We start from the raw sequence: 144,179 nt of genomic DNA on the forward strand, positions 1-144,179 counted from the left end.
TCTAAGAATTCTGGCTCAGGGTCACCCATGACACTGTAGTCAAGAGTTGGCCAAGGATGCAGTCATCTGCAGGCTTGACAGGGGCTGGGGAATCCACTTCCGAGAAGGTTCACTTAGATGGCTGCTGTCTGCGGCCTCAATTCCTCGTCACATAGGGCTGTCTCTAAAGGCTGTTCACAACGTGGCAGCCAACATCTCTCAGAGTGTAATCTAAGAGAGAGAAGGGGAAGGCATAGTGCCTTCTGAGGCCTAGGCTCCAGAGTCACACATCGTTGCTTCTGATTTATTTCATTTATTTGAAGTGAGCCACTAAGTCCAGTCCAAACTAGAGGGAAAAGGAATTAGGCTCAACCTCTTGGAGGGAGGAGTATCGAAGAGTGTGTGCCTGTATTTAAAATCACTACATTTTCCATGCTTTATTTTTCCCCGTGGCATTCATTACTACCTGACACAACATCTTTTATTTATTTGTTAACTGTGTTTTTGTTTGTTTCTTTGTTTGTGTGTGTGTTTGTTTGTTTTTTTGAGACGGAATCTCCCTCGTTGCTCAGGCTGGAATGCAGTGGCACAATCTGAGCTCACTGCAACCTCTGCCTCCTGGGTTGAAGCAATTCTCCTGCCTCAGCCTCCCAAGTAGCTGAGACTACAGGCATGTGCCACCATGCCCAGCTAATTTTTTTGTATATTTAGTAGAGACGGGGTTTCACCATGTTAACCAGGCTAGTCACAAACTCCTGACTTCAGGCAATCCACCCGCCTCGGCCTCCCAAAGTGCTGGGATTACAGGCATGAGCCACTGTGCCCGGCCTGTTTACTGTGTTTCTTAGACCACCGGAACATTAGCTCCAAGAGGATTTTGTCTGTTTCATTTATTGTTGTGTATTTTCAATTCCTAAAATAGTGCCTGGTACACTGGAAGCACTCAGTAAATATTTGATGCATGGGTTGATAAAGGAATTAGTAAGCAAATTGATGAATACTTAAAAACAAAATTGAAGATGTAAGTAGAGGCCAGACTGCGCAAGGCCTCCTGAAGCACGTCAAGGAGTTTGAACTTTGCCCTGTGAGCGTGGGAAGCTGTCAGAAAGTTTTAGGCAGGAGTCTGGCATGTCGTGGATGTTGCTGAGGGATTCTTGCATCAGTTGGGCATTTGAACTCCTTTCCTCTGAGGTCCTTTCTGACTCAGAGTGTGGCCCCTATGGCAGTGGCATAAGCCTACATCAGCTTCACTGCTGGAGGCGTTCCCCATAGCAACTCCCAGAGTCTCACCCTTTGTCGAAGTAGCCTCACTGGAAATTACTAGCTGCAAGTAATTGACAAATTTTAGCTTTTGGGAAATCATTACTCACTGAATTATAAAGGTCTAAGATTTTACAGTGTAATCATATTATTATAGAATAACTTAATCCCCACACATTTAAACAAAAGATACACGCTAAACTTGACTACTTCTGAGGATGGTGCAGAGTCTCTTTTTAAAAAATTGGTAACATTTGCTTGGACAAGGGACCAAGCTAGAAAACCTTCTCCCAGTGTCACAGGAAAGCAAAATGATGGCAGTAACAATAGTTAAGCAAATTGTTAATTTATTGGTTAAGACAGCATTTCCACTCTGAAGATGCAGAAAAGCAAAACAGCCCCCAGGATAAAGCTATAAATAAAATTTTTCCTGGAGTTTTCTGTACTTTTTTTGCATAGCAAAACCAGAAATAAGTAATGTTAAAAGTGAAGCTCCACTATAATCATAATTCCCAGAAAAAAAAAAAAACGCTATTAAACAGCCAGGTGCATATTCTTTCCATTTTTTCTCAGCTATGCTAACTGGATTATTCTTCTTTTACAAAAATGAGGTCATGCTATGCATATTATTTTGTAGTTGTCTTTTTGTGTTTTATTTTTCAAGTTTCTACTTAAACCAACGTATGCTTTAAAAAAAAAAAAAAGTCCTACTTAAACCTGCTTTCAACCATGTTTTAAACAATTGTACCACAAAGAAGAAATATTTTCTTTCCTTGGTGGCTTCGGATTGTCACCAAATGTCACTGGCATTCAAGTCCTCTGACCCTATGGTTAACTTTGCCTGGAGGAAAGAAGAATACCTAGAAATTAAAACATAAGTCAAAAAGATATAGCACAGTTCCCCCCCCCCCAAAAAAAATCAGTGATCTAGGAACATTTTGCATCATGCATTATGCAAACATTATGCAAAAGGTAATTTGTTACCTAACTTTAAGCAATGTGCAATTGTCTTAACTGCTATGGATGGCTGTTGCTGAAACTCAGAGGATGAAAGAAAGCATGGCTAAGCTTAGAAATGTCTCTGAAGGCATAGGAAAGGGAGAACATCTCTAAGATTCCAGTAATTTGTTTCTTCCTGGGAATGCAGCCCTTGATGGCATCAGAAGATGCCATCACTTGTGATCCTGTCCATTGGTCAATCAAATATTACCAGGTCAGCAATGTCCATGGTCAACACCTTCAAAATTGTGAGTTCGTACAGTCATTCAACAAACATCTGTAGCTCACCCCCTCCATGCTGGCCCCTAGGCCATGCTCTGAGTATTATACACAGTTCCTGCCTTTAAGGTGTTTAAAGTGCACATTGTGCAAAGTTAGAGGCAGACTTCTCTGAAAGTAGAGGACACAATCCAAGCTAGAAATTCTCTGAGCCAAGTCATAAAGAAAATACACAATTCGGCCAGGTGCAGTGGCTCATGCCTGTAATCCCAGCGCTTTAGGAGGCCGAGGCAGGCAGATCACCTGAGGTCAGGAGTTTGAGACCAGCCTGGTCAACACAGCGAAATCTCATCTCTACCAAAAATATGAAATATTAGCCAGGCATGGTGGCTTGTACCTGTAGTCCCAGCTACTTGGGAGGCTGAGACACGAGAATCACTTGAACCCAGAAGGCAGAGGTTGCAGTGCTCCAACATCACGCCACTGCACTCCAGCCTGGGTGACGGAGTCTCACTCTGTCAAAAAAAAAAAAGAAAAGAAAGAAAAAAATATATATACAATTCACCCAGCCCAAAAAGAAAGAACATACACAAATCTCCCTTTGAAGATCTGTGAATAGTTAGATGACGCTGAAAGACTTATATGAAAGGGAGAAGTAGAGAGAGAGACAAAGCTAGAGAGAAAAGCATGAAGGGTTCTGTAATGCTTGTGAGTTTACACTATCCTACTGGCCATGGCAAGACACTGAAGGATTATGATGGAATGAACTGGGGAGATCCCATTTGTTCCTTATAAGCAGCACTGGGATGAGAATAAGGAGAATCATTTTGGCAAGATTGGAGGTAGAGAAACAAGTTAGGAGCTGGGTGCACTGATGGGAAGATAGTGATCTGATATGGCCAGTTGGAGTGGGGAGAAAAGTGATGGGTACAAAATGTATTAATAGGATAGCTCTAGGGTAAATAGAATTTAAAGATAGACACTATGTGAAGATAGAAGTGTGGGGAAATGGAGAATTCCCAATTTTCTTGCTTGAACAGCAGACAGATGGAGTTTCATTCATTGTGCATCCAGAAGTAGTGCAAATTAGAGAAACATAATTAATTTGGCTTGGACCATTCTGGTACAAAGGTCTAACCAGATATTAGGATAGGCAGCTGAGTAGAAGCAATTGAGCCATAATATTGATTAGAAACTCATGATCTTATTGACCTTTATATAAGTAATAAGCAAAAATTAGTTCACCCAGAGAAAAGGTGTCACATCTAAAAAGAAGAGTCTACATAGAGAAAGACATTTAAGCAGTAAATGTGGTAAGGTGACACTGCAATAGAAGTTTCTACAGAGTATAGTGGGAACAGAAAAGACTGTGTGGCCTGCTCTACTTGGGAAGCTCTAGAAGTTTTATTAAAGCCAGTTTTTGTTAAGCTGAGTATAGTAAGTTCAGTAGGCTCTCATAGACAAGGAAAGAAAGATCATGATGAGCAGAGGGCATAGCTAAAGAATGGCATGGAAATGTGAAGCAGCACAAAATGTTTGGGAAACCCGCATGTAGTTTTAAACTGCTAGAGGGTAGGATACACAGAGAGGTAAGAAAAAATGTGTCAACACATGAAATTAATGAAGTGGCCAGAGACTAAATCATAAAGGCTCCTGTGTTCTAGTGCTTAGGAGTTAGGGTTTTATCACCTGTGAATCTCAGTTCCTTTGATGGAAAATGGGTATAACTGTGTTTATCTGCAGCCTGATGATTACAGATAGTATGTGTCAAGTCTCTAGCATGATGCCTGGGACACAGGCCCGTGAAGTCAATGTCAGCTATTACATTGCTATTAAATAGAACTCTCATTTGGGCCCCAATGTGGAAGATGGATTGAAGGTGTAGAAATGGGGGTACAATACTGACTGTAGGTAGAGGACTTGAGAAACCAGTTCATCACTCTAGGCCACAACCATGGGGCCCGATCTAAGGAGTAGCCATGGGAGCAGAAAGGAAGAGAGTGAGCTGAGAGACATTAAGGGGCTGGAGTCAACCACCTGGGAGTGAGGGGGAGTGGGGAAGGAATCAGAGAAGTCAAGAAGGATTCTCCATGATCTGGCCTACCTACTTGGGTGGTACCATTTATTAAACTGGGACTATTCAAGGAAGAACACATCAATGAGGTAGTAAGCATAGTTTGAGATTTTTTTTTTTTTTTTACTTGTTTTTTTGAGACGGAGTTTTGCTCTTGTTGTCCAGGTTGGAGTGCAGTGGTGTGATCTCGGCTCACTGCAATCTCCACCTCCTGGGTTCAAGTGACTCTCTTGCCTCAGCCTCCTGAGTAGCTGGGATTACAGGCGTGCACCACCCCACCCAGATAATTTTTTGTATTTTTAGTAGAGATGGGGTTTTCATCACGTTGGCCAAGATGGTCTCGAACTCCTAGTTTGGGATTTTTATTTGGGACCAGGAATATGGAATACACATATACAGCAGTTGGATATGCATGTCTGGAGTCCTTTCTAGGAGAGAAGGGGGTAGTCTTGGAGAATTCACCAGATGAGAAGAGCAATGGGACCAAGACAGACCCAAGGAATGCCAACATTTAAGGAATGGTAAGGAAAGAGAAGTTGGATTTAAAAATACTTTGATTTTCATTATTCATGGCAGTTAAGTTCTCTGAAGCCACTGTGAACCCTGAATTAGAAAACGCTGAACCATTTCTTATAGGGGAAATACACGGTTAGGTTCCTGCAAGCCTCTGGTCATGACATTTTCACCAACTTTTCAGTGGTAACCTTGTTTTATGTGTGTTTCTGTTTAAAAATTAACGTATTTCATCAACATTGTCAATTTATTAATGTTGAACTCATGCCCAAAGTTTATCTAACACTTATTTTCTTCATAAGGCATAGTACAGCTTTCTTGTGCTTGGAAACACTAAACAGCACTTCCATACTAGGCCTGGGGCTATTTTAAACAGTAAAGTCATCAACAAAAAGCACAAATGTGTGAAAAATGCGCACTAAATAGGCCACGATAAGGAAACTTCTTCATAGTATGGGAACTGAAACAGGAAAGCAAAGCATCACCTTGGTCAGCCTCAGCTGAGAGCATACCCATTGGGAAGCTCAAATTTTGTGCTCCTCTGCACACATTTGTGAGTGGCCTCAAAAACCCTATCAGGATCACTTTTGGAGTTACAAATAAATTTTAGCATAGGCAAATTTGCAAAGACAGATTCCATAAGTCATAAATGTTGACTACATGTATATTCAGGGAAAGGAAGGGTCATTCTTGAGAGAAATCAGTGCTGAAAGAGACGATCAGTCTAAGAAGAAAACAAATAATAGTGTCACCTTCCACCTAGAGCTTAAGTAAAATGTAAACTAGAAGACTCCATTGGATGTTGTGAATAGAAGGTTAATTGCTGACATTTGTTAGAGGACTGCCGTGGGAGGGTTTGAAGCAAGAGCTTAAGTAAAATGTAGACTAGAAGAACCCATTGGATGTTGTGAATAGGAGGTTAATTGCTGGCATTTGTTAGAGGACTGCCGTGGGAGGGTTTGAAGCAAGAGTTCAGTTGCTGAATTGGAGAATAACTGGGGGGTAAAGAAATGGAGGGAGAAGAGGCACTTGTTTTCGGATGCTTTGTGGTGCTATTCAGAGGGGAATACATTCAACATTGAAATGAAAGCTCTATGAGGATAGGGGTTTTCTTCTACATTCATTGCAGCTTTCTTAGTACCTAGAACAATTCCTGGAACACAGCAGGTGCCCAACACGTACTATTACCAATGGGTCTGATCTGACAGAGCTAGGAGGGGCTTTTAAAATCATATTCCCCGCCCTTAACAACGAAAACTGAAACGAATGAGGTTGAGCAATTTGTCTATAGCCACACAGCTGGCTAGTGGCAAAACAATGCTAGAAACCCAAGGCTCCTCACTTTTACTTCAGGGTACTTTTTTCATTTACGATGGGACCAAAGATGAGATAAATGGAAATGGAGCAAAAATATGTTGCCGCACCATTACAACAGCGATTGCCACATATGGACAGGCTGGATAGGCTTCCGAAGTGAAGAAAGCAAAATGAAAAGCCATGTGTGTACTGTGACACCATTTTTGTAAAATAAGAATAATCTGACCTGGTGCTGTGGCTCATGCCTATAGTCCCAGCACTTTGGGAGGCCGAGACAGGTGGATCACCTGAGGTCAGGAGGTCAAGACCAGCTTGGCCAACCTAGTGAAACCCCGTCACTACTAAAAATACAAAAATTAGCCAGGCATGGTGGCAGGTGCCTGTAATCCCAGCTACTCAGGAGGCTGAGGCAGGAGAATCCCTTGAACCCAGGAGGTAGAGGCTGCAGTGACCCAAGATTGTACCACTGCGCTCCACCCATAGTGACGGGGTTTCACTAGGTTGGCCAGGCTGGTTGCGACAGAGCCGGACTGTCAAAAAGGAAGAAGAAGAGGAAGAAGAGGAGAAGAAGAAGAAGAAGAAGAAGAAGAAGAAGAAGAAGAAGAAGAAGAAGAAGAAGAAGAAGAGGAAGAGGAAGAGGAAGAGGAAGAGGAAGAGGAAGAGGAAGGAGAAGGAGAAGGAGAAGGAGAAGGAGAAGGAGAAGGAGAAGGAGAAGGAGAAGGAGAAGAAGAAGAAGAAGAAGAAGAAGAAGAAGAAGAAGAAGGAGGAGGAGGAGGAGGAGGAGGAGGAGAGAGAAGGAGGAGGAGGAGGAGGAGGAAGAGGAAGAGGAATCTAGCTGGCATACCTATTGAAAAAAATTGAGGATCACTAGACTATTAAAGTGGTTTTCTCTGCAGATAGAAATACAAGGCACCTTCACTTTTTACAATACATATTTCCTCAGTGTTTAAATTTTATTTAATGTATGTATTACTTTTGTTGAGAAAAATAAATTTTAAAATGAGAAAATTCCTTTACTGTTAGAACTGGATTGTACAATGTTGGCTACATAGGAAATTAGCGGATCCTTGGCCAACATGCAGAACAAGTTTTGTGAGGTCGCCTGCCACACCCCGGAACAGCCATTGAAGCTTCCTTCAAACATCAGAGCAATCTAGAAGGAGAACAGGAGAAGGTGCAATTGCTACTGTAAAGTAGGAGAAAGAGAAGGTGATGGGAAGAAAGAACGAGACATTCCCACTGTGAGAGGCTGAGGTGTGCTAAAAACAAACCGCAGAGAATCGAGGGATTGATAACAAAGGCTCCTACGGAGAAAGAAAATGACTCAGAGATTTGTAGTATCAAGAATAGAGGGTTTCCTGCCCACTCCTACTCCCACCTCCTTGCCCAGCTCACAGTCACCCAAGCACGCACGCACAGCTCTGCCACGCTCCTGTGTGCAGTTTGCAAGGTATTAAAGCCTCAGAGCCGACTCCATCAGGGCTGTTTGAGGATTCACGGAAACAGTTAAGCCAGCAGCAGGCTCATAATAAGTTACTATCACGATAGTCGAGTGAAAAGGCAACCTCAGTTTGTATACACCTTGGGGAAAGTCACAGAATTATTTTATGCTACATATACATTTTCTTTTAATTAAACCTTGTTCTATAGCGTTATTGGAAGTGCAAATCATTGAGTGTACAATTGTCCCGCTTGAAGACAATCCAGAGAGCTTCTCACACGGTGGTTATGTTTTTTGAGAACACAGTTTAGGGGGATAAAAGATGGTTTAGGGGCTTGTTAGCCAAAGTCAGAGCTCTAAATTCATAGTATCTTTTTTAAAGTCAGTGAGCAAAAAGTTTAGAACTCCAAGATAGGCATCGAGCATAACGTTTTCAATTTAGATACCATTTGGTAGCAATTAGACATTCCCAGCATTGATTTCTCAGTGCTCCTCCAACGAGGCTCCTTCCCTGGGATCATTTCAAGCATCCAAGTAGAAGAGAAGGCCTCCACCCCTCTCACTCCCAAACTCACACTCTCTTCATGCCTCCTGGCAAATTCGGGGGTGAAAAGGAGCATCGTGTATCATCCAGCTCCAAGCTCGTAAGGGCCCACTGCTGCTTCCCTTGCAAAGTGATTCATGGTAGAGATACCTAGTCCTACTATATATTGATTTGTAAAAATGTGAAACTGTTCTATTCAAGATCATTGACAGGGGCCACTTTCTGTCTCATTGAAAGCACTAAAGGATTTTCTCTCTTCCCTAAAAGAAATATCACAAGGCCCCAAATAGTATTGAGGCTATAAAGACTTAATAATTAAAGCAGAGTGTTACTGCTAAATGAATTCACAAATAGACCAATGGAAAAGATGCAGAGTCAGAATGATAAGCAAATGCCTCTGGGGATTTGGTATATGATAAAGGCAGCATCTCAAATCAGTCAAGATGATTTTTAAATAAAACAGTGGGGGGGCGATTGGGTAGTCAGGGGCAAAAGGACAAAGTTAGATCCATAACTAACATAATACTCATCAGAATAAACTCCAAATAATTCAAAGATTTAAACATGAGGGGGAAAGGAATTGTCAAAATATGATAAAACGCAGACAAATCCCTTTGTAACATCAGTGTAGGGAAGGCCTTTCTAACTATGGCTGAAAATCCAGAGATTGTGAGAGAGTAATGGTGCTTAACTACATAAACAAACAAAAGCCCTCTGAAGGCAAAAGAGTAGTAATAATAATAACACGGCAAGGCAAAGTCAAAAGATAAGTGGCAAACCCGCAAAAATATTTGTAACTCATCTCAGGCATAGACTCCTCTGCACATATTTTTTACAGAAAGGAAATATACCCTTAAGCAAATGAAAATATTCTCAACCTCAGTCATAAAAAAAAAAAAACCAACTATTAAGTCAGAACTGCTCTAGGAAACCATTTCTTGCCTATCAGATTGGCAAAAATCCAGTGTGACAACACACTCTATTGTCAGGGCAGTGAAGGAGACTCTCTTATCTAATGCTAGTGGCAGAGTCCTGTGAAGGACAATTTGGCAATAACCATCTAAAGCACACTTACTCTTCGACCCAGCTTATCCTACCCAGAAGCTGGATAAACTTCTGGGAGTTGATTCTACAGATACCACTGCATAAACAAATTCATTGCAATGTTTTTGGTAATTACAAGACTGCAAAAAACCAAAATGCCCATTCATGGAGGCTGGTTAGATACACTGTCGGACAGGTACATAAGGAATACTATGCAGATGTAAAGAGTAAAAAGTGCATGTTCTCTATGTATTGTTAAAATACTTAGAGTGAAAAAGGTGAGCTTTTGTGTAAAAGAAAAAGAATAAGCATGTATTTATATTTACATTTAAAAAGGATGAGATGACTAAGCAAGAAACTAATAAAAATGCTTACTAATTTAGAGGGAGAATCAGGGTGAATGGGGACAAGAGTAGAAATAAAATATGTTTTTATATGTAATTGCTTTATATTGTTTTGATTTTGAACTATATATGTATATATTATTTATTGAATGAATTTAAATTTTAAAGAACTGTAATGTTGGCATTAAAATAAGATATAAAGACTGAAAAACACCCCATGCTGTTGCCTTCTCCTTTCATTGTAACATGTAAATCACATCCTCAAGTAAGGATTTGTCCAAGCCTTGCAGAACTATGCTTTCCTAGGGACGTTTATTGAGCTGCTCTTTTTCCCATTGAAGGAAGGTTTATTACATGACAGATGGACAGGAGCCTCTACTTGCAGAATGGCTCAGGAATAGGAGCTCTACCTGCTCAGACACGGGAATGAGATCACAGGCAGACTTCATATTTGAAGGGAAGGCAGGACATGAGAGCACTGGCATGTGGTTGGAGATAAACAGTCATTATAATCCCTTACCCAAGACAGAGAATCTAGAATATACTGTGCAGGAGAGCTGAAGAAAGCAGGACTCTATAGTCAAGGGACTGAAGCTTGCAGATTCAGTCTGCCTGCGTATGGGCTACGTTTTCTATGAGAAGCAATATACCACGGTGCTCAAGACCAGCAATACACCTGGTCTCCAAGGTCAGTTAGGCATGGCTTGTAGCCCCAACTACACCATTTATGAAGGATGCGGACTTGGCGAAGTTACTCAGTTTCTGTAAACCTCAGTTTCCTCAACTGTAAAATACAGATAATAATAGGCAAAATTACATAAGATCATCCACATTCAGGCATTTGGTACAATGTCTGACACATAGTAAGTGCCTAGTAAATAGAAACCATTCATGTGATTTGTCCTGTACTAAAGGGGAACCTGTTCTTTATCTCATCAAGGCTGCACATCATTGCAAGGTTTTGTTATTGTTTGTTTGTTTGTTTGAGATGGGGCCTCACCATGTTGCCCAGGCTGGTCTCAAACTCCTGGGCTCAAGCAATCCTCTTGCCTTGGCGTCCTGTTACATTTTGAAGGAGGGATCTCAGATACTTGCACTATCTACCTCTTATTTTATTTTCCATTTCAACTCATATTTTAAGTTAAAGAGTAAAACCCACATTATCACAGCTCCTGATGGAGCCATGTAAGTGAGGGTGTGCATGTGAGTGAGGCTAGTCTCCCAAGGGAACCTACTCTTCCTATGCAAACCTGGAGGGGGACCCTGCACAGCAGGAAACAGGCCACTTACAGCAATTTAATCCTGTGTGGGAGAAAATGTAAACTAAGGTTGGACATCTTTGATTGAACTCAGCACGTCCTTTACAACCAGTTAAATCATCAGACTTCAGAAAATCTTTTCAATGTGGGTGCCAAATAGCCAGTTTGCCTTTAGCTGTTTTGTAATCACCTTGGTTCCTCAATTTTCTCATCTCATTGTTCGTGATAACAGTAATATCTATACCTGAGGGAAGATTCTGTAAATACTTTACTTGGTGACTAAGAAATGAGCCACTACCAGAGAAATCATTTCACTGCCACATCAGTGCCGGGGTGTTTAGCTGTTATTTTCTCAGATATCGTAAGCTCTAAGAGGCTGATGCTTATCTGAGAATCCAATTTAAGGAAATTGCGCATACTTAACTCTAGTGGTATTTCTATGACCATTTCACAATTTTACAAGGAGGAATCAAATTTAGTAAGAACTTTATTGGAATCAATACATTTGATTGGCCTAGTTTCACAAGCACCTTGGCAATGTTACATTCTCAAAAATCAGCCACATGTGAAATCAGTGTGCATGCAAGGATATTTATTAAGTACTTAGTGAAACTCGCTAAATTATGAGAGAAGATGGGGGAGGCTGCTAAGACTTGGAAAGGCCAGATGGAAAAAGCATAGACTGAAATAGAGTAGCTTCATAGTTACACACTGAGGCCCAGAAGTAGATGAATCTCATTTTAAATTTCTCCTCTGCCCCCTACTAATTTTGTGAACCTCAGAAAATTTCTGAACTTCTCACCTCAGGGTCCTGCTCTGAAGAATAAGGAAAATCGTAGTAATGAGAAGTAATGAGGTCATTTGTGCATCTTAGAGGTAAAGAGATCATTTATGAAGGGCATTTAGTACAACACTTAATATATTATGAGCACCCAAAACTACAGATATTATTTATAAAGCTGCCACATGTAGCCTGATAAATATGTTAAATAGAAATAATAATTGTTTTATTTCCTGTGGTTATTGTGGTACTGAGTTAATATATATAAACAGACTAGAAGTGAGATATTCATAAGAGCTAAGTAAGTGTAAGGAGTATGATGAAAAAGAATCCTCCTCCTCCTATTACTATAATTATTATCCAGTACTTCTTTAGAGAAGAAGAAAAATTAGCCTGGAATTGAAGTTTTAATTTAATCAATAGCTTGAGCCACCTCAATTGCTGATATTTTACCACTTTTTACTTGCAAAAACCTAGCAATTTCTGGCTTGATTTCGGCTCACTGCAACCTCCACCTCCCGGTTTCAAACGAATCTTGTGCCTCAGCCTCCTGAGTAGCTGGGATTACAGGCGTGAGCCATCACTTCCAGCTAACTTTTGTATTTTTAGTAGAGATTGGGTTTCACCATGTTGGCCAGGCTGTTCTCGAACTCCTGACCTCAAGTGTCCGCCCACCTTGGCCTCCCAAAGTACTGGGATTACAGGTGTGAGCCACTACACCCAGCCAAAAATGGCAATTTATTATGGTTCAATTTAATAATTGCATTTAATGTTCATTTAATTTAAACCTGCTGTCTCAAAGAAGCAAGTGCAACTTTTCTCAGTACAACTTAATTTCATATGTGACGTCTTAAGGTCGTACTTTTAAGGACTAGCCCCTTAGACTAGGTATTTTCATCTAGGTCACCACTTTTTTTTTTTCTTTTTCAAGTCAGGATTTCACTCTGTTGCCCAGACTAGAGTGCAGTGGAGTGCCATCACAGCTCACTGTAGCCTTGACCTCTTGGGTTCAAGTGATCCTCCTACCTCAGCCTCCCTAGTAGATAGAGTAGTTGGAACTACAAGTACATGCCACCATGGACAGCTAATTTTTTTCATTATTTGTAGAGATGGGGTCTCCAGATATTGCCCAGGCTGGTCTTGAACTCCTGGGCTTCAAGCAGTTCTTCCACCTTGGCCTCCCAAAGTCCCAGAATCACAGGTGTGAGCCACCGCATTTGGTCTTAGGTCACCACTTTTGACATTACGTAGCTGCCACCAGGTGCATGGTGGTGCCCCAGCCTCAGGTTCCGTGGGACGGCCAGCTGAGCTCTCCCAGGCATGCCCAAAATACAGCTTCTTTAACTATCTAGTGCAACTATTTTTACCAAACTCTAATTGCTTAGTAAAAGCAAAGTAATATGCAATTTAGACTAAGGTATTTTTTGTAAATAAAAATAAATACGAGGGTCCACTGTGACACCATTCTTATACTGACATAGTTGAATGGCTGTCTTTGCATGTTTAGAATAAATTTGACATTCTTTATTCTTCTCTAATGAAAACCTTTCCATTTTTCACTTATACCTCAAATGTCAAAAAAATTGTATGAGGCTCCTCATAGATCTAGAGTCAGAATCTCTCGCTGTCAGTTGAACTTTGGCATGTGACTCTCAGCTGGCTACTATTTCAGAGGAAGCTGGAGGTGTCCCCTTATTCACCTCTCCAAAGCAGTAGAGGTGAACGTAATGTGGCTTTGAAGGCAAAAGACCTGAGTTTGGATTTCAGCTTAGCCTCAACTTTCTTACTGGCAGAAGAAAGACAGTACTCACAAGATCATTCAAAAGCTTGAATTAAATAATGTAGACTCTTCATGGATCGAGAGTCAGAATCTCTTGTTTTCAGTCGAACTTTGGCATCTAACTCACTCTCAGTTGGTCACTGATTTGAGAGGAAGCTGGAGGTGCCCCTCATCTGCTTATCACCGATGACTATTACCTCCCTTCTAGTAATAGCTAATGTGTAGTGAGTGTTTGCTGTGTACAGGTGCCTATGTAAGAATCCTATGTGGACCTGCTTGTTTAATTCTTATGTGAGGAACTCAACACAGGCTTAGAAAAGCCCAGTAACCTGCCTAAGACAACATAGTACCTGTCAAAGCAGAGATCTGAACCCAGTCAAAGCCCACAGCCCGTGTGTTTAATCACTGCACTTCCGATAGAGATGCTTTTCTGAAAAAAATCACAAGATGATGAACACTTTGTATTTTCACTTATCAAATACATAGAACTTGTACAACCAAGGGGCTTGGAGAACTGGTTCTTGCAGAGACACCCCAGATGGTATTACAACTTTCTGAAGAGCTAAAGCAGTGCCCACAAAGTGCAGACTACAAGCTCGGGTGTACCAGAAACACAGTTTTATTTATTTTTCACTATAATACTTAACTTCTCTTCAAAGTCTCATTTAGGTGGGTGGTAGAATGGGGCCAACTTCAGGCACTTGTAATCAAGAATCTTTCTAACTTTTGCATTATCTCTATGGCTGCCACTACTTTTCTGCCCACCGGAGTGGGCACAGTATATTCTAGATTCTCTGTCTTGGGTAAGGGATTATAATGACTGTTTATCTCCAACCACATGCCAGTGCTCTCATGTCCTGCCTTCCCTTCAAATATGAAGTCTGCCTGTGATCTCATTCCCGTGTCTGAGCAGGTAGAGCTCCTATTCCTGAGCCATTCTGCAAGTAGAGGCTCCTGTCCATCTGTCATGTAATAAACCTTCCTTCAGCGGGAAAAAGAGCAGCTCAATAAACGTCCCTAGGAAAGCATAGTTCTGCAAGGCTTGGACAAATCCTTACCTGAGGATGTGATTTACATGTTACAATGAAAGGAGAAGGCAACAGCATGGGGTGTTTTTCAGTCTTTATATCTTATTCTATGCCAACATTATAGTTCTTTAAAATTTAAATTTAAATTTTTTTTGTAGAGACGGTGTTTCACCATGTTGCCCGGGCTGGTTGTGAACTCCTGGGCTCAAGAGATCCATCCACATCGACCTCTCAAAGTGCTGGGATTACAGGCATGAGCCACAGCCCCTAGCCCCACCTGTTCATTCTCTCATCCACTGAGATGTGCGCCTTTCTGAATGATCTTTGACTGTCCATGCACATAGGCATGGCTCCATTTTCATCACTCTTGAGCCTCTCTCCAAAGTACAGAACAAATTGGAGTGGTCTCCCATAACCCTCTGCGGCCATGGGAAATTCTGGATGTGTCGTACAACCTTTCTGCCAAGATAGGTCACAGGCCATACGGCCATTTCTACTTTTTGCCAGACATAGGGCAAGGAGGAGGCAGATTTCCAAAAGTTTGCCATCTTTCTGGACTGCACCAGGGAAGTAAGACAGAGATCCCAACCCAGTGGTGTGAGGAGCAAATGCTTAACAATCAGCTCTCCAAAGAGAAAAGTTCTGATTTGTAGCAGTTGTCAATTTCTGCAGTGTAAATATTCCCACCGTGGCCAATTTCAGGCAAGCAACATGAGGAGCTGGAAAGAAATGCCCCAGTGAGTCCTGAGGGTGAAGCTGTCTCCAACACACCATTGCCCCAAACGAACCAAAATGTCTACAGTCCTCACTCAGCCAACCCAGGGCTCCATTTAGGAGAGTCTCAGGGAATAGGCCTTCCTTAGGAACACACCAATATTTACCCCTTCTCTTTCCCATTTTCATTCCCAGCTGGAAGCTGGAAACATTGGCTTTGCCTGCCCACATTGTCATTCAATTTTTATCTTTCAAAAACAAAACCAAAAGCCAGGCTCTACTTCTCCCTTTATGCAGTGACAACCGTCTGGTTGTAATGACTTATATACTATAATAGACAATCATGGCTTCTTGCCTAGTGCTGAACTGAGAGAGAAAAAATAGTTTAACAGAAAATATCAGATTTGGGAAAAAGAGGTGGGAAGAATCTATATTCACTACATCAAAATAGTATCTCACTACGTTACAGAGAATTCACTCCCTCTCCCATCTCAAAGCCCCTGCCAGCACTGTTGGCCAAGGATTAGACCACTTGTTTCCAGTCCTTGCCCAATTCCTTAGGAGGTGAAGACTCCCCATGTGCTTCAGTGAATGCCTCAAGAGTGGGTGGAGGGCTCAGACCAAAAGATACGAACGTACTGTAGTGCCTGTTCGGGTTGACCCTCCTGGCCCTTAGGCCACTGCCCTAACTACCTGTGTTTCACTTGCTAGTTACGTTTTTTAAAACACCAAGTTGAAATAATTTCTATCCCTTCCAGATCTCTCACCTCCCACAAAATAGAGCTATGTGTAGGAAATAAGATAGGAAAGAGCAATCATAGTTAGCAATTATTGAGCTCTAACTACATGCCAGTGTTATGTACTTCAATGCATAAGATGATTTATTCTCACAAAAATCATTTCAGAAAATGTATAATTATTATTCCTATTTACTCAGCAACTGGAGCTCAGAGTTTGGAAACTTGCCCAGGATCACAGAGCTAACTAGTGGCAGAACATGCTCTTGTCTGACCCAATAGTATAAGTTTCATTTAAAATTAACATTTGTGGGCCAGGTGTGGTGGTTCACACCTGTAATCCCATCACTTTGGGAGGCTGAGGTGGGCGAATCACCTGAGACAGTTCAGCCTGGCCAACATGACGAAACCCCATCTCTACTAAAAAAATACAAAAACTAGCCTGGCTTGGTCTCAGCTACTTGGGTGACTGTGAGGCAAAAGAGTCACTTGAACTCGGGAGGCAGAGGTTTCAGTGAGCCAAGATAGCACCACTGCACTCCAGCCTGGGTGACAGAGCAAGACTCCGTCCAAAAAAAAAAAAAAAAATTAACATTTGTGGCTGATTCTTTTTTCTAGCTCCTTGGTGGTCTTGTTAAGATTATTAACGAAAATCTATTGTACAGAGACTTGTGGAGATTGAATCATTTACTCAGAAAAATATGGTGAGTGAATATATTCTAAACACATCTGAGTTGGTGTCATGCCATGTCTAGATTTGAGATGCCCTACAAAGGCCAAGGAAAAGGTGAATTCTGGAGCCCTAAAGTAACCAGTGCCTTAGACACAAAAGGGAACGTGCGCCATGCTTGTTATGGAAAACCGGAAGGGCAAAGACAAGGCAAATATTCTTTAAAGCAGGTTGGTTTGGCAGAAGGAAAAATTCGTTACGTTTTTATCTTTTAGTGCACACAAAGGAACAGCGGTAAATGACACAATGGTAGTGTGTTGGTGTTGTCATTAACACACATGGGAACATGTACTCATGCACACACGGAAGCCACACAACTCATATATTTTACTGTGGCTTAGATGGACTTTTTTTTTTTTTATTAGCAACTAGGAAATAGAGTTTACCGAAGGGAACCTAGCATGGGAAAAAGTAAGACTTGCTGGCTATGCTGTTGTTCAGAGAGAAGAGGAAATGGAAATTACTTGTCACAGAAAATCTAAAATTTCCTGAAGTATCAATAGAAGCTAATCCTTCTCCTTATATGGAATTAAATAAAAAAGAAAAAACTGGTTGTCTAGTAAATTATTTTGTAATTTGTGACTGTGACTTTTTAAGATTAAACAGATTTCTACTTAGATACTAAGATTAATGTGTTGTACATAGCAGAAAATGTCTGGAATTTTTGCAGGCAGTTTTAATTAGTGAATGAAAATAACCACTAAATCTGAATAATAAGGAGGGTCATCAGTTATTTTTCTAGAAGACTCTCTAATAAAAAATATTCACCATTTCCAAGTTTTATTTTTATTAAGTAGTGACTGAAGAACTATATATATTGATCTATGTCTCTACTATTCTGTATTTTTATATGTCTTCAATTATTAAAATAAATTGAATACAATTTTTTGGGTCCCCACATTTTGATTCTGACAAAAGAAACTGACATGTTTAGTGTATTGATCCATAATGTTTTTAAAGTCTTGGCAACAACGATTCATGGTAATTTATCTATTTTATTTATTATTTACTTACTTACTTATTTATTTTTGAGGTGGAGTCTTGCCCTGTCGCCCAGGCTGGAGTACAGTGGTGCTATCTCGGCTCACTGCAACCTCCGCCTCCCAGGTTCAAACAATTCTCCTGCCTCAGCCTCTTGAGTAGCTGGGATTACAGGTCCCCACCAGCACACCCAGCTAATTTTGTATGTTTAGTAGAGATGGGGTTTCATCATGTTGGCCAGGCTGGTCTCGAACTCCTGATCTCGTGATCCACCCACCTAGGCCTCCCAAAGTGCTGGGATTACAGGTGTGAGCCACCGCATCTGGCCAGTAATTGATTTAAATGATCATGCTAGGGTATTTGTTAGTGCCAGGTATATGTTTTCAAATTAGTAAAGCACTTTGGATGTTTCATCTTTGCAAAATTACAAGTTAAACTTTATAATATTACTCGTTCCTTGTGGAACCAAAATTTAGTATTGCCATACAACCTATTTTCAATTTTCTTTCGGTTTCCCCAGAACCTTAACTGTTTTGACCTGAATAATTTTTTGACAGGAACCTGAATACTAAGGTACTCACTGTGGGCAAAATTTTCCTGAGATGCCCAAACTGACTATTGTTGAAGTTATGAGTGTAAAGCGCCTACATCTTCCCATAATGTGTGGCATTTGGGTTAGTTTATATTTTCTTCTTAAAATTACAAAACTGAGTTTTATTTAATTCATCTTATTCAAAAAAAACTGGCAGCAAACGTAGGAAATCTTTGATATTGGGCACGCATTCATTCAGCGACCAACCTTGACTATCTTTCCTTTCATCAGTAATCATCGTGGGTACTTTATCTCTGCATTTCCTGACTCAAACCTGATAACATCTCCAATTCATGGTTACGCTAATATCGTCTGCAAATATCAGGTAATTAGTTCCACCTTCTAGAGTCGCTGAGTCACAATACTGTAGTCAGACTTTTTTCGCTTTACCACATAACGGAAATAGACAAATCATTTCAGCACCCCTACCTGAAACTGCCTCTGCGTAAGCTGAATGTAGGTCACAACTGATAGGTCTGTGATGAGAGGCCACGATTCAGGGTACCCTGTCACCTGCTTGTTAGATTTAACCTTAGCCTCTCTAAAACAAGGCTTTTTTTCTTGTTGTTTTAATGAAAATTTGCCAACATAATAAAACTAAACATTTTGAAGTAACATTTAAATAGCATATATGAAAACTTTACAGACCTTATGCCATTTAATCTGAAAACTAAATTGGTGAGTTATCCCCATCTGCCAGATGAGGAATACAAGCTCAAAATTCAATTGGCTTGCTCAAGGTGGAGTTAGGATTAGAACATAGGCTACTACAACCCCAAAGCCAGTTGTTCCCAAACTACCTATGAGAATCGTCTGGAAGATGACACATATAGATTCCTAGGCCATCTCTGCATAGTCTCCCTCTGTAAGTCTATTGTTATTTGTGGCTCGTTTTTATTTTCTAGATGGACTTCAGCCAAGGAAAGAAACTAAACCAAACCATTTTTATAAGCCAAGGAATGTGTAAGTGGTATAATAAATATTAAAGCCGTTTATCTTGAGCTGTTTTTCTGAAGTAGATTGTTTTGTCAGGCAAGTGATATGGAAAGAATAGAAGAGACTAAGGTAGTAACTAGTGGTGGGCTTGTAAACCACCTCGCAGTAAATGGGAGAAGCCCTAATTCACGGCATCGGTTGATTTCAGTGGTGTAAATGCTCCCACCATGGCCAATTTCAAACTAGTGATAACTTTTAACAACTTGCTCACAACATTCTTGAAAATTTAATGATTGGCCATGAGTCAGCTCCAGCATAATACTGGCATGTAGACTGTAAAGGGGAGAAACTGAACAATTTCCCAGCATTATCTAAATTGTCCATTACGTGGTTTGAATTGGTGTAAACTCCCCAAACATTACCCTACCTGTTGGCCTCATGCTCTGATATCCAAAGGTGGCTTAGTGTCCCCCAAGTCCTCATTTCTCAATTTCCAGATATGCTTTATATGGATATAGGGCAGAATGAAACCACGGATGGAGACTAGCGGGTAGAGCACTTCGTAGAAGAGAAATGGATGCCATCTTTAAGATGACTGTTCCTTTGCTCTTACCTGCCACGTGGCAGGAGTCGCAGGATGGGGAGCTGCCTCCTGTATGAGAGCTGTAGGGTGGGAATGAAACATGACATAGGATTTAAAGAAGCTTGGCTCTAAGCCTGAGAGCAAAGGGCTGGGTCTTTCTGTGCCTCCACTTGCCATGGTAGAAAGACACATATGGTTAGATTGCAGAGTCAACATTAGCAAGAAAGTTCATCAGCACGGAGCTGAAGAGATCAGTAGCCTGCTTTTAGTCCGTGAGTTAAGCTCATGGGGCAAGTTGGCTTCTCAGAGACCCCATGTGACCAGACCCATTGGTGCACAACCCTAGCTAGTCCAATGACACAGACTGTTGTTTGGCCTGGAGTAGTCTCTGTCAGCAGAATCACCTTGGGAAACTGAGTGATGGTGGTTTGACAGACTGGGCTCTGAGCACCCTAACATGACTACCACCATCAGATGTAAAAGTAACAAAAACATATTCCAAAACCATTCTGGGATCATCTACCACTTTACATTATTTGTTCCTTTGGTAAACTTCTAGAAGTCAGGATATTTTCTGGATGTCTGATATGTGCATGCACAATTATAACAAAAATATATAATCCATCCTTGAGCTCCCTAAGTAGCCAACCTCACCGCTGCTCTACATAAGAACAAGCTTGTTTTGAATATTAATTTGCTTTCATTCTGGTTGAATCCATTTGTACAAAAATTCAATGCTCACATACTCTCTTTCCCGACTAAAAAGGTAGACATTTATCTTCCAAGAAGGCAAAGTGGAAAATTAACTCACAAATGAATCAACCAGAGAGAGAATTGAATCACAGAGGGACTTGCAATTTTAGCATACACACTTCAAAGGAGTTAGTGTGGGTGGATTTCGAGTAAGGAGACCTAGATTTAATTCACCAGCCTTGAGATCTTGGGCCAGTTATTTCAGCTAAGTCTGTTTTCCCATCTGTAAAATGAGGATATTTATACTAAATCTCTTGGCAACATTTCCTCCTATGTACCAAGCATATTTATCATGTTATTTATCCTTAATCGTCAAAACCATCCTTCAAGGGTTAACTTGAAGTTCAGAATTCCATGGGGATCTAGAGATGAGACCAGAAGTTAACGTGCGAAACCTCCCATGTATGTGTTTTGGTGCATTTTTACAAGGGCTCTCAAACATGGATACACTGAGAATCTCAACACCTGGGGTGAAGACCGGGAGGCGCAGGGAAAAGAGCAGGTAGGTAGGTGTATGCACTTTAGAAAAACTTCCCATTGCAGTTCTGCGGTTGGCTCCCCAGTGTGGCTTGTAAGATATTAATTTAGACAAAAAGATCAAGCTACCAGTTTATATTTATTTGGGTATATACTGTATACTCAAAGCAGCAGTTATATTCAAGGTGAATAAAAATTGAATTACCTGGATATTCTGCAGAGAAATAAAAGCACATATCTACACAAAGATTTGCACACCAATACTGATAGCAGTTTTATTCATTACAATCCCAAACGGAAAACAACCCCAAAGTCCACCAGCAAGTGAATAAATTAAGAGGCAACATGCACACCAAAACATGGATGACTCTCAAAAATATTATGCTGAATAAAAGTCAGGCATAAAGGATGGCTCCATTTATATAAAATTCCTGTAAACTAATTTATACCAATGGAAAGCAGATTATTGGTTGCCTTGGGGACCAGGGGTGGAAGGACAGACTGACTGCAAAAGAACATGAAGAAACTTTTGGGGTGATGGAAATATAATGTATCATGATTGTGTTAGTTTCACAGATGTGTACATCTATTCAAACTCATTAAGCTCTAATTTTTAACAATTGCAGTTATTATAAAGTATGCCTTAATAAAACTAATAAAAATTTGAATTAGCAATCCCAGCTCCTGAATACTAGCAAATCTCAAGAGGCAGTTATCATGTAACAAAGACTACTCACCAACTCAAATGCATGTCTTCTGAGTTGCCCTTAGTGTAAGCAATAAAACTCTACTGGGCCCTCAACACTGTTCTCTCCCCTGGGCCACTGAATAGGGTTTTTAACAGAAGCAATCAATAACTGCAGAGCTAAATTGTTGCATGGAGACTGGGGTCATGACCTTGTCCCCATGAGAACTATATCCTAATCCATCTAACACCTGATAGATCAAGTTCATGTGGTTTGATCACTCTAATGGGTGTACCCAGATTTTACGTCTATAGCTTAGATAAAATAGACTGAGTTACGCAAAATCCCCTGCAAGCTAGCTCTAATTTCGAACTTATTTACCATATATCAGTGGTCAGCCATTGAAAACTCTGTCCTAACCAACTAGACTAATCAACCTTTGAGGAAGAGGACAATGATATATCTATTGTCTAGAGAGATAAGTTCCAAACCTATTTTACAATTAACATGCCTCAGTGCACATATGTATAGAAGCCAATTTGTGATCTAAAGTCCAGTTATACTCTAATTTCAAACTTTTATTTTCGTATTTAATGCCTTAGTAGCCTTTAATGAACAAACTAGTTTAAAGGTCAGTGGAAGATAGGCAAATATTTGTATGCCTACAGTTCTTTAAAACCTCATGATAATGTAGGATCTTTAACAAACTTATTGTGAACCAATGATTTGCAAATGCACTTTTGACCAAATTATCACTTTAGAAGAGATTGTTCACTTGTTTTCTAATCAATAAGCATGAATATTCTGTATATTTTAGCTTCAGTACTTTCTATGTATTATGTAAAAATTTTACGTAACGTAGTTGTAAAATCCGTATTTTTAGAAACTTAAATTTATCATGATTTGCAAGATAAACAGTAAGACAACAGAACATGTCCTGTGAGTGAAGAAATACAGTAAAAAAGTTTTGTGTTAAATTTCTGTAAATGAGTCTGCCTTGGAAATTCTTTGTCCTACATTTGTGTGAAAATATCATAGACTTGGCTCCATTCCATTCTGACAGCTGCAAAACAAGTATATCTTTTCATTAACCTGTTATGAGTAGAATTCTTCTAAAAGATAATTATTTGTTCCATGTAATAACTTTCTGGAGAAGCCAAACACACTTGATCAATTTTTATTTCAAAATGTCTTCCGAGTTTTAATTCTCCATTATACAGGTAATTTTTCAAAATCTAGACATTATTCAAATGTAAGCCAAAGTCCTTACACAAATAGAATACACTCAAAGATCAAAAATATACATATCTTTCAGCCAACTTTGTTACATAAGAAAAATATATACAGCTGGTGTTTTCAAAGTACAATTATCTTAACACTGCAAACACGAATAGAAGGAACTAAAATAAAAGGAAACACTACAGCAAAGGTTAAAGGAACAACAAATTCATTTTACAACATCATCAATTATAAAGATACATATATCAAATCTTAGGGAAATACATACTTCACACTGGGATCTTAACTTTTACTTCACTTTGTTTATCTTTTTAGAATATTCTCTGGATAGGTGAAAATCTATCCATGACACCTATTACAAAAGTTACAACATGTAAAGAATTCAATAATCTATGTCTTTGTACTCTGGGATAGATGTAAAAAGAATTCGTTAAAAGTTAAATTTGTATAAGCCTATGTTAAAAATTTCCAAGTAAACCGTTCTATTGGAAATTAAATATTTCAAACTAGAAAATGTTAGGAAAAATTTCAAACACTCAAAATTTTAACACAGTAAGCAATAAAGAAAAATTATGCCAATGTTTCCTTAGATAAAGGCAACTCAACTAGGTTTATGTTTTACCCCAGAAATCCTCCTTCCTTTTCTTAGCTCGTGCCAGAGTCTGAAAAGCCCGGAGACTAGAAGCTGCAGAGCGAGCAGAAATCTCAGACAATCTGTCCTCATCTGCAATGAAAAAATCCCAAGATTATATTCAGTGTCAAAAATATCTATTAAATAAATATTATGTTTTATATAACAGAAAATTAAAAGCATCAAACTGTGTATCAATGTCAAGTCAGTCAGGAAAAAAAAAGCAATCTACTGAAATGTAAGATATTAATATTCTCCTGATACCTGACAGTAGTTTTACAGGTTTATCATGAATAGAAATCAAACCTTTTAATGTTAAAATTTAACGTTAAATTTTTTTCCTTCCTGAAATCCTGTCATTAACAAAGCACATGGCCTATGATTTCAGTATTACTTGAAAATAATTCATCATAATACCGTTTTATCCTACTTTAAAAAGCACAGCTATTCAGATCAAAAAGCTTTTCTAAACTTTTTAAAAACAAAATGCCATACCTTAACATGGTATTTACATCACATTTCTAAAATAATCTCACTAAATGTAGAAATAATGTTTGACTTTAATATGCTACCCTTCATTAGTACTGAAATTCCTCATTCTGAGTAAGCAAGTGTTTTATAAGGTTATATATAGACACTATTCTTCCATTAGAAAGAAAACAGGACTGGATTCAAAGTTGCCAGACATTTGCATTTCAAAACATACAACTTGATTTCTAGCACAATGAATTATAACAAAAAGTCCTAAACCTGCTAAACGCAAAGTCTTTAATATATGACACAGAGTATGAAATTTAAATTTACTTCCAATTCAAAATTTATAAGTTCAATAATTCCATACTACTTAGGATGAATTAAAATAGTGATTCAATTATTCATATTGAATTCAAGTTCCTCCTGCCACTATTATAAGCAAATAAATGTCAGAATAAAAACTACAAAAGGCCAAGCGTGGTGGCTCATGTCTGTAATCCCAGCACTTTGGGAGGCCAAGGCAGGCGATCACGAGGTCAGGAGTTTGAGACCATCCTGGCCAACATGGTGAAACCCCATCTCTAGTAAAAATACAAAAATTAGCCGCGTGTGGTGACAGGTGCCTGTAATCCCAGCTACTTGAGAGGGCTGAGGCAGGAGAATTGCTTGAACCTGGGAGGCAGAGTGAGCCGAGATCGCGCCACGCACTCCAGCCTGGCGACAGAGCGAGACTCTGTCTCAAAAAAAAAACAAAACAAAACTACAAAGAAGAAAAATGTCAATTTTCTCTAATCATGTATTTGTTTGACCATTGAAAATTGACAAAAATATATAAGCTTTTTTTTTTTTTTTTGAGATGGAGTCTCGCTCTGTCGCCCAGGCTGGAGTGCAGCGGCGCGATCTCGGCTCATCGCAAGCTCCGCCTCCTAGGTTCACACCATTCTCCTGCCTCAGCCTCCCAAGTAGCTGGGACTACAGGCGCCCGCCACCACGCCCGGCTAATTTTTTTGTATTTTTTAGTAGAGACAGGGTTTCACCATGTTAGCCAGGATGGTCTTGATCTCCTGACCTCGTGATCTACCCGCCTCGGCCTCCCAAGGCATTTTTTTAAAAGATGGATGTAACGCTACGCCAAATTCCTGAGCCCCCAGCTAGACAAGGTGGAAAAAGAGAAAGAACACTGACCTCAGCTGTGACGCTGGGCACAATCTCTTATTATGTTTGCCCTAGAACAATATTTTACCAGTTTACTCTCAGCTTATTCATTTGTAAATGGGGGTAATTTCACCCCCTCTCCCGCACAGGGTTTCAAGGATATAAGGAAAAATCTGTGGAAGTACTTCATAAGCTGTATCATAGACTAGAACTCAAACTTTTATGTTATGTGACTATTGAAATACCTTCATCATTAAAGGCTTCATGCTGAGGTAACTGCGAATTGTTCATCCTTGCTTTTCCCACTTAAAAAAAAAAGGCAGAAGAAATTATCCTTCAAAAGCCACTGAACAGCTTATCTCAATTATATTCTACACTGTTAGCAAAAGTAGGCTGTCAGAAATTTTATTAATTTTCAAACCTACATGTGAGTAAAGGTTGAAGAAATTACCATAAAAGGGCCATTCATAATTCATAATGCACTTAGCAAGCATGTAAACAAACTATGGATAACTTCCTAATATTCTTTCCAATGATAATATTGATCTATTCTAACTTTAAAGAAATGTAGTAGGCTTCTGATTAGAGATGGTAAATTAAATACACACATTTACAAGAACAACAAACTCATAGGACAAAGAGAATGGGAGCAAATAAGACACCAAGAAACTTTTTGGAACACGGAAAGCAAATGGAAGGGCAGTGAGTGTATGTATAACTATACCCAAGTAAGTGGAATTTTAAGCCAGCAGAAGAGTGAAACCAAGAACAACCAACTTGTTCCCCGATGGCTCTGGGTTTGGGAGTATTGAGTACCACTGAAAGTTGGAGTGAAGGGAAGACTGAACTAGGAAACTGACTAAAAATCCTTTTACAAAAATAGTTAATATGCTAGGTCCTCCTTTAAACTTGCACAGCTGGGTAGTTCCCTCTTTCTCAAAAGAGACATGGAAGATTCGTCTCTAAGAGTTTACCAGAGCTACTTTGACTGAAGAATACCAGGTTCAACTGTGGGCAGGGGTACTATAGTCAAAACAGGCATTATATGTATCATTTACCTCTTCAAAGAGATAAAACATTCATGAAATAAGAATGGGATGCTGTATAAAAGGAATATGCAATGTTTAAAAAATTCTTAGAAATTAAAAAAAGTAAAAATCTTTTTTAAAAACTAACAGATGGCACGTGGAGAGTCAAAGAGCAGACCCAGTTAACCCATCCCCTGGCTGGCTGTACCCCTCCACAGCTTAACACAAAGGACATAAACTTTGGGGAGTTTTATAACCCTGCCCAGGTGTGAGAAGCCAGGATACCTCCCCTGGGCAACATAGGGCAAGCTCAAATACCACTGCTACTACTGCAGCTGGTGCTCTTTCGCAAGCAGCACCTCCTGTTTAGAGGCCAACTGACACAGTCCATTATACCATCTCTAGGTAGAATAATGCTGTGCCCATAATGGAGAAAACCAGGGCCTGACCTCAGCTATCACCACTGCCTGTAACACCCTAGCTAACCAGTGGTCCTGAATCCGTCTACATGACAAGTTCACTACTATTATAACCAACATGCAAAAAAGCCAGCACCCTAAGCCTATCTACAACCAAGGAATCTCAGGAGTTCCAGATCTTTCCACTGGTGGGAAGTTTCTTTCAGCAGAGACACAACTACACTGCTAGGCTCAGTAGGGAGTCTACCCCATCACCCCAACAGTCAGACAGCCTTAGTGCTCATGAAGGGTCTTGGAGAAGGGGTCTTCTTTCCCCTTGTCCACCACTGCAGACACAGCTGGGGCTTCTCCCACAGGACTCGGTATTGGGTGTGCCTATAGACAGCCTTCCTGGAACACTTTAGGGTGACTGCTCGCCTACAGGAGAAGCACTCCCCAGATGCAGGTTTGCATGAGAGGCAGAGTCACAATTCCTATCCACTTGGAACATCAACATTCCTACTGACAAAAAGAGGTGCCTGTCTGATCTGAATAGCTGGGACACTGGGACATGAATGAGGCTACGAGGTGGATAGCTTTCCTGCTGGCCTGGCAGGGAAGCTGAGGTGGCTCTCACCCTTCAGCCTGATAAGACCTCCTTGCATCTGAGTGCTCCACCAGCCACCTTCGTCAAGGCTAGGACCTGTGCCCACCAGTGGGTATTGCATTCACCCACCTGCCTTAGCTACAATAAGTTCCTACCCAGGGACACCTCCCCTAATGGCCTGAAGCCTGAACTATCAACTCAGTAAAGAAAATACTGGAGAAAAATTAAATAAATAAAGAAGTACAAACCACAGGGGAATGAGATAAGCTTCAAGAGATCTCCGCCATTCCAGCCCCACAGAAGACAGTGAACTCGCCGACACACTGAGTACACAGCTACTACAACCAGCATCTGAGGAAGCCATCATACAAAGACTCTCTATAACCAAAGAACTTATAAAGACTCTTCACCCGTAAAAGCACCAAGAACCAAATTAAACTATAACAAATTATAATCATTAAAGTCACATTCTTAAGAGGGGAAAAATTTTTTTTAAAAACACACATAGTCAAATAAAAAATAAATTTGAGGACAATTAGAATAGTGCACCCAAAAAAGGAACCAGAAAGTAATTCTAGTAATATGACAAAACAGGGTTCTGTAGTACCCTCAAAAGATCACACTGGCTCTCCAGTAATTGATTCAAACCAAGATGAAATCTTTGAAATACCAGATAACAAATTCAGAAGGCTGATTATTAAGCTACCCAAGGAGCTACCAGAGAAGGGTGAAAACCAACATAAATAAATTTTTTAAAAGTCAGGATATGAATGAAAAATTTTCCAGAGAGATATCATAAAGAAAACCCAATCAGAACATTTGAAAATAAAAAACACACTTAGAGATATACAAAATGCAGTGGAAAGTTTCAAAAATAGACTAGAACAAGTAGAAGATAGCTACATGCCAGGTCCAAGGGGGAAAAAAAGCAGAAAAAATAATTTCAGAGCTCAAAGACAGGGCTTTCAAATTAACCCAATCAAACAAAAATAAAGAAAAAAGAATCAAATGAAATGAACAAAGTCTCCAGGAAATATGGGATTATGTAAACAACCAAACTTAAGAATAAATGGTGATACTGAGGGAGAAGAAAAGGCTAAAAGTTTGGAAAATTCATTTGAGAGAATAATTGAGGACAATTTCCCTGGCCTTGCTAGAGATTTAAATATCCAAATACAAGAAGCTCAATGAACTCTTAGGAACTTCACTGCAAAAAGATCACCACCAAGGCACATATTTATCAGGTTATCTGAAGTCAACATGAAGGAAAGAATTCTAACAGTTGTGAGGCAAAAAGCATCAGGCAACTTACAAAAGAAAAACTATCAGACTAACAACAGACTTCTCAGCAGAAACCTTACAAGGCAGAAGGCATTGGGGTCCTATCTTTAGCCTCCTTAAACAGAATACCTATCAGTCAAGAATTTTGTTAGTTTAGCAAAACTAAGTTTCATAAATGAAGGAGAAATAAAGTATTTTTCAGACAAACAAATGCTGAGGAAATTGTCACTACCAGACCAGCACTACAAGAAATGCTAAGCAGGAGTTCTAAATTTTGAAACAAAAGCTTGACATGCAACAAAACAGAACCTCCTGAAAGCTTAAAACTCACAGGGCCTATAAAACAATACAACGGAAAAGACAAAGTATCTAAGTAACAACTAACATAGTGAATAGAACAGTACCTCACATCTCAGTATTAACATGAACGTAAATGGCCTAAATGCTCCACTTAAAAGATATGGAATGGCAGAATGGATTAAAAAGCACAAACCAAATATCTAACGCACAAAGATTCATATAAACTCAAGGTAAAGGGGTAGGAAAAGATATTCCATGCAAATGGAAACCAAAAGCAAGCAGGAGTCTTATATCAGGCAAAACAGACTTTAAAGCAACAACTATCTAAAAAAAGACAAAGGTCATCATATAACGATAAAAAGGTCAATCCTATAAGAAGATATTACAGTCAGTCCTAAATTTATATGCACCTAACACTGAAGTTCCCACATTCATAAAACAATTACTACTAGACCTAAGAAATGAAGTAGACAGCAACATAATAATAGAGAGGGACTTCAATACTCCACTGACAGCACTAGACAGATCATTAAGACAGAAAGTCAACAAAGAAACAATGGACTTAAATAGTGTAGAACAAATGGACTTAACAGATATTTACAAAACATTCTACCCAACAATTGTAGAATATACATTCTTCTCATCATTTCACATGGAACATTTTCCAAAATAGACCACATGACAGGCCACAAAACAAGCCTCAATAAATTTAAGAAAATCATACCAACTATCTTCTCAGACCATAGTGGAATGAAACTAGAAATCAACTCCAAAAGGAACCCTCAAAACTATACAAATACATGGAAATTAAATAATCTGCTCTTGAATGATTTGGGGGTTAACAATGAAATCAAGATGGAAATTCAAAAATTCTTTGAAATGAATAACAGTGACACAAGTTATCAAAACCTCTGGGATACAGCAAAAGCAATGCTAAGTGGAAAGTTTATAGCATTAAATGCCTACCTTAAAAAGTCTGAAAGAGCACAAACTGACAACCTAGTATCACACCTCAAGGAACTAGAGAAACAGGAACAAACACCATGAAATACTAATCCACCATTAAAAGGAATGGAATAATGTCTTTTGCAGCAATTAAGATGGAGGTGGAGGTCATTATTCTAAATGAAGTAACTCAGGAATGAAAAACTAAATACTGCATGTTCTCACTTATAAGTGGGAGCTAAGCTATAAGGACACAAAGACATAGAAAGTGATATAACAGACTGTGGGGACTTGGGGTGGGGGGAGGGATAAAAGTCTACATATTGGGTACAGTGTACACTGCTTGGGTAACAGTTGCATTAAAATCCAGAATTCACCACTACAGAATACATCCATGTAACCAAAACTACCTGTACCCCAAAAGCAATTGAAATAAAAATTTTTTAAAGCAGAAAAGATAGAAGATAAAAATTAGTAACCTTTCAAATTTAAAGACAGAGATGGAAAATAGGAGAGGTAAGATAAAAAATAAAATCATGTCCAATATCTGAATAGGAGCCCTAGAAAGAGGAAACAGAGAAAAGAGAGAATTTTTTTTTTTTTTTTTTTTTTTTTTTTGCTTCCCAGACTTAAGCAATTCTCATGCCTCAGCCTCCCAAGGAGCTGGAATTACAGGCATGCACCATGACACCCAGCTAATTTTTTTGTAGTAGAGACAGGGTTTCATCATGTGGCCCAGGCTGGTCTTAAATTCCTGGCCTCAAGTGATCTGCCTGCCTTGGCTTCCCAAAGCGCTGGGATTACAAACGTTAGCCACTGTGTCTGGCCAGGAGAGGAAATTTTTGACTGAATAATTCAAGAAAATGTTCCAGAAGTAAGAATTTTCCAGATTGAAAGGTCTATGGAGTACCAGAAAAATGATTTAAAAAAAAATACTCTCTCAGAGGCACATCACAAAATTTCAGAACATTAGATATGAAGAGAAGATCTCAAAAGCTGCCAGAAAGAAAACACCACATATAGAAAATCTGGAATAAAAGCAGCATCTGACTTCTTAACATTAACGATGACAGCTAGAAAAGAGCTGAGCAATGCCTACTAAAACTGAAGGAAAGTCATTTCTGACCGTGAATTCTACACCCAGGCAACATTTGGCAATGTCTGGAGACATTTTTGGTTGTCACATCCAGAGAAGAGGTGCTACTGGCATCTATCTAGTGGATTCCCTCTGTGTATGAATAAGAACTTGAGAGATATCTCACACATATACAACAGCAAAAAGTGAACTTAGGTGCAGCACAATTGGTCCCAAAGAGGGATTTTTCCTATTTAAAGAAATCTTATTAATACATTAACCAAAAATACTAAATAACTGATTTATTAATATAAATGCATTCTTAGCCTTTGTACCTATCAGTATAACATTTTATTTTAAAAGACAAAAAATTGAAACCAAAATAATTACCATTGTGCTGAAACTCTGGATCTCTAAGAGAGCCCTGAATTCGACGAGAGGGATGCCAGTAGGATGGAACATGCGGTGGAGAAGGCGACTGTCCAGGGGGATTTGTTGGGTATTCTGGAATTTTTGAAACTGGAAGAGTTGCCTCAGTAAATCTGGGGATATTGTCTTCGGAATCTTCCCGCAAAGGCAGAGGATCAACTGTTTTTATACCAGCAGCTGGAGAAGTCAGTAGGGATACAGCACGACTTTCTTTCTAAACGACAAAAAAGAAAAAAAAAAAAAAAGATGCCTATGTGTAGATATGTAAATAAATAAGCCAAACATTTAAATGCAAAAAAATATAACCAAAAAGCAGAAGGAAAAATAAGAGAGAATTTATGCAACCTCTATATGGGGAAAATATGATACAGACGAACAGACTTGGCTATATAAACAAAATACGTAGACGTTTTATAAATTAAAAGAAAAACGCAGAACTTGGAAAAATATACAACTTTTATGATTGACAATGAATTATCATTGCTACATAAGTATTTCTTTAAAAGCAGCAAGAAAAATATAAACCCAATTAAAAGTAGAAAAAGGGTATGAATAAGCAATTCATATACTGTACACACAAATCACAAACAACAAAACGTATTCTACCTTACTAAATATCAACTATGAAATGAAAGCATTCAGATATTAATTTTTCACGTACCAAATTTCAAAAATTAATTTTTAAAAGAACAATGATACCAGAGCTGACAAGGATGTAGAGAAATTGGCAATCTCATAGACTGCTATTGGGAGTACAATCTTTCTGGGGGGACTGGCAAAACATAGCAGAAGCCTTACAATTTTGTGTTCTTTGACTACACAATAATACTTGGGGAGTAGTCACAAACACAAAATAATATAAAGAAAAATGTAGCTATGGATGGATTTCTTTACAGTATTTCTTCAAACAGATTAAGAAATAACAATAGAAATCTGAATAAAAATTAGATTTTAACAATAAGCATCCGGTTTTTAAAAACTATGGTGTAACTATAGATTGCACATCTCCATAAAAATAAGATTATGAATATTTCATGATGTGAAAATATGTTCACAACAGCACTAAAAATAGATTATAAAACCTTTCTACAGTATGATAAATAAATAACCAAATATTCTAACACATATATACCTAAATACCTCAAAAATTTAACAGTGGATGTCCCTGAACAGTACATTGAGATACTTACCTACTTTTTTAGTTTGGTCAGTATTTGCTGTTTTCCACAATGACTATGTATCACTGTCCTAAAAGTCACTAACAATTTTACTTTTAAAAAAAAGGCAGCTAGCTGGACACAATGGCTCACACCTGTAATCCTAGCAATTTGGGAGGCCAAGGTGGGAGGATCATTTCAGGCCAGGAGTTCAAGATCAGCCTGGCCAACAGGGTGAAACCCATCTCTACTAAGAATACAAAAATTAGCCAGGTGTGGTGGTGCACACCTGTAATCCCAGATACTTGGGTGGCTGAGGCACAAGAATTGCTTGAGCTGGTGAGGCAGAGATTGCAGTGAGCCATGATCGCATCACTGTATTAAACAGAGAGAGACTGTCTCAAAAAATAAAAATAAAAATAGTCCAGATGCAGTGGCTCATGCCTGTAATCCTAGCACTTTGGGAGGCCGAGATGGGAGGATCACTTTAGGCCAGGAGTTTAAGACAAGCCTGGTTAACATAGCAAGACCCCATCTCTATTTATTTAAAAAAAAAAAAAAAAAAAAAATTAAATTAAATTAAAAGCAAAAGAAGGCAAACCAGTAAAATCAAATACAGTTCCAAACTTTCCTGATTATTTCTTGTAATTGTTGCCTTCACTTATTATCTTTGATTCTATCAATGTAACATTCAAAACATTGCTTTCTAAACTTAGATATCGTTGTCTGTGATTGTAGAGCTTATTGCTTCAAAGTGGCCTAGGGGCTGCTGGTCTCAACTAATAAACATTTCAAATCAATATCTAGGATAAAACCACAAATCTTCCACTTGCTTTCTTTTTCAAACAAGTATCACTTAGGACAATACAAATAATTCCAAAGAAAAATTATTCTTTTTTTTTTCCTTTTTCTATATATATGAACAAAATTTGTGATCTTTGTCAAATTGGTTTTACGATTGCTGAAAATACCTGAAAGAAACCTGTAAAATAAAAGACATGGGGTTCCCAGGTTTAACATAACTGATTCTGTGATCTGTTTTTGAGCCTAAAGCCTCAAAAGGCCAATAGGTCTCACGGCTGTACTCAGCCCTGTGTACGGCAGTTCTCCACTGAGGAGCCACAGTGATTGGATTTACCCTGTGAAACATATCCTATTTGCTTTGTTGCTTCTGATATTCCAGAGGTTTCCCAGTGACATTAGAGTAACATCCAAGAGAATAAACCCCACTTGATAGTGATGAATTATCTTTTTGATGTGCTGCTGGATTCAGTTTGATTGGATTTTGTTGAGGATTTTTGTGTCTACGTTCATCAGGAATATTGGTCTAGTTTTCTTTTTTTGTTGTTGTTGTGGCCTTGCCAGATTTTGTTATCAAGATGATACTGGTTTCATAGAATGTGTTAAGGAGAAATCCTTTCTCCTTGATTTTGGGGAATAGTTTTAGCACATAAACAGAATTAAAAACAAAAACCATATGATCATCTCAATACATGTGGAAAAAGCATTTGACAAAGTCCAATATCCCTTCATGATAAAAATCCTCAACAAACTAGGCAATGAAGGAACATACCTCTCAAAATAATAAGAGCCATCTATGACAAACCCACAGCCAGTATCATACTAAATAGGCAAAAGCTGGAAGCATCCCCCCTAAGAAGAAGACAAGGATGCCCACTCTCACCACCTCTACTCAACATAGTACTGAAAGTCCTACCCAGAGCAATTGGGCAATAAAAAGAAACAAAAGGCATCTAAATAGAAAAAGAGGAAGTCAAATTATCTCTGTTCACTCACGATATGATTCTAAACCTAAAAAACCCTAACAATCCCTCCAAAAGACCTGATAAATGACTTCAGTAAAGTTGCAGGATACAAAAATTAACGTGCAAAAATCAGTAGCATTTCTACACACCAATAATTCAAGCTGAGAACAAAATCAAGGATACAGTCCTGCTACAATGGCCCCCCAAAAATAAAGTACCTAGGAACACAGCTAACCAAGGAGGTTATCTCCTTAGTTCATCTCCACATGAACTACAAAACATTGCAGAATGAAATTATAGATGACATAAACAAATGGATAAGCGTTCCATGCTCATGGATTGGAAGAATCAATATTGTTAAAATTGCCACACTATCCCAAAGTAACTTACAGATTCAATGCAATTCCTATCAAATTACCAATGTCATTTTTCACAGAATTAGAGAAAGCAGTTCTAAAATTCATATGGAAGCAAAAAAAAGGGCCCAAAGCAATCCTAAGAGAAAAAAAAAAAAAAAAAAAAACCAAAGCTGGAGGCATTACATTACTTGACTTCAAACTATACTATAAGGTTACAGTAACCAAAACATCACAGTACTGGTAAACAAACAGACACATAGACTAATGGAACAGAAAAGAGAACTCAGAAATAAAGCTATACACCTACAGCTATCTGATCTTTAACAAAGATGACCAAAAAAATGAACAATGGAAAAAGGACACCCTATTCAATAAATGGTGCTGGGAAAACTGGCTGGCTGTATGTAGAAGAATGAAATTGGACCCCTACCTCTCACCATATATAAAAATTAACTCAAGATGGATTAAAGACTTAAATGTAAGACCTCAAAGTACAAAAATCCTAGAAGAAACCCTAGAAAAATCTCTTCTGGACATTGGCTAAGGCAAGGAATTTATGACTAAGTACTCAAAAACAAATGTAACAAAAACAAATTGGCAATTGGGACTTAATTAAACCACAGAGCATTTGCACAGCAAAAGAAACTATCAACAGAGTAAACAGACATCTTACAGAATGGGAGAAAATAAGTGCAAACTACATTATCTGACAAAGGACTAATATCCAGAATCTATACGGAATTTAACAAGAAAAAAACAACTCCATTAAAAAGTGGGCAAAGGACATGAACAGACACTTCTTAAGACAAAGCAGCCAACAAACATGAAAAAATGCTCAACATCACTAATCACCAGAGAGTTGTAAATCAAAACCATAATGAGATATCACCTCACACCAGTCAGAATGGTTATTATCAAAAAGTCAAAAAACAACAGATGTTGGCAAGGCTGCAGAGAAAAGGAAATGCAACCCCTGTGGAAAGCAATATGAAAATTTCTCAAACAACTAAAACTAGGACTACCATTCAACCCAGCAATCTCACTACTGGGTATCTACCCAAAGGAAATCATTCTGTGAAAAAGATCTGCACTTATAGGTTTATTCCAGCACTATTCACATTAGCAAACTCATGGAATCAGCCTAGGTGCCCATCAACAGTGGATTGGGTAAAGAAAATGTGGTACATATACACACCATAGAATACTGTGCAGCCATAAAAAAGAATGAAATCATGTCCACTGCAACAACCTGGATGCAGCTGGAGGCCATTATTCTAAGTGAATTAACACAGAAACATAAAGTCAAATACTAAACATTCTAATTTGTAAGTGGGAGCTAAACAATAGGTACACACAACATAAAGATGGAAACAGACACTAGGAACTACAAAAGGGGGAAGAGAGGGAAGGGTGCAAGGGCTGAATATCTACCTATTGGGTACAAGGTTCACTATTTGGGTGATGGGTTCAATACAGCCCAAACCCCAGCATTATACAATATACCAATGTAACAAACCTGCACATGAACCCTCTGAATCTAAACTAAAATTCAGGCTGGGCACAGTGGCTCAAGCCTGTAATCCTACCACTTTGGGAGGCCAAGAAGGGAGGACTGCTTGAGCCCGGGAGTTTGAGAACAGTGTGACAACACAGTGAGACCCCAAGTCTACAAAAACTTTTTTTCAAAAATTAGCCAGGCATAGTGGCACATATCTGTGGTCCCAGCTACTCAGGAGGCTGAGGTGCGAGGATTGCCTAAGCCCAGGAAGTTGAGGCTACAATGAGCAATGATCGCACCACTGCACTCTGGCCTGGGCAACACAGCAAGACCTTGTCTCCAAAAGCAAAAAATGGGCCAGATGTGGTGGCTGTAACCTGTAATCCCAGCATTCTGGGAGGCCAAGGCAGGTGGATCACTTGAGGCCAGGAGTTCAAGCCCAGCCTGGCCAACATGGCAAAACCACATCTCTACTAAAAACACAAAAATTAGTCAGATGTGGCGGCAGGTGCCTGCAGTCCCAGCTACTTGGGAGGCTGAGGCATGAGAACTGCTTGAGCCTGGAAGGCAGAGGTTGCAATGAGCCAAGATCATGCCACTATACTCCAGCTTGGTCAACAGAGCGAGACCCTGTTTCCAAAAAAAAAAAAGAAAAAAAGTGAATATAAAATTAGACTTAAAAAAATAGTAAGAAGAAGAACTACTAAGATCCTTACACTAGGCCTCCCTTTCTAATCTCATTTCTTGCCCTCTCCAGGCTCCAGCCACATTCTTAATCTCTCTAGGTTCTTGCCCTAGGGAAGAACACTTGCACTTCCTGTTCTTTCTTTCTTTCTTTTTTTTGAGACAGAGTCTCACTCTGTCGCCCAGGCTGGACTGCAGTGGCGCGATCTCGGCTCACTACAACCTCGGCCTCCCGGGTTCAGGTAATTCTCATGCCTCAGCTTCCCAAGTAGCTGGGACTACAGGCACACACCACCATGTCCAGCTAATATTTGTAATTTTAGTAGAGACAGGGTTTCACTGTGTTGGCCAGGCTGATGTCGAACTCCTGACCTCAAGTGATCCGCCTGCCTTGGCCTCCCAAAGTGCTGGGATTACAGGCGTGAGCCACTGCACCCGGCCCCTGTTCTTTCTAACTGGAAAACATTCTCTGCCCCAGGTATCTGCATGGGCACCTTCCTCATCAGTCAGGTCTCAGTTAAAATGTCATCTCCTTAGAGGTGCCTGTCCTGATGGCCCAAACTAAAGCAGTCTTACCCATCCCTTAGAGATCTGTAGTTTTATTTAATTCACAGTGCTTACTACTATGTGAAATTATTGTCTTTAAAAATTGTCTATTCCTCCCAATGAAAATGTAAGCTTCATGAAGGCAGGGATTTTGACTTATTAATGAATCCTCAGATCCCAGAACAGTGCCTGGCACTTGTGAAGAGCCTATTAAATATTGAATTGAATGAATGAAAATAAAACTCCCCTCCAAAGAGGTTCCTTGTCCACAGTTCTCTTGCTCAGTGCATGGTACCTCCATCAATCTTGTTGGGCAAGCCAGAAACTTAGCAGGCATCCCTGTCTCTCATCCCCCATTATCCAACCCAGCATCAAGCCTTAATATTGTTCCCCTTACACAATTGTGCAGTTTCATCCACTTCTATTTCTCCCCTCCTTCATCCAAGCTACCAACACCTCCTACATGGACTACTACAATGGCCTTTTAAGGGCATTCAGTCTACTCTTGCCTCCTATGGCAGCCAGACAGATTTTGAAAACATATATCCATCACAATTCCCATACTTAAAATATTTCAATGGCTTCCCATTGCTCTTGAGATAATGACAGAAATCCCTATGGTGCTATGTTTTCCAGCTTCATGTTGCACCAGACTCCCTGCCACACACTGTATTGGTCTTTGTTTCCTCAAACTCTGCCTTCTTTCTCTCCACAAGATCTTGGCATATGCTATGCTCCCCATCCTCTTTTCCTGGTTAATGCTTCCTCTTCTCTTTTATCTTACCTCAGTTATGACTTTTTCAAAGGAGCATCATTGACTTCCAAGAAGGTTTCTCATCTCCATGATTAGGCCGATTCCTTCCAGAATAGCGCTAAATACTTTTATTCTGAAACTCTTATTAGTTTTAATTTCACTTTTTTTGTGTGTGATTAACATGTATCTCCCTTACCAGACTGTAGGCTTCCTAAGATTATGTACCACATCTGTTTCTATCCATTATCATTGCCACAGCATATGGGTAAATCTGCTAAATGAATGAAGTGAGCAAATCCACACTTGGGTTTTTAATATAATTTTAAGATTTGAAAATGCTTCCTGATGATCAAACCAATATGAGAATTCTACCCTAAAGTTTTGGTACATACTGATAATTTATTGGAAATTGAATGACCTACAGGTTTAATTTTATACATAATATGTAATTTATTATCAATGCTTCTATAAGAGAATATAAGGGGAAAAACTGATGGTGTATATCAAAGTTTAGTGACTCCTCTGCCTACCAGTAACTAAGGGGTAGACACTGGGAAATAACCAAATCTAGCTAGCTCCAGGTATAGTCCCTGGTAGTGCTGGTCACGGAAAATTCACATGGAAGGATATCCAATCAAGTTGTCAATAATAAACTTGTGTACGTATGTACATATGTATGTATTTATTGGTTTGGAGACAGTCTCACTCTGTCTCAGGCTGGAGTGCAGTGGTGTGATCTCAGCTCACTCCAACCTCCACCTCCTGGGTTGAAGTGATTCTTGTGCCTCAGTCTCCCAAGTGGCTGGGATTACAGGCGTCTGCCACCACACCCAGCTAATTTTTGTATTTTTAGTAAGGACAAGGTTTCCCCATGTTGGCCAGGCTGGTCTTGAACTCCTGGCTTCATGTGATCCGCCCACCTCGGCCTCCCAAAGTGCTGGGATTACAAGCATGAGCTACCATGCCAGGCCAGAAACTTGCTTATTTTAGAGGAGTTGGTAATTAAAATGTTAAAAGTGTATAGTACGCACAGTGCGAGAGAGATTGGCATTAACATTCTGAGGAATGATATTATTCTACTTAGATTACTCAATAAATTAATTCCACAGTAAGTGAAAATAATACATATAAATCCAATTGCAAATATGGATTAGTCACTCATTTTGGCTGAATCAGCTGTGTGTATACAGTTGCCTAAAAGCTCACACCTTCCAGATGGCAGCCTGGATTTCTCAGGAGGAGTATAACAGTCCACTAAGATCTGATTCTCATGAGTCCTCTGACTGTATTCCTGATGTCACATTTCCTTTAATAAACCAATGTATACATAAGCAACAGAAAATAGTTTAGATATTCTGTCACTCCAATAACATTCATTCCATCTGTTACATGTTATGAGCTGGGCTTTGTTCTAAGCACTGGGGATTAAGAGGTAGAGGGTACTCTGATCCCATCTCCCACCTGTTCCCAAACCCTGAAAACTCCTACTTTGTACTCAAATTCACAAACAGCCATCAGCAACATTCCCTATAGATTTTCAACCTTTTCTCTGAATGTTCTCTATTCTACTCCAACCACTTACACCTATGATTATATGTTAAGCCTTGTCATTACTGGTAAATGCAACCTCTCCACAAATCTAAATTTCTGACCACCATTTCCTAACTTTAAGACTAATCCCCAAGGGTGCCCCAATTCCAACAAGTCTTTTATTTTACCTAGACCATCCATCCACCGATCCTATCACCTCTGCACTGTTCTCAAGTCCCAGTGTCCTTCTCTCACCAACTCATTATAATCCCTTCTTCATATATACCTTAACTCCATTCCCCTTTTTCTCACTTTGTCTTAATCTCATGACAAGTTGAAAACCCTAGGTAAATGCAACACTCTGACTCTATCAAGTTCAAAACCCTAGGTAAATCCAACTCTCTATTTGATAAAAGTATGCTGCACCTCTGCAGCCAAACATTGCTGGAGAAAGGCACACAACCCTTCCTGACTGGTCTTCCGCCAACTTTGTGACCACCAACCTAAAATGGCCCCTTAACACTGGCCTAAAATATCCCATATTCCCCTGGCCTACTCACTCTCCCACTCTCTGAGAAGACTACTCCATGCCTTCACTTTCCTCAAATCTCCAACATCTTCCCCAGCCTTATTCTCAGCAAGGACTTTTCTTCACACGTCACCAAGAAGCAATAAGAAGAGGTTTTACAAAAGCTGCCATCGCATCTTCCTACATTCATCAGCAGTGCCCATGAGTTCAGCTTTCCCTCTTGTAAAAATAAACAGTCAGTGTCTAAAGCCAACCCTTCCATATCTCCGCCAGATCCTAAGCCCTGTCTCCTACTCAAGAGCATCTTTCCAACAACTTTCCCCTCACTCCTGCATCATCAACTTTTCTCTCTCCAAAATTATTCTTGTCCACATACAAACATGCTGTTATGTCTTCCATCTTGATCTCACTTCTCCCAACTACTCCTGCATTACTCTGCTTCCCCTCTTGGAAAAGAAACACTTCAAAGAATTATCTGTGGCAGCTTTCTCCAATTCTTCTCCTCTTGAATTCACTTGCACTTAGGCTTTTGTTCCTCCCTTCCACCAAAACTGCCCTTTATCAAGGTCACCAATGACCTCCGTGTTGCTAAATCCAATAAGCAACTGTCCTATCTTACTGACCTATCTGTAGCATTGACTCTCCCTCCCCTTGACACCTCCAGGATACCAGTCTCCTGTTTGTCACCACCTCACTGGCTGCTCTCCTTCAGTCTCCTTTGCTGACTAGTCCTCAACTTCCCAATATCAAAAAACTGGGGCTTAGACCTGTCTGCAACTATTCTTCTCTGTCTACACCCACCCCCTTGATGATTTCCTCCAGTCTCAATACTTTAAATACCTGACTCACCTAAGCTGTAAAGAGCCTCAAATCTGTACCGATAGCCCAACTTCTCCTCTACACTCCAAACCTATATAGTCAGTTCCCTATTCAACATGTCTACTTGTACGTCTAAATAAGCTTCTCAAATTTAGTGTGTCCAGAATGGAATTCTTGATCTTCCCCAACTCAGTTAAATGGTAACTCCATTCTTATTGCTAAGGCCAAAAATCTTGAGTCACCCTTGATTTTTCTCTTTCTCCCACCCCAGATCTTACCCATCAGCAAATCTTGTTGGCTGTACCTTCCATGTATATCCAGAATTGAACTTTATCATATGACCTTGACTGCCACCACCAAGGTCCAACCAACCATCACCTCTTGCCTGGATAGAGTAAGTGACTCCCAACTGTTTTTATGCACCAGCTCTTGCTCTACTACTATCTATTCTCAACACAGCTGCCAGAAAGACCTTGGGAAAAAACTAAGTAAAATTATGTCACTCCTCTGCCTTTCCAATAGCTTCCCACTGCATACAGAAAAAAATTCAGTATCTTTGCTATGATTTACAAAGCCCTACACAATTTAGCACCCCATTATGTCTCTGAACCCATTATCAACACTGCTATCCCTCTCATTCTCTCTCTTCCAGCTACAGTGATCTCCTAGCTGTTCCTCAGACAGGCAGATACCCCCTTCACCTGAGGGATCTGCACTTGCTGTTCTTGTCACCTAGACCTTCCCAGATCTGCATACAGGTCAATCCCTTGCCTTTATCAGATCCTGCTTACATGCCACTCTCGCACTGAGGACTTCCCTGGCCACTTCCTGTTCACTTCAGCGGCTTTATTTTTCTCCTTAGTACTAATCAATATCTAAAATACTGTGTATTTTACCTGGTTATTTTGTTTGTCTCTCTCCTCCACTAGAACGTAAGTTCAATGACGACCATGATTTTTGTCTGTTTGTTCTCTGCTATATCCCCAGCACTAAAACAATGCCTGTAACATAGCTGGAATACAACTGCCACACAGGAGATGCTCAATAAAAGTATTGTTTTCTTTCTCTTCCTGTTGAGTCACTACTGACAAAGTTGAAAATGTATCAACAGAAACGCAATGCTTCTAACAGAAAAAAGTCAAGACTTTTGCCTTACTAAAAGCAGGTTAAAGGTATCATCCCCTCGTATGATAGCCACGATTCTCTAAATTCTTAACCTATCATTCATTTATTACATGTCTACAATAATTAGTCACAGATGAGATGAATTTTTTTCCCCAAAATATATTTACCTTAGTAAAATCATTCTTTGAAGTTTCTAAACAATCCTGAGAGGTCATTCTTTTCCTCTGTTCTGGGGCTGGAGGCTTCATCTTAGATGGAGACACTAAAACAGCACCACCTGGAAAAATAAAGAAGATGATAGTTTCAATTACACTAAATTATCATGTAGAAAAAGCAGGTTAAATAAGAACTGCACGGTGTTTGCTGATTACCAACAGCTGGAGTAGTGAGATCATGATGAGTCCTCTGGATTCCACCAAGTTCTCTCAGCTTGGGAGTAGGAAGCCGGCCTCCTTTTTCTGAGGATACAGAAGAAGAATCCGACCTATAAATTGAAACAATCTATGAATCTATACAGCATTTCCTCCAGAAAATATGATTAAAAAAATACTTTGTCATCATTGTGCAATAAAATATAAAACTTGTAAGAGAATGCCATTTTGTTTCTGAAAAAATCACCACCAAATCCACATGCAGTTAAAAGACACTAAAATTTTCAATAATGAATAGAACTAAGCACAAGATCAAAAATAAAACTGAACACTGAAAAAATACTATAAGCTATATGGACTATATCAATAGAATAAAAACAACCCACAAAGAAAAAAGTGACTGAATACTGGATAAGGGGGAAAATCACTGCAAGTCAGCACCAGCACAGCAGAGAATCCTTCCTTACATCAAGGCTCAAGTTCCATAACATCCATGAATGAATAAGGGATTTAGATTACAGACAAAAGGCACTATTATCATAGGTGGAGAAGAGCAACTCCCCACAGCAATTTACACATAAAACAACAGGAATTAGCTATTTTCAGAAATCCCTTTTTTAAAAATATCATAAAACATTATCTTTTTTGGTAGAATCATCTGATATTAAAGAGCACCAGCTTTTTTCTTTAAAGTCATTCTTCCAGACACATTTGCAAATCTGGCACACCATAAATTATAGGACATAAATGAAAATAATCCTAACTACTTCCTCCCAAAGTAGCCCAGAATTCAAGTATTCAATTACCAATCAGTAGTGACTTAAATACCTGAATCAAATTATTCACCACATAGCAGTGCCTTTGTGACGTTGAAATAAAATCTGCACTTTATTAGTCATAAAATCAAGTGTAAACCACTATATTTAGTGACAAAACGAAGTACATATCGACTATGTAAATAATGCTTCTCCATACTGAGTAATTTAAAACTCTCACCCTTCTTTCATCTTGTCTGCCTTAGATTTCTCATGTACATCCAACTTCTCTTGCTCTCCCATAAAAGCCTGCTTGCCCGTTTTCCTGTCCCCTTTCTCCTCATTGTCATCCTCCTCCTCTTCCTCCTCCTCCTCCTCCTCCTCTTTCTCCCTGGGCTGTTTCTGTATGTCTTCACTAGTGTTCTCTGTATCCCAAGCCAGCCGCCTTCTAACAGGTAGAGTGGGAGGTGACACGCCCAATTTCTCCGTGGTATTTTTCTGGGGCTGTTCTTCCACGATCTTTCTTTTTTCTTCTGGTTCTGTAGAAGGACATTTCTGCAAAGTCTTATGGCTTGTAGTATCTCTGTGTTAACAAAATCAGTTTTATTTTAAATGTGAATAGTCTGCACTTTCCTAATCTACACCAATTTTAATGAGTCCATCGTTTCCTTCTTCTGTTCACAACTACACGTTTTCCATAGATATTGCCTTGCTCAGGTATTGAAGAAGGAAATCTAATTTGTTTTATAGTAAAATAAATCAAAGTTATAATCTGGAGTTTCTATTAAAATATTCCAAAATGCATTTATCTTCTTTTACTCCTACCTTCACATATGCTTGTGTACATCTAATCTGCTGACACAAGTCATACCTAGCCCTAAACTGGCATTTACACACATAAACTAGGATCCCATGGTCTAAGTTCTTCAATTACTTTCGCTTACAAATAGTTACATCATGTTCATTTAAACCCAAAACAGCAAAGCGCTCTTCCATAAAATCAGCAGTCAAGTTCTGAATCAGCCACAAAAATCCATCAATGAATGATAATAGGTATGCATTAATAGCTTACAGTCTCTACGTTTTTATTGTTGTTGACTTTCTTTTCACCTTCTAAAGGTCTTTTTACATCTACCATATAATCATCCCTACTCTGCTATTAATTGTCAAAAAAAATATTATAAAAATCTAGCCTTCCAGATTTACATTATGTGGTATTTATACACAAATAAAGCAATCTATATTGCTTTATTTTTCACAGAGAATAAAAATGAAATAAATGGCTGCCACATTTCCATTTGACTGGAGACAAATTTTGAGTAGTCAGGTCATTTTCCTATGACATTCTATGATCTATATAAGTGTCAACAAACTTTTTTTGCCATCCACAAAGAATATCTTACCCAGCAAGATCTAATGCTCTGATGTTGCTACTAATGGTTCCTTCTGAGCTTGTAGTTGAGGAGACATCCCAACAGCAGTTGCTATCAGACAGAATCTGATTCAGGTGGTCCCGAGAAAAATGTGTCCCCTGAACTCGCTTCCTATAAAACTCAGCCTTTTCTCGGAGTTCTTTAACCTATACAGGAGAGTTCAGACATCATATACTATTGTAAATGCTTCTTTACAAATAGCACCAAGTAGCATATCAAAGACATTGAACAAATACAGCCAAGGACCAAGGACAAAGGAAGGCAAAATTAGCCACATACAGTCATCAGACTTTGTGCATTTAAGCAAAAATGAAAACAATCAAGCTAAAGCACGATGCAGCTGTTTTATTTCAGACCAGCAGGCAGGGAGAAATTTACAGCAGCTAAGAAAAATATTGACATCTACTTTTTATTCCAACTGAAATTACACAAGTAATCTATGCATTATAGTTTTTAAAAACTCAAAAGCAACCAACCTCGGCATACCACATGGCATTTAGAGAACCCTAGAGAAGGAATACAGAAACACACTTAATGATAGGTTAATGCCATAACTGAGTATTAATGGAACCAATGAAACACATTATTCTCCCTTCTAGATATCTACCAAACTTGTCAATCAATATTTCTTAGTATATTAAGTAATTAGTTCAGTAACCAAGATAGCTTATTATTATCTTGAAAACGAGCCACATTCTTGCATGGCTAGGATGCTGCTGATGACAGATAAATTAGGCAATCTAATTATTATTCCTATTTCCCCACCTCTGGAAGGGTGCTTACACGCCAGAAATCCCTAACCCAGCTTTATTTCATGGCTTTGCATACAGCTACTACTGCTACAGAAGCCCTCACTGGGAGAGTTATGAGGTTATGAGGCTTCCCTCTCCAAACTCCTCAATGTTCCCTTGGAATCAGCAAAATCTCTACTTAAAAAAAAAAAAGTACTAAATATATAATTTAAAATAATAGCCCATAAAATCATAATAGAAATATGTTCAACAAAGTGACAGTATAAAAAAAAGTTCTGATGAATAATAAAGTGATATGAATTCTTTAATATGCAAGTAACATTTTCTGATGAAAAGGAGCCTTTATACCCATTTGAAACCTTTCACTTTATACATCATACTGCCACCTGCTGGCTTCTGCAAGTACAATTCCACAATGTAAAAAAAATTAAGTTGAAGTTTTACCCTTAAAATTCTGTTCAATAGCTTTATTTATTCTCGAAAAACACTAATTTTTTTTTATCATCAAGACAGAAAATCTTTATTCTAGAACTGCTTTTCTTTCAGGGCAAAAAAAAGCAAACAATGAAACAGCAACGTAAAAGTAATTGTAGAAACATATTCTCAGCTCCTTAACAAGGTACGATTTTGAATGCAGAGATGAAAGTGTTACAACTCTAGGGAATTGGCAAAAGCAAAAGACAGCACCTACATGGCATAAGAAACCATATAATGCCAACAGAGTCCTACTCTAGTGAACCATACCTGAAAAAAAAAATCCTAAAGGATAATTTGAAATATTTTCTTCACTGCCAACAACAACAACAAAAAAAACCTTTGTTCATCTATCATTTCTATCAACTCCTATAACGTTAAAGAAAATTTCTAGCAGTGGTTTTTGCATTTAACAGGTAGAAGTGAGGTACATGAATTAACTCTACTGAACTTCTAACCAGGGTATTCTGAATGCACAGGAACCTTGTTATAAAGTGCCTCCATATACTCCAGATTTTATTGCCAATAAGTGCCCCCATGTTTCAAATGTTTCATAGCCACTCCATCACCTACATGCTTTAGCATCACTTCCTCCTCTGTGTTCTCAGAATTCTTTGTGCACATTCCCATTAATACATATTCAATTTTACTGGAATTAATTGCACATGTCCTCCTCGTCCATCAACCTATGAACTTCTTGAGGTGAGGTAAAATGTAGCACTTAAGCACTGAGTCCACAACCTGTCCTGAGTGCAGACTAAGTGGTATGCCTGAGCTAACCATGGCAGCCAAAGATAAGCAAGAAACTCCCTGCCCTCAGTGAGCTCACAGTCTGAGACAGGAGGTCAACCTGTACATAAATTATCATAATATTGATGGGGGTCTATGCCATAATAAACAAATGAAATGTAAATTGAAGGAGTGCTTCAAAAGGGGGACCAATTGGTCCTGCACTGTGTTGGGTAGAGTGGCGGGACTGTGTAGGTGGAGGGGGCAGCAGAGGAAGCTGCTCCTATCCATGCATGATGAATGAAAGAATGGATGAATACTCTCCATGTACACAGTCATCCAGTTTTATTTGACATCAACTTTATTTAGAAAGGAGGGGGAGAGGATACTTCATAAAAATTCTGTAGAACTTTGATTTATTCAGTTCTATTTGTTACTGACATTTAAAACTAAATGCTTTAAATTTACTATATCAATAATCTTTATTAATAATCTTAGTGCTATTATATTTTACAAATATATGATTTTAAATATCTATAACCCTAAACTAAGATGAAAAATTAGAAGGCTGACATTTTCCAAGGTAGTATGTTCTACTAAAAAGAAGAGGAAAAAAATGAATGGCATGAACTCAATGTTAAATAGAACAATCCCTACAGCCAACAACCAGAGCCACTAAAAAGGATAGAAATAAACCATTCCCATCTCAAAACAACATACACGCACCTTTCTGGGTCAAGTAATGTCATCATATTATATGATATGATATAATTATAAGTAAAAATGTTTTCTTTTCTGAATTTCTTTGTGCAAATTAAGAGTTCAATTAAATTATTTAAAACATATGCAGAAAATTCAAACTCAAGAAACTGGGGATAAAAACTCTTTTTACTCAAAAATCATCCCCCCAAAATGAGGGGTCACTTTATACCTAGTCTTTACAATGTCTATCAACTTATAGGACAGCTCTCAAATGCAGGACTTTATCTTGAAACACAGTCCTATTTGTGGAAGACACATTAGAATAAAACCACCTCAACCAATCGATGATGAAAAGATTACCTAACAATTAAGAAAAAAAGAAATTTAACATAGATTAAGTAGTTATTCTGAGGATAGAACCTAAAAAATTGTAATTGCTGACTATTAAGAAACAATCCCTTAAGTGAGCATTTTAAAAAGCAATAGTCAAGTGGTTATTGTAATGGAGATGACCAATACACAACCACTGGGCAAATAAAACCAACCACCCTAATGCTCTATGAGAGGTAACTGGGACTTAGCATAGAATTTCCAGTGACTATAGACTATTAACATATTCAAAAAGTACATCTCAAACATAGAAAGAAATGAAGATGATATATGGACTCAAAAACTAATGTGACTCAAAAAGTGAGTTAATATTCCAACAACGAAGTCACTTATGACTTTGTTAGTCGTAAGTGTTGGAATGTTAGGAGTGGGAAAATGAAGGAGTACTGTAGCTTATATTTAGGAACCTCATAATCAGCTGCCTATAGTAAATGACTTCCAAGAGATCTAAGTAAAACATGGCCCATATTAAATGCCTATAACCTGGCCAACTAAAACTGTTATCATCAATGATCACTGACTTCTTAGCTAAAAATTCTTATTCTTTTCTAACTTCAATTTACTTTCTGAATTATTTTTCTCAAAGAAATTAAGGCAAACTATACCACTAATTTAAATATTTACAACCACCAATATAGTCTTTAATAAGCAAAAAAAGCAACATTACCAAGATATCATAATAGGAAACCTTGAAAAGTCTATTGACAACAACAATGTTCTTGTCCATCAAGGCAGGATAAGGAATCTCATCTTACTATTACTTCAGTTTTAACAAATCTTCTCAATTAGATGTTTAGTTCTGACGCCTAAACTCATCTTAAAGAAATTGCTTCTTGGTCTTTTGGCCAAGATCGAGTGTAGAAATCTCAGAGAAAACACAGTCTTCCAAAACAAAGAGTTTCTCATAACCTCAACCTAGTGTCATGCCTAAACACAACAGGCCAGCAGCTGACACCGATTTACTGGCCACACACTGTTCTGCCTCTGTCCTGCTTTTCCTCACTCCCACTATCAGATTCCTCAGTCAGGGAGATCTTTGCCAAGACTTGGGATGGTCACAAACTGCTCAAGAGTTTAGCTGACTCACTGCCTTTCTTCCATCATGGGTGCTTTCGACGCTCCTAGTTTTAACTTGATTTCACTAAGGGGACTATATGAACATTGCCCCAGATAATATCTGGGACAGCTTTGAGCTTTGTCTTTTACTTGCCTGTGCTGTCTTCAAGATATGCTCAAATAGAGAAGTAGAAAGCAAAAGAGTGGCCACGGTGGAAGGAATCAAGTGACCTCCTGAAACAATATGCAGACAGCATGACAGTCACTAGGACATGTGTCTGGGAGTTGCAGTTCAAAGAACCAGCAGCTCAGAGCACTGAGCACCGAGCACCGAGCACCGAGCACCGAGCACCGAGCACCGAGCACCAGCCCTTTCCCCCCGAGGCTGATTACACATAATTGTGGGCCATGGTTTTAAGTAATGAGCTAAATAAAAGACCCATTCCCCATCCAAATTATCCTTCTGTTTACAATGACAGGGGGAAGTGGGATGTTTACTAATGTCTAATCTAAACAGAAACATTTTAATGTAGCTTGTTCTCTCAGAAAAGTTAAAAAAAAGTCAAGATACGATTTGAAAGATGCTAATACAATAATAAAAATGTTCCATTCTCTATCCTTTGAGTATAAGAAGCTAGTACTAAAGTAGCACTTCTCAACTCTAGAATTACCCTTCCCCTCAAACCTATCTTCAGATCCCCAGTTTCTCCCACATTAGAGTACCCCAACCTGTAGCTCACACCTCTAACCACATAAGCTGTATCTTTCTTTTGCCTACAAACTGTAAGAGTACACACTGACAATGGGCATCACTATCAGACAAATTATTTAATCTTCAGTTGAGAGAGTGGAGGTCTGAAAGTTATGAAATACTCGAATCTATAATGATACAATTCTATAAATTCAATCTATTAACACAATCAAATGTTTGATGGTAAAAAGTGTTAACTTAAAAGACCTCAATGAATAGTAATTGCTGAAGAGCCAGTGGCATTAAAAAAAAACACACTGATAATTTACATCCTAATACATAAGTTCCTGATACTATTAGTGCTATTATTATATCATACTTCTTTAAATTGTGGTCTCTATTACCAAATGGAACTCATTGTGAAATTAAAGTGTTAATAGAGGCTGAAAGAACATGTGGGCTTATTAAGCTCACGTACACTCACCTGATTTGGCATGTTTCCCTTCACACGTGTCCAAGCCCCAGCTTTATATAAATACTGAGCTGGGCTCAGAAATTTTGCTCTATATTCGGAATTCACCTTCCTAATAGGAATGAAATGAAAGTAAATATTTCACTATGTTGATCACTGAAATACTATATTTTCCTATTAAAATACATACCCAAGTCTTTGATGTTTCCAAGGAGTAAGCTTCTTTTTAGGCTGGTGTAAGTCTTTTAATTCCATCTCTGCTTCCAATTTTAAAGGATCGTCTATTTCATTACTCTGAAATGGAAATAATTTAAGCTTTTTATGCTTAAAATGTTACACATTAAAGTGAAAACATGGATGTTATAAAGTTAGACTTGAATATTTAATGACATTTCTATTTTTAGAAGCTTTAGATACTGAAGAAAACAAAAATAAGAAATCAACAAACAAGTTTTGAAATTTTTATTATATTTGGTTAGTTATTTTTGAAGTTTAGCTGAGGATATAGCTTCATTTTCTAACAATAAAGATTTTAGATCTTTGGCTAAGGAAGAAAATTTTTAAGTTAACAAATACATATCTAAATAATGTTACCATACACTGAACTTGATATTCTAAATTTACAATTGCATTACAGTAATTAAACATAGGATCCTGATGAATTAGTTACCAAATCGCTTTACTGGATAACAATTGTTTTTTTCTCCGATAATATCATAGGTCTAATATATGTGTGTATATAAATCATTTTACTTTTAGTCATATTTACTTATAACTTTATACTATTTTTAGGACCCATAAAATATCAGGTATCAACATTCCAGGAGATTAAAAAATAGTATTTATACCCCAATTACCTGTAATTTATAATCATGTTAGCCTGATTCTGCAGCTTAAATGGCTGTAATATCACACAGAAGCTGCTGTTTGTATATTCTGAGGTAGATCATATGAATTATACTGGCCATAATCTGGCATGCTAACACTTTGGTTTAAACTACTTGTGATGGCCAGGTGTGGCAGCTCACGCCTGTAATCCCAGCACTTTGGGAGGCCAAGGTGGGCGGATCACCTGAGGCTAGCAGTTCGAGACCAGCCTGGCCAACATAGTGAAACCCCGATTCTACTAAAAATACAAAAATTAGCCAGGCATGGTGGCATGCACCTGTAGTCCCAGGTACTCAGGAGGCTGAGGCAGGAGAATTGCTTGAACCTCAGAGGCAGAGGTTGCAGTGGGCCAAGATCATGCCACCGCATTCCAGCCTGGGTGACAGAGCAAGACTCCGTCTTGAAAAAATAAATAAAAATAAAATACATGTGAGTATGTATGTGTTTAATTCCCATAACTTAAAACAAGTATTTCGGCCGGGCGCGGTGGCTCACGCCTGTAATCCCAGCACTTTGGGAGGCCGAGGCGGGCGGATCACAAGGTCAGGAGATCGAGACCACGGTGAAACCCCGTCTCTACTAAAAAAAAAAAATACAAAAAATTAGCCGGGCGCGGTGGCGGGCGCCTGTAGTCCCAGCTACTCAGGAGGCTGAGGCAGGAGAATGGCGTAAACCCGGGAGGCGGAGCTTGCAGTGAGCCGAGATCGCGCCACTGCACTCCAGCCTGGGCGACAGAGCGAGACTCCGTCTCAAAAAACAAAACAAAACAAAACAAGTATTTCTAGCACTACTGTTACCCCAGGAAGTTACTATAAATCCAGTCATTTGATATTAAACTTACTAGACTTTGATATTAACCGTATTAGACTTACCTCCTATACTGTTAAGTACTCAACATGCTGTATCATTTTTATTTATGTCTGTCTCCCCACTAGCCCAAGAGCTGCTTGGGGCTATTTGCCAGCCTTGTATTCTCAGTACCAACCCATGTCTGCTCCTAGTAGCTGGGTCAATGAACATTTGATGAACAAATGAATTAATGAACTAGTGAAAACTAAAAACTCCCAGGTGGTAGTAAGCAAAAGAAAATGTGGAGAATCTAAAATAATGGAGATTTTGTTTGGTAAGGTTAAAAGTTGATGAATACCTTCTTTTCAGGAGATACTGTTTCAAGATTTCTGTTTTCTCTCAAATCATTTCTTAATTTTGGTTCTTTCACTGGAGATAAACCCTTGAAATTTCTTTTGTATTCAGTTTCATGGATGACTGAGTTACCTTTGAATGGTGGAGTAAACTGGCTTTTATTGTGGAAAACCTTAAAACAAAAATTATCTTAGTTTAGTTTTGTTCATTAAATATGCAGAACTTCGGTCTTCAATTACTTAACAAAACATACATAAAGTTGAATTACAGGACAAAAAAATAGCAAAGTTATATATGATTTTAATTTCATTTCACATATATTATTAACATCCAAAGGTCAACTTTATATACTCATTACCATGTTTTGAATAATAGTTTTATAATCAAAATATAGCTTATAACCAAAATAAATATTGGCATATTTTCATATGACACAGACAGTAGCTTTAAGGCAACTCTGTTGTCAGTTCTACAGGTTTTTTTCTTCCTCCCTGACATGATTTTTTTTTATTCCTGCCTTAATAGAAAGTTCTTGACATTTTCGAACACCCAATATGTTGAATTTGTTTAGCTTTTCTTCCCTTGGCTTATTTTCAGCACATTTTATTAAGGCAAAGAAGATGTTCTGAGCAATTACTACACTTGTATTGTTAAATGTTTCCTTTTATCCTATTTCACAGTATGGTTTCTATTTCACAGCATATTACCACTGATTACAAGGAAAGCAAATGGAAAAGACAGGGAACTCAAACAAGTTATATTACTGCTTTGTAATGCTGAATAGGGTATCTTCATACAGATCAGATTTAAACTGTTTATCTATTTTAGTACAGTATAACCTCAAGGACTCTCCTGCCAAAAACTGTTCTGACTCCTTTACATATTAATATAAGACATCCTTTCAGAAAGCAGGTGTCTGACAAAATAGAAATGAACAACCTTTTTAGAGGTTTCCTATCAACAAGCATTGAAAGCTGTCTCAAAGCTCTTCAATCCATAGACTCTAAATTCAACATGCTTTGAACAATGAGCAATTCCTTCTAAAAAAAAAAAAAGCTTGTGAAACACATTAAAGAAAGCAATAAAACTACCAATGAATATATCGCTAGTGATTTCTCTCATAAAAGTAACATTTCTACACAACGCTTTCACTGACATGTAAAAGCCCTATTTGTTGACGATATGATTTCATTTGAATCAGCTCTATCTTCAAGGTCAAACACTCTATAAAAAACTGAATAATTACAATTTTTATGTTGTAAATAATGTTTTAGATACACTTAATCTCCAAAAAACCCTGTAGGTAAGCAAAAGAAGTACTGATCCTATTCACTAGGTTAATAACGGGTACTTATCATTTTGTTACTTCATAGCTTCTTAAAATGTTATATAAATTTCAAAGGTATTTTAAAAATTGAATAAGCCCAAAGCTGCCACAATTTATAGGATCACTGGTGTTTTTTTCATCTTAATGTAAGATGACTAGATGTTATTGTCTTGCTGAATCTAATTATCCCGTCAGTTCTTAGGGCTATACACAATACATAAGTGAATGCTGACGTACAGGAGAAAATGAATGTAAGGGTGTGTGAAAGTGTGTATATTTATAAAGAAAAACACAAAGACCAGAAGAAAAAACAGACTAAGCCATTATAGGTCTCTGGGGATATTACAAGTGGAGGTATTTCCTGTCTCTGCCTAGAAGTACTGTTAAGAACATAAATGAGAGTTTAAAGCCTAAGAACTGCCTAAGGGATGAAGGTAGTAAAACAACAGACTATTTATTAGTAATGGTATCTCAACACTAAAACTGTGCAGGACTATAATGAAATCTAAAACCACATCATTACAGCTTCTGAATTTTACAAATATAGTTATACCGACAATGCCTATTACTATTTGTCTGATATAAGGACAAAATTACGTATCTTGTGTTATTGTCAACATATTTTGTATTTATTAAAATAAATATTCAAAGCAGTTATGCTTTTCTTAGAATACACAAAACATGCAATATATTAGTCAACAAAACACATTTTAGAATAAAATCAATTTAATAATTTTTTATTAAGTAAAAAAATCTTATAGCATGCAAAAACTTACCAGTTCCCCAAGTTTTCATTACCCTGTCTCATATTTAGTATATGTGCTGCATCTGGCAACAATGATCATCAGTAGCCTAGGACAGTATAATATTACTACCATAAATCATAAGTAACAGGACGATTTTAGCAAAATTCTCACTTTGGTTTTCTAGAACCTACCTCCAGGCTACTTAAGTACCTAATTTCTTGCAACTCTTAATTCTATGTAAATCTACATTACTAGATAAGATAATGGTACTCAGAAATGTATTACATCCATTAAACTACCTGATTGGCTGCAAAAGCTGGAGCAGTTTCTTTAGAAGTCTTCCAAACAAACTGCCTTTGATATTCAGAATTTCTCAAGGCATTACATGAAGGAACAACAGTCAATCCAGCTTTCTTACGCAGAAGTCTATCCAACTGTTCAAAACAAAAATCCACTCAAAGACATTAAAAATTTCTATTCAAACTTTTTTAAAATTGTGGTTAAAAAAATGCATAACATAAAAATCTATCCTCTTAACAAAATGTTCAGTCTACAGTACAAAATTGTAAACTACATGCGCATTGTGGTACAGCAAACTTTAACTTATAAATAGTATCTTTTTTCAAGTGTCAAACCATTTAAAATTCCTTTCTATCAAAGGACTATTAGGCATCCCAGGAAAAATATAATACTCTCAGTCCTTTCCTACTAATCATTCATAATTAAATCTATTACCAAAAAGTCCCAGCACTTTGCCTCATCTGCACACTGCTTCTGTGAACACCCCTTCTCCTGCCTGCCAGACACACATCACCTTCCTTGTTCCCTTTTACCCCCAGCTTTTTCAACAAGCTATGGATTCTTCTCCAACACTCTGAAATGCCTCTTCAGAGTCCCAGTCAGTGGTGGACATGAACCAGAGAAGAGCAGTGGAACAGAATGGAGAAAGAAATGTGGAAGGCATTGAGATCCCCATGCAAGTTCCGGTAGCCTCTGCTTATGTGCTCACAAGGACCTGCTGCAGGCCAGCTGTGACATAAGAGAGCAAAAATGCAAGATCTCTGAGAGACAGCCAGAGCTCTCCTTCCTTTTGCATTTCATCAATTGAGTTTCTGTCTGTCTTCTTGTACAGATAAGAAACTGAAAAGGGGCTAGATAGAAGTCAGCTCAGCACCCTGCCAGAAGTAAGGGCCTACTTCCCTTCTCTGTCTCAACTTGATCTCTCCCTTGGGACTCAGGTGCTAATACATGATGAATAAAATCCAGACATAGGAGGTCCATCCAATAAAGGGATATCATAGCATAACTACTACAAAATAGCGAGTAGTAAGAATAGAACTAATTCACAACAACTAAAGTCAACAGCCTGTTATCAACTATTCTTATAGACATTAGACAAGAAAACAACAATGGAAAATTCTGAACCACAAAATGTAACATTACAGAAATGACGATGAAACCAACAAAGAATTCTATGTTTTTGAAAAGAAATGCAGTGAATATGCCTACCCCAGTATCTACATTTTCTGAAAGAACCTTGGTAGAATGTTCCAGTTCCACATTTTCATTAACTGGTATATGGTTTGTTACACCCTCATTATTTTCCACAACATCTGAAGCCCTTTCAGCTCTGGAGTCTGCAGAGTGAGATCTGGTTCTTTTGGGAACCCTGGAAGCTTCTAGTGAGTCAACTCTTTCTTGAGTAACATCCTTTTGCTCTGCTTCTTGTGATTTTGGTGTTTCCGGGGCTTCTGGTTCTGGCAATGCGACCACATTGTTCTCTGAGATAGCTCCATTCCACTCCAGAGATTTTGAAATCTGTGGGTCATGGTAAGGGACTCTTCTTTTTGAAATAAAACTTGGCTCCTTCGTGATCCCTACAAAACACGGTATACAAAGAAGTAGCTACCAAAGCAAAAAGTTACAAAGACAACTTTTAAGAACACTTGTGAAGGAGAAATGAAATTTAAAATTTAGTTCAGATATATGTACCTATATATACACACAATATCCTTCAGAATATAGGATTTTAAAAGCACAACTTTTCAACATAAAATATTTAATTTTGCTTTTAAAAGCATTAAAAATTTAACCATAACAAAAAATTAAAAATCAGTGGGTCACAATGTTCCAGTTATCCTAACAAAAGTCACTAGAATTGCAACATGATAGACCTGGCAAGCCAGGCAGTACATGCTGCCTCGTTTCTAATTACTTTCCTGTGCTACTTAACAGAACAATGGGCCCTGGTACTGTCAAAATTTGGAACTTTTCACAAAGCTTCTCTTAAGTGGAGCAGACCAAGATGAGAAGGGATGAGATGTCATTGTGCTGGATCTTGGTTCTACATCTGCCTTGATTTCCTGAGAATTAAAAAAGAATACGCTGGGCGCAGTGGCTCATGCCTGTAATTCCAGCACTTTGAGAGGCCGAGGCAGGCAGATCACGAGGTCAAGAGATCGAGACCATCCTGGCTAACACAGTGAAACCCCGTCTCTTCTAAAAAATACAAAAAAAAAAAAAAAAAAAAAAGCCAGGCATGGTGGCGGGCGCGTAGTCCCAGCTACTCGGGTGGCTGAGGCAGGAGAGTGGCGTGAACCGAGGAGGAAGAGCTTGCAGTGAGCCGAGACTGTGCCACTGCACTCCAGCCTGGGCGACAGAGCAAGACACTGTCTCAAAAAAAAAAAAAGAATAAGCCTTTTTAACAACAGCTAAGATACAATTTCTCTATATTTCTGTATGGAAAGCAAAGGTCCAAAAACTTAACCTTCTATGGAGGTAAGAGCAGCTCTGCAGAATGACAGCCACTGAGAGACTGCCCTAGTTTAGGGCCATCTTTAAGACGGCTGCAGGGTGGAGAAGGAAGATTAAGACCAGAACGGAAAAGGAAGGTGGAAAGAAAATTGGGCATGAGGTAGAACCCAGGACTCCTTAGCCTCTGTTGTAGATGTGCTGGCCATGTCACCCCGGGTCCCCACCCTTTTAAAAGGCTTCCCTAGACCACAGGTCTTCACACACTGGCTGGGTATCTGTCTGGAGACACACAAAGATGTGGAGGGTAAACAGAAGTGGGCGGCTTAAGGGAATCATTTTCCAGATCCTCAACTCCATATGTGTGTGCTCTCTTGCCTGACGCTGATCTGTCTGCCTGAGAGCTGCATCTGCCATCTGCAGTTCCATCTCCCACCGCCCCTTTCATAATCTCCCTTTTCCCACTTTACAGAAGACAGACACACCTCTTAACCAGCCTGAAACTACTCCAGCGCATCCCCTCAAGGTAGAACAAAACCTCAGGGGTAGGAAGCCAAACAAAGGGACAATTCAAGAAAGCATATCCCTGAGGGAGAATATTTGACAGCAAAGCAAAGCAGACAGAGATTAGAAATAACAAAGGAACAGTATCTTATTTCATATAGCTCCATGGATTTTCCATCTCCTTCTTAGTATTAAAATTCAGGTATGAGAGGGATATCATGTGAAATGTACATATGCATATTAACACATTTACCTTAATTAAAGATAAACAGACTTTTTTCTCACAGAAAATAATTCTAATTTGGCCGGTTAGTTTGCCAATGAATACTGACTTTGCCAGTTGCATGATAAACATTTTCCATAAATTGAATGGGCTAAACTGGCAGTTCCAGAGTTTTTACAAAATATATGTAAAACATATAAGCACTATGCAATATACCAGAAATTCTATTATTCAAAACTATTCATAAAAACTTATGATAAAAAATAGCAATTTAGAAAAACATTGTGATGAGGCACAACATTGTGATGAGGCACAATGTTTTTCTAAATTTTTCTAGAACTATAAAAGCTAAAAAGCTTGAAGATCACCAATTAGACTCCTCTCTGCTTTAACACAGAGGCAGGTTTTTGGTAGAAGAGCAAAATGAAAGAAAATTCTCAAGTGGTCTGCTGTTGCCTCTCAGCACCAGCAAATCCCCAGGATAAAAATACACTACTCTAAAAGAAGGGACAGCCATCCTGGGTAACACTGCTGTTGTTTTTTGCTAACCTCCCACCTCCCGTTCTGAGCATTCTGGAGTTCTTGCTCAGTCCCTCCCCATGACCTAAAATTCCCCACTAACGTTCCTCCCCTAGTCCACTCCTTCCTTCATTATATACTATGCTCTAAGGTGGCTTTGCTCTCATGGTCTCATTTCATCACCTTCCCCTCAAATGCAGCTGATCTAAGCTGAAATGTTATTGGACAACTACCCAGTTTAATGAATTTTCCAGTGTCATAATAGCCTTGTAGGCGCTCAGCAGGGTGGGGTATCTATGCTTAAACAGAGATTTATTTGGATTCTTAATCTAATGGAGGCTCAAATATGTGGAATTTCTAGTCATTTGTAAAAAGAGGATTATGAGCAGAGGGATTTTCCTAGCACCCTGCCAGAGAAGCAGGGACACCCAGTCTCTGAAGTTTGGCACTGGTTCAGATCATGATGCTTCAGAGGAACCCTAAAAGAGACACCCACTCTTGCCCACTCTTCCCTTTGTACTCCAAACCTAATTCTGAAAATACCTCCTCATCTTACTAACTTCCCAGGCTTGGTACCCTACCCATAAGTCTTTTCCTGGCTTCAAACATCTAACATTTATGTGACTTATCTGCCATGCTCGCACACATCACATGTGGGGCACCAAGCACTGATCTGTGTACATGAACCAGGCCCTTAATAGGCAACATCTCATTTAAACCCTCCCAGCAATCCTATGTAACAGGCTTCCTAAAATCTCACTTGGTGAAACTAGCTCAATTTGCCCAACAGCTATTGTGGATTCAAATTTCGGCTTATTCATTCATTCAAAAATTAGTTTCAAGAAGCAATAGATTGTTCCAAGGCCTGTATTAGGTACTGCGTAGGAACAAGGTGGTGGATAAGACAGAGCCCTACTCTCAGAGATGTAATATACTAGTAAGGAAGAATTAAACAAGCAGGTATAATGAAGTCAGTCTGTCTCCTTTCTGTTCTGTCACCCTCTGGGAAACCCTGGCCCAGGAACCTGACTTCCCCGGGACACAGGGAGGAGGCATGTGTGATAACAAGAACATGACCTCTGAAATCGCGTGCTTTGCACAAAACAGACTTGATTTCAAATCATGGTTCTGCCACTTACTAGCTGTAAAGCTGGGGCAGCGACCTAATCTCCCTAAGCTTCCATTTCTCAAGACCTTGGGAGCACTCTTCCCCAGCACTTTCCCCTCAGCTTTCAGGTCTCAGCTCAAATATCACCTCCTCAAAATGAGCCTTTCCCAATCATCTAATCTAAAGCGTTTTCCCTCCAGTCTACCCCTCCTGCATGTTATCTATCACACTTCCCTACAATTTTACATAAAAACCTGAAATTCCCTTATTTATTGAGTGACTTGCTTACTGTTTCTCTCCACAGTTAAGGTACTTTGGTTCAGGGCTATATCCCTAGTGTTCCCAGACCAAACTGAGGGTCGGGCTGATATTTCTCTCTGCCAATAACGAGATGCAGATGAACTAGGGAGAAAGAAAGTTTTTATTTCTATAACCAGTTACGGGGAGAAGGCCTGGAAATTATCACCAGACCAACCCCAAATTACAAAGTTTTTCAGAGCTGATATACCTTCTAAGCTATACGTCCACGTGTAAGTGTGCATTCATCTAAGGATGTAAGTGATTAACTTCTTTCAAACTATAAGTAAGGTCTGAGTCCTGAAGACCTTCTTCTGGAGCATCAGTAAACTTACTTTATCTAAATGCGTCTAGGTGCTGGGCTGATTACCCTTATCTTGTCTCCTGCTGAATCACGGAGGTTTGAGGAGTTCCTTCAGACCGCCAATAAATTTGTTTGTGGAGGCCTGGGGAGTTTCTGCAGACCCCCATTAAAACTTGTTTAATCCTAAATGGATCCTGTTAAGAATTCCTTATTTTGTCATGCTTTACGGCCCAGGAAAGGCCTAGGCAAAACTCTTGATGGGCTTTTGTTACTCCCCAGCCTCTGTGTAAGGGCACTGGCTTTTCTTAGCTTTTAATATTTAACTTTACCACTCAGTCAGTACTGAAACAGTTGTGATGGAGGCCTCCATTAGTGAAACCTGGCTGGCCACACTAGCTGCTGGGAATAGTCCTGGCTCATAGTAAACCTTCAATAAATATTTGATTAATAAATGAATAAATCAACCAGGCCAACTGAACTTTTAATATATCATTTGGCAAACTTAGCCCAAGGTTTACTTAGCCCAAGTTATAATGGCTTAGCCCAAGTTATAAACTTAGCCCAGGTTAGAATGGCTATTAGCTTGCTCAACTTACCTAATTGATCTGATCTAAGTCCAGCCCATGGGTACTTTCGCACCACGGAGGAATTACAAGACTCTGACAAATAAGACTTTTTCCACAGGAAGTTCCTCTGGTATTCACTCAGCCCCTGTAAAGAAAGTACACTTTGAGTACAGGGCAATTAATGAATGATGTTTTAAAGCAGACATCAGTGAAAAATAATTTCTGAACCTCCAAAGAGACTTAAGACTGAAAATTAAACACAGACGAGCTCCTTAATAAGAGCTAATATTCACCCAGCCCTGTGCTAAGCAGTTCACACGAGTTACATCCTTTAAGCCTCAACACCACTTGGGGCAGATGCTACCAGGAATACCAGGCTCAGAGGTTACCCTTTCACTGATTATCTGATTCCAAAGCATGAGTTCTTGTCGGATAACTAGTGACAATCTAAATTCTGATCACTCCACTAGATTTATCCCAGGTTTTCACCGAGTACACAATATTATGTATTATGCCTAGGACCTTTTGCTATTTGGTAAAGTCAACAAAAGGCAAACTCCCCTTCCATTCTGAATACACGCCTTTAAGATAAATGAGTCAGGAGGTGTGGGACGCTGTGGCCACCTGTTAAGTTGCAGGGTGCTAGTCCCTGACAGCTACCAGCTACCTGGAACTTTTAACATACCCTAAGAATGCACAACGATGAAAAATGTGTATTTCTTTATACCCTATCTTTACTAAGAACCCATTTCTCAAGCCTTTAAAAGCCACATACACTAAAGTTTTAAAGGTAATGGGGGTTAAATGCTAAGCTAAATGGCCCACAGGTGTCCCAAACGTAAGTCGCCTTTAGTTCTCTTCGCAAAGTGGCCTCCTCCCATCTACACTCCTCTCGAGTCCCCTTAAGTAAATCTGTCTCGCATCATCTGACTCTTCGGCACACGGCAACTTGCAAATGTGAGTGAGCGGAGAGAGAACTAGGTAAGAAGTGGCGGACAGATTCTGGGGCCCCTCAGGCAGGCCCTGGGGCTGGCAGCTTCTGCCGGGCCGAGGGCTGCAGAGCTGAAAAGCAGCGTGACCTCGACGCTCCGCACCTCCCCAGCCGTGGCTCCCCCCAGCCACCTTCCGGCCCGGGGACCCCAGCCTCACCTTGAAGCGCACCGGCATGTCGCCCGGCGCCGGAGCCCCCGCCACTCCGACAGTTAACGGGACAAAAAGCTCCGAGGGGGCGGGGCGGTAACAGTCTGTTCCCTAGCAAACCCTCGGCACGGCGTCCCCGACTACGCGCCGGCGCACTCCGCGCTTCCCTCCTAGAGCCCTGTCGCTCTGTTTTTCCCCGCCCATTTTGGAGCCTAGGGACCAATAGAAACTCGTAGAGTGCCTTACCTCCATTAGGATTTGACCAATGAGTGACCGAAAGGGAGCCGCCTACCGCTTGTGCCAAATCCCGGGGGCTGATAGAGATGGCGGGCGGAAGGCCGGCCAATAAGGCTCCCGGAACCGGGCTGGGCGGGACCCCGGGGATGCCTTCCTGGGTTGGGTGGACCGGTCCCTGGTTCGCAGGCTCCAGCGCAGCAATGCGTCTACTTGCTGGTGGAATTCGCCGGCCGCCAGCCTCGCTGGCCCAGTGTGTTCTTCATTCTAAAATCTATGACAGAACCGAACGCTTCTTTTTCTGAAAGGAAAGTGTTCAGATCTATTCTGCTGAATACCGGTTCGTACAACTGACAGCCGCATTACAGTTTATTGTCACATCAAAGGGGAAAGGCCAAAAAATAAATATAGCTTAGGCAGGATTTTTGAAGCTTTATTGAAACTCGAAAACTGCAGTCTCTTCCTCCAGTGATGTTCTTCCTCCCTCAATCTCTACCCTCCCCTAAATGATGTACATACAGCGCTTAGATGAGAAAACGTTTATTAAAGATGCTTGTGAGTCTCAACTTCCAAACCTTCAGCCTTGTCTCTCCTCTCAACCTTTTTTTAAAAATGAAACTTCATCTTATTTTAATCGACTATTGCCATCATCGTCGATAAATATTTCTTGACAGAACACTGCTGATTCTGAGAATTGGGAAAGAAACAAATTGTCCAGATAGTTCTCTGATACACTTGGGAAGGATATATATTTATTCAATAATGGTGTAATGTGACGTGCTAAATTTCGAAGTGAAAGGTGTGTATGATAAAGGCTACAGGAACTGGGAGCAGGGAGTCATTTCTGAGGGCAGAAAAATGCCTCAGGAGGAAATATTCAGACTGAAAGGACTGAAATAAGTAAAAAGTTGGACGATGAAAGGGCAGATGTCTAAATGGAATGCTGCCAAGCTTGTTCCAGGAACAACAAATGAGTGCCTTTTACATTTGTCATGTGTTGACTGAATAAAAGTATACCTCTCTTAAACTTTCAAATATCAACACCAATGCTTGATGCTTCCCTTTAAGCATTTTCTGCAAAAGCTGTCTTCCTGAATCCTGATTGATGTATCCGTTCTTCTTCATCATCACTGAGATACTTAAAAAGGCATTTGAAGAAGCCACCTGATATCTGGAACAAAGAGCATATTAGATTAGTCCCAATGCAGCCATGCATCCAGGGGGCCCTTGATTAATGTTAATTGGTGATGACAGCATCTCTGTCGTGTAAATTAAGAATGGCACAAACAAGACACAGTGGATCATAAAACAAAAGTCATCTGCAGGAAGGCAGCCCATCTTATAGAGTAAGAAAGGCACAACTCTGGTTGTGCACACAGCTTTGTTACCACAAAATGCTAAGGTGAAATCAGCAAGAGCAAGTGTGTAGAATGTAGCCTGTCTGCAAAACAAGGGCAGTTATCACTGCAGAAGAGCTCTGCTGAACAGGGAGTAAATGACAGAAAACCAAACAGCAGATGGTAAAAATAACTCAGTCACATCCCAGGCTTGCTGGAGAAGTATCATAAAGACTTAAGGAAGAAGATTTTACTTTACTGTTGTTAAACAAAAGCCTCCCCAAGTTTAAGAGGCAAAGATATAGAAATGGAAGAAAAAAAAAGTGACAACCTTAGTAAATGAGTTTTGTAGCCTGTTTTACCAGCTCTTATCTTGTCTGCTACTACAGGAAACAGTACCCAGTACCCTACAAAGTTCCATCCATTTTTTGGGGAGTCCCTAGGAGGTGTTACACATGTGCTGGCAGCAACCACATAGCATATGCTGGGCAGCACTGCTGCTTGTTCCAATAACCATGCATCTGTAGGTGTCACTCTTGCTGCTGGCTATCACAGTCACTTTAGCTTGGTACTGAGTCTGGGCATAGCAACTGGGCACAGCCACTCCTCAAATTGCCTGGCATTGGTGGTAATCTCTGGCAAAGCACCTCTCCTTTTTACGTTACCCTCTTTGAAGTGAGTAACACTATATCTTAGAGAACCTTCTTTTCATTTGTATTTTAGCCTTTCTCATCGCCAAAGGGCTCAAAATGAAGTCCATGGAGTCTAAGCCAAAGGGTAATTCCTCAAGTGACAGATCTCATGCTGTGCTTCTCCTTTCCACTAGCTAAGGCCCTCTTACTGGGACAATGGTATGACACCTGGCTCACTCTTCCCTTCGTTGATTTCTCTGTTTCTCATATGAATAGATTTCTGTCTATTGCTTGTGAGAGACTGAATTTGCACAACCTCTATGAAGGGCATTTTGGCAATTTGATCCAGGAGTCCCTGTTCTTTAAATTTATCTTACAGATAGACTCACATATATGTGAAAAAAGTATTCATTTAAGGTTGTTTAATGTACTGTTTCTAGTTACAAAAGTTACAATTTAGCGAGAACTAGTCAAACAGATTACGGTTCATCCAAATCCAAAGAGTAGGGCAGACTGTTCTGCTCCTTTGGGCCTTCTGATTCTGCATGGATATGTTAGGTCCAGCTAGGAAAATAGACCGTACACTAGGCATTTCAACAAAGAGAACTTAATATAAGCTATTGGTTCATTAGTTATTGGAGAACTTAAAGCCAAAAGGCGAAAGAAGAGGAACTCCAGGAAGCAGCTCATACTGTAAGACTGAGAGAACAAAAGGAAAATGTTGAGGTTACTAGAATGAGGAGGTTTGTAGGAGAGTCCTCCTTGAGTTGGTCAGACCACTGAGACAGGGCCACTGTCCCACGGATGGAGTGCCTCTGAGGGGACAAAATGAGACTGCCTCTGGGAACATCTGGAAAAGAGAAAAGCTGGAGACTGCCACTGTGGGATAGAAGATCACTGTTCAGGTGCTGCGGGGAGGAACAGCAAGCAAAACAGAGCATCCCAGTCTTTCCCTAACCTCCTTTCTTGGCAAACAGAACAGGGAGCTGGCCATGTGATTTGCAGTGTCTGAAGGGTGAGACTGGAACTGACATGCAACAGCTTATTAAGTTGCACATTTCCATACAACCCCTAACAAGCAAGAGGCACCTCTTTATGAACTAACATAGAAGACTCTCAAAGAAAAAAAGCAAGGCTTAGAAGACTGTGTATGGTATACCATCAGTTGAGATAAAAGAAAGACAAGTGAATAAAAGAAAGAAAAAAACTGTCGTATGATGTATAATGATGTCATTCACAGGCACTTTCTCCCTCACTCATGAGTCCAACTCCATTAGCGGCAGCTATAAAGAAAAGAGCATTTTATTCAGTTTACTGGTAAGATATAGAAACTTTAAGGTATTGATAGTTACCACTGAGGCTATTCTCCTTAAATAAAATAACTCCATTGGCCCTTTCTAGATTTATCTTGACATGTACATCACAAAAAGGCTGTTGCTCCTTTTAGAGACAAAAACATATCAAAATCCTTTGAGGCAAATTTTATTTGCACTTGAAATATAAATATCCTCATCTACTACTCATTCTATTAAAAAAGGAAGTTGACTGCTTCACAAATTAATAATCTCCTATCATTTTCTCAGTAGCAGTTAAAACAGTGGAGAATTTGTATTTGCCTCTAACTATATTTATTTTTCTTTAACAAAAGAAAAGTGTATATGAGCAAACACATCAGACGAGGGTTGAAGAAGGGACGTACAAAGATGAATAAGACATAGCCCCTGTCTTCAAATGTAATTATAATCTTCTAATGGGGGACCGATACATACACAAAGAACACAGGAAGTAAAAAGAAAGGAGAAAGTGAGAAAGGGGCTAAATGTGAGCACCTTGGTATTCTAAAGATGCTTTTAAACCTGGAGCCAGAAAGTTTGATCTAAGATAGGTGATTAAAGAGCAGGCAGGATAAAGAAGCTGAATTTAAATTCCATCCTGGGAAACACCTGATCTAAAGGCCTTTCACTTATTTTGTTCTGCCCTGGGTAGCTGAATCCAAGCCAGATGTTCCTTGAGAAGATTCAACTAACATTTGCTCAAGATCACTTCCTAAAAAGGTAAATTACTTGCTTTCTGTTGTCTTTTCTTTTTTCTTGTGGCTTCAGAAATCAGAGTAAAGCTGTTTTAGAAACTACTGTTTTACCAATGTAGTGATACACAGCCTTGTGTTTACATAGATGTAATTTTCTCTGAAATACCTTACAAGGTAACTGAAATGCCAGTCTTTGGGCTTGGTAATGCTCTTTAGCTCTGCTAACATTCTCTCAGGTGACACTTAATTGGGCTTTCATTGGTAAATCTTGAACTCAGCCTTTGCCAAAAAGCAATCAGGCTGACAACGGCTTTCTTTTGCATTTTTCCGTAGGTATTAACTGATTTTTCCTCCTATGAATGAATTTCTGATTGCACAACTAAAAAAAATGACAAAATTAAATCCATGGATTCTGTCTGAGAAGCAAAATTGCTGATACTTCACATTAATGTCAGTAAGAATCGAATAAATAGGGTCTATGATTAAGACTTAGCAATGAGCCAAGTGCAATTTGCCCTCCAGACTTTTAGCCGTGAGATGCCTTTGTTGACAAGGGAGTGTCTGGCTTTTGAATCAGTGGGGCACCTTTTGGAGGGACTCCAGGTTCTCTTGACAACAGGACATTTTTTTCTCTCTCTTTTTGGTGAGTCGAAAGGACTCCTCACCATACAAGGCCGCAGCTGAGTAAAGTAATTCTCAGTAAGGCATAAACCACTGGCAAGTCTCACATACCATAATAATAATGTTGTGCTGCAGTTGAACAAGGCCTAGGGAATACATTTGGGGCACCAAACTTCTTTCATTTTAATATCTTCACTGTATGATTCTGTTCTGGGAAATCCCTTTCCTTTTCTTCACTGATTATTCATTGTCCTAAATCACCATCTCTTTGAAAAGTCCTCACAGGGATGCAGATATTTTCTAGAACTGCTAACTGCTGATTTGAAAGCATGAATTCTCTCATCTCATCAAATCGGATTCTGTGTCTTAAGGTCAGATCAGCCTTTCTAAGAATCTTGTAAATCTCTACCTTTATGCAAAAATAAATTTTGAAATATTTCTTTTATCACAGATAATGTATATGCACCTATAATCCCAGCACTTTGGGAGGCCAAGGTGGGCAGATCACGAGGTCAGGAGTTCAAGACCAGCCTGGCTAATATGGTGAAACCCCGTCTGTACTAAAAATACAAAAATTAGACGGGCATGGTGGCACATGCCTATGAGTTTCAGGGAGGCTGAGGCAAAAGAATTGCTTGAACCCGGGATGCAGAGGTTGCAATGAGCCGAGATTGTGCCACTGTACTCCAGCCTGGGCAACAGAGCGAGACTCCATCTCAAATAAATAAATAAATAAAATAACTGCAGATTAAGCCCAGATTGCTTATTATTCTTTCTGAAATCACTGGTCTTTCTACTGATAATGGTATCTGAAGTATCAATAAGAGACCACAAATTTTTCAGAACATAAAGTCAGTTTCCTCTCCTTTGTGGCTTTTAATTGTTGATTCCCTTAAAAGATTTTTATGGCCTGGCACGGTGGCTCACGCCTGTAATCCCAGCACTTTGGGAGGCCAAAGCAGGCAGATCACGAGGTCAGGAGTTTGAGACCAGCCTGGCCAACATGGTGAAATCCTGTCTCTATTAAAAATACAAAAATTATCCAGGCATGGTGGTGCACACCTGTAATCCCAGCTATTCAGGAGGCTGAGGCAGGAGAATTCCTTAAACCCGGAAGGTGGAGATTGCAGTGAGCTGAAATTGCACCACTGCACTCCAGCCTGGGCAACAGAGTAAGACTCCATCTCAAAAAAAGATGTATTTTGCTGGAGCAATTAGTTCATAAAATCTTAGTACCACATTATTCGATTCATCCTTCAACCTCTCAACTTCTATTAATTGAATTAATGATGGTTTACAGTGTAGCATGATATGTCCAAATGTAAAATACTGCACAAATAAATATATTGTTTTAGTATCATTGAGCACCATCTATGGAATAAGTTTCAGGAATCATACATATTTTAGTTAATCATGCTGTGGTGACGCTGAGACTGAGTCATTCCAAATTCATGCCAAACTCCTTCTCCTACTGCAGAAGCTGGAAAACTAAAAATCCCTTTGACCTTAGACCTCTTTGCAACTGAAGTGTGGGTATAATTTACATTCTGCTGATCAGAAGCACTTGCATAAACAGAGTTAGATGGGAAAAAAGCAGAGCACAGGTTTGCTCTGCTTTTGACAGTAGCAGCAACAGCAGCATGGTTCTGGAGTTGGCAGCTCTACCAGCAGCTTCCTGGTCATAGCAGAGGTGAAGTCGGAGCTTGTAGCAAAGGCGTCTCAACTTAGCAGGCAGATTCTTGGTTTCACGACTTCCTGACTGTAGGTTCCTTTAGTGAGTCTGTTCTGTGGAGTGGCCCTAGAGTCTGCTTCTTCAGCTCTCGTAATGATTCTTTAAGCCACTTGTATCAATCATCGGTTGCCACAATAATGCTGTATAATAAATACTCTCAAATGCAGCAACTTAAAATAATAACCATTTATTATTGCTTATGAATCTCTGGGTCAGTTGGCCAGTTCTGCTCATGTAGGTTGAGCTTGGCTAATCCCACTAAGCCTGCTTGTGGATTTGTGGCCAGCTGATGGGTTAGCTAGAAACTGGCTGGTCTCAGTTGGCTTCAGCTAGGACAACTCTTCAAGGTTCCACATGGGCTCTCATCTTCTAGCAGGCTAGCCTGGATTGTTCTCATGGCAAAGGAAAGTTTCCAAAAGGGATCCAAAGTACAGAGGATTCCAAAGGATTTCAAAGTATGTGAGGCCTCTTGAGGACTTGGCTTAGAAATAGCATACCGTCACCTCTACCACATTCTGTTAGCCAAAGCAGGTTAAAAGGCCATCCCAGATTCAAGGGCCAGGGAAATAGACTCAACCCCTACATGGAAGGAGTGGCAAAGTCACGTTGTAAAGGAAGAATGAAGAATTGGTAGACTAGTATTGCAATAGGTCTTCCTCACTACTGAATACCCTGAAAATACCCTTTCTGTTTTGAATAGCTAGAATAAATTGTATTATCTGCAATTTAACTCTGACCAATACAATGCCAGGTCAGACACATATGTACATCTTAATTCCCTCTTAAAACTCCATAAAATGACAGTAACTGAATGCCAGGGCAGACATGCATTCATCTCAATTTCCTCTTAAAACTTCATGAAATGACAGTAAATGAATAAAATAGGTATAAACCAGTGATGTCAAAGAGAATGGCAGAGGGGACAACTGTAAAATAGAAATATTAACAAATATTGAAGTTATGGAGAGCAGTCTGTTGCAGACGGGGTTCTCTGGAAAGCAGACTCGGAGATGAAGTTTAACGTGCTGAATGTCTGTTAATGAGGGTTCCTGAGATCAACACCTGTGGAAGAGAGGTCAACGGAGTAGAACTGGGTAGAAGGAGAAGTCAAGCTGCAAGGCAGGCCTGACAGCCTCAGCCAGCCCCATGAGAAATCATGAACTAAACTGGTTTGTCAGAGGTGTCCTGCCTTGGGCCAAAATGAGCCTCCTTAGGAAGCTGTAACCTTGGAAAAAGTGGCTATCTGCCGTGGAGGTAACCTCTAAAGGAGCTGACAGCAGAAAGCACTCTGAGTAAGAGCAGCAACACATCCTTCTTTGAAGTGGAATATGGACAGTGCATCACTGAAAGCATGTTCCTGTTTAATCAGTCAGTATTCCTAACAAGCAGTACATACTTGAAGGCTTACACACACAAAAAAACTCTGGTCCTATTGGGAGCTAGTTTCAATGCAGCTGTTAGACCCTTAGTCTTCAGACCTTCAGGAGTGAAGGAGAGTACCTGTCAGCATGAGTTCCTTTTGCCACAGTGTAGAGTCCCAGATGGAACATTGCCTCATCCTGTCCAATTCCTGCCTTAGCAAAGAACTGACTCCTCCTATTGCCAGGATCCTAAAAAGAATCCTTTATCTTTTTCATAAGCTTTCCAGCCAACTTCTGGTTCAAAACTCTCCGAGACAAAACACTGGATCTGCATCTCCTCCTTTCCCTTCCCTAGGCTGGTCGCCCCTTCCTTGCTTTGTGGCAAAGTGGTTATGTTTTGCTCCGGGGGCAGATCATCCACAGCCTTGTGTTTCTAGACATTCTGGTAGCATTGGTGCCATTCAAACAACGAGGAAAGCCAGATCCAGGAGCAAATAGGACATTCTGCTTATGATGTCCATAGCCAAAGGAAGGATGGGAATTGGGTACAGAGAGGAGCAGAGAAACCCCAGCCCTAGAAGAGAGCTAGAAAAAAGGAACTGGATCTGAGGAGCTGTGCAGACTTGTATTTTTATCTATGAAACTACAAAACATGATATGAAGGAAAATTGTCCACATTTGTGAACCAAAAGAAAAAAAATTGGCTCCCTAAAATTAATTCCAATTGCAGTCATTTATAAACCGGCTACTACCACTTATGCCTAATTACCATGCAGCACAGTAACAACCATACATGTCATAAAGTAGGTGATCAATTCATTGATTGGAAAGCTAAACGCTGCAACTATAGGGACAGACAATCTGCAAACATTTTGTGAATTGAAAAGTGTTACAGACATGGGAGCAGTTCTTGTCATTAGGCTATGAAGAATATTTCCTTTTGTATCCTTCCTCATCTTTGCTGTTCCTAAACAATGGGACTCACATAGTTTAACTGCAATCATCTCTTAGTCTCAAATTATTCTAAACAATACTTGTTCTGATTATTATTAGTATTGACTACAATTGGTTAAGTCCTTGCTACATGTCTTTAGATTGTCCATGCTGTACCATAACATTTCAGTCAGGAAATCAGAGCCACTACAGGTTGTACAGAAATAAGCGGCTTCATATAGAAATGCAAGCTTGCCCAGATGTGAGAGAAGGTAAAGTAGTGAAAGTCTAGACAGTGACGGCCCAAAGACTGGAAAAAAAAGTTGCTGATGACTTCAGCCTAAAGCCTGGAGTATGGGTAGAGAGCTGATGGGTGAAGATTGAGAATCCTGCCATCACTACAGAGTGAGAGCTCATAGAAAGGGCTGTGGACTCCCACATCTTGTGACCCTGTCTGATAAACCTCAGCAAGATTTACCCTGAGAACAGTGGTCTCCCCTCTCTTCTGCCTACCGAGTCTTGCACAAGTCGCAAACTCAAAGTCTCATTCACTAACTCCAACCTGGAATTACATAAGAAAGGAGATTCTGGGAAAGGTAGTTCCCAGCCTTAGACAAGCATGGCACTGATGGTGTGGAGTGACCAACAGGCTGTCCAGCATACAGACAAGTCTACTATGTAGGATGTAGGTGTTACGGTTAATATTTTTTGGCAGATAAAATTATGAGATATTTAATAACTTGCCTGAGGTCACATGCTAATCAGTGACAGAGCTAAAAGTCAAACCCAGGTTGGTCTGATGCTCATGATCCTACCTTAACAACTCTTCTCTAACAGTCCTTCAAAATCTACATGAGTACTATTAATTGTCACAATATTTCTTCTAATATTATGTCCTGTCTCTGTGACTACCAGAGGCATATATTTTGACTATTCTAAAACATTGTGAATAAAAGATATAGATCTTGGGATTACAGCAATGTGTCAGGGATGCATTCCTACTTTGGGGCCCAAGCTGGGACATTTCTGCTGCCCTCAGTAGCAGGTGAACTGTTAGGCAGCTTACAGAGCTGCCTTACTAGAAAGTCCTTTTTCCTCCTCTGGTTGAAGAAAAATTAATATCTACAGTCCTCAATTCTCCAGTCTTTTCCAAGTACTGTGCCCTACACAATGCTTCCTTGAACGTATGTTTGGAGGGAGGAAAGGGCATGTGTTCTTTAACTTCAAATTGAATGTAAACAGCTTTAAGGGGAACATTTGGAGAACTTCCCATGTGCTCCTCTCACTTTGTGAGATAGAGTGGCTATTATCGAATTGTGGGAAATGCAATGGGGAAAGTTTGCAGCTGGAGTTGGTTTAACAGCAGAATGAAGAAAGGAGGGTAGGCCGGGCGCAGTGGCTCATGCCTGTAATCCCAGCACTTTGGGAGGCCGAGGCGGGCGGATCACAAGGTCAGGAGATCGAGACCACGGTGAAACCCCGTCTCTACTAAAAATACAAAAAATTAGCCGGGTGCGGTGGCGGGCGCCTGTAGTCCCAGCTACTCAGGAGGCTGAGGCAGGAGAATGGCGTAAACCCAGGAGGCGGAGCTTGCAGTGAGCCGAGATCGCGCCACTGCACTCCAGCCTGGGCGACAGAGCGAGACTCCGTCTCAAAAAAAAAAAAAAAAAAAAAAAAAAAAAAGAAAGGAGGGTGCATTAGGAACAATATGCATAAGGGGCAAGAATGTATGAGCTCTCATGGGCCAAGCTGGACAGATAGAGAGGACCAACCTGGAGTCATGTTCAATCCCGCCTAACAGTATTCCCTGGAGGGGAAATGTGACCCAACTGTGGATTGCCAGAAGTCCAGGTGCTGAGAGTGAGATCAGTGTGGTCCCTGAAGTGCAGCCCTGCCCACAAAAAGGGAGCTGCAGTCAGAGGTCCTCACTGGGTAGGCCTCCAAAAACATCCCTCAAGGGAAAGAGCCAGCAATTGTGCACCTGCCACCTCAGAGGAAATCATTGGATTACAAACTGCACAAGCCACAAAAGGCCTTTTTTCATTAATCCTCTCTCCTTGTGAGCCCAGCTCTGAAAATGTCAGAAATAGCATCTAGAAAGCAGAGAGTAGTAGAAGGAGAAGCCGAGAAGTAGAAATGTCAAGTACGCATCTCTTTGAACACAGATATCCAAGTCCTAACCAGACACATGGTTGGGAAGGTAGAAAGACAGGAAGAAGGGAAAGGGGAACCAGATCAGAGTTTTATGCTGTATGAGAACTTTAAAAATCACGAAAAGGAGGCTGTTCTTCTGACTAAAAGTAACCAAAAGATTTTTTATTTCCTAACTAGGAGTAACTGAAGAAGTTTGGAACCTAGACGAGATTGCATCCGGGAATGGGATTTAGCAGGGAGCAATGGGAAATAATAAAGTATTTCCCCTATTCAGTCCAACTTGTAAATAAAATGATCATACCAATGTAATAGAAACAATGAGAGAACATAAAAGGATTCTTAGAAACTAAAAACATTATAGGAGAATTTTTAAATGGTGTATAAGAGTTAGAAAATAAAGCTGAGGAAATCTCTTGGAAACTAGAACAAAAAGAAAACAATCACATAAAAGACAATAAAAGTCAACAGTTATCAGGAAGACCCAGAAAATATCATAACACCTCTGTTTGAAGAAAGAGAAAACCAGAAAAAAAAAAAAAAAAAAGTAGAGAAGGAAATTACCAAAGAAACAATGCAAGAAATCTTCCCAGAATTGAAGACATAAGTTTCCAAATTAAAAGTGCTCACCCTGCACATGCATTAATTCATTCTGTAAATATGTGAATGCACCTTTTAAGTGCTAGGTGCAGTTCTGGAACTATGGCAGACACTGAAACAGGAAAGTCTCTGCTATGGAGCTTGCATTCTACTGGAGGGAGACAAGTAAGAAAGAAAGAAAGAATTATATCATGTGTCAGATGGTGATAGGAATTATTAAGTAAAATAAACCTGCATAAAGGAGTATGTGATGAGGGGGTGTGGAGGAGGGATCACTGTTTGAGATCGTATGGTTAAAGATCTCTCTGATAAGTGACATTTGAGCAGAGGGGGTGAGAGATGCAGATATGCTAGGAATGTAAGCACAGCAAGGGCAAGGTTCTTTGTCCACTTTGTTTACTGATGTATCCCAACTACCTGGAGCTTAGTTGGTACTCAACAAACATTTGTTGAATGAATGAATCTGTTCCATATGCTCTTGCATAAGGAAAAGCATATGCAAAAACCCTGAGACAAAAACAAGAAAGCTAATATGGCTGTAGCAGAGGAAGCTCTGGGGGTAATGGTAGGTGATGACCTTGGAGGCAGTGGCTAGAACTTTCGATTTTATTCCGAGACATGGAAATTCATTGCAGAGTTCTGAACATCATAGTGTCATGATACAATTTACATTGTTATAAAACTTACCCTTGCATCTGTGAAGAAAATAGATGGCAACAAGACAAGGATGGGAGCAGGAAGACCCTCCCAGTCCAGGCAAATATTACCAGTGGCTAAGAGTAAGGTAGTATCAGTGAAGAAGGGATCCTATTATTGATAGATCTTAAAGCAGAATAGACATGGCTTGCTGATTAATTAAACGTTATGTGTGAGAGAAAGAGAAAAGTTAAGGATGAAGCCAAAGTTTTTAACCTAAACAACTAGGAGGATGGAGAGGGAAACAGAGGAACCAGTTGCAAGGTGAGAACTTAAGGGTTATTTTGGATTTATTAATTTTAAGATGCCAAAATGACAAGTGGAGATGCCACATGGATTTCTTTGCTAAATAAATAAATTGGCAGAGAAATTACATATTCAAGTTTATCCTCCTCAATATAGTGTATCTATCTCAAGGGCCACATGAGTGACCTGATTTTAAGGCTCATTTCCAATCTTGACAATGCAGAATTCCTTTTCTCACAGCTAGAGTAAAAGCTGTTGATTCTCTCCTTTTACGGTGCCTGCAGGATTTTTTCTTTCACATGTGCACCCTTCCTTTTCCACATTACATCCTCCCTCTTTCCTCTATATTCTTGGGGCATAGGTTCCTCTTATTTTGTGTGTGTTGCAGGGGAGGTAGAGGGAAAACAAGCAAACCCTTCATTTGGCCATTCTGTTCTTTCTTCTTCATTTCCCTAACTAAACTTTGTCACTTTCCCCTCCAATCATGGATAGAGTTTTCACTTTTTTTTTTTTTAATATTGAGACAGAGTCTCACTCTGTTGCACAGGCTGGAGTGCAGTGGTGCTATCTCAGCTCATGGCAACCTCTGCCTCCTAGGGTCAAGCAATTCTTCCACCTCAGCCTCCCAGGTAGCTGGGATTACAGGCACGTGCCACCACACCCGGCTAATTTTTTTTATTTTTAGTGAAGATAGAGTTTCTCTATGTGGCCAGGCTGGTCTTGAACTCCTGACCTCAAGTGATCTGCCCCCCTCAGCCTCCCAAAGTGCTGGGATTATAGGCATGAGCCACTGCACCCAGCCTGAGCTTTCACTTCTTAACCCTGACTTCCATCTTCAAACCCATCACCAAACCAGTCCTTTAAAGGCCAAGCCTTTGGGCTGTTCTCCAGTCTCCTTCACCCTCGGTGCGGCTCTGCACCCTTCCCTGTGTTGACTTCTCATTGTAGGCCTCCCCTGGGATTCATCCTTGGTCACCTGCTGTCCTATCTGCATGCTTCCTCCCTCAGAAAACTCATCCATCCCCATAACTGCAGTGAGCACCTCTGCACTGATGACTCTCAACCATAATGTTCAGTCTTGACTTCCTGTCAGAGCTTGGACTTCCTGAGAGGTAGTTAAGCAAAGTGGTGGTCTAGAATAAGCACTGGATTCAGATGGCTTGGGTTTAAATCCCAATTTAACTGTATAAACTTGGGGTCATCTTTAACTTCTCATCCTTCATAAAATGGGGATAATAAGAATATCTGTCTCAAACAGTTTCCTTGAGGATAAAATAAAGGATAAAATAAGTTTACATGTGTAAAACACCTAGTGCCTGGCACATAGTAAATAATAAAGGTTAGTTATCATATTGGACATCACACTTTCACCAACCAACTCAATTTATACAACACCACCCTCCTCATTTGTTTCTCTCCCCCTTTAATTAACTGTCCTCCTGTTTTTCCATGGCGTCTCTATTTCTCAGATCCACATAATAGAACATTTGTAATAATCTCTGACTTGCCTTTTACTTCAATTTCTTTATTCAGTCAGTTGACAGACAGATCTTGCTAATTTTCTTTCCTTTTTTTTTTTTTTTTTTTTTTTTTGAGATGGAGTCTCACCCTGTCACCCAGGCTGCTGCAATGGCACGATTCTCCTGCTTCAGCCTCCCAAGTAGCTGGGATTACAGGTGCACACCACCACACCCGGCTAATTTTTTGTATCTTTAGTAGAGACAGGGTTTCACCACATTGGCCAGGCTGGTTTCGAACTCCTGACTTCATGATCCACCCGCCGCAGCCACTCAAAGCGCTGGGATTACAGGCATGAGCCACCGTACCCGGCCAGGTCTTGCTGATTTTCTTAGAAATTTTTCCTTTGATATGTCACTTAAACCTTTTGCTTTCCTCTTCTGCCCTCTACTATGCCTCAGTCCAGCCCCAGCTCCTCATGCCAAGGCAGCCAGGGCTACAGCCTCTTCATAAGTCTCCATGGACTCAGCTCCGCAGCCCCAATAATGGAAATCTTCTTTAGATCCCAAATATTGTTCTTTTCTTCACTCAGAAATGTTCAGTATTCCCAGTTTCCATTCCCATCAAGTGCAGAATCCTTTAGCTAGAGAGCACTTTCTAGAACTTCCACAATATGGCTCCACTCCGTACAACCTTATTTCCTTCCACTTTGCCTGCCCTGTCTCCCTACTGCACCAAGACCACGTCACATTCTTTCTGGTCTCTGCTTCTTGCATTTTGTTCTCGCCTAAATTTCCCTCCTCGCTCTTCTCTACCAATCTCAATCTACTTGTTCTTCAGTCCGGCTCAATCTCAGCTTCGTCCCTGAGGTGCACAAACCCACTTGACCTCATTCTTACTATTACTACAGTACCTGAAACCAACATTTGACCCTGATGACACATTGTGGCATATTATTCCATGTGGTTTCAAAATGTAAGTCATTTTTTGTGTGTATTAGATTATAAAATCCATTTTCTAAAGTTCAGTGTCCCTGCCCCACCCTTCCCTACTCCATACCTGGAAAAGCCATGAATCCATAGAAAAGACTCATAAATTGATAAGATATAAAAATACTACTATAATACACACTATACTATATGCCAAGGAGCTTTACATATATTAATTTGTTTAATCCTTACAATAATTCTATATTAGAAATAGTAGAAATATTATTATCCTCATTTTACAACTGAGAAAACTGAGGCACAGAGAGGCTAAGTAACTTGCCCATGATTGATCATGATTGATCACTGACTCAGAGTAATCTTCACATGTGGAAATACATGAAGAATGCAAAAATACAATCTAAGAAGATTATACTGTAAAAAATACACTGAAGACCCAAGGAAGCGAAATCCAAAACCTCACCCTCACTTCAGTAATACAAAATTTCTGTACTTCTGAGTTGTGAAGGGAACGAATAAGTAGGAGTCACTGTTTTTTTTTTTTTTTTTTAATCTTTTTGAGATAGTCTCACTCTGCTGCCCAGGCTGGAGTGCAGTGGCGTGATCTCAGTTCACTGCAACCTCCACCTCCCAGGTCCATGATTCTCATGCCTCAGATGCCCAAGCAGCTGGGATTATAGGTGCCCACCACCATGCCTAGCTAATTTTGTGTGTTTAGTAGAGATGGGTTTTCGCTATGTTGGCCAGGCTGGTCTTGAACTCCTGGCCTCAAGCCATCTGCCCACCTCAGCCTCCCAAAGTGCTGGGATTACAGGGGTAAGCCACCATGCCCAGCCAGGAGTTACATTTTTTATGATGCAGTTTGTCAGTTTTTATTTACCTGATTCTAAATGAATCACAGAAGAAATCTAAAAAATACTGTTTCCCCTGTCCCCCATTTTTAGGTGGGGTCAATAGGATTGCTTTGAGAGCTCGCTCAGGCCCAACCATCAGTCCGTTATGAAATAAGTATCCCCGTAAACTGGCAACTACCCAACTGCCCTATCCCGAAAGGGGTCAAGTGTTATGTGGTGTGCTCTGAAAGCCACACTTTCTTTGCCTTGTTACAAAGGAACAGTTCTGGCTGTTCACAAATAATGTAGTGCTATATTAGCTTGCGTCTGTTTGAAGATCAGTCAAATATCCCCCCAAACAGCAGCTAGTCTTTACCTACCTGAGCTTCAGGTGCTGTCCCTCCTCAGAAGGGAGTGCGAAGGGGCTGGGTGATCCCTTGATGTCTGGCTGAGCAGCCAACACCCTAACACTAAAGGCGACAGCCCCAAACGCTGGGTTCTTGCCCCAACACTCGTCACCTCCCATGTGTGAAGGAAAGACTACAGCCCATCTCCAGACTGAGGTGGCAAGTCGCAGAGTTGGACTAATCAGTCATTTTCCTGTGACCTAATTAGGAAGTTGTACCTCTTGGCTTTTGGTTTGAGAAGAGAAAACCAGTGGCCTGTTACCTCAGAAAACTCTGCCCGGCGAGAGGCCAGCTCTTCTGCTCTGATTGCCACATGGAGATTTTGCAAATCTGACTAAAAAGTTATTAAAATGGTTATGTTTGCCTACAATAGTAGGCACTTTTAAAATGAAAAGGAATTAAGAAACCTTGTTATATAACGAATGTTTTATGCCACCTCATTGGTATTCAAACATATATTTTTCCTAAGCTCAGATGATTTCCATATGGGTGAAAGACTTCAGATTTAACTGTATCAAAGATAATTAACAGGACTCTGAAATGGTAGTTACCTACATGTCATTCTACCTCCAGCAAAATATTTGTGGGAGAGGATGTTTCAGCTGTCACACACATTCTTGACTGACATTTAAATGGATTATTAGCTGTCTTGCCCTAGCATCTATTATGCTTTAGTGGCTTCTATCCTCCAACCCCGCTGAAAGTGACTCAAGGCACTACAGATTCCAAAGGCAGCCTGCCAGATTAAGCAGAGAAACTGCAGGAAGCATCCCTACATTGTGAGAGAAAAGTCAGTGCAGTTCCCCTGAGATAGGTGTGCGTTAATGTAACCATGGTTTTTAATCTCCTCGAATACTCTCTCTGTACCTATGCATACCATGTACAGTAGGCTCAAAAGAAACATGATAATGGCTAACAGCTGGATTCTTTCTAGCAGTTTCTTATCAAGTGCCTCATAGTTTGCAGCTTCCCAGAACAAAGAGTGTCTCTGAGGCTTAAGCCTAGAAGCTTAATTTATAAACTGAGTGTAATGAACCTTGTCAGAATTGTATTACCACTTGGCTTGTACCATAATATATGTGTGGAGTGGCTATTGTATACAAGGATGACTTATTTTAACACACTGGAATTTTCCATTTGTTAACTGTCTCTCGGCCCTGGAATTGTCATTTTGCTTTTGTTTTTATTTCAATAGCTGCCATTTAGCCAGCTGCCATGAAGATAGCCATCGCCATCGATTCATTTGGGGTTACAATTCATGTATTAAGGTTAAATCCATATCTTTTATCCACCTTGGTTGAAGAACATGAAAGACCCTATACAACTGATCTAACACCTGTGTGTTCTCTCTCCTAAAAGTTAATACCCAATTCAGCTTGGTGCAGGTTTTAAAATTTAAATAAAAAAAGAAAGTTAACATCCAAGTTAAGCCTTGGTCCATGTCTAATCATTACAATCCTTCTGGAATCCACAAATGCCAAAGCATTTGCCCCAAAAAAACAGCCTGGAACCAACGTGTAATGAAGCCTTTCACCGGTCCCAGTTGACAGGGCTGGGAATCATCTTCCTTTCTTACCCAGTTGGCACAGATACATAGCAACTGAACAGCATTTTGTCTCCGGAAGAGTATAATTTCCTTAAATTACCATTAGGTACTAGTGTTGTGTTCACGAGCAGCTTGTACACGGCCAGACATATCTCAGGGAGACCAAACAAATCAGAAGCAACCCGCATGTGGAGAAACCATGTTGCAGAGTTTGAAACCTCTTAAGATGGAGTAAGCAAAATCATCCTCCCATCTCAGCTGCCTGAGAAACTTGAGCCCCTGGCACCTGAACATCACCACAGCTCCAAGCAATGACACCATCTTTTGTTCTCTGGTTTATTTTTCTGCCTAACTCCTTCTGTCACCTGCCTCTTCCCTAGGGACTGAGCTAATAGAAGATTGGTACTTCTTTCAGCAAGTCCATCTGGTTCATTGAAATTTATCTCACAAAGAGTAGCAAGTCGAAAGATGGGAAGAGTGGCACAAAGTGGTCTAGTTTCTGTAAGTCCCCCCCCACCCCCCACCAACTTTGTGGGGGGGAAAAAAAAGCAACAGCTTCCCTTTCACTGCAGCAGCAACCTGTAAGGTAACGGATCGTTTCAGGGCATTCAGATCTGGCCTACATTGGCGCTGATATTTATCGGGCTTATTCAGGTATTTTCTTCAGGTTAAACTTGTACTACTTCAGTGTCGCACTGAGAGTGTTCACAACCTGGAGGGAGTGAACAAGGCATATACAAAAGGTAATAATGCATTCGCAATATAAACAAAGAGCAAGGAAATCTTTATATTTCCCTGTAGATTCCTGCTATTTTAAGAAGCAGTGGTGGTTGTGCCACTTATTCATTTTTTTAACTACGAGTCGGATTTGCAGCATTCTCCTCCCTAGTCTGTGGCCAGAATAGCGTTTTCCGAACTATGGGCCTTAGTGCTAAAGAACGCACAATCTGCCTGGGTTTGAATCCTCGCTCTACTACACTAGCTGTGTGAGTTTAGGCAAGTTACTTAATCTCCATGTGCTTCAGTTTCCTCATCTGCAACATGGGGAAAATAATAGTGCCTATTTCTTTTTGTTTGGTTGTTTTTTGTTTTTGTTTTTGTCTTTTTGAGATGGAGTTTCTCTCCGTCTTGTTGCCCAGACTGGAGTGCAATGGCACGATATCGGCTCACCACAACCCCTGCCTCCTGGGTTCAAGCAATTCTCCTGTCTCAGTCTCCTGAGTAGCTGAGATCACAGGCATGTGCCACCATGCCTGGATAATTTTTTTTTTTTTTTGTATTTTTAGTAGAGATGGGGTTTCTCCATGTTGGTCAGGCTGGTTTCGAACTCCCGACCTCAGGTGATCCACCTGCCTCAGCCTCCCAAAGTGCTGGGATTACAGGCGTGAGCCACTGCGCCCAGCCAATCGTGCCTATTTCGAGATGGTAGTGAGAATTAATTTAGTTAATACAGGTGAAAAAAATGTAAATAGTGACTGGCTAACTGTAAGTATTAAATATTATCATATTTCTATTCTACAGAACAGTAGTTCCAAGAGATATTTCTAGGGAAACAAGAGCCTGTGGTCAAGTAAGATTGAAAATGCTTCACACTAACATATGTCATCAAATCTACAAAGTTATTGATTACATACTGCTAGGAAAGAAAAAGCAATGCCAGTTAAACTAGGACATAATGCTTTCCCCAGGGATTTGGCGATTTTCCTGGTTTCAGTTGCATTGTGGCCTTGGTGAGTGGTAGCCACTCCTTGTGCACTGACCGCGGTAACAAAATACAGCCCCAGCTACTGGGTATGTTCCTTTCTTAAGTTCTATCAAGCACTTGGTTATTGCTTTGCAAGAATATAAGGAACTGTAGTGCTGTGGGCTGAATGCTTGTGTCCTCCTAAAATTCATACATTGAAATCCTAACCCTTAAGGTGAAGGTAATAGGAGGTGGGGCCTTTGGGAGGTGATTAGGTCCTGAGGACAGGGCCCTTATGAATGGGATTAGTGCCCTTAAAAACATGCCTGAGACAGTAATATTCAGCCCCTATTCAGCCCCTATTCAACCTGAAGAAGTTACAGAAGATGACTCTTCATCCCTCTGTGACTGTTAGGGTTAAGGGTCCCCTTGTAAAAAGGGAGGGAAAATACGTCAGAGGCATTTGAACCAGAGCAACTCCATCTTGAACAGGAGCTGGCTAAAACAAGGATGAGACCTACTGGGCACCATTCCCAGGAGGTTAGACATTCTTAGTCACAGGATGAGACAGGAGGTTGGCACAAGATACAGGTCACAAAGACCCTGCTGATAAAACAGGATGAGGAAAAGAAGCTGGCCAAAACCCACTGAAACCAAGATAGGGATGGAAGTGACCTCTAGTCATCCTCACTGCTCATTATATGCTAATTATAATGCATTAGCAAGCCGAGAGACATTCCTCCAGTGCCATGAGAGTTTACAAATGCCATGGCAATGTCAGGAAGTTACCCTGTATGGCCTAAAAAGGGGAGGAACAGAAAACCTCAGTTCAAGGAATTGCCCACCCTCTTCCTAGAAAACTCATGATAACCCACCCTTTGTTTAGCATATAATCAAGAAATAACTACAAGCAGCCCATGTGGCTACTCTGCCTTTAGAGTAGCCATTCTTTTGCTTCTTTACTTTCCTAATAAACTTGCTGTCACTTTAATAACAACAACAAAAAGGCCTGAGAGAATCTCATTGCCCCTTCCACTATGAGAGGACATGGTGAGAAAGCACCATTCATGAACCAGAAAGTGTGTGCCCTTACCAGACTCTGAATCTGCCAGTGCCTTCACCCTGGATGTTCTAGCCTCCAGAACTTTGAGAAATAAATTTCTGTTGCTTGTAAGCTACTTGGTCTGTGGCATTTTGTTATGGCAGCTCAAGTAGACTAAGACATGTAGTTAACCTGCAATGATGAGCTTCTGCTGCTTTAACATCTTATATACACCCAACTGCTCTGTTTCCATATCTTTTGACATATACAGTAACTTTTCATTTCAATACCAATTCATGGTGTGATCTTTATGAACATACTTTCAAAAGCAAGGAAACATCATTCTATGCTGTGCTAGGAATATACCTAACTCAGTTGATGTGACAACGGAAATAGCTATGGCCAACATCGCATGTACCCAGGCAACGACCACCACAGCACAACTGCTGCCTCACCAACAACTGCTATAAGATACCACTGATTGTCAGAAGCATCCTACTTCAGAGATAATAAAACACAGAGGGAAGCGCTACTTAGAATTGATGAAGTATTTATTCCCCCTTTAAGAGATCACCAATGCATATTAACATATTAAAGGTGCAAGGAAGCTCTGCAGTAACGAAACCCTCTTCCCTGCTTTAAGCCAATATTGGACCAGACAGCCCTCTTTACAAGTTATACCTATCAACATGTTGGCAAATTTATGTCAACATATTCTCCTGAAACAGAATCTAATGAAACTGAGCATAATCAAGTAATCACAAGGAATTTTTTTAACCGTGTTATAGTCAAGCAGCTGTATAGTCAACCAGGAAGACTGGCCCAATTGTGGAATCAAAGACAAAACAGTAGCCCCCACAGAAATCCTAGAGACTAATGATGATAAGTCAATATCTCCATAGTCTTAAAGAAGACACTTGCCGACCGGGCACGGTGGCTCATGCCTGTAATCCCAGCACTTTGGGAGGCTGAGGCAGGTGGATCACCTGAGGTCAAGAGTTTGAGACCAGCCTGGCCAGTATGGTGAAACCCCATCTCTACTAAAAATACAAAAATTAGCTGGGCATGGTGGTGCACACCTGTAGTCCCAGCTGCTTGGGAGGCTGAGGCAGAAGAACCGCTTGAATCCAGGAGGTGAAAGTTGCAGTGAGCCAAGATCATGCCACTGCACTCTAGCCTGGGTGACAGAGCAAGACTCCATCTCAAAAAAAAAAAAAAAAAATTACAAAAATTAGCCAGGTGTGGTGGTGTGCACCTGCAGAGTAGTCCTAGCTACTCAGGAGGCTGAGACAGGAGAATTGCTTGAACCTGGGAGGTGGAAGTTGCAGTGAGCTGAGATCACACCACTGCACTCCAGTCTGGGAAATAGAGCGAGACTTCGTCTCAAAAAAAAAAAAAAAAAGAAGGCACTTGCCTTGTCTCCAGGTCCAGAGTTGTTATCATGATAAGACTAACTGCTTAGAACTGGTCAAATTCCAGTTTAATAAATACTATTGAGTCCTTCATATACATTAAGTCCTGAGCTCAGCACCAGAGCTACGAAATGCTTATAGGACCTTTGTTTCATCATCTGCAAAAATGCAATAGTAATAATAACACAATAATAATAGTATTACTATTATTATGTATGCAGTGAAGTACTGTATGTACAGCACTTAATATAGTGCCTGGCTTGGAGGGTTGCAAGTGTCATTCCAGTGAGGAAGGTGGAAGGGAAATGTAGGAAATGCCGAAGGACCACAAGCCACTGGGAGCCATGGGGGCCACTGTCATTCCCCTGTCCCTTAGACTATAAGGGTGATTGCTATAGAGGCCACCGAGCAAATGGCTTACTATCCTCTGGTTTAGTTTTAACTTTAGATTCAACTCATTCAAGTTCCTTTGGGCCCGAAAAATCACAAGAATGAAGCGAGGCTTTAGCCGGCCTGGCATCAGTCATCTGCCTCCTGCATAGGCTGGGGTTCAGCAGAGCACAGCAATGACTTATTTCACCTTCAGGTTTGTATTTGGTGTGAGAACCCACAGTGAGAGGGAGATCATTTGGCAAGGGCAGGGAGGGGCATATAAGCATCGGGAGGTGAGCCAGAGTCAGAAGTCAGCTCAGGGGCCTTCACATCCAGCCCAGATCAGGAGCTAAGTAAAGGTGGCACCTTGAATACTGGGCCCTCTGAACTGGTGGCCATCCAGGACTTTGTGAGATATCCAGCCCCACTTTAACTGGGCCCTGAACTGGAGTTAGAGCCACGCTAGGTACACAGATTCTAAAGACAGGGATACTTGTCCCCAGGGTACCCACTTCACAGCCACGCTCCTAGTTCTTTCTCCCTATCCAAGAGGCTTAGCCAGTCACTCCCACAGTACTGCGGTGCTTCTCACACTCACAGCCACTTGGCGGGAATATGTCAGGAGCTTAAACACTTAGACTCCTGCTAGGAAAGAGAAACTAATGTCAGAGAAAATGTTTAAAAGGAGAGTATTTGAAGGATGGGGAAACCATTAAATCAGAGCATGCTATTTTTCCCATTTTTCATTTTAAGTGACTCAAAAGTAGGGGAGGAAAAGGAAGAGACAATTCAACACTGCAGAAATGACCACTGACAGCTGTAAGCAAATGCCTGAATGTTCCCTTCTAGGCAAGATAGTACTGCTTTCTTTTACACAGCATCAGATCTCATTATGTTCTTTTGATAACTGAACACTACTTGGTAACATGGAGAATATATTAAAAATATTCATTAGAGAATTAATATGCTTCATTTCTTCAGATTAAGTGTTGTAATAAAGATATATTGTCTTTATGTGCCAAATATCTCTCAAAAGAATGAAGACCCTCAGAGTTTTAAAAATCTGATCGAATTCATTTACAAACTGCTAACTACTAGAAACAACCTGGTATAATATCCACCTGATGCCCCATAGATGGGTAACTAGTGTTACTGATTTGATTTCACTCATGCTCAGGGATTAGAGCAATCTACTTATGGTGCCTTCTTGCTTGCTTGCTTTTCTTTTTCTCTTTCTTTTTCTCTCTCTCTCTTTCTTCCTTCCTTCCTTCCTTCCTTTCTTTCTTTCTTTCTTTTCTTTCTCTCTCAATGTCTTTCTTTCTTTCCTTCTTTGACAGTCTTCCTCTGTCACCCAGGCTGGAGCACAGTGACAATCATAGCTCACTGTATCCTCAAAATCCTGTGCTCAAGTGACCTTCCCGCTTGAGCCTCTCAAGTAGCTAGGACTACAGGCATGTACTACCCTGCCCAGCTGATTTTTTTTTTTTTTTTTTTTGGTGAGACAGGGTGTTGCTGTGTTGCCCAGGCTGGTCTTGAGCTCCCGGGCTCAAGTGGTCCTCCTGCCGAGGCCTCCCAAAGTATTGGGATTATAGGTGGGAGCCACTGTGCCAAGCCAACTTCTTAATAATTGAAGCAAAACACTACACAGACGTTGAAACTTCAGTAATAAAGTTGATAACACTGAGTTGCCTTGGCTTCTCCATGTAGACATCAATAGGGATAAAGAACAACTTGTTGAATCAACAAAGATTATTCCCACACACAGGAGGAAAGGAAGAGCAAGGTAGAAGAGAACAAATGAATGGAAAGCTATGTGTCCAGAATCACAGGAATGAGTACAGGATAATAAAAGAGAAGAAAGATGTAGGTGAAGGGACGGGGACATATTCAAGGAAAAGCTTAGTAGTAAAGGCATATACTTAGCAGTAAAGGCATTTACAAACCAGTGAGGGAACTTAAAGATGATCAGAAATGGGGGCTAAGCATTTTTGTGGCGGCATCAGGAACTGCCTGGAGGATGGAGAAAGGCCCCAGAGAAAAAAGTGACATATATCATGGGTTTCCATGGTGATGATGACAGTGTCACTATCAGAGCATTATGACTTCAGAATAGAAACAAGGATATAATAATAGCATACAATAACATCTCCCTTTTAAATCCCTCCCAAAGCTCTTAGTATTTATTCATTAATTTTCACAACACCTATGAATTAGGTAGGGAGTATTACCTATTTTAGACATCAAAAAATCAGAAGCAATTGAAATGGCCACAAGGTCTGAAAAAGTATATTTTCTGCTAATCTCTCACCCTGCACTATAAACTTGTGGGATAATTGATATAAAGACTATTTCACTGGCTCTTAGGCTAAGTAATATGATGAGTTTTTGGAGGTAACCATTTTTGGGAAATGTACATTGGACCGACCACTGGAGAAAAAACTTTCTAACAAGTGTTCTTAGATTTCTTCTTTACTTATAAAATATGAGAAAGCAGAAATTTCAACCTTTTCAACAGCTGAGCATTGTTTTCCAAATGTTTTGCATCAAAGACTGCCTGTCTGTCTTCCTCATGGCTTGCTTTCATTGCAACTGGCATTCTTTCAGGCTTTTTAAATTTTTGGGGGGGCTTTGTTTCACTTTACTCTTCTTCCCCCTCCCTTCCCCCTACTTCATTCATCTGCTCCATAACCCCCCTTCAAACACACCCTGAAAACCAGGGGTGGGACCGATGACTATATCACTATAAAATTCTTATTACTACTCATTCTTAGAATGATTAGGACACTCATTTAACCTGGAGAGGAAATTCATATTACAGTTGAAGAAGTTTTAGAATCAGACAAGGTGGGTTCTAATCCTGCCTCTGCCACCTGCCAGCAAAGTGGCCTTAGACCAACTACTTCTCTGATCTTAATTTTCTCCATCTATAAAGTAAAAATATATTTGTATATATTTCCCAGTGTTGTGAGCATAAAATTGGATAATGTATATAGAGCATTTAGCAAGAGTTATTCCTGAGGCTATGAAAACGCAGTTCCTATCTAGGTAGCTCTCCTTCCTCTTTCTCATACCCTATTTTGCAATCCCCACCTTGACTCTAAAGCCTTTTAATACTAATCTCCTTTCAGGGGTCTCTCTCTGTTCCCATCTTGAAGACAAAGAGCAACAATGCTCAGAAAAGCTATGTTCATATTCAGTATCTATTGGGACCTCGGGAAGTGGCTGAGGGACTGTAAATCCAGAAATCAAAATTTTATTGTGTTTCCTCCTTTCAAACGATGTGATCTTGGGTAAGCTGCTTCTCGGATCCTCAAGTTTCCTCTGTAAAATGACATCACAATGCCTACCTCATAGAAATTTTTTTTTTTTTTTTTTTTTTTTTTGAGACAAGTTTCACTCGTTGCCCAGGCTGGAGTGCAATGGCACAGTCTCAGCTCACCACAACCTCTGCCTCCCAGGTTCAAGCAATTCTCCTGCCTCAGCCTCTCGAGTAGCTGGGATTACAGGCATGTGCCAACACACCCAGTTAATTTTGTATTTTTAGTAGAGACGGGGGTTTTTCCATGTTGGTTAGGCTGGTCTTGAACTCCCAACCTCAGGTGATCTGCCCGCCTCAGCCTCCCAAAGTGCTGGGATTACAGGTGTGAGCCACTGCTCCCGGCCTTTATAGAGATCTTATGAAAGTTAAAAGTACTTATGAATATAAAAATGGCTTATACAGGAGCATAACACACAATCGATGTTCAATAAAGTGTGAACTGAACGTGACCGTGAATTAAAAATATTTCCTATCATTCTCTCTTTCCTAGAATTTAATAGTAATTAAGTAAATTCTGGTATATCCTGTGATGCAGTTACTAAAATCCTAGAGTACAACATTATTAACATGGGGAAAATGCTCATGATCTATTTCTAAGTGAATAGTATTTTATTTTATTTTTTTTTAATTTATTTATTATTATTATACTTTAAGTTGTAGGGTACATGTGCATAACGTGCAGGTTTGTTACATATGTATACTTGTGCCATGTTGGTGTGCTGCACCCATCAACTCGTCATTTACATCAGGTATAACTCCCAATGCAATCCCTCCCCCCTCCCCCCTCCCCATGATAGGCCCCGGTGTGTGATGTTCCCCTTCCTGAGTCCAAGTGATCTCATTGTTCAGTTCCCACCTATGAGTGAGAACATGCGGTGTTTGGTTTTCTGTTCTTGTGATAGTTTGCTAAGAATGATGGTTTCCAGCTGCATCCATGTCCCTACAAAGGACACAAACTCATCCTTTTTGATGGCTGCATAGTATTCCATGGTGTATATGTGCCACATTTTCTTAATCCAATCTGTCACTGATGGACATTTGGGTTGATTCCAAGTCTTTGCTATTGTGAACAGTGCTGCAATAAACATACGTGTGCATGTGTCTTTATAGCAGCATAATTTATAATCCTTTGGGTATATACCCAGTAATGGGATGGCTGGGTCATATGGTACATCTAGTTCTAGATCCTTGAGGAATCGCCATACTGTTTTCCATAATGGTTGAACTAGTTTACAATCCCACCAACAGTGTAAAAGTGTTCCTATTTCTCCACATCCTCTCCAGCACCTGTTGTTTCCTGACTTTTTAATGATCGCCATTCTAACTGGTGTGAGATGGTATCTCATTGTGGTTTTGATTTGCATTTCTCTGATGGCCAGTGATGATGAGCATTTTTTCATGTGTCTGTTGGCTGTATGAATGTCTTCTTTTGCGAAATGTCTGTTCATATCCTTTGCCCACTTTTTGATGGGGTTGTTTGTTTTTTTCTTGTAAATTTGTTTGAGTTCTTTGTAGTTTCTGGATATTAGTCCTTTGTCAGATGAGTAGATTGCAAAAATTTTCTCCCATTCTGTAGGTTGCCTGTTCACTCTGATGGTAGTTTCTTTTGCTGTGCAGAAGCTCTTTAGTTTAATTAGATCCCATTTGTCAATTTTGGCTTTTGCTGCCGTTGCTTTTGGTGTTTTAGACATGAAGTCTTTGCCCATGCCTATGTCCTGAATGGTACTACCTAGGTTTTCCTCTAGGATTTTTATGGTATTAGGTCTAACATTTAAGTCTCTAATCCATCTTGAATTAATTTTCATATAAGGAGTAAGGAAACGCTCAATAAATTCGGTATTGATGGAACGTACCTCAAAATAATAAGAGCTATTTATGACAAACCCACAGCCAATATCATACTGAATGGGCAAAAACTGGAAAAATTCCCTTTGAAAACTGGCACAAGACAGGGATGCCCTCTCTCACCACTCCTATTCAACATAGTGTTGGAAGTTCTGGCTAGGGCAATTAGGCAAGAGAAAGAAATCAAGGGTATTCAGTTAGGAAAAGAAGAAGTCAAATTGTCCCTGTTTGCAGATGACATGATTGTATATTTAGAAAACCCCATTGTCTCAGCCCAAAATCTCCTTAAGCTGATAAGCAACTTCAGCAAAGTCTCAGGATACAAAATTAATGTGCAAAAATCACAAGCATTCTTATACACCAGTAACAGACAAACAGAGAGCCAAATCAGGAATGAACTTCCATTCACAATTGCTTCAAAGAGAATAAAATACCTAGGAATCCAACTTACAAGGGATGTAAAGGACCTCTTCAACGAGAACTACAAACCACTCTCAGTGAAATCAAAGAGGACACAAACAAATGGAAGAACATACCATGCTCATGGATAGGAAGAATCAATATCGTGAAAATGGCCATACTGCCCAAGGTAATTTATAGATTCAATGCCATCCCCATCAAGCTACCAATGAGTTTCTTCACAGAATTGGAAAAAACTGCTTTAAAGTTCATATGGAACCAAAAAAGAGCCCGCATCTCCAAGGCAATCCTAAGTCAAAAGAACAAAGCTGGAGGCATCACGCTACCTGACTTCAAACTATACTACAAGGCTACAGTAACCAAAACAGCATGGTACTGGTACCAAAACAGAGATATAGACCAATGGAACAGAACAGAGTCCTCAGAAATAATACCACACATCTACAGCCATCTGATCTTTGACAAACCTGAGAGAAACAAGAAATGGGGAAAGGATTCCCTATTTAATAAATGGTGCTGGGAAAATTGGCTAGCCATAAGTATTTTTGTTTTTTAAACAACACTCAACACATACATACACACACATAGACACAAAAAGGGTTTTTACCAAACTTTTCTGTACTAAGCATGAATGCTTTTCTATTTAGGGACAGAAAATTAAAATAGAAATTTTAAAAGACGCTATGGCAAAAAAAAAAAAAAGTATGTATGGTGGGTCCATCAAGCATGACAATGGAAGGAAGGCAATAAAAGCAGCGGGGAGTGTGGAGAGAGTAAGGAGAAGCTAAGAGTGGAGGAGGGGAGAGGGAGAAAAGAGGTCAGAGCGAGGACGCGGTAAGTCAGGGCTCAGAGTCAGAGGAGCCTTGTCTTCCAAGCATTTGTTGCTGAGATTGCCAAAATGCCTACAGAGATACAGGGCCTCGTCTCAGCCATGCAGGCCACAAACATTCAAAGTTCACTGGGGAACTGGGAGCGGGAGGAATTCTGAGCCCAGGAGGCTTTAGATGCCCTGCTTTTTCTGTCTCAGATCCACAGAAAGGGTGATTTACTTGCCTGCTTACGCAAAAGCTAACGGATGACCTAGATGGCCTCCCATGTGGCTTTCAAGTCTAGGAGACTGATTTACTAGGGTTTTGATTTATTCTCTTCCAATGAGCAATAAACCAAAAGCTATCGCCACTAGGTGGCATGCCCCAAATACTATTAAACTTTGAAACTGGCAGAAAAGTTGCTATCTCAGGGAATCACACACACCCTGTAAGTCAAAAGCACTGTTAGAGGCAACGAGATGATCATAGAATATTTTTCAGTTTCTCACTGTTAAAAACAAAAATCATCAAGCAAAACCACTGTAACAATAATAAACATTTCTTTCCCAAATAATATATTAAATGTGTTTCTCATGGACACATCCTGGAATCCCCTTGGGAAACATGGCCCCCATTCCCCCATCAGTGCCTATAACAATCTCCTCCTTTCCCAACCAAAATAAACAAGTGCCCCCTATCATATTCCAAAAGCAGAAGTAGGTGTCTGATGTCATCAAAGAATAATGTCCAACCATAGATACAAGATTTGCATGAGCTGAAGTAGGACAAAATATTCCCCACACAGGATCTATTATGGTCGAGAAAGGACAAGAATGGGACCCAGGCCAGAAAGAATATACTCCTTTTGACCTGATAATCTTCTCTTTCTAAATATCAGTGCTACTGTCAGGATCTCTATATTAAGCTAGAGCTGTTAGTCATTTACACCTTAATGTGGATTAGTTTTCTCTGCTGTCTTTTCCCCTGAACGTTACATGTTATTCGTTATTCTATAAGAACAAAATTTTAGTTGAATGGCTAAAGAAAGGAATGATTTTAGAGAACATGAAAGGAGTACCCAGAAAGGATAGGATGGGGTAGGACCTTAAACTTGAGGACTCTGCATATGGCTGCAGAGGGTCACCAAGCTCTTGGTATTTCTGAATGAGGAGAGGAGAGTGTAGATGGAGAAATAATTAAAGGGAAGTGCTGAAAGAAAGGGATGTGGCAAGACACATTTTGCATAAGTCATAGATTTGCCTAGGACTATCTGGATGCCTAGTAATGAAATGTGAAGAAATACAGACAATTTGGTATTTTCCAACTATGTAACTCTAACAGGAAATTCCTGTATTCTCCTATATTTAAATAAATTAAATATATGAGATGTGACAATAAATAGAAGGGCAGATTTTTTTAAGCAAACACACATGTATAGACACACAAATGAGTTATTATCCCTTTCAAAGTATTCACCCATTTTAATAATGTAAACCATTTTGGGAACTCCTCTTTTAAAATTGATTTTAGCAACTGACACATATCTTTTGAAAAGCCATTGCTAACAAAACAGCATTCTTTTTGAAAGTGGATTTCATTTGTCGAAAGAGTCAAAAGTTGGCTGGGTAGTGGCTCACACCTATAATCCCAACACTATGGGAGGTAGAGGCAGGAGATTGCTTGAAACCAGGAGTTCAAGATCAGCCTTGGTGACGTAGTAAGACCCTATCTCCACAAAAAAAAAAAAAAAAAAAAAAAAAAAAAAAAAAAAAAAAGGTCATTTGATGGCCTGGCACAGTGGCTCACACCTGTAATCCCAGCACTTTGGGAGGCTGAAGTGGAAGGATTGCTTGAAGTCAGAAGTTCAACACCAGCCTAGGCAATGTCGTGGGACCCCATCTTAATAAAAAATATAAAATTTTTGAAAAGTCATTTGGAGCTAAATTTGGCAAATAGAAAGGATGATCAATAAGAATGTTCCATTTTTGGTCAAAAATGAAGCATGACTCAGAAGTATGTGCTCCAGTATCACACTGGGCCACAATCCCTCTTCCACCATTTTATTAGCTCTGTGAACATAAGCAAGTTATGAAATCATTATTTGCCTCAGTTCTCTCATCTATAAAATGAAGATGATAATAATACCTACCTGATAATGTTGCTACGAGATTAAAGGACATAATGCATATAAAATACTTACATGGTACTGGGGCAGATGCCAAATAAATAATAATGTTAGTAGTGGCAACAGCAATAACAGTAGAAGTGGCAGCAGCCACAGTAATACGTGGCTTGTAAACTCAAGGAGGCAATTTTTAAAATATATAACCTCCCAACTAGCAACATTCAATAACTGCACCAATTTGCATGTGTGTTCTGACATGTTTTTTAAACTTCTTTTTTTGCTTCTTAACTCATTCTTATTTAAACTCAGATGGCACATATTTTCCAAAGAGCTCCCTCCAGTTAGTGAAGAATATTCAGAGAGGCAGCTTTTGCACCAGTAGTTTTAAATTATTGTACCAATACATTAGAATTCATTAAGATGCTCTATTATCTAGACATGTCAAATTACATGTCTTGTTAATTCACAATAAAGATGTATCAAGCAAATGCCAATCATTTTTTTAAAACTGCTAAAACAGATTAAATCAGTCACTGACTAAAATAGACCTACTCAATCAATATATAATTATTGACCATAAATTTTGGGCTGTATAGGCTGGCTTGTGGGGTAACAACCAGAGATATATGAATGAACCAAACAGATATAGCAAACCAACAGGAAGTTCCTGGATTCTCGAAACTACTTCCAGCTAAGGAACACACACACATACACACGCACACAAATACATATGGCACCTCTGGAAGAACACTCAAGACACTAGCAATAGTGATTGTCTCTGGGGAGTAATCATTTAATACTACTTTGAACTGTTCAAGTCACCTTATGCATGCATTACCTTTTCAAAAATAAACAGAAGTTTAAAAATTAAACTTTTATATACAGCAAAAAAATGTAGTTTCTTCAAACCTGCTATGCTGATTCACATCTGTTTTAATGATGTGAAATCTTTGTGCTTACCTCTTCACTTAGAAAGAAAATTAAATCATTCGCTTCAATATAATACTGTTAATTGATCCCAGTCCATTAATTACTCCTAATTTCCCTTGTAAGCACATAATAACAGCTGTGCAACCCATCAGTCCACATGCCACGGTGATGGCCTCTTGAAATGCTTTGCTAAAGAATTTGGTCATGGAGGGGTTATCAGGATATTGTCATCTGTCTGGGTAACACTTCCAAAGCTGGTGAGCAGAGTCTACAGCCAACTCAGCATAGCCATCCGGCATCCTCCTCATCCATCACCTGCATGTCTCCCCAAGGTGCTAAGCAATGACCTTCCTCCATGAACACTGAGGCTCATTTTCTTCTTTGAGGCTCATTGCTATGTTCTCAACTCCAGACAGTAGTATGTCCTTCAGCTTTAAACTTGTCAAAAAAAATCCATAAATCAATCAGCAAACATTTATTAATCATCTCCCACATTCAAGGAACTGTGATGGATGTTTCAGGGATGTCAAGAAATATAAAATGTGGTTTCCAAACTCTAAGAGTTTATTGTCTAGTTAGAGAACTAAAACACATAAAAATTCAAAAGATGGAACCATACAAGTAGAATACTTAAAAGTACCAAATTAAGAGGTTAAGGGGGAAGAGACAATATTTATCAAATGGCTGTGCACTGTGCTAGGTGCTTCACGTGTCCATTTCACTTAATCATCCTTCCAGTTCCACTTTGAACTCCATTTTATAGGCTTCGAGGTGAAGAAAGTTGCCTAAAATCACACAGATGGTCATGGCAGAGCCTGCATTTAAACCAAAGTAGTCTGATTCCAAGGCGCTGCTCTTCTGACTCAAGCTTTGTCTTCCCAATATATATGATGGTCCTCAAAGAAAGTAAGTGCTCTAAGGATTAATTGAAACAAGTTATCACTTTGAGTGTTAACATAAGGCATCATGAACAGGATATGAAATTTGAGAAAAGCTTTAACGGGTTTAAAAACCCAAGGATGAGTAGAATGTTCTAAGGTAAAAGGAAGGAAGAAAAATCTATTTCAATGTGTAAGAAAGCGCCTGTACTACAGTGTAGAGATGGAAGAGCCCAAGCTGCTGAGAAATTCATTCGGTATTGTGACTGATCCGGTTGCCTGCTCATCTCAGTGCAGGTATACAGCATGGTCCTGGAAATGCAGAGGTGCGTCAGGGACCAGGCAACCCACGAATAAGTGGGCTCTTCTTGGGAGGCAGTATTCCTGCACATACAATAGGAAAAGCATGGGCCAAACATCTCCAAGCCTTGTATCTCCCCAGGGATTCTTGCTGTATGTCAAGGGCCCATCATACAAGACCAACAATTTTACTTAATTATCGGTAATGAATATATCAAAATGAACATGTAGATATTCTGGAGCAGAATCCAGCATTAACATGGATTTTGTTAGTACAAGGTATTAATGTAATGCCATGCTTGTAATGGGCCCCATGAGCTCTGGCCCAGACAGCTGGGATTCATAGTTTGTTCTCCTCTGCCATTGGGGGTTTCCCAGGGTGAGGATTGAGAGGTGCCGGTATGGAGGAGACACACATGTGGCATAGCACATGATACTGTGGAGGCAAAAATAGAGGAAAAGAGGGTCTATAATGGCCCTCCAGATCTCCATGTTCTAATGTCTCTTGTCATCCATACTCTCATGTTGTTTATTTCTTGTATTGACTAATGAATAAAGCTCTCATTAGGAACATTCCATGCATTGCTAGGTCCTGATAGTCATCTTTGACTTTGCACTTTGTCTCATATCCCACATCTGTTCCATCAGCAAATCCTATTGTCTCTACCTTGTGAGTGTACCCAGAATCCAACAGCGTCCCCACCTGTACTGCCAACACCCCAGCCCAACGTTCACCATCACTCCTCTGCTTCATCACCACCATGGCCGCCCAGTTGGCATCCCTACCTCTGCCCTTGCCTGAGAGAGTCTACTCTCCACAGCAGCTGGGGTGCTCATGTGAAAACATGCATCACATCATGAGGCTGCTCTGCTCCATGCCCCCAGGAACAGGCTATCCCCCTCAGACTAAAAGCCCAGGACCTCCAAATGGCCTACAAGGCCCCACCGGTCCTTTCCAATCACCCCATCTGTCCTCCCTTCTCTCACCATTACCCAGCCACATTGCCTGTTTACTGTTTCTGAGGAAGGCACCTCCCTCCTCAGGGCTCTTGTACATTCTGTTCATTTTCCCTGACACACCCTTCCTCAGATAGCCATGTGACATTACCCCTTCCGTCTCCAGACCTTGGCTCAAGTGTCACTTTTTCAGGGAGACCTTCCCTAACCATCCCCAACATGCTCTGCTATCTGCTCTGCTATCAACATCTGACAATCCACTTATTAAACATGTTTATTGCCTGCCTCCCTCCACCAAAATGTCAGTTCCATGAGGGTGAGGATTGTTATTTCATTCATTCCCAGCTCCTTGAGCAAAACCTGATGCATCATTGGCATGCAACAAATAATAGTCGAATGAATTCATCTACCTGGTAGTCCTTGGCTGGAAAAAGTTTTTGATTTTTTGTCTTTATGAAACTAAACTACCTGCCAAAAAGACAAAGAGAAATTGCATTTAAATAAAACTTAAAACAAGTTGCAGAATTTGCATAGCATAATCTCATTTTCAGTTTTTAAATTATATGTGTGGGCATATATTATTGAACACTAACTGTATGCTAGCAGCATGATAAACAGACTATACATGGGTTATGTACTATACTCTTATATAAATTTTCATAATTGCATAATAAAGGCACTGGAAAACACACACCAAACTGTTAGCAAGTGGGAGTGAGGTTTGAGGGAGTGAGGGAAGACTAGCTTTTACTTTACACCATTCTTCATTAATTGAATGCTTTACAATGGAAATATTTTATAAATACAAAAAGAAAAACATCTGAAGAAACAATATCAGCGCCATCTCTATTGAACATTTTTCATCTTGCAGTTTTAACTTCTCACAGAATCCTTTCCTTTGGACTTGACGACTCTGGGCCTGTGCTAATTGCAGTCTCTCAGGAATTCCTCCTTGGCGACCATAGAAAATATTACAGGTGTCTGTGCTACCCAGAAAGCAAAGGGTTGTGGTGCTTTCTTTTTTCTTTTGAGTTCCATTGCAGTTGGTACAGTGATGAAATGAGAAATATTACACACAAGATTGCCACAATCCTCATTTTTGGCCTATCTTTATGTCCCACACATTCTTTTAAGATTTCTATCGCCTCAGTATTGTCGATTTCCACACCCACAGCCTAACAAGGTGGTGCAATCGCCCTTTGCCACGCCCCAGAGCAACAGAAGGATGCTGCCCTGCTGCAGTTTCACAGCACACAGGGTCTTTCCGCTTCAGCTGGACAGAGGCCCTGCCAGGCCGTAGGGAGGATTCCGAAGGTCTCTCTGCAGAGGCCCGGCCTCTCAGACCGAAAAGGCTCCACCCAGGCAGCAAAGGACACTGTATGTGGGGCAGTCGGCCTGGGCCCCATGGCTCGTGTTTGTTGCCGAGTTGGGCAACGTGGGCTGCGGTTCACAGGGCAACACAGACTTCACCACCTATCACATCGGGGCTGGTGCAGCTGAGAAGGGCTGCTTCTTGCCTCTTGGTGACCACGCTCTCTCCCAGGCTGGGCCCACAGGAAGTCGGGCCGGGAAGGGAGGAGGCACTGCAAGCTGTGGGAACCACACCGGCTCCTTCACTGCTGACAAAGATCTACTCCACCCCCACTGAGAAACTAGCTCAGAACCAGCTTTCCTCCTCCTCCGCAGCCCTCATGCCCTGAATGACTGACTTGGGGGATGTTTACACTCATTTTTTTCATACTTAAGGGGGTGTAGGTGCCAGATCAACTTGTTCACCACTCAGACCGCACACAAGCAGCCTTATGTTGAAACTTGTTCAACCTCCAGTAATCAAGTCATGCAAGTGGAGAAAACTAGATAGCATTGCACATACACATATACATACACAGGCATATATAGACACATATATATCCATACATATGTGTGTGTGTGTGTGTGCGATGTTATCTAGTTTTCTCTTTATATATATTTAAAAATTACGTATATATATACACACACACACATATATATAGTTTTAATGCTAATAGTGCTTGCCAAATGCTTGGTTTCAGTTGACTGCTGGCAGAGTGTACAACCTTGGTACAACCTCTCTGAAAGGCACTTTGACAACAGATACCAAAAGCCTTAAAGGTTTTCATATTCACAGTAATTCCACTTCAAGAATTTAACCTAAAGAAACGTAAAATGTATATACAAGGTTGTTCCTTCTAAGGTTACATCTACAAGTATAGACTAAAGCCATTCAAAATAATCTTTTGGAAGGCTTTTAAGGGCATAAAAAAGTCACCATAATAAATGAAAAGCCCTACACTTATATAAAAATGGACACAGTCTCATGTAAAAATATGTGTGTGCATATGTATATATGCATGTGAGTGTTTCTGTGTACAAAGAGAGAAGGAGCACTTCCTTTCTCTTGAACTAACCTCTGCCCTTGGCTTCCAATCACTGCATTCTTTCCTAGTTTTCTTCTAGTCTACTGGCTGCTCCTTTGTTCTCCCATGTTGCATCCTTCTCCTCTTCCCAACCAATCCATATTGGAGGGCTCAGTCTCCGTCCTCAGACCTCCTGGCCATCTACATGTCACTCCTGAGACCATCTCCTCTACATTCTCTCTATGCCGATAATCTGCCAGATAAAATCTCCCTGCCCATCCTCTTCCCCTAAGCTCCCGACTAGAAATCCTTGCTTAGGTGTGAAATTCTTACTTGGCCTTCTTATATCCAAAATGGAACTCTTGATTTCCATTACTGTCTCCTTCCCCTCACACACACACACACCTGCTTCCATCTCATTGTTTCCCATCTCAGTAAATGGATCATCCTTTCACCAGAGATGGGACTAGAAACCAGGGCATCATATGCTTGATGCCTTCCTTCTTCTCTCATACCTTACGTTCCAACCCATTAGTAGCAAGTCCTTTTGTCTCTATGTTCAAAATATGCACCAAATCCAGCCCCTCTCCTCATCAGCACTGCCCACTCCTCTGCCACCAGCATCTCTCCCCTAGACTTCTATGAGAGCCACCCCGTTAGTCTCCCTGAATTCACACTGCCCGCCTACAATCTGTTCTCCATAAAGCAACTAATGATCCTTTTATAAAATAAATTACATCAGAAGGCATGAAACCTATAAACAAAATGTTAAAAGTTATCCAGGAATGATGAGATTATGGGCTGTTCTTATTTTATTCTGTCTGCTTCTCTACTATTTGTCAAATTTCTAACAATAAACACATTTCACTTTTACCAGTAAGAAATCAAAATGTTGATTTGAAAAAACAAAATTACAGGTTTCAGGCTGAAAGGGTAGGAGTTTACTCCCATGAATCAGCCCTGACAAACCAACACCAGGCAAGTTACAGAGTAGTAATGAGTTCCCAACCTCCAAAGGCAGCAGCAAGAAGCAGGGAAGAATGTCCTAAACCAAGGCAGCAAATACATGGCACTTGTGATGCCACTTCTGCCTCGTATACACATAGCAGACATCACTAAATGACTGGCACCATTGCCAGCTGAGCCTGGATGCAGCCTCACATCCTTCTCAACACAGAGGCAGCCACTATCATTCAATTAGGGTTGACACTTACATATTTACCATCTGTAATAAGCATTGTATCCCAGGATTGTGGACTTAAATTATTATGCTCCTTTACAAATGAATATAATGCACTCAATATTTTCAAATTACTTTTACATCTAAAATCTCATATACCTTCACAAAACCTCAGAAGGTAGGAAGAGCAGGTATTTTTTAATTTTTATTTTTACTTAAGATCTGGGGTACATGTGCAGGATGTGCAGGTGTGTTGCATAGGTAAACGTGTACAATGGTGGTTTACTGCATCTATCAACCTATCACCTAGGTATTAAGCCCAGCATGCGTTAGTCATTTTTCCTAATAAAAGCAGATATTTTTACCCCCCTTTTAATACAATTGAGGGCCACAACAGTTAAAGTCACACAGCAGAGGCCTGGTTTCCTCATGGCCACACTCCCCAGTGCTTTTCTGTGGTTCCCATAAACCTCTGCAGGTTCTGAGAGAGGTCAGAACCTCACATCGCAGCAGAGATAAATGTTGGGGCCAAGGATTGCACCAAACCTGGACAGAGATGGGCCACAAGTGATGCAGAGTTCGTTACTATTGACAACTTTGAAAATAAATAGTGAAGAAACAGATGAAGGGACATTCACAAATTTCATAACAAAAGCCATCATCCTCTTCAGGGGCAGGGCCTCTAGAAGCCAAACATGTTTGTTGGTCACCATAGCAACCATGAACTGCCTGCCACCCGTCCATTTGACCTATTCTGAAGTAGCTTTTTTTTTTTTTAAGGACTCCCAAGCCTGCAAAGAACAGATTGCTCAATTTGGCTTTAGCATCTTTTCACACTTTGCTGTTCCCTTCTCTGCGGTTGTACATAGGTTCAATGACCAAGAAAAATGAAGTATCCACGTGATCACCACGAAGCAGAATTCAAATTTCCACTGCTGTCCCATCTGTCTGAAGTAAGCCGCTTACTCTGTAGGCCACTAAGCAATTCTAATTGCTGTCAGAGATAGTTTGACCCTGTCCTTGGCAAGCCAATTCATGAAACTCCTAGGGCAGGAAATAAGTGGAGAAAACTCATATTCCCAAAGGAATGGGTGTGGTGCTCTCAAACAGAAAAGACTGTCATGAAGATTCCTCTTTCTGTAACATACAGGACCATGTGGCAACATCAGCAATTGGAGAAGTCTGTCTTCTCTTCAGTCCCCGCTTTGACTTCCTTCCCCTCACACATACACCTCACCCTCTCATTGATTGCTCCACCTGCTCCCCACCCTCCTAAGGCATTCTCTGCCTCCCCTCTTCAGATATCCCCAAAGGTTGGATCGTTTATATTATTTTCTCACCTTTATGCCTTTTTTGTAATAAAACACTCTGTCTCTTTGGTGAATATGCAAGTGAGAGAGCCATCGTTTGACCAGTGAATTTTTCTGATATTACAGTAAGACTAATCCTGATCCAAACTCATTCTACATATTTTCTATTTTATTTATTTATTTATTTTTGAGACAGAGTTTCCCTGTTGTTGCCCAGGCTGGAGTGCAATGGCACGATCTCGGCTCACCGCAACCCCTGCCTCCCAGGTTCAAGTGATTCTCCTCCCTCAGTCTCCCAAGTAGCTGGGATTACAGGCATGTGCCACCATGCCCAGCTAATTTTGTATTTTTAGTAGAGACGGGGTTTCTCCATGTTGGTCAGGCTGGTCTCAAACTCCCAACCTCAGGTGATCTGCCCACCTCCGCCTCCCAAAGTGCTGGCATTGCAGGTGTGAGCCACCATGCCCTCCCTGCTCTTTCTACATATTTTTGATGCAGGGGTGGAGTGGGGGTAAAGGAAATGTAGAGTCCCTGGATCCTGCTGCCAGCCCCACTCCTTTAAACTTATCCCGCCCCCATCTGCCTTAAGACCACAGCCCCCAGGATCCAGTGAACTTTGCTGCAAGAATGTCTTTACCCCGCCCCCAGCCACTCCACTCTTGGCAAAGGACAGCCTAAGACCTTTGGATGTGCGGGGTGACAGTGATTACAACATAGCGCATACCACTGCTGAATGAATGATGGGCTGAAGTCTGAATCCCAGGACTGGAACATCGTGCTGGTCTTCCCACTTGTTAATGATGTGAGTGGATTCTAATTTCTTCTTCAGGATAGTAATTGCTACCAAGTACTAGTTGCCCATATGATATTAATCCAGCACCGTCAGGGAATACCAGGAATGCCAATTATAGATGCTGGAGAGGCAAATGGAGATGAGAGAAACAAAGTGTGGTTTGGTTGAATGAAAGCTATACTGTATCAATAAATGGTTTATAGGGTGTTACTTATTGCCATGCAACCCAATAATAATTAGGTGCTCTATTCAAAATGTGCCACACTAAGTTTGTTGTAAATTTAATTCAGTTATAACAATTGGATCTCTGCTGGGCCATTTGCTCACAATCAAAACAAAACAAAACCAAAAAAAGACACCTTCATCCCCCTTCCAGGAAGAAGAGAAATGGTATCTCTCACATACCTCATGTTACAGTCTCCTGAGTTGTCCAGCTTCCCATTTGCACTTTTCTGTGTTACTCTGTGCTACTCACAAACCTCCTGGCTCCACCGATCCCATGAATTCCCAGGTTTGCTCAAGGGCCCGGACTGAGCAAAGGGAAATAGGTCCCTCTGGGCAGACAATGATGTGGCTTAACTGAGCTGACAAATGCAGATCAAATGGCTGGCATTCCCCAGTGGGAAAGGAAGGCAAAGAAAGGGAAGCAGGCAGCAAGCAGGTGGGTGAGAAAGAAGTTGTTTGCACTTGAAATGGTCAGTGACAAGATATTCCTGTAAACCACCAGATGTCATTCAGATCTACTGTCATCCTAAAAATGGCAGCTCCGGAGCCTGCCTGTTTCAGGAGCAAGGTTTCCCATCTGGTCAGCCACTAGGCTGGATGTCAAAACACAAGGAAACATGATAACTCGGGGAGTGTAGTCATATGTTTGCTGCCTGATAATCACAGGGTCCCAAAACAACAGGCTTGGAAGGAGTCCAGTCCCCCACGCCCAGCAGGGAGTATTTGGTCATAGGGTTAAGACAAAACCATGCACAAGAACTCACCATGTGGGTTCCCCACTCCCAGCTCCACTCCCACTCACAAATATTTTAGTCATACTCTGCCAGGGCAGGGAGGCGTATCTCAGTGTCCCATCGCAGCAAAACTATCATGGGCTTCCCACTGCCCTAAGAGTGAAATCCAAACCCATGACCATGGCCTGCAAGGACTGGCAAACCTCTCCTGGTGCTGCTGCCCCCTTGTTCACCCGACTCAGCCCCTCTGGGCTCCTTTCCACCCCTTTTCCCTTTCTCAGAGCCTCTGAACACTACGTTCCCTCCGCCTGTACCTCCGACACCACCTATCTTCATGAACAGCCCCAGTTCCACATACATGTTATGGAGGCTCGCAGTGGCCAGGCACAGCAGTGAACAGCAAAGCCCTGCCCTCGTGGAGCTTACATTCAAGCTGGAAGAGACTGGCAATAAACAAATACACCAGGAAAGTTTATTGTCAGCTGGTGGTAAGTGTTGTGGAGATGAAAGCCCAGCAAGGAGTGAAGGGGGTAAGCAAGGGTGAGGGAGGGGGGTACTACTCCCTTATCAAAAGATCTTTCCTGAGGTTTTCTCTCTTAGCCTTCATCTATTTCCTTCCTAATGTCCATCACAATGTGTAACTTTCTATTGTATGGGTTTGTTTGTTGTTGTTTTTGACCTGTCATCCCCACTAGTATGTAAAGTCCACGCAGGTGGAAACTGCTGCTGCCTTCTTTTCCATGTTTCCCAGCACTTATGGCTGGACTAGTAGGTCCTTGATAAATTTGTTGGATGAATGGAGGAAGGCAGGTAGGAAGGAATTGAGGGAGGGAGGGAAAAAGGGAGATGGGGTGGGGAGGGAGAGGCTGAGAACTACAGGGAAAAGCAAAGAAATCAGAAAGCCAAGAAAAAGACGAGGTGAGAGGGAAGATGGTCTTCAGAGGGTGGTGTGTGCAGAAGCACGCACGTGTGTATACGTATGTGTGCACGTGTGCATATGTGTTGATGAAAGGGTAGGAAATGCAAGCGGAGGATGCCCTAGGTCCATTTAAAGAGTTTGAAATAGAATAAACAGCAACCGAAGAGTTGTCTCATTCTTCTAAAAGGAGGAAACATGCTCTGATTAAATATGCTATCCAAGGTTGCACAGCCTGAGTGGGTGAGAACCAGGAAAGTTTGCCCTCCACAAACTGGAGCTGAAATACTGTCCTTAGAAGGGAGTGAGAACAGGGGCAAGTGTTGGCCTGGGTACTCAGTGCTGCTGCCTCTGGAAGGTCCAAGTTCTTCAGATTTTAGTGGATGAGAAGGAAGTAGCCTTGGTGAGGGTAAGTGAAATGAGTATTTCATAAATTGCTGGTGCCAATAGAAATTGATAACACTTTGAGAAGGCAGTTAGGCACCAAGCATTAGGAACTCCAAATGCTGAGTGACTCTGAAATTTTACTTTAGGTATTCTAAGGGGAACCTTCAAAACATGAAAAACCTTTATGCCCAAAGATATCCAGATACTTATAGCAAAATTATTCATAATTTGCAAGAAGCTAAACCACCTAAAACATCTAAACGTCCAACAATAGAAGATTAGTAAGCGAGAGTATATCTACTTGATGGAATAGTATGCAGTTATTAAAAAGTATATGAAGATTGGCTAAAAGTGAAAATACTTCACACAATGTTAAGTAAAAAGAATTAAGATTAGTATTTTTACATGATATTGAGAGGTGGCAACGTGCTAGCAGCCCTCACTGCCGGCGCTTCCTCGGCCTCAGAGTCCATTCTGGCAGCGCTTGAGGAGCCCTTCAACCCACCAGGGCACTGTGGGAGCCCCTCTCTGGGATGGCCAAGGCCGGAGCCGCCTCCCTCTGCTTGCTGGGAGGTATGGAGGGAGAGGCCTGGGCAGGAACCCGGTCAGCGAGCGAGTTCCAACAGGATTGGGCGCAGGCTTCCTGTGCCCCACACTGGGAGCGGCCAGTCGGGGTCACCGGCCCAGGGCAGTGAGGGGCTTAACACTCGGGCCAGCAACTGTGAGGTTGCGCCGGGTCCCCTATGACTGCCCGCGCTGTGCTCAAATTCTCGTGGGGCCTCAGCTGCCCCTTGGTGGGGCAGGGCTCAGGACCTGCAGCCCGCCATGCCCAAGCCCTCCCCTCTGCCGTGGGCTTCCGTGGGCCCAAGCCTCCCTGAGGGGTGCTGCCCCTTGCTCCGTGAGGCCCAGTCCTATGGACCGCCCAAGGGCTGAGGGGTGCAGGCACATCTCCAGACTGGTGGGCAGCTCCACCTGCAGCGCTGGTGCAGGATCCACTGGGTGAGACCAGCTGGGCTCCTGAATCTGGTAGGGACTTGGGGAACTTTTATGTCTAGCTAAGGGATCATAAACACACCAATCAGCACTCTGTGTCTAGCTCAGGGTTTGTAAATACACCAATCAGTACTCTGTGTCTAGCTCAAGGTTTGTAAATACACCAATTGGTACTCTGTATCTAGCTAACCTAGTGGGGACTTGGAGAACTTTTCTGTCTAGCTAGAGGATTGTAAATGCACCAATCAGCACCCTGTCAAAATGGTCCAATCAGCTGTCTGTAAAGTGGACCAATCAGCTCTCTGTAAAATGAACCAATCAGCATGATGTGGGTGGGGCCAGATAAGGGAATAAATGCAGGCTGCCTAAACTAGCCATAGACAGTCTTGGTGGGGTCCGCTTAGCTTCTGTGGCGGCCTTATTCTTTCGCTCATTACGATAATAAATCTTGCGGCTGCTCGCTCTTTGGGTCCATGCGGTCTTTAAAAGGTGTGACACTCATCTGGAAAGTCTGCCCCTTCACTGCTGAAGCCATCTAGACCACGAACCCCCTGGGAAGAATGAGCAACTCCAGGTGTGCTGCGTTTTAGAACTGTAACGCTCACCGCTAAGGTCTGCAGCTTCACTCCTGACAGCAAGACCACAAACCCACCAGAAGGAAGAAGCTACAGACACGTCTGAAGGTCTGAAGGAACGCACTCTGACACTCCATCTTTAAGAACTGTAACACTCATCGCGAGGGTCCGCGGCTTCATTCTTGTAAGTCAGCGAGACCAAGAACCCACGAATTCTGGATACAATATGATCTATAACATTAAATTTGCACAATTATATCTATGTAAAATAGAAAACACACACATTGTAGACTGGGCGCGGTGGCTCATGCCTGTAATTCCGGCACTTTGGGAGGCTGAGGCGGGTGGATCGCCTGAGGTCAGGGATTCTGAGACCAGCCTGGCCAACACGGCGAAACCCGGTCTGTACTAAAAGTACAAAAATTAGCCAGGCGTGGTGGCATGCGCCTGTAATCGCAGCTGCTCAGGAGGGTGAGGCAGGAGAATCGTTTATCCCCGGAGGCAGAGGTTGCAGTGAGCTGGGATCACACTACTGCACTCCAGCCTGGGCGACAGAGTGAGACTCTGTCTCAAAACAAAAACAAAAACCACAATGTGATTAAAGCAAAGATTAAGAGGAAATGTTTCTAGCACACCATAAAAATATGCCATTTTTGTCAATTAAAAACAAATTTTAATAAAATATTTTAAAAATGTAACTAATGGTCAATCTAAATTCTCTTTGACTACTGTTTATTGAGCTGTGTGCCACGAGCCAGGGGCTGGGCTAAGCACTGAGGTTAGAAAACTGCCCTTACAAAGCAGCGCTAAAATACTGCATGATGAGCTAGCTACGTGACGAGAGAAATGTATGGGTGTTTGAAACACACAAGAGGACCTCCATACTCAGATTTGGTAGAGAAAAGGGGAAGGACAGTCAGGAAAATTTTTTAGGGGAAATGCTATCTAAATGCTGAATCAAAGAGAAAATGTACGAGAAAAAACAGATAAACACGGACAAGCAAACAGACTAAAAGAACAGAGCCAAGAAAGGTGGAGAGGGTTCCAAGCAGAGTGAACCTGAGAAGGTGCAGCTTGTTTGAAGAATTGAAGGAAATTCCATTTGGCACAAGTGTAATATGATAGGGGCTCAGAGGGCTCGGAAGCTGAAGACACAAGCAGAGCCAATCCTGTGGAGCAGTTTGGACACTAAAGGCAACAGGAAGCCTTTGAAGTGTTTTCAGATCTGTGTTTTAGAAAGATCTCTTGCTGGCGCTGTGACTGGCTTGGATGCAAGACTGAAGAGAATGGTGCAGGTTTAAAAGCTATCTGATAAACCGGGAGAAAGAGAAGGGTGGATTTGTGTTTGGGTAAAGGGACTGTGGGTAATTTTTCTACGTTCATATTTTCTAGCGTTTCCAAACTTTGTTTAATGAGCATGTGTTATTTTCATAATGGGAAAAAAATAGCATGGTTTAAGGAAGATGAGCGTGATAGTGTTCTGCCTGAAAGTCGCTCAGAGCCTTTGGGACTTGCTAAGCCAGGGGCCTCTGTGTTTGTACAAGAACTCACACCCACATGCTGACCCATAATGTCCCGAGTTCTGCCCACAGTCTACACTGAGAGGGTGTAATTTTCCATACGCCAGGGACTCAAGTAAAAGCAGAAGTTGGCAGATGTAACAGCAACTGAGCGGGAAGAGAGAAGAGAGATGGCCTCCAACTCATACATAAAATCCAAGCGTTCATTCATTCATTTATCTATTCACAAATATTAAGCACCCACTGTGTACCAGACACTGTTCTAGGCACTGCAGATACAGAAGTAAACAAAATGACAAAGTCCCAGTTACACATTCTAGGAAATAAGATAGACCATCTATGAATAAAAATTCAGCTAACTATACTCCCGCCCTCATTTGCAGAGGTAGAGCCGCATGCCATACTGCTATTTACTGACAAGAGTGGTTTAGGAAACTTTAAGAAGTAATTAGAGGTTTGATGACTCATAGCCACACTAAATGTGGCACCTGTAAACAGAGACCTATGCGTGCCATGGTGTTTGTGACTGGATTGACTGGGTTGGGTAACACTGTTACTAGAATAGGGCTTTCAGTATCGATTTCGTATGTACCTAAGTACAGTTACAAATGTAACTCAAACTTCGCCTGATCTGGCCAGCCAGTGAGTACAAATGAGCTTACACTAAACGACACACATTTTAGTAATGTGTTCTGCGAACCATATAAATGGAGACCTTTGCAATCTTTTCTCACATGCTTATATTTGGGAGCATCCAAAGGCATCTCGTGTGTTCACAAACAAGCTTCTTATTTATGTTCTGGCAACCCGGCTACAGAAATAGCGATTTGGAGCAGCTTCTCAGCCCAGCCCTTCATAGGCATTCTGTTTTCTTGCCTAGGAAGCAGTTTAAGAAATCCCCCAAACTACAACTCTGGGGACAGAAAAACTCTCTTCCGTGGAGAAAGTATCCCTTTCCCCTAACACTGTGGAAAGACCGAGCTGAGCCAGTTCAGGTCAAGTGTTAGGACTCTGTAAGCACTAGCTCTAGAAGCAACTAACAATGTCTGGGTTTACCCTGAGCAACGTTGCTTATGAATCTTTGTCTCAGGGAGTTCCTCGTAAAAATCAGCATCTCTGCTTCCGCCTGCAGACCCCTCTCTACTGAGCACAAACCTAGTCCACAGGCTGGTCTGGGGAGCAGCCTCATGGTGCCTTCCCCACATTCTCAGCTCCAAGACCCAGGCACAAATCTCCCCTGGGGCAGAGCCACTCAGCTTGGGCCCTCTGGGGTCACCAGACAGGTCTGGGCATGGCTAAATCTCAATTAAGGGCAAACAAGATGGAGAAAAATCTGTTTTAAAAAGATCAGGCAAGGTTTAGGAGACTATGAGGGCAGAAAAATCCATCTCGTACCACTGAGAAAGGAGGAATTTACAGAGAAGAGAGCAGGCTGGAAACAGTATTAAGCCACTCAGGACACGGTGAATCAGAATGCAAATGGACCAACCCAAATAGGTACCTCCTCCCCATGCTGCTGGGTCTACTCTGTCTCACACATAACCCTCTGTCTTAGAACTACTATAGAGGACAGAAGGCCTCAGAGAACCAGGAATGGAAGACAGAAGAGAGATTGCCAGGAACCATTTCTAAATTTTAATTCTGTAAGTTATAATCCAAGTTTTCGTTGATAGCAAGGTTTCCCCTGGAGAGACAGGTTAAGGACCCTTTCAGATGACACCTTCTGTCCCTTTCTCAGCACTAGAAGGTCAGTTCAGGAACCTACTGTTAGTTCCCATGCCCTTGATTGAAGTTAGCGATTTACACAAATAGACTTGAATCCGCCATCAAGCTGGAGATCCTGGAGAGAATGCCCAGAGACAGAATGGGCCATCTCTAAGGCCAACTCAAATGCTGCCTGCTCCATGAAGCCCATCTGGAGCTCTCACTTTCAGACCCATACCCCTTCATCTTTTTCTCCTTCTTATAAAGCTCCAGGAGACGTTTTTGGCTCCCTTCACCCTGTGGTGTAGTGATTAACCTCTCCTGTGGCAGATGGCAGACCTCATTGCAGCATCCCTGCAGCCCTATGCAAAGCCTCCCTCCTGTAACAGACACTTGGTAGGCAATTACCAAGTCAAGTACGGTCCCAGAGAACTACTTATGAAGACAGCTCCCACAAAAGTGGTGAGGGATTTTCTGGCACTGTCCTTTCTGAAGTCCCTGCTAGCACATATTATTGTAATTGTCAGGATGTTTTCCAAAAGGGATAATGGCCTTTCCAGAACTGATACCCAGCCAGTTCAAATCCCTGCTGCATAAAGGCCTACACCTGTTCCAATTAGCCAGGGCCTTCTTGGTCACTCCCACACACTCCTGTGGTCTAGGTTCTCTGGACTCCCCACTGCCTTTGCGTACTCTCTTCCTTCCTCCCCCATTAGGCAGTCCATATGTATCCTTTGAAGTGCAACTTAACAGTGGCCTCCTGTGTGGAATCCCTCTGGCCTCTCCTCCCAGCAGAGTGAACACTCTTTCCTCTATGTTCCCTAGCACACTGCGCACTCCCATACAGCTCTTCCTCTATGCTGAGATTGTTTTTTGTTCCCAGCCCCCCAACTTATGTGAGCTTACGTTTCGCTCGTCTTGGCAGATCCAGCAAAACACATTGCCTGGCAGAAGTAGGAACTCAACAAATGTTTCTTGAATGAATGAATGAATGAATGGGCATGACTCTTGCAAATGTTTTCTAAAAAAGATGGCAAGGAAATCCCCTGAGACACTCAAAATTAACATTCCTATTAGTTTGTTATGTACAGATTCATGTCTTGCTTTTTAAATTTAAAAATAAGAAGGGCGAGGATTGAGGCCTTGCTAGGTGCTGAGTGTTTTGCAAGCATTGTCTTGGTAGAATCCAAACAACCACCCAAGGCAGAGACAATTTTTCTTTGTTTTACGGTTGAATGAACAGAAACTGAGAAAGGTTAAGAAATGTGTCCAGATGCATATAGTTGGTAAGTGGGAGTATGTTTGGCTTGAAAGCCTGTGCTCTCGACTGTCTCACTTTCCATCTAACACACATTACAGTCAGGACATTTTCCTATGTCATTCAGCTATTTTTAATGCCTTTATTATATAAAAGAGAAGCTTCTACACCTGACTGACTGTAGTGCCTTATTACTCAAAGTGCTGTGCGCTCACCAGGCGCACTAACACCACTTGGGAGCTTGTTAGAAATGCAGGATCTCAGGTTCCATCCCAGATGTACTTAATCTGAGTCTGCATTTTAGCAAGATCCTTAGTGACATGTAAGCACATTGAAGTCTGAGAAGCACTGGTTTCTATCAGGAATCAGCAGACCACAGCGCACGGGCCACTCCAGTCGCATTCCCCCCGCCCCGCCCCCCCACTCCGTTTTTGTATTGCCCTGAAGCTAAGAGTGGTTTTTACCATTTCGATGGTTGATAACTTTTCAGAAAAGGAATACTATTTTGTAACGTGTGGAAATTATGTGAAATTCACATTTCAATGTCCATAAATGAAATTTTATTGAAACAAATTCATTTATTCACATACTGTCTATGGTTTCTTTTGTGCTGCAACAGAAGACTTGAGTAGTTATGATGGACTGTGTGGCCCACAAAGATATTTACTCTCTGGTTCTTTACGGGAAAAGTTGGCCAACCCCTTTCTAACTCTATCCCTCGTCTGTCACCCACAGCTCTATGGTTCCGAATGCAAGTGGAGAAAAGGGCAACCGGCATGTGGGAAGACTGAAAGGCAAAGATCATCCCAGTGAGACCCAGATTTCAGCTGAGGTCTGGGGGCTGAGGGAGTCTACCATGGAGTAAAAGTCCAGAGGGTAGAAGAAATGGGGGTGAACATGAAGTGTGGTAAGGCAGGGGTGAGGAGGCAAAACAATGAAAACATGAGAGTACAGGAGAGTATGGATAACTTTGCAGGCAGCTCCTCAAAGGTAAGCATGGAAGTCTGGCCAAGGCCAAAGGTGAAAGATTGGTGCAGGTTTTAGACTCAGTTTTTACCCACAAAGCCTCAATTTTCTTAAGGCTGCTGCAGGTTGAAGGGTTGGGTGGTAGTTGAAATTGACAGCCTTTTCCTAAGGTCTCCAAGCTGTGAGGGGGGAAAAGTATTCTCATTCTTAAGAGGAAATGCTAAACTTGATGTGTACAAGGATGAAATTAACTAGCTCTCTATCCTGAAATGGAAGCTGTAACTGCCTGCATAAGGAGCTTGTTACATATGCCAACTCCCAATCCCACCCTGAGACAGTCTGATTCAGTGGGAATTTGTATTTTAACAGGCATGCTACATAATTCTGATCCTTTGGGAAATACTGCCTCTGTGAATGAGAAAACTCAAGCTTCTGGAAGGAGTTAGCTGCAGCTTGAGAAGGTGATGCTTCTAAAGGCAATCGTTTATATGGGTGAAGGTTTTCTGTTTTCTGGAGCTGTGTAGGACTTCAGGAACAGGCAGTGGCATTAGAAAGGAATTAATAGGCTGTATCTGCTAATGAGCTTGGGGGCAAGCAGGATGCTACAGGCATCTGAGAAACCCACAGAAAGGCATTAGCTAAGAGAGGGTGTCCGAGGAGCTTAGGACTGACACCAAGGGTCCTAATCCAAAGAATGCCATCAAGTAAGATGTGGAGCACACGATGGCCAAAGAACAGAAATACCTGCTTCTCCCTAATGATGTGAAGATCTCAAGTGATACTTAACATATTAGGGTGCTCAGAGTTCAGGGTCACCCTAGGCAGGTGGCAGATCTCATATGTACTTGCAGTTGTCTCAGTTTTGTTACATTTCATCCCTACTCCCACCATTCCCTCGGTCTATAGGACTGCGTATATATAATTTCCCTCAGGTGCTAGATGGGATTCGGTACCAAGTAAATTATGACATGGGCCCCCAAGGAATCTCTGACACAGGATAGACACACAATGAGAATTTACTTTTCACAGGTTACAAAAATAAAAATACCAGGTGGCATGAATACAAGGCATTATCTAATGAATTAATAATTTAGTTTCCTAAAAAAATGGCTAGGCGGAAGAAGGACAGGATGAGAAATTAGTGCTTGTTTTAATCTGCTTTGGAGCTGCCATGGAAAACCAGTTGTCTTCTCCGTTTTTCTGTGTTTCCTGTTTGTTTAAGGAAATCATGCTGGAAGCAACCAGATTTGAGGCGCAGCATGAAACATCTGTCCTGTTTTGGCTTCTCATTGAGATGTTCGTTCAGCTTTTGCATACAGCACCTTGCTGCCTTGAGACAAAATTTAAAAAACAAAAAACAAAAAAACATTGCCAGACTTTTTAAGCTATTGCGCAGGGTTGCTATTAGGAACTCACTGCACTTAGACTCTCCAGCCCACCCAGGAATACAGGTCTGACCCTTAAGGATAGTAAATCAGGGAGTGAAATCCAAGAAAGGCTGACACTCCCTGTGCAGTTATTTTTCAACCCAGAGGCTGCTTCTGCATATGATATCACTTACGTAACTTTCCTTTGCAAAGACCCCTCTGGTGCCCCAATCTAGCCTCCACACCCATCCCTCCCCGTATCATCAGCACAACGACATTTTTGCTGCTCCACCCAGCTGCAAATTTGCCAAAAGTTTAAGGATGTGGACATTGAGTAAACAAAGACACAAAATTGAAGTTGGCTTTTGTGCAGCTAGCTTTCAGGAGTTGCAGTTCTGTTCTTTCAGGTTTAAAGTTTCAGTGCAATAGGATAAGAAGACTGCCCAAACAGTATTGCAAAGGTGCTTAGGAATCTCCATCACTAAAAATGGTATTATTTTACTTTGGAATAAAAGATTTTTAATTTATAGTGTAGCTCCCATGTAAGGATATGAATATTAATCTAGAACAACCTTGCTAGTTTCCATATGCCAGACTTAAAAATAAATTTATGATTAAAACCTTTTTTAAGAATTCCAACAATACTGAGTGACCATCAATTCTTTAGAAAATGGGAACTAACTAATGGAAATTTTCTTCAAAGAATCTGACCTATTAAACATGATATTCAATACTCATCTATTTTAAAAGCTTCAAATGTCAATAAAAAAATAAAGCTGTCAAATGCTAGGAGCATTTTATTAAGAAAGCAGCTTCAAACACTGATGAGAGTTTTATAAAGTTAGGAACTCTCAAGTTGTACCTGCTAGTGAAAAAGTTACTAATATTGTCTTTATTATAATCAAAATGCCAAAAGAGCAGGAAAACAGCAGTATGGTGCCCTGAATTGAAGTCTCTCTTTTTCCATGTTTCTACTAGTCCAGCCCTTTTGTAAATAAAACCTTTATATAACTAAAGCAGTACTGACTTCAATGGGAAGTTATGATATTAGTACTACAGTGAAATGGATTGCCACAAACAGAATAAGAGAGGAGTAGATTGGATAATCAATGCATATAGCAACTCAAAAGAATCGTTTTAGTGATTTATTTTAATCTTCTCTACTACTAAGTATTTCAGATAGGGATGCTTTTGGCCGCAAGTAACAGAATATCCAACTAACAGTGGCAAAAGGGGTTCTGGTTTTCTATTGCTACAATATATAACAAACCAAAATTTAGTGGCTTAAAATAACATTTATTCTGCTCCTAGTCTGCAATTTGGGAAGGGCTTGGTGGGTGGCAGCTTGTCTGCTCCACTTGGCACCAACTAGGGCACCTGAAGACTGGGGCCAGAGTCATCTGAAGGCTGCTTCACTCTCATGTTTGACAGTTCTTGCTGAGAAGACTCAGAGAGCTGGAGTCTGGTACAGCTGGGGCTCCTCAGGCATCTCGATTTCTATGTGTTCTCACACATGAGTTCTTCAGCATGGCAGCTTCAGTGTAGACTGACTTCTAACATGTCAGCTCAATGCTCCCAAGGCACATGTCAGAGAGAAGAAGAAAAAGGCAGCAACCGCATTACCTTGTGAACCTAGCATGGAGAGTCATGCAGTGTCACATCTACTGATTCTATTGGTTGGAATCAAGTCGGTAAGGCTGGCCTATATTCAAGGGAGGGTGAATTAGACTTTGCTGGGAGGAGTGTCAAAGAATTTGTGGCCTTGTATTAACGTACCACAAAGGGATTTATTTTTCATGTATGATGTTTAAAGGGAAGCAGTCCTGTATAATATGGGGCTCCATGAGCTAATAAAAACCAAGGTTTCATCTGTTCATCTATAATTCTGCTCTGCCATTTTTAAATTGGCATATTGTCTCAAAGTTGCAAGCTGACTGCTATAGATCCAGACATTGTAGCCATGTTCAAGATAAGAGGGGTGGAAGGAATAGTGCCTACGGTTCTGGCCTCTTTTATTAGGAAATCAAAAGCCGTTCCCAAAACCCACCTCACCAGAATTCTGCTTATGCCACATTGGCCAGAACTGTTACAAGGCCACCCTTGCTTCAGGGGAGGTTACAGCAGTGAATATTCAGTTTCCCCTTTCTCTATTATAGAGGTCAGAGAGGATGAAGAGAGCCAGAAATGGGCATTGGGTCAGTCAAGCCATGCTTCTGCCCTGCAAATCCTCCGTATCACACCCAAAAAATCACAAGTAAGTAAGTAAGAGCTTCAAAGAACTTTTCTCCCTCAGCCAAGGTTAACTATAAAATGACCCAAATATGCTTAACACACCAAAAAAAAAAAAAAAAAAAAAGTATTGACTAATGAATGGAACTATTTACAACTCTATTTTTGCAAATAGAATCAAAAGCTAGATATTGAATTAAGTGAATTGTTTCTACAGTTTAAACAGGAAGCAGAATTGGTTTCCCACAGAGCCATTTGCCGACAAGATAGGAGGGACAAGGAAGGGGAGAGACCACTGACTTGTGATAAAATGAGAAAGCTGCCTGCAGATTACCTTGGCTTCAGAGGCCTGGGGCCTAAAAATAATTTGGGGGCAGGGCAAAGAGGAACTCTTAACTTGTAAACCTAACCCACATTCTATATCTTATTTTAGAGAACATTCCTTCTTTTAAGCTTCTGTTACTCACTAGTGAATGGAAACAGGAAAAACATTGTGAGTTGATGGATTTTATCTAACCCATCTGCAACGATTATTCAAATGTAAGCTTTAAAGTTTTACAACATTTAGCTAAAGAAGAATCAAAACTCTTTTCTTTGCTCGCTGTAAGAACACACTCCCCGCCCTGCCAATTCGCCAGTCTACTGTCTCATGCTATGGTCTCATACAAGGATAAAAGAAATCACATTGCAGCAGATATTTTTCTAGACCCTTCATACAAGCCTTGGCATATGACCCCAACAATAGCTAAAATGAAAAATGAGACAACCGGATTTACTGACTGATAATGTCTAGAACTCTCTCCCAGGTAATTTAATAGATGTGCATGAAAAATGTGTGCTTAAGGGAGGATGCTGAATGTGAAGAAAGAATGCAACCACAGTGAGAACTCCAGTACAATCCCAGGCTACAACTTCCAATGTCTGGTTCATCCTCAGACAAAAAGAAATGAGGAAAGCAAATATTTTTCTTTAAATTGAAAGAACTCTGACATAAGGAAATTAAATAATTGATCCAAAGTGATGCTGCTCCTATTAAACAGAAAAAAAAAAGCACCAAGGCATTTATTTGCAAGCACTCCCTTTAACAGTTTAATTTAGAATAGAAAGTAATGCAGGTCTTTATTCTAAACAATGGCTAACTTTACCTAACACGAAATAGACTCTTCTTAAACAAAACTCATAAAACATATACTATGGGAGTTACCAATCCTTTTCTGAATTATTTATAAGCTAGTGCTCTGCTTTCAATGTTTCTATCAGCTGCAAAATTTAATTAAGAAGCAAAGAATGGGCTTATAGAGATCATGACCCTACATATTTCTTACTCATATTTCAAATTATAATCATGTCATGATGAAGTTTGATCCTCGTGGAGTGTAACAAAATAATGTATTTGAACTTTTTATTATTACCTGTTTAGAGACCTACTATAAGACACTTCAGATACTCCCAAACCACATAGCAAAATTTGTAAGTGCAGTAATTATCATAAATGTATTCTGTAACTCTCAAAAGCAACTGCCAACAGTTCTAGGCCCAGGATAAGTGTTCAATTCATACTCATTAAATTTCATTGAGCATTCAACATCTTTCACAAACTTATATATAATCTTTGTGTATGAAAATATTTTTGAGATTGGATATTCCCCATACTCATTTCCAACTGGAAATTTCCACTGGGTTTTGAATGACAAGATTTATTAGATCTACTCAATTAGGTGGCAAGATTAATAGTCCCCATTAAACACTAATTTGCTTTTTATTCTGCAAAGACTAACACAGATGTAAAACAAGGGTTGGCCACTCCCAGAACATATGTCTAAGACAACAAGGAAGCTGAGAGTAATTTGGTACATGAGCTAGTTGTCCCTTCCATGCCACCTTTCCATTGACAGTTTTGCTGGAAATGAGATTTAACAGCAAAGGTTTCTCTTTCCTACACCATGCCCAACTTCCATGGTGCTAGTAGTTTTGGATGTGACAGGAACACACACACACACTGAGTTTAGATCAACAAGCATCTACTAAGTGCGCATTCCCAAGTGTCATGCTGGAATTTTGGCACAGGTGGAGCCTCAGGAGTCAAGCTCTGTAAATTCACACCACAGTTTATCTCTCAGTAGCTGGATAGCCTTGGGCAAGTTCCTCAGCCTTTCTAAGCTCTGGCTGCTTTATCTGCAAAATAAGGATACTAATAATACCTACTTCATGGGAGTTTGTGACTATCAAATAAGATAATTCGTATATGGTTGCCTGGCATCTAGTATGTGCAATAACTAGCTATAATCACCACCATCATCATTGCAGCATACTCTCACAGTCTTTATCCCCCGGTAATCTAGGGTGAAAAGACACACACACACAGATTATGCCCATTTTTTGTGAGATGGTAAGTGGACTTCAGAAAAGAGGCACTTAGCTCAATGTGGAATCCAAGGAAGGTCTTCGAGCTGAAAGTCAAAAGGTGAGTAGAGTTAACCAGATAAAGAGAGTTATTTTGGCTAGGCGTGGTGGCTCACACCTGTAATCTCAGCAATTTGGGAGGCTGAGGAGGATGGATCACTTGAGGTCAGGAGTTCAGGACCAGCCTGGCCAACATGGTGAAACCCCATCTCTACTAAAAATACAAAAATTAGCTAGGCGTGATGGCCCACACCTGTAATCCCAGCTACTCAGGAGGCTGAGGCAGAATTGCTTGAACCTGGGAGGGGAAGGTTGTAGTGAGCCGAGATCGTGCCATTGCACTCCAGCCTGGGTGACAGAGTGAGACTCCATCTCAAAAAAAAAAAAAAAAAAAGGTATTTCAGGGGAAAGAGCTTAAATAAAATCATTAGGAGCATGTTGTGTACAGGAACTGGTTGTGGTTTCAAGATGGGGAGGAATAAAAGATTGAGGCTCATGAGGAAGATAAGGACTAGGTCACAAGAAGTTTCATAGGTCATGTTGAGGTGACTGAATTTCCTCCTTATAGACCAAATTTCCTAAGACAGTTTATAGAAATTTCTAGTGTTCGCAGAGGCATTTCATGAAACCTTCCTTGGTATTCCTCAACATAATAGCTTCACTGTGACTTCTGTTTGGAAACATCCTAAATTTCACCCCTTTAGTAATTCACAGTGCATGCGTTAGCATGTTGAAGGCTCTGAGAAGTCTTACAATAAAGGAACCTCTTTGTCTCAATTTAGCTCAATATTTTTTAAATAGATTGTACTTCAGGACACCATTTTTACAGAATGCTGAAAGATATTTTGCCAGATTTTAACAAGAGTAATGAATTGAGCAGTTTAGCCTCATAAAATTGCTCTAGCTACAGAGATGGAGTTTAAAGGAGCACACTTGGAGAGAAGATGTGAAATAATGGTGAGCCAGGACAGAGAAGACAGAGCAAATTCAAAAAATATTCAGGAGGTAAAATCTGTAAGTTTTACTGGTAACAGTGGAGTGAAGGAGACAGAACTGTCTAGAATAATACTTAGAGTTCTGGCTTGAGTCAAAATAGTAATGTCACTTACTTCAAAAGTAATACAGAAAAGCATGATGTTGGGAAAAGAATGAGGGATGGGTAAGGTAAAAAACTCAGTTTGAAACATGATTAGTTTGAGAGACCCATGAGTCTTCCAAGTGGAATTATAGGTAGCAGTGAGTCGCTAAACCATTCTTCAGTCCAAATCTAAACAAGGTCATCTGACAAGTAGTTCCTTTCTCTTCCTTAGAAGTCAAAAGTTTTAGATTAAGGTTCCATAATGCATTGTGTTCATTTTAGCAGCAAATTTACTAATAATAAGATTATTATTTAATCATTAAAACACTCAGGCTTTTCTTAATGCATTCCCAAATTAAAATATGCAAATGTACATATGTAGACAGGTGAATCTTGCATTACTCAAGATAAATTACTTAAATTCTCACTTAAAAAGTAAATCTACTACCATTATCCAAATGTCACAAATATACTTAAATAGGTTAATTTTTAATATATATTGTAGTGAATCAGTTAACAAAACTAATTTTTATCTTCTTTTCTATCTCTAAGCTTCTTAAAAGCAAAAGATACATCTTCATCTTTCTGCCCTGAGGGTTCAAAGCAATTTAAAACACATGGAAGGTATACATTAAAATTTTGTTGAATTAATAAAATTAATTAAAGCAAGTCACAGTAATAAATACAAAATTGACAAGTTTTCAACTCTAATCGGTCACTAATTGATCTCATCTGCCCTTTTTGCTTTAAATATAATCTACATGCTAATGATTTCCAAACTGTTATCAGCTCTGCTCTCCCATTGAACTGGTATCAGCTCTGCTCTTTCTTTCAACTTTGAAAGTTGAACTTTCAACTTGAGGCTTATAATTTCAACCTTACTTGACTTTTCCATGTGAATGCTTACCAGAGACCTTAAACTTAATGTGTCCCTGGTGGCATTACTGGTTGCCTACCTTCACAGTACACTTTCACCCTTTACTTCTTATAAAAATGCCTCCAGTTTTGTTCAGTGAGCCACTGTGACCAGCTAAAAAGCTCAGCCTCCCTTGCAGCTAGAATTGGACACATGATATAGTTTTGGTACATAAAATGGAGGTCTGGGGGATGGATTTCTGAAAAAGCTTTTGCTTTCCTGACATAGGCACCACCCCAACTTCTTTCAGCTTTCCCCTTCTCCTGTCTTACATGCAGACCCTATGCCTAAAGCTCAGTCCCTCTCTTGTAAAGGTGAGAGTGAAAGACATGATAAGGATGCTCAAGGAGAAAAGAGAATGTGCCCATGATCTCAGTGGCATTTGGGAGCTACCATACTAGCTGGGTCTGCCAATCTTTGACACGCTTTTTGTGTGGACAATAGATTAATTGATTAATCAAAGAGCTTGTTTGTTTGAGATATGGTTTGTCAGGATTTTGGTTCCTCTGCAGCTGAACACAACCACACATGACATAACATACAAAATAAACATTTTGATTTTCATCTTCAGAGAGCACCTGATGACCACCTCCCCAACCATCTCACAGACCTATTTCTTTCCCAATCATAAACATGTCAATTTCTACCATCACCATTCATTCAGAAGCTCAAGAAAATATAAATTTGGGTATGTCCTTGATGCCTCCTTTCTGTCTTTACCTCTAAACTATATATTCAAACCTATCTTCTTCTTTTTACTTCCACCACCTACCCATCCAATCCATCATCATAGCCTCTCAACTGCCCACTCTGCTGCAGTCTTGACCCCCTGCAATCATCCTCCACATAGCATTCAGAGCAGTCATTCGAAAATACCTATTAGGTCATGTCACTCTCAATTTTAAAACCTTCCAAATGCTTCCTATTTTACTCATAATAAAATCCAAGTGCCTAGCTGCAATGGGCTGAATGTGTCCCCCCAAAATTATATATCAAAACTCCATTGTGATGGCATATGAAATTGGGGACTTTGGGAGGTAAATAGGTCATGAGGGTATCATGAGAGTCTAGCCCTCATGATGGGATTAATGCCCTTCTAAGAAGAGACATAAGAGTGCTTGCTTCCTCTCTCTTTTTCTCTCTCTCCACCATGTTAAGGTACAGGAAAAAGAAGTCATCTATCTGCAAACCACAAAGAAAGTCCTCACCAGGAACCAAATCAGCTGCCACCTTGCTCTTGGACTTCCCAGGCTCTAGAACTATGAGAAATAAATTTTTTCCTGGGTGAAGTGGCTCATGCCTGTAATCCCAAAATTTTGGGAGGCCAAGGCAGGAGGATCACTTGAGCCCAGGAGTTCAAGACAAGCCTGGGCAACAAAGTGAGAGTCTGTCTCTACAAAAGTCAAAAACTTAGCCAGGCATGGTGACATGAGCCTGTGGTCCCAGCCTCACAGGAGGCTGAGACAGGAGGACTGCTTGAGCCTAAAAGGTAGAGGCTGCAATGAACTGTGTTCACAGCACTGTACTCTAGCCTGGGTGACAGAGTAAGACTGTCCCTCAAAAAATAATAATAGAAATTTTTTAAAAATAAATTGTTGTTGTTTAAACCACCTGGTCTATATTATTTTTGTTATAGCAGCCCAAAAAGACTAACACACTAACTATGGCTTACAAAGTTATATGTGGTCTGATCTCATCTTGCACCATTTTCTCTTTTGCTCACTGCACTCAAGCCATACTACTTTCATTTCATTCCTCAAAGCCACCAAATGTAGTCTCACCTCAGGGCCTCTGTACTTGCTGTTCACTCTGCTTCAATTGCTTTTCCACCTGACTCTTCCTCATCATTCAGGTTTCGGCTCCAATGTCACCTCCCTAGAGAGACCTTCTCTGACCACCCCATCTCACCTGTGTTTCATGATCTCAACACCCTATGTTATTTCCTTCATATGCTCGTCTGTCTAAAATTATCTTGCTTATTTACTTGTTACTTTTTTTCTCCTCCTTCTAGATTAAAAGCTTCATGAGTACAGGGACTGTGTATATCTTATTCACCGCTCCATCCCCATATCTAGAAGAATATTGGCACAAATTAGGCCCTTGATAAATATTGTTCTTAATAAATAGATGAATTTTTCTTTAAAAAAAAAACAAAACACACAGCCATGGATGCTTAGAGATCTGCCAACATGTATGATTCTGGAAACATATAATTTTCTTGTCTAAAATCTCCAAGAGCAAAACAGAATTTTGGATTTAAATAAAAGCTTTTTTTAGCATATTTAATTCAGAAATCACAAAATGTACTTAATCCTATGCTTATCTTCTATCACAGGTAAGTATTTTTGCTTACCACATATACTCTTTAACCCAGTTATGGTGGCATAATAAAGGATTAGACCCTTGATACAAGTTGCCAAGTAACTTGTATCATGTTTTTACATAAAACAAACCATCGTGAGCTTGGAAGGGAGCCCAACAGACTCACAGTTCAAAGCTTCCAGATCCGCTTATATGTGGTGATGCTCAGAAAGGCTGTCTTTCAGGCTATTCCTCTGTACAACATAGAAGGCCAGGAACTTTCCCCAAACTCTTCAGTTACAATCCAGTGAAATTAAACTGTGTAGGAAAAATGTTGAAGGTAATCAATACAGCCCCTTTAAGGGACACATGCTTTCAAACCACAAGGAGAAGGGTGTACATTTCTGGTCAGTTCTATTTCTAGATGGTTTATTCAGCAGTTTGAAGATTTTATGGAGTCGTGCCAGTATTTTCATTACTAAATTCTTACAGTTGGAAGGAAAGGGGAAAAGACATCATCTCATGCCACTACCCCTCCCAGTGCTACTACACTGGGCAAGCAGAGCAAGTAAAAAGGCTCAGTGCCTAGGGCTCCCAAAGACACGGTCGTGTTGCGTCGTGGCCATCCCACTACAAGCCTAGGACCTTGTGATCTCAGGTGCTCGGATAGACCTGGGCACATACAGAATACAAGGTCCTAGGCAGCAACAAGTCAGAAAGAAAGGAAGACTTTCTTCCGTTGGAGCCTTTCATCACCCCTGCTTTTCACCTTCCCAAAGTGTGGTCTGCAAAGTCCTGGAGACCCTTTCAGGGCATCTGTGAAATCAAAACTATTTTCATAATAATACTATAAAAATGATTTGCCTTTTTCACTGTGTGGACATTTACAATGATGGTACAAAAGTAATCCTGGGTCAAACTGCCAGCATCTTAGTACAAGTCAAAGCAGTGGCACCAAACAGCACCTAACAGTCATCACATTATTCACACCACACACTCACAATAAAAGAGGTGGGAGTGGGGAACAGACAAACAAAGAAGGGGCCGGGCGCGGTGGCTCACGCCTGTAATCCCAGCACTTTGGGAGGCCGAGGCGGGCGGATCACAAGGTCAGGAGATCGAGACCACGGTGAAACCCCGTCTCTACTAAAAATACAAAAAATTAGCCGGGCGCGGTTGTGGGCGCCTGTAGTCCCAGCTACTCGGGAGGCTGAGGCAGGAGAATGGCGTGAACCCGGGAGGCGGAGCTTGCAGTGAGCCGAGATCGTGCCACTGCACTCCAGCCTGGGCTGGGCGACAGAGCGAGACTCCGTCTCAAAAAAAAAAAAAAAACAAAAAAAAAAAAAAAACAAAAAAAACAAAAAAAACAAAGAAGGAAGCCAGTTTACTTAAGAACGTCCTTGATGAAGCATTAAAAATTGTTAACCTCATTGAATTTCAACATTTCAGTACATGTCTTTGTAATATTCTGTGTGACAAACTATCAAGTACACAGAAAGCACTTCTGCTGAATACTGAAGTAGCATGGTTGTCTCTACCATAAAATATTCCTTGAGTTGCAAGTTGAACTAACCACTCTCCTCATGAAACAACATTTCACGTGAAAGACCAATGTATTCAGATTTAGGTATTTGCCAAACCTTTCCTTGAAACTGTACAAAGTGAGCCTGTCACTCCAAAGGAAATATATGGCAATATTTATTGCCCAATAACCTTTAAGAAACTACCTCTAGCTGAGGTTTAGGATAGAAGATACAATTATCCAAAAGGCTATTAAAATACTCCTCTGTTTTCCAACTACATCACTCTGTGATGCAAGGTTTTTCTTAATATTCTTCAATGAAAACAACGTAACATACCACATCGAATGCAAAAGCCAATATAAGAATCCAGCCATTTTCTATTGTCAGACATTAAAAAGCAAAAAACATAAAAACGTGAAACAATGCTATGCTAATCACTAAGTTTCTCTTGCTTGGAAAAATAAATACATTCTTTATTAAAAATATGTTATTTATATTACATGCAATGAGTTTATTATTGTTATGAATAAATAATTGTTTTTAAAATGTTTATAGCACGTTTGGCTGGGCGCAGTGGCTCACGCTTGTAATCCCAGCACTTTGGGAGGCTGACATGGGCAGACCACGAGGTCAGGAGTTTGAGACCGGTCTGACCAACATGGTGAAACCCTGTCTCTACTAAAAATACAAAAATTAGCCAGGTGTGGTGGCGGGCACCTGCAATCCCAGCTACTCAGGAGACTGAGGCAGGAGAATCGCTTGAACCCGGGAGGCGGGGATTGCAGTGAGCCAAGATCATGCCACTGTACTCCAGCCGAAGTAGCAGAGCGAGACTCCGTCTCAAAAAAAAAAGAAAGAAAAATGTTTATAACATAGTTAATATCCACAGATATAATCCAAATAAACAAAAGTTTTTTGAGATCCTTAATTATTTTTAAGAGCATAAAGGAATCTTGAGAACAAAACCTAGTACAATAGATACTTATAACAGAAATATGTAATAGAAATAAAAAATGTATGATAGAAATGTGTAACAGAAATGCAAATCCTACATTTCTGACAGCATAGATGAGATATTTAATATTTTCATTCTACCACAAGAGAGAGAGTTCCATTATGCAATTAAAATAAAAATTCAAGCAACAGCGTCCAGGTTGTGGTGTTGCCATCACAGCAACCAGTGGCTTGCAGGAGTTAAAAAGCTGTCAGAGAACAGTGGCAGGTGGGCTGGTAGTACAGGAAAGAGCTACAGTGACTTGACTGGAAATATGAAAAGATGTAGTGGGATAAAATGCTCAAATACATTATGAGCCTATGCTGGTACAGAGATTTGAACAACCAGAAAAGAACTCTAACACAAGATAACTTTTTAAAGTTTACTTATGTTTTTCCCTTCTGTTTTTCCTCTTTGACATCTGTGCTGCTTTTGCCTGGGGGAAAGTTCAAGGTTGGAATGTTTGATTTTTATTTTTAAAAACCTGAGGGCATGGAAGAAAATTTAAATAGTTCTGGGGGAAGAATAACCCCCATCTAAAATGAAAGTCTCTCTGACTTAGAGGAGGAGTCAGATTTTAAGGTACCCTGTATTTTGCCTTACTCCCTAGCAGGGCCCCAAGGACACAGCAGGACCTCAGAGAGACTGGCCATTGGTGCACCAAGAGGCAGAACATTAGCCCAGGTTTTCCCAACCACAACAGTTCTCATATTCCAGAGGCTAGCATAAATGCAGGAGAGGGGAGACTCTTAAAGACCACATAGGGAGAGACAGTGACATCTCAGCAGTAACCTGCGTGCTCATATGTCTGATGCCCTCCTGGGCCTCTGAGATCTCGGCTCTGCTTGAAAGCCTGGAATCTTGACACAGCCCCAAATGGGAAGCACAAGAATGACTGAAGTTGAATTTCTCACCGACCTATGGAACAGGGGCCAAAAGTAATAATTGATTATTGAGCCAAAAGTAGAGAAGAATAAATACTTTTCAGCAATAAAAAGGAAGGAAGTATGTAAGTCATGCCATAACATGGATGAACCTTAAAAACATTATGCTAAATCAAAGAAGTCAGTCACAAAAAACCACATAGTGTATGTTTCCATTTATAGGAAACATCCAGAATAGGCAAATCTATAGACAGAAAATAGATTAGTGGTTGCCTAGGGCTAGGGGAAATGAGGGGTGACAACTAAAGAATAGAGGATTTGCAGGCACAGGTGAAAACATTCCAAAATTGATAAGCGTGTCGATTGCACAACTCTGCAAATATACCAAAAAATGAATTTTATAAATAGATAAATTGTATGATATGTGAATTATATCGCTACTACCCCAAAAAAGTAGAGAAATGTGATGTCTCTTGTTTACCTGATGGGTACTGAGATTCATAACCATTTTATGTGTAAACTGTTTCACAAAGTTGTTTGATAAGGTTGTGTCAAGCTGAGGTGGTAACTTCTAAACACACACACTGTACCAGCTCAGGACCGGGCAAGCAGGTCCGAAGCACAAGCAATGGGGAAGGATGCAGGAGGGAGCAGATGCAGGCTCCAGGGAATATGGCTGATGGGTAACAAGTGGTCTGCACCAAGGAACCACATACAATTCCAGAACACGGTTTTGGAGAAGCAATATTCAGAGATGCGGGAAGGGAGTCAGCATCAAGGAAGTTCTCGGCAGACTGCAAGGCTCCACCTCAGAAGAGGAGTTCAGTGGCAGGAGCCCTGCCCAAGTGCATGATTGCAATGAGGCCTGCAACCTCAGAGACTGGGCAAGTGATTCAAGAACCTGAGGCAACCATGCAGGGACCTAAAAAGCATTAATGATATAAGCATGTATGATGTCACTTACATATACGTGTATATATCAGGTAAGTTCTGTAAAAATAAAAATAACAAATATTTCCCATATGCTGTTATATGTATTTCTATTTTTAATGTATCTACACAACAACCCTCTGAAATAGCTACTCTTATTCTTCTCCATTTTACAGATGAGAAATTCAAGTCACAGAAAGGCAAAGTAGCTTGCCCAAGTCATCAGTAATACAGAGCTAAGATTAAAACACGGGCAGTATGGTCCCAGGGTCCATCTTAACTCTACCATGCTGCATTCAGGCTAGAGGCTCACTTACTATATCTGAGGCATCAGGACCGGGAGGAACCGTGGTTGATGCTGAATCCCTCTCAGCATAAACAAGAGGTATTTAAAGCTTCTCCCATGGAGGAAGGACGGATCCTGGAGCCTGAGCTGGGGCTGAGCCTGCAGGTGGTGCTTAAATGATGGCCACATAGCAACAATATGGAACCAGGCAACTACTGCCACACATCTTACATATTTTCATTTTACCACAGCGCTATGAGGTAGTATCTCAGTCTGTTAAGGCTATGATAACAAAACACCATAGACTAGGTGACTTATAAATAACAGAAACTTACTTCTGACAGTGCTACAGGTTGGGAGTCTGAGATCAAGGTGCTGGCAGAGGCAGTGTCTGGTGAAGGCCCACTTCCTCATACACAGCTATCTTCTCACTCTAACCTCACATGGCAGAAAGAGTGAAGGGTCTCTCTCAGGCCTTTTTTACAAAGTCACTATTCCCATTCATGAGAGCTCCACATTCATGACCTAATCAGCTCCTAAAGCCTCATCCCCAATACGGTCACCTTGGAAGTGAGGATTTCAACAGATGAATTTGGGGAAGACATAAATATTCAGACCATAGCAGGTAGGTATTGTCTTCTTTTCGGAGGAGAAAATTGAGGTTTGAAGAGGTTACACAAGTTGGCCAAAGTGTCAGTAAGCAATAGAGCCAAGACCAGATCCCAGACCATCTGATTCCGAGATGGCAGCCATGAACAGGCATTTGTAAATTGTCAGGCAATGAAAAAAAGCAAGTAAAGTGGGAAGTAGGGTAGCAGCATGGTTAAGAACATATGCTTGGTGGTCAAAGTCCAGCTATGTCAATTACTTTATGATCTGGAAAGAGCTACTTATCTTTCTGAGTCTTAGCACCTTCATCTGTAGAACAGATTAGTAATAATAATAATAATAAAGTCTAACTCCTGGGGTTGCCATGGAAATTCAATGAAACACCATGTGTATAAACATCTGACAGAGTACCCAGCATATAGTAGGTGCTCAATAAGTGGTAACGTGTTAAGGGGGCATTCCTCTTATTGTACTGCTGAACGCAGACGAGATCTGCGGCAGCACAGATCTTTCTCTTGAGCCGTTTTACCTCTTGACTAAGAGAACATCATGCTGAAAGGAACATTAGAATTTATTTAATCTAATTCTCTTTTTTAACAGATGAGAAAATTGAGGGTTAGAGCAGTTATGTAAGTTGCCCAAAGCTTTACAGTAGTTACTGGCAAGCAAAACCAGATCTTTTATCTGTAACTTAAAAATTAAACAGCTATTGGAATGAGATAGAAAAATGCTTAAGAAGGACAATTGGGCAGGGTTCAGTGGCTCATGCCTGCAATCCCAACACTTTGGGAGGCCGAGGTGGGTGGATCACTTGAGCCCAGGAGCTCAAGACCAGCCTGGGCAACATGGTGAAACCCTGTTACTACAAAAAATATAAAAAATTAGCCAGACATGGTGGCTTATACCTGTAGTGCCAGCTAGCTGAGAGGCTGAGGTGGGAGGATCAATTGAGCCCGGGAGGACAAGGCTGCACTGAGTCAAGATTACGCCCCTGCACTTCAGCCTGGGTGACAGAGTGAGACCCTGTCTAAAAAAAAAAAAAAGAAAGAAAAGAAAAAGAAAAAGAACAATAAAAGAAGTTAAATTAAGACAACTCTAGGTAGCTCTTCCATCAGGGATGTAACTTAGTGGGAAAGGCAGTCATGCCACACCTGAAAAGAGCAGGGGGACCTTTCTGACACTCCGGCCTCTCTCACACCATCCCCTGTGCACAAGTGAAGCAACACTTCCCAGGAAGCAGGAAGCTGTGCTTTCAGATACTCATTTCATATCATCCCACCCCTACCCTGTGGTATTGTCTGTACTCAACAAAGGAAACTCGACCTTGGGTGATACACAAGACAAGTTAACAAAAGGATGGAAACCAGTATCTTGGAAAGCATATGGTAGGCATGTGATTAGTGTTAGTAAAAGGATCCGAGAATTAAAGAAAAAGGAAAAGTCCTTTTATATCATTTGAGTGGGTTGCCTTCGCTTGCTAAAAGACTAGCTGAAAATTGAATGAAATTAACAAGCAGGTGTTAGATGGGGATGCAGAATGTTAGGGAAGGTGTATTGAACTAAAGAGGTAATAAAGAGCTTTGAGAATGAGGTTTGAGGAAAATGAATATGTGAGTTTGCACATATGCACACACATATATTTATCTGAGAGTGCCTGTCTTTACTTTTGCAGTAAATTTAAGAGCTGCCCTCAAAGGCAAATTAAATTGTGTCCATTGTGCTTTTTACAAGAGTCAGGAGAGGTTCTCGGGCATCATAGGAGATGTGGTAGGAGTATGACAGGGCAATGCAGTTAAGGATTAAGGAGTGGGGATTCCAAACTGAAATTGCTAGGTCCACCTGCTACGTATTAATTATGCAAGAATTATTGTTTGTTCAGTGTCACTGCTGCATCTCTTAAGAGCAAAAAAGTACATTTGGGAAATGTTTGACAAATCTATTCACTAAAAGAAATAAAATGTTAGACTTTGTAATTTTTAAACCACATATATTCTTGAAAGAAATTTGGCGCCATTTGCTATAAACATACTGAGTGATTATTAGGAAAAGAAATTACTCCAGACTTTAAAGTTTTTTCATTAGCTAGAACTAGAGTTCCAGTCTTGTTTGTCTGTTATTTTTAAGCACCCCAAGGATGCTAACTTGTGCATTGTTTTGCACAGATTTTCACTGTGAGTTAAAGAGGCATTTGGTTCAAATATGTAAAGAAAAAAATGCAGTTAACATTGCAAACTATCTACTAACACCATCAGTTGGGATGTCATAAACTAAAAAGATCAATCTCAGAGATCACAGGTCTTCATGGAGATCTTCCCAAAGGGAAGAATGAAGGATGCCCATGTGTTCACATGTGACTCCCACTCCAGATGTTACCATTAATTGCCTGCGTGCCAGGGCTACCAGGTCTCATACAGAAGGTGATGAAGGTAGGGGTTCTGATCAGCAGATAACTTTCTTTTCTCATGGAGCCATTCTTGGGTAAATCTAGTTTCTTCCCTTCCTTCTTTCCTTCCTTCCTTCCTTCCTTCCTTCCTTCCTTCCTTGCTTTCTTGAGACAAGATGTCATTCTGTGCAGTGGAGCAATCATGGCTCACTGCAGCCTCAAACCCCACCTCAGTCACCTGAGTAGCTGAGACTACAGGCACACACCACCACACCTGACTAATTTTCATATTTTTGTAGAGACAGGGCTTTACCATGCTACCCAGGCTGGTCTCGAACTCCTGACCTCAAGTGATCCACCTGTTCTCAGCCTCTCAGAGTTCTGGGATTACAGGCGTAAGCCACCATGCCGGGCCCCACAGTTAAATTTACATGCATCATTGTCATGTTTTTCATTAGTCTCTGTTATATTTTAAATTGCTTTGGCCACAATGGATAACATAAATACATATAAGAGTAACTGGAATACAATTTCTATACACCTTTGTTAGCCACGTTGGTCTACCTCTAAGAAAGACATTGTCAGTGGTCTCTTGCTTCTTGAGTAAACTGGGGAGGAAATCAGTAGCAGCTCTCACTAAAGGGAGGATTGAAAATAGAGCTTCCATTAATGGGATTAGATCCTCCCACTCTCTTCTGGGACCAGAATGCCTGAGCAGAGAACCTCCACTGGCATCCAGGTCCTGAAGTTTGCAAGCTATGAGAAAGGACTAAGGGGATTAAAATACAAGTCTCTAGGCCTTGGAAAGCGGCCATAAAAAAGAAAAGAGGATTGAGGAGAGAAGGAACAATCTTTCCTAAAACCTATGAGGCCCTTCTTCTGCGTAGTACACAATAGAAAACTTAAGTTTAAATTTTTACCACCTCTATTCCTCCCACACCGCATTGTTCTCTTTGAAACATATCTGTTCCTAGGGCAAAAATCTCAGGCCAGATAAAAAACAATCCACAGATACTGCTGAATGGTGCAACCCTTGCTCTAAAGAAAAAGAAAACCCAGGTGACCCCCATCCTTCCCAGTAGACCCAACTGGAATAATGCCTCTGTCTTTCCAGGTGGACAAGCTAAGTAAATTAAGCACTTCAGTGACCAAGAAAATATTGAATTCCTCCTGAATCTGCATGAATTTTGTCTATTTCCAGCATTCTCAGGAAGCTAACATTCTGATTCTGAAATTTCCAAAATGTGAGAGGTTCCTAGGAGCCATTACAGAAGAGAGATTTGTTTACCTACTGCTACTCTTTGGGGTAATAGAATATCTTTGTCTGGTTTTCTTTAAAACTTCAGGGAATAAAAAGACTAAAGGTAGCCTGGCGTGGTGGTGCACGCCTGTAACTTAATGGGAGACTGGGCAAGAGAATCGCTTGAACCAGCTACTAGGGAGGCTGAGGCAGGAGAATCGCTTGAACCCAGAGGGGGAGGTTGCAGTGAGCCAAGATTGTGCCACTGCACTCCAGCCTGAGTGACAGAGTGAGACTGCATCTCAAAAAAAAACAAGAACAACAAAAAAAGACTGAAGGAAAATGTAGAAATGCATCCAGGACAAACTATTATCCACCAAATGCTCATTTGGGTTACACAAACGGAACATCCTTACAGTATCTTAAGTCAAACAGTGGCTTTAATAGATGCAAGATTAAGTGCATGGGGCAGGATATTGGTTCTCCAATTTTGATGTGCCTGAAAATCACCTGTGAGACTTGCTAAAAATGAGGATTACAGGCTGCCATTTCCAGAGATTCTGAAGTGGAGCCCCCAAAATCAATATTTCTAATAAACACTACAGGGGAGCTTGTTGCAATGCATGTGTTCAGTAAACCAGTTTTTGAAAAGACATCAATTTCTAATAAAACCTCAGTTCTCACCTTCTCCATTTGCTCCCCTTTCATGCTCCCACTCCACTGAAACAGCACTCATCAAAGCCACCAATGACCTCCATGTTCCCAGATCTATTGTTAATCATCAGTCCTCATCTTGTCTGACTTATTGGCAGTATTTGACGAAGTTGATCACTCTCTCCCTCATGAAGCACTTTCACTGCTGGGCTTCCAAGGCACTAATTTCTCTTGGTTCTCCCTCTCTCTTTCTAGTGACTTGTCAGTTTTCTTTGTTGACTTTATTTTCCTAATTTCCACACCTTGAAGTTCCCCTGGTTTTCAATCCACAGGCTTTTCCACTTCTCAATCTATCCTCACTTCTGCCGTAGCTTCATCTAGTCCATTGGTTTTAAATATCCTGTGAATGTTGGGAATTCCCAAATTAATATTTATAGTCCGCTGCACTCTCTCAAGCTCCAAACTAAAATAGCCAATTGCCAACTCAACATCTTTAGTTGGAAGTCTAATAAGCATACATTAACATGCACAAAATCTCTTATTTATACTTCCTCTCTCAAAATCTGCTCCTCCATCAGTATTTTCCAGCTTCATCAAGGGCAATTCTATTCTTCCAGTTGCTAAGTCCAAAAACCTTGGAGTCCTCATTAACTTCTCACTTTCTTTACACTCCATATCTAAACCATCAGCAAATCCTGTCAGCTCTACTAGAAAATATATGCAAATTGGCCGGGCGCGGTGGCTCAAGCCTGTAATCCCAGCACTTTGGGAGGCCGAGGCGGGTGGATCACGAGGTCAGGAGATCGAGACCATCCTGGCTAACATGGTGAAACCCCGTCTCTACTAAAAATACAAAAAAAAAAACTAGCCGGGCGTGGTGGCGGGCGCCTGTAGTCCCAGCTACTCGGAGGCTGAGGCGGGAGAATGGCGTGAACCCGGGAGGTGGAGCTTGCAGTGAGCCGAGATCGCGCCACTGCACTCCAGCCTGGGCGACAGAGCGAGACTCCGTCTCAAAAAAAAAAAAAAAAAAAAAAAAAAAAAAAAGAAAATATATGCAAAATCCAACCACCTCTCCCACACCTCCACTACTATCTATGGTCTAAGCCATAATTATCATTCAAGTGTATTACTACAATAGCCTCCTAACTTCTTTCATTGTTTCTGCTAATGCCCACTCCCGAAACTATTCACACAGCAACCACAGTGATTTTCTTAAAACACAAGTCAACTCATGTCATTCCTCTGCTGAAAACCTTCCAAAGCCTTCCCATCTTACTAAAAGTAAAATCCAAATTCCACAATATAACCCACATAAATCTAGGGCTACCTCCTTGACCTCATCTTGTACTAGCCCTTCCTCAGCCTTTCCACTAGCTGAAAGGCAGAGGAAACAACCAGTGCAAAGGCTGAGGAAAGACCGGTGTAAGATGAGGTCACAGAGGTAGCACCTGCTCTCTCACTTAATTTAGAATTCTGTTCAAATGTTCTCTCCTTAGAGAAATCTTTTTTTTTTTTTTTTTTTTTTGAGATGGAGTCTCACTCTGTTGCCCAGACTGGAGTGCAGTGGCGCGATCCTGGCTCACTACAACCTCCACCTCCCAGGTTCAAGCAATTCTCTGCCTCAGCCTCCCAAGTAGCTGGGATTACAGACACCTGACACCATACCTGGCTAATTTTTGTATTTTTAGTAGAGACGGGGTTTCACCATCTTGGCCAGGCTTGTCTTGAACTCCTGACATCATGATCCACCTGCCTTAGCCTCCCAAAGTGCTGGGATTACAGGCGTGAGCCACCGCGCCCAGCCAGAGAAGTCTTACTGACTGTGGTAGTACAGCTTCCAAGACGGCCCCCAATGACTCCCACCTCCTGGTACTCAACACCCTGTGTAATTCCCACCTCTTGAGTATGCACTAGCTTTAGTGACTTGCTTCTAACAAACAGAATTAAGCAGCCATGATAGAGTGTCACTTCTGAGATTCAGTTACAAAAAAGACTGTGGCTTCCGTCTTGGACACACACTTTCATTCTCTTGCTTGCTTGCTCACTCTGAGGGAGGCCAACTGCCATACTGTGAACTGCCATAAAGAGAGGCCCACATGACAAGGGACTGAGGGAGGCTTCCAGCCAGTAGCCAACAAGGAACTGAGTTCTCTCAGTCCAACAAGCTGCAATGAATTGAATCCTGCCAACTGTTCCAGCTGGCACACTGAATGCATCCTCTTGAGAGACCTTGAAGCAGAGACACCAGCTAAGCCGTACTTGGGTTTCTGACCCACAGAAGCTGTGAGATAATAAATGTTTGTTGTTTTAAGCCACTAAGTTTTGGAGTAATTTGCTGCTCAGCAATAGATAACTAATACATTGACTATCCTATATAAATTCACAAAATCCTACCTCTGCCACTCTAGTATTTCTTCCCGCTTACTCCATTACTTGCTCCATAGTACTGATCTCCAAAGCCTTGAATATTATGTTTGTTTGTTTGTTTAGTTCAATCTCCACCCACTAAAACAAAAGCTCATGGAGGCAGGGATATGTGTAGCTGTGTTCACTGCTCTATATCCCAGCATGTAAAGCTTGCCTGGCACATAGTAGCCCCTTCAAAAATATTTGTTGAATGAATCAACAAATCTGAGTACGGGAAAGAGCTTTGCAAAATGGTGAAAACACAACTTAGCTCACAAGGTTGTGGTGAGTGTTACATGAGCAAAATACTTCATGTGTCCAGTCCTTAGTAGGTGCTTAACAAGTATGCTTTTTATCCTCAAAAGAAACTGTCATCAAGTAGCATTGGAATGGACATATACAATTGTAGAATTTTTTCAGACTGGGATGCTTCTTTGCACAACACTTCGCAAAGGAGAGGATCATAGCACATTTTAATCGTGAGACTCACCCAGCCCATCTCCATCTCACTCACGATCCTTCAACAACACTTTATGTATGAGCCACACCTTTAGGTTTCTATATTATTTTATAACTCAGTCTCCCTTCAGCTTTAAGAACTTTGAATTTATTACAGAGGTTCTTTCAAACCTTTATGCGCTCTGAATTCAATGCTCACTTTGAGAGTCATTCAGAGAAAAATAAAAAAATAGTTCCTTCTGTCACTCTTACTGAATGGCCTCTTAAAACTCCACTGTCTTCATAACCATTGCCAGACAATAAGATAATCCAGAGAGCAATAGGCAATTATTACCATTTCAAAACCATTGTGCAGCAGCCTCTGAAAAGAAATCATCGGGTGTACGACCTTCAGTTATTATGGACTTAAGCCATTCTTTGGCAGGAAACAGTGTAAGCAGATCATTTCTACAGAACAATAATGTTTAAAACTTTAATACTGGCCAAGCAATAGGAGCAATTTTCCTGACAGGATTGAACTAAGGATAAATAGAATGTCTGACAAGCTACTCTGCTGCAGTGATGTTTCTTGAACCCTTGGGAACTCTATTTTCTTCATTGTTTTATTACAAATCTAGCACAGTTCCTCTTACATGAGAGGTGCTCAGTCAATGTTTGTGGATTACATGGATGAATAGGCAAGTGAAAGAGTGATTACAAGCCCCTGGATGAATGTCTCCTTGTCTTATAAGCTAGTCCACCTGGATACAGCATCGTGGGTGGTCACGTTTTTCCTGCCTGAATCAGTTGATGGCCTCATTTGCCTTGGTGGCTAAACAGACTTAACTTTAAAATCCAGACCTGCCACTTCCTAAATGTGTGATACTGGCACAGGCACTTAACCACTCTCAGGCTCAGTTTCCTCATCTATAAAACTGGTATGATAATATTTACTTTATCGAGTTAGTAATAAGATTAAATTAGCAGCTAACATGTAAAACACCAGTAACAAACACACCTAGGTAACCAATACATAATTGTTCATTAAACCTAGCCCTATCTGCTGTCAGTATGAACACAAATATCCCACTTGGCCTGTTCTCCCTCAACTAGTTTTGTTCACAAGCCCCAGGTGACCCTTAGTATGGAGAAATTTAGATCCTAGAAAGGTATTTCCATTATTATGTTAGCCAACTCTTTTTATTTAAAATGCATTTTCTATTTACAAAGTCCTCTCAGATACATTTCTTTGAGCCTCACAACAACCCTAAATGGCTGGTAGAGCAAGAGTCAAGGCCCTATTTTACAGATGAGGAACCTAAAGCAAAAAGAATTAAATGACACAAAATCACACAGATAGGGATGGTAAAATGAAGTTTCAGACTCATGTCCAAAACCTTTTTATTACATGATACAGCCTCTAACCAAGTGAATGGAGGAGAAGCTATTAACTTGGCCCAGACACGTCTCTCAATCACCATCCCACCTGAAGAAGCACTGATAACACAAGATGCTGGGTAGGCAGCCCCTTCTGGAATCTCAAACCTGCATCTTTCAAAGTTGGCCGGGCACAGAGGCGCACACCTATAATCCCAGCACTTTGGGAGGCCAGGGCAGGCAGATCACTCGAGGTCAGGAGTTTGAGACCAGCCTGGGCAACATGGTGAAATCCCATCTCTACCAAAAATACAAAAATTAGCCAGGCATGGTGGCGGGCGCCTGTAATCCCAGCTATTCGGAAGGCTGAGGAATGAGAATTGCTTGAACCCAGGAGGCAGGGGTTGCAGTGAGCCAAGATCACACCACTGCACTCCAGCCTGAGTGACAGAGTGAGACTCAGTCTCAAAAACAAACAAACAATTTAAAAAAAAAAAAGTTGATGGCCCAGTAATCATCTAGGATTGTGGAAAGGAGCTTCCGGAAGGGTGGAGCCAAGTCTTGTATTCATTCTCTTGGGAACTGAGTATGAGGTGGTGGTGCTCTCCCTGGGCGATTCCTGCCAATAACTACCATGGGTGACGGGAATCTTGAAACTGAGAGGAGATTTCTCTGTGCACATCACAGTCCTGTTTCACTGGTCCTGCAAATACACAGCCTTGAGAAACCTAAACAGGGAATCTTCCTTAACCCCATACCACTTTGCTGCACAGCTAACTAGATGGAGGAAGGAAGAGTAAATTAACAATCAGTACCCACCCCCTCTGTGCCAAGCCCTGTGCTCGGCCCTTTATATGCTATCTCACTCCATTTAATCCTTAAAACAATAAATACATTCCTGTAGTGGATATGTGATACTTCCCTACCACGCATTCCAATTTTTACCGCCGCCTCCTCCACATAGCCCGCATGTTCTAGTAAAGCTGGCCTACCCCTGCTGCTAGGGACAGGGCAAGTGGCTAGGGCTTAAGCTGATGAGTATAAGCCTGGTCACAGTTCAGGGAAGAGATGTCACCAAATTCGAGCCAATAAGAAGTTTTCTGGGGGCGTAAGAAAGACTCTCACTTGTGCAAACTTTTCCTCTCTCCTCTCTCTCCTTCTGGAAGGAGCTGACATGAAGCCTGGAATTGCCATAGCCCTTTCGCCACCTTCAGGATGTGAACAAATGTGAACCTGAAAGACCCAGCCTTTCGGATGATTCCTGAGTGGCTAACTGGTCCCAAATTTAAAATGGAGCCAAGAGGCTATTTACTGACTAAAGGTCACACAAGTCCTCTGAGTTCCCTGAAAACCCACACCTTTTTAACCTGGGGACTTTCAGCTCTGACCTGAACCAACCAATCAGAGTTCACCTGCCTCAGCCAATCAGGGCTCAGCTGTATCAACCAATCAGAAATCAGCAGTGTTGACTAATCAGAACCATGCAAGTTTGAATCCTTTATTTGCATAAACAGGCCTGACTGGGATCCCAGACAAGAAATTTTGCTATAAAACCTGAACACTGTTCACTGGAATACACACAAACGGCTGTGATCTCAGTTGGGAAACTGTTCACAGGGATGGAGTCTTTCCTCCAAATTCCTTCTCAAGAGAGCTTTTGTTCATAAGGGCAACCAGCGTCAGAGTGAAGTTGACTTCACAAAAGAGCAAAGGGACAGGAGAAAATCAAATTTTGATGATATCACTGAATACCGAATCAAAAACGTTAAAATTTTCCGTCCTTTAAAAATTTTCTCTTATATGGGAGCCAAGTAAAACCACTTACTAATTTACCTAGTCTGAGTTGAGTATTCCATTACTTGCAACATAAAAACACTTTATTGATTAGGGTAAAGCTATTCTGCCATAAGAAGGAAACCCAACAATGATGGAATGGTTTAAAAATCTAAGTTCATTTCTCTCTCATGTAACAGTGGGCAGGTGTTCCAGGTGGACAGGCAGCTCTGCTTCATATATTCATTTAGAGAACCAGGTTCCTCCCAAATCATTACTCTGCAACCCCTATGATCTTGCTCTTGTCTCCATAGTCAAGGTTGAGTTGTTCCGGGTTCCACCTTGTAGGAAGGGGAAAGAACATGGAGGAGTCTTACGTCCCAGAGCTGAATATGACACACACTTTGCTCATATTCCACTGGCAGGGAATTAGTTCCTTGACCATGTCTAACAGCAAGGGAGACTTGGAAATATGTTAGTAGCCATGTGCCTACTGTATCTGTTACCACAAAAGAAAACAAGAATGGATTCGGGTTAACTGCCAGCCCGGCAGTCTTAGCCACATTAAACATTATAGAACCCATTTTACAGAGGAGAGAAGTTAACCTCAGAAAACTTGCCTTAACCAGTAAGTGGCAGAGCAAGGATGTGAGACTCAACTTCAGTACTCACTACCACACGCTCCATAGGGTAGACTTCTATTGCTCCTCCATGTGTGTATTTATCCTTCTTCCCAATTCCAGCTCTTGAAATACCTCATCCACCATTAGCAACATATATGCCATAAGTTACTAACTACTCTGGCAGTTGCCTGCTTCCCTGCAAGGATAGCCAGCTTCCGGCTTAACTCCCAACCATGACTTTATTTTCTACTCTGTAGGGGAGGAGGTGTTGAAGAAAGGATTGAGATGATTACCCCGGTCTGGCACACAGAAAGAGGTCTATGTAGTAATTTCCAGCGAAAAAGGCTGTTACTTGACAATTGCAGGGGAAATCAAGTGGCAAACTGAGGACAGAAGCAGAGAGAAAACGCGTGGCACCTGGAGGAAGAGAGAAAATGTAAAGATGAAGATGGAAAGCCACTAACATCAATAATAAAAGAGGCTGAAATGGAAAATTAAGGACATAGTGCAGATTGGGTGAATTTAGGTCATTTCAGATGGAATGTGTCCAACATTTCTCTTAAACAATTTTTATTTACTAACTTGAATTAGCAGTACATTTCCAAAATGAACAAAAGTTAAAAAGGAAAAACTCTCTCCTCCACCCTACGCCCCAGGCACCCATTTCCTCTCACCAAGGTACAAAATATTATCAGTTTCTTGGATATCTTCCTGGACATATTTTATGCATAAGAAGCAAATACAGGCATGTCTTGTGTAAGTATTTTTTCTCCACTCTTTTATTGAGCAATTTTCTACACCTTAATTTTTTTCACTTAAAATATCTTGGAGATCTTTCAAGGTATACACATAAAGATAGTATTCTCCTTTATTAACAGTACCCTCATTTTTATGGCTATATCATATTTCATTATATGAATATGCATAATTTATTTAAATAATCACTTACTGAGGTATCTAGATTGTTTTCAGTCTTCCACTATTACAAACAAAACTGCAATGTGCAATCTTGTGAACACCTCATTCTCTATGTATGTGACTAAACCTATAGGATAAATTCCTAGCACTGGCTTTAATAAGTCAAAGCATATAGATGTTCATAATTTTGAAGGATATTTCCAAATAACCCTCTATAAGATGGTACCAATTTATTTTCCCACCAGTCGTATATGAGAGCACCTGTCTCTTCACATTCTTGCCAATACAGTGTGTTGTTAATTTTTTTATCATTGCCAATCTAATACATGAAAAATGGATGTCTGTATATGTTTAAACAACATTCGTGCTCCATTTTCTATGGACTTTTTGCACATTTTTTATTGGGCTATTGGTCTTTTTCTTATGGATTTTTAGGAGTTCTTTACTTATAAAGAAAATTAGCCCTTGTCTATTAAATGAGTTCCAAATATTTTCCCTTTTTATAATTGTCTAGTGACTTTTTATGATGGGTTTTGCATTGCAGAAAAGCATTCCTTTTATTCACTCTGTGAAGCATCTCACTAAATTGGGAGATGCTCAGAAAATAAGCCAAACTTTCCTAGATGGCAAGAGGCAGCGTGAACTGGGGAAAACTTCACTTTTGAAGGTTTCCTCTCCTGTTTGATCCCACCCTTAATTACTCCTTGGTAATGATATTGTCACAGAACTCAGCCCACTGAATACATTAAAATCACTAACCATGACTTCCAGCAGTAACAGAGTGCAAAGGAAGCCCAGTTTCCTGCCCTTTGGCTTCCCAGCTAAGTCAGAAAGGAAAATAATGTTCTGAAAATCCCCAGAGAATGTTGTTGACACATCAGCTTTCATTCTTCCTGCACCTACTTCCTCCATACAATTCAATTATAAAAGTCCTTCCTAGGTAGTCATTCAATGAATGGCAATGGGCTGAAGAAGAATATACCTGTGGGTGGGTTACTAACTGGATGGGAAGAGAAAATAAAGAAAAAGAGTAAATGAATAAGAGGAGAAATCACACTGCAAGTAAGGGGCATTTCACAACAGGAATGAAATTGCTTCTGCCACAAGTAGGCAAACAAATTTCTTCACACAAGGAAGGAGGGAGCATATTTCAGAAGGCCAAACATCAGTCTTGGCAGTGTATCTCAAGACCCCAGGGACTGTGACAAAAGGAGGGAGGAATGATACCCCTTTTTGAAAGTCTAAGAAGACAGGTAGGCAGCAATTCTCTAAAATCAACCAAGAAAATTCGCTAAGGCAGCTTTGGAGAAGATGCTGGTTTCTTCTGCATTTTTCAGCCTGATCCACGGCAGTTACTGAAAGCCCCCCCAACCTTCAGCCTCAGCTGGTCAGCATCTGAGCGAATTCTGACTCTGCCTTAGTGGACATTGAAAGCCCTTTCCCATCCTATGGCAAGTGAGTAGTCTAGACCTCTGGAATTATACTGCTGCCTCTCTCTGCATTTCCCCTTCTCTCATGCATCCCTTTCCCTCTATCCCACAGCACCATGATCTGCAGCACCCGGCAGGGCAGCCCTTCCCAAGCTGGGTTTCTGCCTGGCTTCCTGACTGTCACTTAGTCGCCTGCTCTCGCTGGAGCATTGCCCTGAACTTCAGCCTCCTTGGCAAGGGCCCTGACAGCCCAGCTGGCCCCCAGCCACCATCCTGTTTCTCTCAGCAATCAGCCAGAGTCCTGTTTCAACCCGGATGGTCCTCCCCACCCCCCATCCTCTGCTGCCCCCCTCTTCCTGACCAACTGAACATTTCCATTATCCAGCGTTCAGCTTTTCCCCTGCTGTATTCCCCTCCCTCCACTGGGTGAGAACCCATGGATATCTGCACTGGCTACATCAAGCCCAGATTCCCCACATGTACATACCAGTTTGACCCGCCTCAAACCAATAAGTACATTTATTAACTGATGTAATAAGAAGTCCAGAGGTAGGAAGATTCCAGGGTTGATTAATTTCATGGCTTTCAAGTGTCATTAAAGACATAGAGTCTTTCACCTTTCTGCTCCGCCATCCCCACCACAATGCCTTCTCTTTTCACAAGTTGAGTTCTGCAGCTGTCAGTGATCATGGTGGGCTGGAGTTGGTTCCCACAGGCTCCTGAGTGCCAATTGCTAAATATTTAGGAAGTTTGCCAGTCAGTTGTAGAGCTTGAAATTGGCCATAATGGGAGAATTTACACCATAGAAATGGAAATAGACAAATGCTACAAACCAGGGCTTTTCATTTCTTGGAGAGGGTGTTAGCAGCAGGTTAATGCTGCATCACATCTTCATACAATAACATTTAGAAACAGAAAGGGTCTATTTCTCAAATATATCTTCTTTTTTTTTTTTTTTTTTTTTTTTAAGAGCAGAGAAACATTTTCTGAAAGCCTCGTAGAAAATCCACCACCCCCACCCTCACCCTCCCAACTTCCTTGGCCTGATTATGTCACATGCCCACGTTTTAACCAAAGATTGACAAATGAACAGGATGACAATTTCCCTGAAGTATGGGCACCTGATACCCGAAAATCAGGGTTTTCTTAGCTGGAAATAGGGTAGGAGGTAGTGTTTGTGTGAGGAATCTGCAGGATTTGTCTCGTGCCCATACACACATTCTGCCAGATGATTCAGAGCTTCTGTCTCTGCCCTGGCCCACCATGGAGGTTTCAGCAGGTTTACAGGGCAAAAAGGATTAAATGTTTGCCAGGAAGAGAATTACATTAATTCTGTTTGTTTGTTTGTCTGTTTGTTTGTTTTTAGAGATGGAGTCTCACAGTGTTTCGCAGGCTGGACTTGAACCACTGGACTCAAACAGTCCTCCTGTCTCAGCCTCCTGAGTAGCTGGGACTAAAGGCACGTGCCACCATGCCCAGCCATATTACTTTTTTTTTTTTTTGAGATGGAGTCTCGCTCTGTAGGCTGGAGTGCAGTGGCGCGATCTTGGCTCACTGCAACCTCCGCCTCCCAGGTTCAAGCAATTCTCCTGCCTCAACTTCCCGAGTAGCTGGGACTACAGGCACACACTACCACGCTCAGCTAATTTTTGTATTTTTAGTAGAAACCGGGTTTCACCATGTTGGCCTGGATGGTCTCGATCTCTTGACCTCGTGATCCGCCTGCCTTGGCCTCCTAAAGTGCTGGGATTACAGGTGTGAGCCACCGCGCCCGGCATGCCACAATAATTTTTGTGTGTTGACATGCTATTTCAATTAAGTTAAATAAATACAAGACTAGATCTCATTAGGCAGTTTACTCAAAATTAATTTTTCTCTCTTCAGACTTAATCTAATCCTGATTTTCTCTCTGGCTTGAGTAGACCGTAAAGTTGGAATGTACCTGAATCTTTTTTGGGAGCCAGCTTCTTCAACGGCTTGTCTGAAGTTCCAAAACTTCCCAGGGTATTGTGAGGTATCAGACTCTATGCCATCTGTCTTCACTGGCTCCGAGGAAGGGACCCCAAAACTGCTCTTTGATAATTCCAAGAAAGTGTCTAAATTGCACTTCTCTGCATCCCATTCAGCTTTTTGAGCTTTTTCCCTTCCTTTAATGAAAAAAGAAATAGAAACCTTCTTACCACGCATGCCTATGTTTGTGCACAATGAGACTGGCTTACATCAATTTTAAAATGGCCGGGCACAGTGGCTCACACTTGTAATCCCAACACTTTGGGAGGCCAAGGCAAGAGGATGCTTGAGCCCAGGAGTCTGAGACCAGCCTGAACAAGATAGCGAGACCCCATCTCTACAAAAAATAAATTAGCACACCTGTAATCCCAGCACTTTGGGAGGCCAAGGTGGGAGGATCACTTGAGGTTAAAAGTTTGAGACCAGCCTGGCCAACATGGTGAAACCCCACTTCTACTAAAAATACAAAAATTAGCCAGGCATGGTGGCAAGCACCTGTAATCCCAGCTACTCAGGAGGCTGAGGCAGGAGAACTTAGGAGGCAGAGCTTACAGTGAGCCGAGATAGCCCCACTGCACTCTAGCCTGGGCAACAGAACGAGACTCTGTCTAAAAGAAAAAAAAAAAAAAGAAAAGAAAAAAATTTAGCCAGGCATAGTGGTACACACCTGTAGTCCCAGCTATTCAGGGGGCTAAGGCAAGAGGCTCACTTGGTTCCAGGCTGCAGTGAGCTACGACTGCACCACTGGACTCCAGCCTGGGTGACAGAGTGAGACCCTGTCTGTAGTAATAATAATAATAATAATAAAACTTTTACATGAGACTCTGTAGGGTATAAAAAGAATTAAAAGCCCAGTCCTTCCCTTCCAAGAGCTGACAATCTGTTGGAATAGGCACATACAAAAACCAAATGAACAGTATAAGTAAAAAAAAAAAACAACTATAGCCTTTTGGGAAAAGGATAAATCGTTGCTGGGTAGGTTAGCAATTTTTTTTTTAATTAATGTTTTCCACTATTTTATTCTATTATAAAAATGTTCAAACAGAAAAGTTGAAGGGATGGTACAATGAACACCATGACCCCACCAGTTAGATTTAATACCTGTTCATTTTCTGCCATATTACCTATCTAAATATTTTGCTACCCATTTTAAAGGAAGTTGCAGTCACTGTATAAGGATAAGATAGTCAGCCTTGTTCCTTCAGTAGGCACTTTTTTAAAAAGGACATTTGCCTGAAATCCATAATACCTTTATCATATCTAAGGTAATGTTTTTAATATCATCAAAAATCTAGTCAATATTAAAATTTTCCTAGTTGTTCCAAAAATAAATACGGTATAGGATATAGTATAATATGATTTTGCAAACCAGATTTATAAATTGCATTTGATAGGTATATCTCTTTAGCTTACTTTAATCTGGAAGAGTTCTTCTACTTTTTTTTTTTTATAACATTAACCTTTGAAACTATCAGACTAGTAAATGGTCCCAAATTCTAGATTTGTTTGATTGTTATCTCAAGGTGTTAACTTGTTTTTCTAGACTTGATGTCCTGTTCAAATAAAGGACAGGTTTGATTCAGATAGAATCAATCATTGTCCTGACCGGAAGCAGAGGGCATACTCAAAGGGTCTAACTGAAGGATGTGAAATGAAGGGACTATTTACAGATGTGTGGGCAGGCATAGGGAACAAGCGATGGTGAGGCACTGTGGGACTGCTGCCCCTAGGTCTACAGCAGCCTGAGCTGAGCGCAGTTACTGAAGCATTGCAGGAGCTGGAGCTTTGGGAGAGGGCTCCCCACCAGGAGCCATGGATGTAGCAGCAACACAGGCACCACCAAAACTGCACCCGGGCAGGGAGTCGGGTGGTGAGGAACAAATACCACAACATCTCTCTCATCTACCTTCAAAATGGCTGTTGGAGCCCCTGCACTGGCCAAATCTAACCAGAAGCCCAAAAGCAAAGGAGCCTGGACAATGGAGTCTGCAGAGGGGAGTCTCCAGGGGTGCAGGGCAGGATGGTGAAAGGTGTCGAATGGATTCCTAAGGGCAAATGGAGAATGATGAGCACACAGCTTTGACAGTTTTGGCTAGAATGCTTTATAGGTCATGCTGTGAACTTCAGACTGCATCACATCAGGGGAAACAAAATGTTAGGTTGTCTCACTCATTAACCAAGTTGGATTTGACTCCTCCGTTAAAGCAGTGCTAACCACATCTCCCCACTGAGATGTAAAGGTGTGTTTTCACTTTGCAATCAGCAAGTGATCCAGCTGGAGACACTTGGCACCAGGGGGGTTCATGCTTTTGCCCCAATAACTTTTTGCATAATTGTTTCAGCATCCATGGATGATTCTTACAATCGGTCATTTCATTAGGTGTCACAAAATGTTGATCTTTCTGATTTTTTTCATCCCATATTTGGATATGGAATGAAAATCATTTGAAATTTTATACATTAAAAATAGTTGAGGCTGGGCGCCAGTGGCTCATGCCTGTAATCGCGGCACTTTGGGAGTCCAAGGTAGGTGGATCACGAGGTCAAGAGATCAAGACCATCCTGGCCAACATTGTGAAACCCCCGTCTCTACTGAAAATGCAAAAATTAGCTGGGTGTGGTGGTGCATGCCTGTAGTCCCAGCTACTCAGGAGGCTGAGGCAGGAGAATTGCTTGAACCTGGGAGGCGGAGGTTGCAGCGAGCCAAGATCACGCCACTGCACTCCAGCCTGGGCAACAATGCAAGACTGTCTCAAAAAAAAAAAAAAAAAAAAAGGTTGAATATAAACCATTTCATAAGGTTCAAATGAAAATATTTATTACCTAGCACTGTTTGGGAAGGAAATCTTTCCTCAAATGGAGAAAACCTACAGTTCTTCCTAAAAAAGAGGGAGTTAATATTTACTTCTTTTCCTTTATATATCAGTTGTCAAAGTGAGAGTCAAATGAATGTTAAACTGCTGCTTTTCTTTTCCTCCTCTTCCTCTTCTTCCTCTTCCTCCTTTTTCTTCTTTCTTTCTCTCTCTCTCTTCACTTTTTCTTCTTAATGCCCAAATTGTCCCAAATTTAGTCAGTGAGAGCTCCTTCAAGCCAACCCCTTGATAGGCCCCTGTTAGTCCTAGGGGACTTTCCTTCTGGAGCTCTGGCATGTCTAGGCTTACCTGGTTTAAGTGA

At 40.7% G+C, this 144,179-nt stretch overlaps 1 protein-coding gene across 9 annotated transcripts; it reads right to left on the minus strand.

Annotated features, from left to right (window-relative positions):
* Positions 1–22,932: 22,932 nt before the first annotated feature.
* On the minus strand, positions 22,933–101,659 carry MDM1 (Mdm1 nuclear protein). 9 transcript variants are annotated; one of them, XM_045365577.2, is made up of 17 exons: positions 101,361–101,659; positions 100,887–101,076; positions 61,688–62,846; positions 60,332–60,446; positions 55,539–55,906; positions 54,329–54,463; positions 51,961–52,128; positions 50,116–50,219; positions 49,938–50,037; positions 45,136–45,165; positions 44,630–44,805; positions 43,468–43,809; positions 42,472–42,584; positions 42,268–42,377; positions 31,295–31,547; positions 25,516–25,575; positions 22,933–23,734 (listed from the first exon to the last, which is right to left on the minus strand). In XM_045365577.2, the coding sequence occupies exons 3-17, from the start codon at positions 61,691–61,693 to the stop codon at positions 23,622–23,624; spliced, it is 2,193 nt and encodes a 730-aa protein (XP_045221512.2). In that variant the 5' UTR covers positions 61,694–62,846; positions 100,887–101,076; positions 101,361–101,659; the 3' UTR covers positions 22,933–23,621. The 9 variants fall into 9 exon arrangements, with proteins under 9 accessions (XP_045221512.2, XP_005571538.3, XP_005571543.3 ...); XM_005571481.4 differs by lacking the exons at positions 61,688–62,846; positions 100,887–101,076; positions 101,361–101,659 and adding an exon at positions 61,451–61,587; XM_005571486.4 differs by lacking the exons at positions 54,329–54,463; positions 61,688–62,846; positions 100,887–101,076; positions 101,361–101,659 and adding an exon at positions 61,451–61,587.
* Positions 101,660–144,179: the final 42,520 nt, after the last annotated feature.

The sequence above is a fragment of the Macaca fascicularis genome, chromosome 11 (genome assembly GCF_037993035.2).
Source record: "Macaca fascicularis isolate 582-1 chromosome 11, T2T-MFA8v1.1".
NCBI lineage: Eukaryota > Metazoa > Chordata > Mammalia > Primates > Cercopithecidae > Macaca > Macaca fascicularis.

What these genes read in the sequence shown, in the direction of transcription:
- MDM1 (XM_005571481.4), bottom strand. An exon ending in TGGAAACATCAAAGACTTGG is followed by an intron (nt 50,038 to 50,115) that starts GTATGTATTTTA and finishes CATTCCTATTAG; the next exon opens with GAAGGTGAATTCCGAATATA. An exon ending in TGAAGCCTTTAATGATGAAG is followed by an intron (nt 23,735 to 25,515) that starts GTATTTCAATAG and finishes TTTTCATTGCAG; the next exon opens with ATGAGGACAGATTGTCTGAG.